This window comes from Solea senegalensis, linkage group LG12 (assembly GCF_019176455.1).
Source record: "Solea senegalensis isolate Sse05_10M linkage group LG12, IFAPA_SoseM_1, whole genome shotgun sequence".
Lineage (NCBI taxonomy): Eukaryota > Metazoa > Chordata > Actinopteri > Pleuronectiformes > Soleidae > Solea > Solea senegalensis.
The window spans coordinates 24,579,443-24,723,621 of NC_058032.1; the positions used below are offsets into that span (position 1 = coordinate 24,579,443).

Sequence of the window (144,179 nt, forward strand, 5' to 3'; positions counted from 1 at the left end):
GATGTGGAAAACTCTCCGTATGTCACTGTACAAAGACATAAATCAGTAACATAACTACGTGGAAACTCTGTGTAAAACTAAATTTGAGTTATTAAATCTGTTTTTTTTTGTTCAAGCTCTGCTACAAAAATTGAAATCTCACTTTTTGCGACTTTTTCTGTAAAGAAGCACTTTGGAATTGTTTTTGAGTAAACGATGTATTTGTGACAAAGGAAACAAAGGAAAAAACCCTGACAAAACAACAACAACGACCGTTCAGACAAAAACGGCAAATAAAAGACAAGTCATTGTTTTAGTTCGGTTTGGCTACGTCAGCTTTGTTTTCATCACTTCACCCTCTCACTCTCATCCATAATCTTTACAATAAGCGGTTTTAGCAGCGGGATGAATGAGTCCGAAAACCACTCACAGATAGGTGGTGCTACAAGGAAGAAAAAACTGCATTAACTGCAGATTCTGATCATTGCATAGAGAAGCCTGCTGCAAAGTAAAACAGACAAAAATCTAAATCATCCTTTTCACGATGGCTACGACAGAACTTTGAATTCCAAATGCATGAGAATTTAGCGTATTTTTTTTTTTTTACAAGTCGGGACGTTTGCAGCTACAGTTGGCGCGAGTGAACGAGATGGAGATTAACACTTAATTAAGGTATAACAGGTGTTTAAATCTGTACAATTTTCTACACGTGTCCTCACGGGATGGTGGGGGAGGGGGCATGGTCATTTTTACTCCGCTCAGGGTCGAGTCGTTCGTCCTTCAGCCGATGGAAAAACAAACAAAAACAGTAAAACCTTAAAGAAAGTGAGTGGAAAACCAGTGCTTCTTCTTCCTCCTGACGGACATTTTGCAGCAACATAATAATTGAATTGGCACACAAATGAAGAAATAAACATGAAATAAATTAACGACATACAGAGGAACGTGTCGAACCACAGACACATGAGAACATTTCGCTTCTTAATATTCAACGCTGCTCGTGCAGCGCATGTATTTTTTTATATTTTTAAGTTTCTATTCCGTTTTTTTTGTTGTCCAGTGTTGTTGTGATTGACAGCGGCAGCAGCAAAACCTCAAGAGAGAAAAAATCGACGAGTGCCGGCAATACACGCTTGAAGCAAATCTAGATATAGATAAGGATGAGGCGTCACCCTCGCATCACTTTAATTCATGGAAGCACCGATCCCTTCTTTTTCCACCGGGGAGGGGGTGAGAAAAATCCCTCGTTTCCAGATGCCCACACGCTTATAGAGTTCATACTTTTATTCCATTTCATGATAGATATATGAGTATATTACACCACCCCATCCTAAATTCACATTTTATATAGAATAATATATCTGTCTTCACACAAAAAAAACCCCTTAAAATCAAACACAAGACCTTTAAATAAGACTCTCCTTTAGTTTGTGTCCATCCGTCCAATCGCCCCAGAGTTTGTCAGGCGCCACCACAAAAGTTCTGTGTTTAAATTTTTTTTTTTCATCTTTTCATTAATATATTGCCACATTCATATATCATGCATTTTACTGCATTGCTATTGCACTGGTCCAGATTATTCAGGAGGTGGGAAAAGGAGAACAGGAAGAAGATCTGGGGCAAGAGAGGAGAACAAAGACGGGGGATGGGAGGGGGAAAAGCAATGAATATCTCAAATCGGGGTAGGGGTCAGGGAGGGTTTGAGGCAGAACCACGAAAAGCATCGTAATCCTCGAGCAAAAGAGGATGAAGGAAGAGGACGAGGAAAGGTGGCGTGGTTTGGTGTGAAGTCATCTCTCTTTATCTCCTTTTTTTGTTTCTTTTCCTTCTCTTTGCACCGTTTTCTCCACCTCCACCTCCACCTCAGCCTCCTCCGCCTCTCGACTACTGCTTGTGGATGTCCTCGCTGCGGATGATCTTGTAAGTGATCCAGTAGAAAATGTTAAAAATGAGGAAGACGAGCGGGAAGGCCACGCGGGACACTGTGTCGATGCGCTTGGCGCGGCCGATGAACAGCTTCTTCATCTCCTCGATGCTCTTCTCGGGCGCGGCCGAGGCCGGCGCGTTGTTGTTGTTGCCCTTGATGGCCATGCCGTCCTTGGCCTGCAGGCAGGCGGGGCCCATGCCATAACCGGGGAAGCTGAAGCGCCCCTCGCCCGTCTCATCCTCCTGCAACACAGGCCAAGACTCAGGCTGTTAGGAACCAGAGAAAGACGTTACTGTTGGAGGTGCGTGTGTGAGCGCATGTTTGAATGAATGAATGACGATGGAAAACAAACGGTGGAGTGAAAAATGGGACAACCAAAAACCTTTAGGGGGGAGTTTGTCTTTAAAAATGATTTTCAAGAAGTTAAATAAGACTAATTTCTGGTAAAATTAAAAAGGAACAACGGTGGATGTTTCCATCGTGGTACAATTCCATTTGGTTCAGTACGGTATGGTTAGGGTTAGGGTTAGCCATTGGTCAGTCTTGAGAACAGTAACTGTACTTGGTAGGCAGGGTGTGATACGTATAGTGTGATGTTATATAGGCTCAACGACAATGGACAACAACGAACGCGATATGACAGACAACAGGGAGAAGCTTGTTTCTTCTGCTAGGTTTTTAGTCCCAACACTAGAACTAGGCAGTCGCTCGTGTCCGAGCAGTAGTTCCATATCAGATCCTTTGGGCCTCAATTGTTTTGTGAGTTGAGGCTCGTTGGTTCTGGCACGAATAGCCTCCGTGTGAGTTTGTTTACGGTAGATTGCAGGTTACGAGCCTGAGACCCACGCATTTTGGGCACCCGCCTTCTCCAGCGGCACCATTGGGAATGGAGACGTGCTGGTTCTGGTTGGGTTGCTTGCAGCAAGCTGGCAGAAGAATTGATTACAGTCAAGGTCCGCCTAAAACCACGCCAGCCTGCCAGGTGTGGCTCTCATCCACCAGTTGCAAGACAACGGCCGTTGGAGACTTGAAGACCCTAGTAACCCAAGGGCCCACTCACTGACCGCGCTCCAGTCACAGAGTGAGTAGTAACGGTCACCTGTTGGGGTGCACTGATACCACGCACAACCTCCCCACTCTGCCTGGTTGCAGTTTAGTGTTTTATCCAGGACACAACAAGACGTCAAGCTTTGCATGTCTAGCTCCACCCGTACCGTACCATTACTCTGGTACCTTAAGGGAGGGTTACTGAAAAATGTTAATATTTTGGTACTATTCCTACGTAACTATGGGTAAAAACCGACCAGGTACATTTTTAAAACACGCGCCCCCTAGTGGTCGTATAAATAACAGCAATGTGGTACCTCAGGATTGATGCAATCAAGCTAGTAAAGCATTGAACTTTGGTGTGATCGACACAGGTTTGACTCTTATATTAGACTTTGTCACTGTCTGTAACTCACTGGCTTTTTTTTTTTTTTAGCTCTAACGCTAACCTTACTAACACTTGTGCCTAGTTGAGTTGTAATATTCTGCTAAAATGGGTCGTATTCAGGGTTTTGACCAAAAATGTATACCCACAGTGACAATTCAACACTCCACTATGATGTTAAGCTAAAGTTAAGGACAGTAGTTGCATTTTAGACAGCCAAAGTTGTTGGCTAAGGACAAGACAGAAGAAAGGATATATGGACTATCCACCAGGGGGCGACTCTGCCATTTGCAAAAATAACTTTTCTTCAATGGAACGTGATGTCAATGGTAAATTATGTTCACATTTAGAGGAAAATAGACGATAAAATACGATCTCTTCCAATAGGAGACTGGTGCTACGTGGTCTCAAAGTGGACTTTCCCGTAGACGTCCTGCTCTTTTCAAAGTGTCCTGAATGTCCTCTTTAAAAAATACGTTTTTTATTAAAAGTAGAAGAGATAAAAGAATGTGATTTATCAAGATCACGTCCCCAAAAAGAGCTGAAGACCAAAACACTGAGTGTGTTTATGTGACCTGTCGAGGAGACTGAAGGTGTTTGAATGGAGAGGATTGATTGATGTGTGTGTGTGTGTGTCTCAAGGTTATTGTGTTTGTGTGTGTGTAGTGTTTTCACCAGAACACGTTGAGATTATTAAAAACCTTGTCTCCACCGTCACCCTCCCATTTCATTACAGGAGACACAATGACTTCCTTATCTGGTTCATGGACTGTGTGTGTGTGTGTGTGTGTGTGTGCGTGTGTGTGCGTGTGTATCGTGTCCCTTCAAAAAGGTAAAACAACAACCATGAAATTAAAACTCAGGAGACAAAACGTCCTCCGATGACGACGACAAGCGTCCACGTTTGTTCTTGTGAAAATGCGTTTCCTGTGAGAGGAAGCGGGGCAGAACTATCAGCTAGACATCTCTCCTCCAGTGCATTGTGGGTAATAAAAACAGGGGGATTTTGTGATTCAGGGAAAGCAGCAGCAGCAGCAGGAGGACGAGGATGTTAACGACTGATGCTAAAAGCTCTGCGGCAAACACAAATCAAGCAGCCAATAAAAGAAGGCGCCTCAGCTCAGTACAGCTCAGTCCAGCATCTGTTCCCAACAGCAGATACACAATCAAGAGCCAATAATCACTAATACTGATGCACAAAATGACATAAAAATAGAAGAAACGCCCTTTAAAATAAAGAAATGTTACAGTTTATGTCTTTAAATGCTGTGTGTGTCCTCAGATACTGTGGGTGTCCATGTTTGTCCTCAGGTACTGTGTGTGTGTGTGTGTGTGTGTCCATGTGCGTCCTCAGATACTGTGTGTGTGTGAGACCACCAGGTAACAATCCATTTTTGGCGCCCGTGTCCCCGTTCTGTCCTTTCATCCACACCAACCCATTCATTACTGTTGATACACGTGTGTATGTACACGTGCACATGCATGCACACGCACACGCACACACACACGCACACACACACACACACAGATTGTGTGTCCACACACATTAGCCGCGATGCTAAGCGTCGACCTCTGTCCGTCCTTCAGTGAAGCTGCTAAACTGTTACAGATGCTCTGTTTTATTCTCTCTGTCATGTGATTAATGTGGAGGGAGGACGGACGTGAGGGGGAGGAGCAATAAGGAGGAGGAGGAGGAGGAGTGAAGAAGAGGAGGAGGAGGTGGTGGAGGAGAACACTTGGACATTTGTCGCGTTCATGTCTAATTAGAAATGTCCTCCATTATCACTGTGAGTGTCTGATATGAACATAAGAGACATGTCAGTGTCCTTTAAAGAGATGGTTCAGTTTATATGAGTCTTAATACCATGTCACCCCTCCCACTTAGCCCGACCCCTCTGTTTTGCATAATATTGACATGTGGGCGGGGCATGTCCTATTTCTCGTTGAGGTCGAGGTGAAGAGTGAAGTGTAAGATTTGAGATTAATGAGATTTTTGCCCACAAATCAAATCTGGAGACTAAGAGACTAATGTTCTTGCCACAAAGCGAACACTCAGGAACTGTGATGAAGAACTGTGAACCGTAGAGGGCAGCGTTACACGTCTCAGTGTACTGGTTAGCATGTGGTGTGGCTATGCTAACCACAACAAAGCATGTTTGCAGTCTCCATAAACTGGTCCACTAGTATTCAGGTGGTGAAGACATTTTGGGACGTGTCCACTGTCGTGTGTTGCAGAGAAGTTAAGATACAAAAAAAGCTAGCTGTAGCTAACATTAGCATGTTTTCTTGTTTGTTTTGTTGGAGCACTGCGTGTTAAACTGCCCCATTGAAGGACTGCCCCATTTCATGGACGTAGATTTGAACCAATTACACCATGTCTCTCAATTCCAAAGGGCAAAAGGAAAGGGTAAATATGAGAATTGGGACTGGACCCTGCTCTCTCCTCAATATCACTGACTTCAAGGTTCTTTCAAACATGTCATTTTCGCACGTGATCTGTGGAAAATGTCCAGAAAATTGTCATGAACGCAACAAAAGACAAAAGTTCACAGGAGAATGTCCACAACATTCAATTGAGAAACAAGATTTATACAAAAATTCAACTAGAAAACTGAAAGCAGAACTTCCTGAGAACGTCATGTGATAATGTACAACCCCTCCTGACAATTGCAATTGAAAATATCCAAACTCCAGAGCAGGATTTTAAGTTTAACTAGAGTGTAACCCTTTGCCTGATTTTGAAAAATGCCATAAAAGTGGGTTGAGAGCTGAGTTAGAGAGAGCGGGGGTGTGGTCTGGTAGTGAAATCTGACACTGACAAAGGCACTGATTGGACACATTAGAGTGGAGCAGCGACAAAAGAGCCAATGCAGTAGCTGGTGTTTGACCAGAGAGGGCGGTAGATACACCAATTTGAATATTCATCACCTCACTTTTCCTGTCAAAGTGTTGTTGAACCTACGTTGGCGTCAAAACTCAAAAGATGTTCAGTTTGCACTGCAAGAATTAGCCAATTATTCTTAAATTGCTTCAAAATAATCTCCAAATTTTGCTTGGGTAGAAAACTAGCGTGTATATCTGCAGCCACTAAGGACTGTAATGTTCCTTAAAATGAGGGAAAAATGATCAAAACCTTGACAAAATGTGATTCAATTGTACATGTTTGTAACAGCAAAAAGATTCTGTCATGTAAGAAATGTTGTTACTGGTAATTAAAGCTTCGATTCAGCTGAAATATCTTATTAAGACAAAGTTTAGATTTTTTTTTCTTAAAACGTAATTATTTTTCTAGTGAAAAGCCACTAATAAATAAAGATTTATTAGATTATTTTTATTTACCTTCAGCTAAAAAAAGGAAAAAAAGAATAACAAAAAAGGTACATTAGTGAGAAAGGATGATAAAAAGGCCAAGATATTAAAGAAAAATCTGAAACTGGACCGATAGAAGGAGGAAAAAGAGGAAAAGGTCCACTCATCCATCACACTTCCCTCCATCAGTTGAACCATTTCTATCTCGTTGATGAGATTAATCGAGCAGATTATCAGGACGCAGGGAGCAAACAGCGTGAGCTGCGCGATCGTCCGCCGCCGTCTCATCTGCAAATATTACCTTTGGATGGTTGTTTTTGGAAGAGCCACATTTACATAAAACGCCGCTCGCTAAACTGTCAACCCCAACTAATGCCGGCATCCGTCTCCTCCCTGAAACAGGCCGCCGGAGGAATTCCTTGCCCCGCGTTCCGCCTCGTGATTTCCCTCCAGAAGCAATTCCAGCACCAAGAAGGAAATATATTATACATTTGCCTTTGCTGATTCATTTTCTCCACCCTCCCTCCTCCTTCTCGTCTCTGCTTCTTGCTTCCATTCAGGTCATTTGAGGCTTTTTAGGACGTTTCAGTATCAATATGTCAGCGCTGAGTGGATTCTGTGGAGCTGAGGGGGAAAAAAACTGAGCTGTTTAAAGAAAAACGTCTAAACTTTCCGTCATAGCGATTCAAAGACGGACTAAATGACATAAATGTGTGGTGACATAAAATGTATGATTTAAAGCTGGGGTAGGCGGATTTCCAGTGAGGCGGTTGATACAAAAATGGACGTCATGATTCACTGAAGATCTACAAAAGATAAATTGTTGTTTTATGTTATAAATCAAGCAAAAAGTAGACACATTTTCTCTTAAATTTGCTTAAAAAATGAGTGGGATCGCCCCCTGATGGACAGTTCAAGAGAAAGTTTCAGACTTGGCTTCTCTTTCCAGAACGTTGGAGTATGTTAAGTATGTTTTTCAAATGTAAATTTTCCTACACCAAAAATTACAAGGTGGAGCCACAATTCTGAGGTATCAATCGATCAATCAATCAGTCAATCAATCTCAACCACTTTATAAACCCCTTGTAAATATTCTTGTAAAATATAACATACAGTATATCTTGCACTAAGCAAAGATAGATAAATCCAGTATGACCTATAGTACTTGCATTTTATATTATGATATTGTATATATAAAGTATTAGAAGGTGTAAAATGAGTCACTCCATTTTGCACAAATCTGCTCGTCAATTTTTGTGAACTGGCAATTTTGTACATGTCATATTCGATCTCTTCCTCCTACAAAATTAATGCCATCAACTTCAAATTCGGCCACATCACTCTGGACAAGACTGGGATTAAAAGTTACCAAAAGTGTCACATAGCATCACACGGTGTATGCGCTAGGGGCTGTGAAGGGGCCGTGTATATTTATGTCATAATAATGATAAATTATTGTGTAAAATGTATGCATAGTGTTTTACTTATTTTGGTATTTTACATGGAAATTTGTATGAGGATAAACTTTTGCTTATGTCTCATTACATGAGGTATTATCAATGAAATCTCCAGTGTCACATGTCAAACAGCGAGTGTGGTCCGAGCGTCGGCGTCGAGCTGTCAGTCTCAGAGGTCAGAGTTCGTCCAGCATTAAATCACAGATCTGTCTCCCACTGCTTCCTCAATCCTCCTGATCCCTGTGCTCTCTTATCTGCCTTTGTCCTTAAAGCTGCTCAACAGCCTGTGAGATCAAAGTACTTAGAGGTCGACGGCGTGTAGAGCCTCTCACCCTCTCCTCACCCTCTCATCACCCCCTCACCCGCTGCAAAACACCTAATCATGGCTAACAAGAAGATTATAGCTGATCAATCACAAAGCTGCTTTCTCTGGTAATGCTGGCGTTAAGTAGAAGTGCAGTGGCTGCAGAAATACTTCTCTTAGTGTACGATTCTTTTTCAGCCTGTGGACAAAACTGGGTCCACATCTGCGATAAATCACCAGCACGTTGAATCAGTAGGATCAACAACAATTGTTCAACCAAAAAAGACCCATATGGCAGTTTTGCCATCACAAATGTTTCATAGACAAAATAAAATATAAGGAAATTCTTAAATTTAGCTTAGCCGACTAAAGACTAAAGTTTCTTAAATTTTGGCCAGTTTTTCCTCATTTTAAGTCACTAAATTTACAAGCTAGAGTTAAGAATTCTAAACAAGCAAAATTTGCTTAATCCACAAGTCAAATCAATTTGAGAATATGTGATTTATTTCTAGTAGGGCTGTTTAATTGGAGTGTGTGAAAATATAAGATATTCTAAGGTATACATTTCAGCTTTTTTTCTCTTAAAAGAAGATAATTTGAATCACTTTTTTTTGCAGTGTATCACTTTGTGTGTGTGAAAATATAAGAAATTCTAAAGTATAAAGTCTTTAAGTTAACTTAAGAAGACAGAATTTCTTACAACCTTACATAATATATAACATATAATATATATCCTTAACCTACAAAGCAACATTACAGTGGCTGTAGATTTTTATTATAGTAACACATTTTCTAGTCAAGCAACATTTACTTTTACACTATTGGCAGATTATTTTCAACAAGAACATTTATATAAATTGAATAATATTTGACTTATTTCTAGTATAGGGCTGATTTACAGTGAGAGACAGTTCTTTACTCTTATACTTGAAACATGACGATCCTGGATTCTATCCGGCGTCTCTAATGTAGAACAGTTATTTTTCCTCGCGTCTCCGTCGGCACTGATTCTGACTCATTTGAATTCTTCTCATGCTAATCTTGAGACGACGACGACGGCGCTGCTGCTGCTGCTGCTGCTGCTGCTGCTGCTGCTTATTAAAGCAGACTGAAGGTTCGACTTCCCTTTGATTCCTAAAATGCTTCTCAGGTGGGCCGATCCTTCAAGGATGAACAACACTGCTGATCTGAGACGGCTGCAGTTGCCACGGCTGCCCAGCAGGAGGAGGTGTCACTCTGGACTCACAGAGGGTTCTCCCTCCCTCTCCCTCTCTCTCTCTGTGCTGCAGTATCTGTTTGACGCTCTCTCACTCTGTCTTTCTAATTAGACAGACTTGTGAGGCAGGTACAGCCTCAGTCTCATCTCTCTCTCTTTGTCTTCTTCTTCTTCTTCTTCTTCAGACTATCAGTGTCACTGAAGAATCAATAAAGCATCAGGGAAGAAACCACAGAAATCAGCACAACTGGGACTGAAGCCTCTGCTGCTGCTGCTGCTGCTGCTGCAGAGAGGACGACGTCCTCCCGTCCAACACTGATGAGAGACGAGCCGAAGCGGAGGCTGCGATGTAAAGCACCAGCACAGCCTGATTGATTAACACTCTACGACTGTGCTGACATTTCCCAGAAACGCTCGACTACAGTTTCCAGAAATCACAGAAGCACTTGGCCGTCGCTCGGCTTTAGCCTCCGCCCTCGATCAAACAAACAAACAAACAACAACAACGAATGCTGCTGCTTTGTTTATCAGAGCCATAAAGTTGTTATATTAGGATAATAAAGTGTTATAATCATAATATTACAAGAAATAAGCTGTAATACTAGGAGACTAAAATTGTAAAAATATAAAAAATAAAGTTGTAATGTTTTTTTAAGAGAAAAAGTCCTAATATTGCAAGAAAATAGTCATAATATTAGGCGACTAAAGTTGTAAAACTATAAATATGAAGTTGTAGTATTACAAGAATGAAGTTGTACTACGAGGAGAATAAAGCCATCATTTTTCATGAGTTAAAGTCGTAATATTGCAAGAAAAAGGTGTAATTTGAGGAGAATACAGTTGTAACATTACAAGAAACAGTTAGAATATCACACAAATGTAATCCTAACACTGCAAGAATAAAGTTGAAAATTATGAGACTAAATTTATAACATTAGGAGAATGACTTAACAATATTTGTTGTAAAATTATAACATATATAAGTCCTATTACTATTTTCTTTCACTGTTTTAGTGGCGTACGCCTCCATTCACATGACGTGATGATTAAATGAATCTATGCAGCCATTCACTGTGATGTCATACAGCTTCAGTTTATCAAAAATAATCATTATTATGTCATAAAGTGTTCTGTTGTTGAGCTGATTTTTCACTATGACGTCTGCAGACATGTAAACAATGCACATAGTTTTTAATTCATAAACATGAGCTGACACGTGTTTCTCTGGGTTGTAAATTCATCTTAAAATCACAGAAAAAACCTGCAGGACATTCAGCAGATTCTCCCTCTGTTTACTCACATGCAGCTCATTCATCACCGTAAACACGCAGCCGTAATCACAGGGAATAAAATCCCTGCAGGGGAATATTATTCTAATCCAATACACGCTAACACAGTTACATGTGCTAACCGTGCTAACTGTGCTGCCTCAGCCCCATAAAACACAACAGCAGCCTGTTTGTTCTGTCCTGTTGTTGAGGGAAACTCAAAATAAAAGCCTTATCTTTAAACTTAACCTCATCACAATTTAGTCCTTAACTTAACCACTTCCTTTTGCCTCATTAGGTCCTGCATTATATATGTAAATGTTTGTCCACCACAACAACTGCACATATATTTTACAACAATACCATTTACGAACTGTAGGGGGAAGCAGAGAGCAAATCCTACATTGTGTTACTTTAACTATACCCAGTTAATGACTTACCCTCACCTTATCCTTACCCACAACTCAAATCTTAGTCCCAAACTATTGGTTTTGTTCTCCATGAGGACGAGTGGTCCTGACAAGATCAGTGGTTATGCGCGGTCCTCAAGAGGCAACAAATACAAGAACACTCACACAAACACACGGATCTGTAATGGCTCCATGAAAAGACCGAATCTAATCTGCCTGAAGTACGTCAGTGTTTGTGTTCGCTGAGCAGAAACCCGGGCTCTTATTTTGTCATCAGACACAATCCTGACATGATTTTTCCTCAAAGTAACAAAGTAACAAAGCAGCAGAGTCTGCTTTTAACGCAGATCTTTTCTTCTCACAGTCTGGACCAACGTTTGAATTCTGACTGAATGAGAAAATCAATTTAGACCAAATCATTGTGAGCGTGGCTGAATGTGCTCTATTATGAGAACACACACTGAGAGTCAACTGTGTTTGGATTTTTCTCTCTGAACCAAACGACTCAAGGCTGAGAGAATTTGGACCGAACCTGAGCCGAGACAGACAAATATCTGGTACTTTCTCTGTTCATAGTTCCTCCTCAACGTGGGCGGAGTCATCACAGCATGGCAACACACAAACTTGAGACTTGTAAAGCAGTCGTTTTGGGTGTAACTGAATCATTAGAGTCAACAGAATGGCTCAGTACATCCTGCATGGTTGGAGCAACAGTCACTGAACGGAAATACCACTGAACGTGGTCGTGATCGGGCTCGCGATCGCTGGCTTTCAGCAGTGCTGTCTCTAAATGCACCAGACTCCTCTGTTAAATGTTGACATTTTAGACATTTCCTTTGCTAAATGTTGGAGATTAACATTTAATGTTTTCAGGATTTTTAAGTCTGTTTAACTTTGATCTACAGTTGGACGTTGTTGGCTTTGATTCTTGTGTCGGACGTCACGCTCATGACTCATCAGTGACGACAATCTCTGCCCAATCAGCGATTTGGAATTAGAAGTAGAATTTGGAATTATACATAGAATTTTGAATTAGAAGTAGAATTTGGAATTATAAGTAGAAATTGGAACGATAAGTAGATTTTGGAAATATTAGTAGAATTTGGAATTTGGAACTATAAGTATATTTTGGAATTATAATTATACTTTGGAACTATAAGTAGAATTTGGAATTATAAGTAGATTCTTTAACTATAAGTAGAATTTGGAATTATAAGTGTATTTATAATTCTTCTCGTAATATTACTAGGATTTTTCTAATATTAGGACTTAATTCTAGAAAGATCATTTTTTTCTCTCTTCAGTTTGTCCCTAATACTCTGTCGTAGTATTACTGATGAAAAAGCAAAAGAAACGAGCCGAGCTAGAAGTGTTTAATGGAAAAACACAATAAGGGTAAGTTGAAGCGACGCTAGCTTTTATTTGTGGTCACGACAGACAATAACAGTTATCGTTACATCCCGATAATATCGAGTTCTTAGTGACTGTTGATGCTGTGAAGCTGGAGGCGGTGAGGGCTGAACCTGACGGATGTTTCCTCACTAATGGACGACCGTGGATCACATTAGACCCACATTAGAGCGACTGTCCACTGAGGTTAATTAAGAAGGTGTGACGCCCGGGGGATCAGGGTGACTTCACACTTCACTGCTGGATTTATCTCACGGCTGCAGAGCAGCAGGGATTCGCGTCCACCATCTCAGGGATGACGCTCGTATATTTTATTCTTTCTTTTCCAGGCTTTGTTTTTGTTTTTGGTTGCTTTGCATAAATCCTGAGGAGCTAAATTTCAAAGTGAAGTGTTTCTACACTTTGAGGGATTCCTTCATTTGGCCCACATTATACTTAAGGCAGCCTCTCGGCAGAAAATCCTACTTCAAATGCAAATACCTCAAACTCCACTCTGTGTTTTCCCCCTCGTGATTCTGAGCAGTTTTAGCCGCAGGTTTGGACGTGGAAACTGAAAAGCTCCTTAAATATGCAGCTGTCAAACTGCCTGTAGTTAAGGTAAGGTCGGTTAAGGGACTGTCTGCATCATATGTGGAAAAATAAAGTACAAACGTGTACTTGACAACATCAAGCTACTTAAATCCTCTAATCCATTCACAAGTGTGTCATTCATTCAGTCATTTATTTGATTTTCAAATAAAAACATGTAATACGATAATAAATATTATAAAATATAGATAATTGTATTATAAAATAGATTAAATGACCCCCGTTGTTGTGGGACTAATAAAGTATTATCTTAATCTTAATTTCCTTACCTTACATTATTTTACCTTACCTTATTTCCTTACCTTATCTAACCTTTTCTTACCTTACCTTATCTAACCTTTTCTTACCTTACCTTATCTATCATTATCTTCACTTACCTTATATTGTTTTACCTTACCTTTAGTTCCTCCCTTTGTCTTACTTCACCTTGACTTGACTTGTTCTTATGCCTTCTCTCATTTAATTTTATCTTTCCTTATCTTAACTTTATTCCCTTACCGTCACTATCATTATCTCACCCTATCGCATCAGACCTTATTTTACATTACCTGATCTGTCTTTATCTTCACTTGCCTTAATTCTGTTATCTTATATTAATACAGGTAACAAACGACTATGAGAGGAACATACGACAATTGTACATACAGTAGTTTGTCTAAATTCGGAGTTATTGAACATTCTATAATTTATTATTGACCAATAATTCAACACAAATCAACTCTCAGTTTAATGTAAATTTACTCAAATACAACTAAACTTGTGTTTCTCCTCCAGACAGGAAGTTAGCCAAAAGACAACGTTGTTCTAATGCATTTTTCTTGTTTGTTTTGTGATAAACTGCAAAATAAAATCAAACCAAAGTGTGAAAACAACGTCAACAACTTTGTCTCAGAGCGTTTAAATCGATAGCTGGTGTTTATGCCGAGTCATGAATGTGTCAAAACTCTTTCTCTCGCCGCCTTTTCTACAAAACACAATAAAATAGTATTTGACACGGACAAAAAAACAACACTATTTTACAGTTTTGTTTGAAGTGAGGTGAAGAAAAGTTTACAGGAATAATCAGTGAGTGGAATAACAGTGTTTTCTCTTTGATTGCCCTCACAACACTCACCTACACCACTCTTCATCTGTTTTCATTAAATATTCATCCACACTGAGGTGATGTTTCCACTTTCACTCGTTTCACTGATGAGAAAATGCATTTTTTATGTCCTGGGTGTGAAAATGCAGAACTAACAGGTGAAGCGTCTTCTTTCCATAACATGTAAAAAACATCTCCAGAGTTACCTGAATTCACCTCAAACCGTGAAATGAACACAGGATGAGACACAGTGAACTAAAACACGGTCAAACACGGTTGTCCTACATTCACGCTGAGGAACTCACAGCCAAAAACTAATTATATTACGTAAGAGCCTGATTTTTCCACCTTCTTTTTTGTGAATGAGCAAAGATTTAAAGTGACAGTTCAGGAAAAAACGATTCTATCCTTGAAAAAACCTCTTAAGTCAATCACAGTATATTTAATATATATATATATATATATATATATATTCATATAATCACAACTTTATCTAACTGTTTTATCTAAGTTTCTGCACCACCCACACCAAGCCCCATAGACAAAATCAATGATTTAAGCCGTCTGAGACACAGGAGCTGCTGGTCTACTGCTGCCTCGTGTGGTCACTTTGTGTCACTGAGGTAAAGCTGAGCAAAGGATTTCAAACTGAATTCACAAAATAACACATTTCAGCTTACTGATGGAGGCAGCAGTGGATCAACAAGTCCTGTGTGTTGTGATGTTAAATTATTGTGGTCTAAAAAAGGGGAAAAATTGCCACTATAGATTCACAGCCAATACTACTACGGCACGATATACTAAGAAATATAAACGTAAATTAAAAAGATTATGTACCACTGTATCAAATAGACATTAACTGAATAAATAAGGATATACAGAAGATACTTAAGTAAAGTGTGTAGAACCTAATGTATACATACAAGTGTTGAAATGCAAATCCTTAGACCACCACACTGCAAAAAACCTTAACTATCCCTTTAACAATACTCTCAAATTACACAACATGACGACCTGAGTTCACCTACAGTGTTTGTGTAACGAGGAGAAATAAAGAACAAAAATATGCAAAAAGGTTCAGTGTGGCAGATGTGGGTCACAGTGCAGCCTCAAGCTCTCTCTCTCTCTCTCTTTCTCGTCTCTTCCACTTTTGGCTGAGCGAGCGAGGGTTTGTGTCTGATTCACCTGAAAGCAGCCGCAGCAGCAGCAGCAGGTGGGCCGTTAATCTACCGCTTCACCGACCATCACGACTCTGGGATTGGGGATTACCGCGATTGGATTTAGGGTTTAACGTTCATTCTTGTTTTTATTTGTATTTTTGTATCTATTTTACCTCAGAATTCTCCTTTAGCTCCTCACCCCTCGTCTACAGGTTTTCTACCACTAACATTGTGTGTAAGAGACCCACACTGAGTCCTGGTCCTGGTGGACCCTCTAGTCCTGCATGTTTTAGATGTTTCCCCTGAATTAAATCATTGATGCTGGATGACAGGCTGACCATTTGGATCAGCTGGAGCAGGAAAAACATCTCATACATGTTCATTTAGAGTAGTTTCCCTTTCCTTTAATTCAGATTTATCCATGAGAGACTTCTTGAATTTGAAGTTGAATTAAACGTTATAAAATATTAAACGCCCATGTCTCATTTGTGCTAAATAAAACATGGCTCGCTGCAGAACAGGAGGTCAAGACGATTTATTTTAGATTTTTTTTTTTTAGTTTAGTAGCTGCTCTGGGGCTTTTTGATCGTGATCCTCATTGAAAAATTCTAGGTCATGGGAGAATAACTTTCTCCTGTGGTGATATACAACTAACATCCTTGAAACTTCACTTTAGAATGTTACAGAATCCATACTTTGAAATCCACTTGCTCAATAATCCTACGTTATCATTGAGAAAGCAACAAATAATTGGGAAATATTGGCCAAATAATCACCTCTAATAACAATATTACTACTACTAATGAATGAATACATGTATTTTCATTTAGACAAATAAAAAAGCATTACTTTAGTTTACTTTGAGTTTTAATGACTAGTAACAGGCTAAAAACAGTGCTGTGTTAAATACAAAAATATATAAAATTCACTAAAGTCAGTAGTTTTCCTTGTTTTCCTTGTTTTAAGGCACATTATAGCCTGACAGTGGCTCAATTTACAAGGCATTTTTAATTTCATTTCATTTCATTCTACCCAAGCAAACTTTGCCTTGCAATATTCTTTTTCAACAAGAAAATTTGAATTAATTAAAACAAATATTTGGCTTATTTCTAGTAGGGCTTACAAATGTAGTAATGAATAGAGAGTACGATCTAATGGTCGAGGAGATGAGTTTTGTTAAAAATACAATCAGTTTTGACAGCGATATGATTGTTTTGCCCATTCATCAGTGAGCAGATTGTTACCTTCATTTATTGGCACATACTTGGGTGATCTACGGTGGCCCTGAAGTGCAACTCACCAACACAAATAGGAAAACCCAACAACATTTACTAAAACACAACATTAACTAAAACAAACTAGTAAATGATGTTGTGTACTAGTTAACGTTGTTGTGGTAATGTTGTGTTTTCTTATTTTTGTTGATGATTTACAGAGATAGAAGTGTAGACAGGAAATTGGTAACAGATCGTCCACACAAAGTAATTTGTCCACTTTCAGCTACTCGGTCCTCACTTTTGCTGCGTCCTTGACTTTTCACCTGCTTAGTGGGGACACGGGGGCCTCACAGGGACGCTAACGTGGAGGTGGGGGAGGGGTGTTGTGCTCACACACGCGCTACAACATGTCGAAGTCAGTCAAGCAGCTGTGGTCATGATAGACACGAACAACATGCCCTACAACACCAGGACAGCACTCATGGACGCAGCCATGCATGAACATGACACACACACACACACACACACACACAGAGAGAGAGAGGGAGAATTTACTGCAGGCTAATTTCTTGCGGGTGTTTGCATTTTCCCTTTTTTTGTCCTTCACACACATGAACACAAACCAGCAGTTTAACAGTGAACCAGTAGTGACAGCTTCACTCCTCGTTCAGTCACCGCAGCCCCGAGAGCTGATGAATCGAGTCGGACACGTAGAAGTGATTGATTAAATGCTTCAAAGGCAAAAAAAAATCATCTTAAGGAAAAATAAAGGAGAGAGAAATAAAACTGAACTGACTTTGACAGTTTTTTAAAATATAAAAATGTCCACGGCGGCGACATGTAAGTCAGGTTTCTACTTTATCTTCATTTAATCCAAAGTGTTCCAACAGTTAATAAAAGAAAGAATATAATTATACTCTGCAGATGTTTGTTTTTGACTTCACAGCAACGTCAGGACTAAGACAGATGACAGACTGCTGCTGTGTTTTCCATCAAAATAGAAAGATAAACCAATGGATTGACTAAAATTGCCATATACAGTTATTCAAAGCCACTTATGATCAATTCAAAATGACTTGATTGAACTGTTAAGTCCATGTGGCATCTTATCTGAAGCTTTTATCATGTTTTGAAGTGAAGATGTTGCATATTTGTCATTTAAATGCTACTTTTCATTTGTTAGGACTTTTAAGGAGTTTAAGGTTCAAACTTCATTTTTTCATCAAACAGGTTTTTTTCTATTGACTGATTTGTTTGTTAGGTGTTTAGATGTTGCTTTGATAGTGTCTGTCATTAATTAAATTGATAGTTTTGTTTTGGTAGTTTTGTTATTTAAAACCCTTGGTAAATTCTCCTTATAAACTCCTTATATGGACATCCTGGGGTGTGTGTTGATAGTATTTTTTTTTTAAAAAAAGGGAGTAGCGTTTATTAGCCTTTACTGTGCAGAGGTTGCAAAATAGACAGTTTTTATTTCATTTTTGTTCAAACCCAACAAACTAAACTGTGACATATTCCCAAATATTCCCAATTTCATCACATTGCCTATAGAGTTGTGCTGAAAAAATGGATATAAAAACAATTTGTTTTATTTTTTGGTATTTCTTTTTTTTTGGACAATAAAAACCACACAAACATGACAACAACCTACGTTGGACATTATGTTTTTGTCAAGACTGACCTAAGATAAGATAAATAATGTGTCTAGACACCACAGCCGCATTTTAAGTGTTTACAGACAATGTGTAGGTTAACCACACCACAGCCTGACATATAGTATGAACGTTATCTATAATAATAAACTACACCACAATCGTTCCCTCATCACAGCCACAACAAATCCCCGTGTTACTGCTCTAAACAAAACCACAGACAGTCGTAAAGAAAACCAACATCCTCCCCGGACGCTGCAGCCCGTTCCGCCGCCTCATTCAAAAGTAAAAAAAAGCAGGATTCAGTCAGGACATTAAAAAATCCCCAAAGACTGTGTTTGCCCTTGTTTCTTTTAAATGATGCATTTTCCAAACACAACTGTCCCTACAGGAGGAGAACTTCTCTGTCTTTATGTGTTGTTGTTCCTTCTTCTCTGCTCGTCCGCGTCGTGAATCAGTGATGAGTTGGGTTTGTGTTTGTTCTGCGGCGCAGTCTTTAATCAACCTCCGCATCAATCATTGATGCCCGAGTGACAAGAGACTCGCAAAGCTGCGATCAAACAAGCTCCAGGTCAGAGAAGAGCAGGGATTGGTGTGATTTTACTTTACTTTATTTTTAACAGAATATAGTACAAACCACAGAACAACCGGAGGACCTGAGATGTTTTATTCTGCACAGAAACAGGAGGGTTCACTCTGTGTGAGAAGAACTAAACTACGAAAAAAACAACACATTTGTGTTTTTAACCGCTTTGTTTTTGTTCCATTTTAGAGAAAAAGACTATGAGTTTTTGAGGATCTGAGGGATCCACAGCCAAACCTGATACTACTACTACTGCCACTGCTGCTACTGCTACCACCACTAATACTACTACTACCACTACTAATACTACCACTATTACTACTGCTACTACCAGTGCCACTATTACCACCACTACTGCTTCAACTACTGCTACTACCAGTACCACCACAACTACTACTACTAGTATTACTGCTACTACCAGTAGAATTAGAATTAGAATTAGAACCATTACCACCACAACTACTACTGCCACTACTATTACCAGTACCACCACTACTACGACTACTACCACCACTAATACTACTGCCTGTACAGATACAGTTGCAGGCTATTATTGTTATTATTATTATTTGTACATTATGTTAAAAAACTTTTTAATTTTTACAATTTCAGCTACTGCTCGTATAAGTTATACACTACTATACTATAAAATATTACGAGTGTACTTTGAATTATTCTGACAGAACTTTATACACCTAATATATTTGTTCTCTCTCTTCTGTCCTCTCTTTTTTGTCCCCTGTCTCTCCTCTGCTGTCCCACATTTTTCTCCCTTTCACCGCAACCTACTGAGGCAGATTCTGCTCACTGTGCGAACTGTTAGGTTTCTCTTCTCTGTGATGATTTGTGCGTTTTGTTTTTCAGATTTCTGTTTTACACGGACAATCAATGAACTCTTCGGTTGATCTTTCTGTCACAAAGAAAGGGTTGGAGGTGACGTGACGACGAACAAACAGAATGAAAATGAAGGTAAAAATGTCGTGACGGCGTCTCACAGACGCGTCCTCACCTTCATGTGTCGTCGCCTCCGTCTGCTGAAGCGCAGCAGCTCCTTGTGTTGGCGAGCGATGAAGTTGACGGCGGCGTACTCCAGCAGAGCCGAGAAGACGAACAGCAGACACACGGCCATCCAGATGTCGATGGCTTTGACGTAGGACACCTGTGGACAAGGACAGAGGACAAGGACGCATCAGATTATTGTTGACCTTTGTAGCTCAATAAAGGAACGAGGAAGATAGTGTGTATGCAAGATATATTCATCATATTTGTGTCTTTAAAGTCTGAAAATCATTGGAAATACACATTTTATTTCACAATAATTTTTTTCCCCTTAAATTGAAACATTTAAGAAATAATTTGGTTTAAAATTAAATGCACACAGTACATGACAGATGTAATATTTGAGAGAAATTAAAAAAAATACATTATAACCCTGTCATTAATAGATGCATATTATCTGATTCACGATGTCCTAGATTAAACATAATCTACAGTTTAAAATAGTTTTATTGCCTTTATTTTAAGTTTGATGTCCTGTGTACCTAATAAACTGGCCAGTGAAATGCAGTCACAAATGACACAACTGTCTTTTAATATGCACGTCACAGTTTAACATAAACATCCTTCTTTCCTTCTTTCCTTCCTTCCTTCCTTCCTTCCCCTCAGCTGTGATCACTGCTGTGCACAGGAATCACGGTTCACCTGTTTAATATCTGGAGCGTAAGACTTGGTTTGTGTGTTTGTTGCCTTTTTAGGACCTTTTTTCTGTTCTTGTCAGGGCCAGTCCTCACAGAGACCAAAACCTGGTCCTAATGAAGCAGAACATCATTTAAGGGGAATTATAGTGAAGTTAAGGTTAAAGATAAGGTTATTTTTGTCCAAATGAATGGAAGTCAGTGCAGTGTGTATGTGTGTGTGTGTGTGGGATTACAGCTTCCCTGCACTTAATTACACAATCCTTCCACCTCACGCAAACTCACACACCATGTTGTTTTCCCCCTCCTTTAATCTGAAAATCTCTTGTGTCACCACTAACTCCTCCCCCTGCACTCTCCGCCCATGTCTCCGCCCTTGTCTGGCGTGACGCTCACCTTGGGCAGCGAGGCCCTGGAGCCGGAGCTCTGCGTGGTCATGGTCAGCACGGTGGTGATGCCCAGACCCACTCGAGCCGGCGCGGCGTCCATGTTGATCCAGAAGGAGACCCAGGACAGGATGACGATGAGCAGCGACGGGATGTACATCTGGATCAGGTAGTAACCCATCTGACGCTCCAGGTGGAAACGAGCCTCGATGCACGTGAATTTACCTGAAGAAAAGAAGAAATGTACAAAGGAAACGACGGATTATGGAGGAAACACATTATCCTTTGTCCATAACAGTCACACTAATCTCTGTTAGGTAAATAATCTGATAAACATATACACAGTATATACATATAGTATGGATATATATACTGTATATAAACTGCATTTCACATGAAAACACAAGAAAATAAAGAGTATAGCGCAAATTATTTACAAAACGAGAAATATGAGTATTAATATAACACTATGTGTGTCATTGCATAAAAATGAAAAAAACAACAACAATTGTACGGTGCAGCAAGAACAAATACGGTAAAAACCCTCCTGCTTCCTTAATATCCCACAGCCAGGGGGAGCAGTGTCATTCTGAAGCCAGCGGGTCAATCTGACCCACATAAGGTAGCAGGAGGGTTAAAAAGAAAAGATAGAAAAATAAACAATAACTTAAAATTAAAAAGTGGAATCCCTCGATACATATTCTGCAATGTTTTGTTTTATGAGTATATTGTTTTAGTAAAATCCTTGGAATATAATATTTTTTGGGGTATTTTAAATTTTTTAATTTTAAAGTGCAAATTATTTACAAAGAGAGAAATATGAATATTGTATATATGTAAACACACAATATGTGTTACAGTTTCCTGTTATAATATGATAATGTTGTTTGTCATAATAACAATATTTTGCTTTTATTTTATGGTTGTTCTGTGACAGAGCACAACACACACACACAAATGTGATTTTTAGGCTGCACTCTACCTACACATAAGATTATAAAGCTTTTCATTTATTTATAAAATGATATCGTATGTGAGTTTAGATTATAACAAAGACGATCAATGGAAAACAAGGACAGGAGAGATTCATGTGTGTGTGTGTTAATTAAAGGTTACACCAACATCTCAGGATTCATCCACACTTCACTGCAAATGAGCTGAAAATGAGGTGAAAATGAGGCGAATATGAAAGAGAAGGAGGAGGAGTCACGACCATGATTTGTAGCAGAAATGTGAAAGAAACACATTATTGTTCATTAATTGTTGTTTTTTAATTTTTATAAAACCATGGAAAGAATTAAATGATGTTATTATGACGTATTTGTGTAAATAAAGCTGCAGATGATCTCTTTATTCTGTGTGAATACTGTGTGTGTGTGTGTGTGCGTGTGCGTGTTGATTAGTTCAGACTCAGAGTCATCACTCACACAGAGGTCGACGGCTGCTGTCGACACTGAGGAGATGAACGATCCACCTCCAGACGACGCACACACACACTGACCGGCGCCCATTTTTGTGGGTTTTTGTCGGGGGAAACTTTCGTCTAAAGTTTGTTTTGTGTCTGTTTCTAAGCATCGATGTGAAAAATAATCCAGTTCTGCACATAATCTGAAATTATGAACCACATACTAACTCACAGTTTACTCTGAGTGCTGACTCTGAGTCCTGACAGTGACTCTGAGACTCTGAGTCCTGACTCTGAGACTCTGAGACTCTGAGACTCACCTGTGTTGTAGTGCTTGGTGCAGTAGCGCAGGTCCTTCTCCTCTTTGAGTATAAACTGAGGTAACGTCAGACCGTCGGCCACCTGCACCGGTCCTTTCTCATCCCACTCGAATATGAGGTCGTTCATGGTGTAGCCGACTGGAGGAGACAGAGACAGAGACAGAGGACGACAGGACAGTGAGACACAGGACAGCTTTGTTAACTACACTAAACTAAACTGAAATAAACCTCTTTCACACCGAAATCCATCGAGAACTTTGAACTTAGTGATGGAGGCAGCAGTGGATCAACAACTCCTGTGTGCTGTGATGTTAAAATTGCACATTTTCTCTATGGACTTTGTTGTGGGAGGAGAAAAACATTTACAAACTTGATTTCCGAAGAAAAGTCTATTTGACAGTGAGATGAAGACGTGAACATATGTTTAAGATGTTGTTATTGGTGCCGATTTTATCAGGTGAGTCTTTTGTTGAGTGAAGAATCATTAAATCTTCACTCATATGTGACACTGGTGTTTTAACGGTTTCCAGTGTCTGTTTATTTCCCTGTGAAGCTTTAAATTCAAAAGCAGCAGCAGCAGCAGCAGCATTAGTGTGTGTTTGTTCTGACGTCACTGCCGTTCACTGACGTCATTGTGTTCTGCAGAAGATCTGAGATCTTTGAATTTCAGCTTCATCGATTCAGCTCACGTTTGAGCCGAGAATGGAAAGAAAAGGAAGAAAAGGACACGAGAAGAAAATCTATATCATAACTGTGAAGCTGTCAACTGCTCACTCATTCATTCACACATAGTCTGTGTGTGTGTGTGTGTGTTTATGTTCTTGTATTTGTGTCCTCTTTAGGACCGCACATAAACACTGACTTATCAGGACCACTAGTCCTCATGGAGACCAAAACCTTTAAATAGTTATGGTTATGGTTAGTGACAACACTTTGGAAGTCAATGTTATGTCCTACGAGGAACCTATAAACCACATGTGTCAAACTCGAGGCCCGGGGGCTACATCTAGCCCGCCTTACAATTATATTCGACCCAACATGTTTTGTCTTTCCTGCTCCTCCGTTGACACACTTTTAATTCATAACACACATAAAGTTAACTCACCTGTATAAGATACAAACAAATTAAATGTGTCCTTTCAAAACACAGAGCCGTAACCAGAGGGGGGGTATAAGGGGGCTCAACCCTTCATCTTTTAGCTGTATAAGTCTAGTAAAAAATGACTGATTACAGCTAATTATTGGCTAAGATACACATGATTACTGTTCTACTGAGGGACAGCAGAGGAAATCAGGTAAGAAATTACTATACTGTATACATAACATTTACCGCTTGTCTACATTTATCTCCAACTGATGTGTATATGACTTTGAAACAGTCTTCTGAAGTTATTCCATGTGTACTTTTATGAAGAAAGCATCCTCTAAATTACTTCCTTTATTTAATCTACAAGCTTGGCTTATTCTGAATGTTATATTATTTATATTATTATTATATTATTCTACCTTGTCTGTGTGTCCTTTAATTTCAGCCTCTTTCTGGAATAGATTTTGACCCTGAATAAACCACAGGACGCAAGGACATTCTGGGAATATGGGGACATTTTTTGGCTGGTCTTTACAACTTGAACGGGCCTTTTAGATTAGATAAGATTAGATTAGATTGGATAAAATTAGATTAGATAAAATTAGAGTCGGGTTCAGACAACTACTATAATAGGATATACATTTTTAAAAAACATACAAATGCAAAATAGAGAACACAGTAGAAATACTATATACAATGTTTATAAAAATATCAACAATACAACAATTGATACTACAACTGTAGTATTGTATAATACTAGCATCAATACTACAATAATACTGCAACTGTAGTATTGTAGTATCAACATTACTACAAAGTTATTTTTTCTTGTTAACATATTATACAGTTTAGCCTTAGTCGAAGAAGTAAACAAATCAGGAGAAACTTATATACTAGAATTATGTTTCTATTCAAATTAAAGGTTAGGTTTAAGCAATTATATGCATATTTTATGTATGTATATATATATATGTAGTTACTCACAACTCTCCAGCTGCATGATGCACGTTTGGACATCCATAGGGAAGTTCTTCAGATCCATGGGACAGGCCAAGACCAGTGTTATTCTGCAAATACACAAACACAGAGCATCACTTTGATGAGGAGGATTATCCAGACTCCAGTTAGCAGCAGCAGCAGCAGAAGAGTGAGTCCTGACACTGACACAACCCCGACAGACCAGGACGTGTTTAAAATTGATTTTAAAATTTAATAAACACATGTTCTCTGTTTTTGGTGTTATAAAAAAAAAAAAGAAAATCGATTTGTCCACCTCTGCTCTCCAAACTGACTCATGAAAAGTCAAACACGCAGAGTTCTATATCCAACCTGGGAAAAGTATCAAAAAAAAAACATGGAAAAAGATTCAGAATCAATGTTTAGTTTTACAAAGACAGACTTAACATTTAAAAGTTACACTAAACACCTTTAGGACAAAATTGGAATGACTGAAACAAATCAACAGATTAAAATAAATTAGTCTGTGAGCAGGAAAAATCAATTCTGCATTTCTGTTTTTCTGTTTGATGACGCTATGAATTTAACCCTGTTCAATGAGTGAGTGCTTCTGCTCCTTTTTTCCCCAAGATAATTTTCACTTTCCATATCTGGCAGTTATTTAACCATTTAGGGATTATGGTACTGAGAAGCTGATGTCACACGGTAAATATGGGCACAAAACTGTATTTCTCTGCTTTCCGGTTTCCATCCCTTTAACACTTTTTGAATTTTCTAGATATCACAAACAGATAATAAAAACCTCTACATATTTACCGCAAACAAAAATAGCATCGTAATGTGTTTATGGGTAAAAACTGTGTATGACTGATTTACTGTGAAACAAATACTTCACAAGTACTTTTTACTTGTGATCCTAACTCTGGAAATCCGAGTTCCCACTACAACTGTTACGCCCCTAAGAGAAGTTCCTAATGGTATATAAGGTCACTCCAAGTTGGAAATTCCGAGTTCCGACTACAAATAGAATGCACCACAACCTCTAAGATAAGTTCCTAACACACAGTACGTGAGGTTGCTCCGAGTTGGAAATTCCGAGTTCCCACTACAAGTGGAATGCACCACAACTTCTCATAGATGTTCCTAACACGTGGTACATAATTATTTCATGTGTTCATTTTGACAGGACTAACTATACCAAAAGTTTATTGTGGAAATTTTTGATCAATAACAACAATTAAAAAATGTTGCCTACCCCAGCTTTAAAGATGATTCTCAGATAGTTCCAGCAGGAACATTTGTCACCACAAATGGACCAAACACTTTATCATAAAAATGTTAATTTAATTAAATTACATGACTTAATAAAGTACTGCAGACACACTGTAACACACACACACGTACCTCATGTACCAGATAAAGTCTGCTGCGTCTGCACATCGCTACATTTCTCTGACAGAATGCTGAATATGTTTAACACACACACACACACACACACACACACGGAGAGAGTCATCTGTGCAGATGTCCCACTTTCTCATGTGTGGACTTTCTGCTGCTTCCTGACACCTAAACGCCACATGCTGACTCAGTCAGTGTCTTCCTTCTTTTTATTCCCTCGCCGCGTCACCATGAGTTCAACCTCCGAGTGGTTTCATTAAAAATCCCATGTTACTGTTGCAGGAGAACACTTGATCACGACATGGAACTTCTCTGATGTGAGTTTGGGCTCAAACTAAAGAAGAAAAGTCTCAATCTGTGGTTGAATTTCATTATTTTCAGCCTGTGGTTGAGCAGAGTTTTGAAAACTCATCATATCAAAACTGTGATGAATTAGCCCATTAGTAGTTTCTGTACGCAGTGAACTGAAAACAACTATAACTGGATTATTTATAAACTAAAGGAAACTACAACGTGATCATTCTTAACTGAGTTCTGGACGTATTTTCTGTTTTAGGCCACGTAGAAAACTAAAATTAAAGAATTCAGAATTCTAATAAAATCTTGAATTTATATTTTTTCTCAGAATTCTGAAATTGAACTCTGAACTTGAAATAAAGTTAAGAATTCTGGGATTAAAGTCAGAATTATATTCAGGAGTCAGAATTAATTCAATCAGAACTAATCAGAACTTTTTCGTGGAATTGTGAGATTTAGAAATATGAGATTAAAATCTATTTGTTTTTATATTAACAATATGCTATCATGAAAATATTCAAATGTAAACCCAATCCTAATCTTCTATATTGGAGATGATTATTGCCTCAGAAAGTGAAGTTAAAAAATATTTTATTTTATTTTGCATCTTCATGCACTTGAATGTTTATGAGATTATTTTAATGTATAGAGCTAGGGGTCGGTCCAAAATATTCTATTTCTTCTAATGTAAAATATTCAATATCATTTAAAAATGTCAAATTTAAGAGATGTGTTGGTTTAAAAAAGTAACTTGAATTTGCCACTGATTTTCTTTTTTTTTTTTTCAGAATAAAGGCTCATAATGCTTCATTACTGTCACTTATGTGAAGAAATATCAACAATTAACGTTGTTTTACTTCATCTCCCGGGCCAGGTATTTTTGCTGACGGGCCAGTTTTGGCCCACGAGCCGCAGGTTGCTGACCACTGTGCTACTGCAGGTAGTGGCGTCTTTATTTACATTATCATAGAAAAATAAAAGATTCTGTTGAGCCTCGTATTCAATCATCCAGAAATAAGACATCAGGAAAAATTACTTCTATTTTCTACACGAGACCACGAGTCACTTCAAGAGCAGCGGCTCGTCCGATCTCAGAGACGATACTTTGTCATCCAGTCATGAATTCTCCTCACGCTGCTGCTGCTGCTCCAGCGACGGAGCGATAAACATCCCATAATAAAAAAAGAAAAAAAAGAGTAAACAGCATTTACAAGATCCATTTTCTCGCTCGTCCCTCGAGATGCTTTGATATCCCGAGCCGCTTCGAGATCGAGATCGAGCGAAGCCTCGTTCTGATGTTGTCAAGTTAAAAAATGAAAAGCCGTGTATCGTTCTGATGATATTTATAAAAGGCCACTCTCTTTCTACGGCTGCTGCTGCTGCTGCTGGACATGAAGGTGAAAACTCAGGTTGATAACGGATCAGAGTCGCCTCGGGAATACTAAGAGGCTGAGTAGATTACCAACACCACCAGCACCACTGCTGCTGCTGCCTCCTCACTTTTTATTACCTCTGCTCAGGGTAAATCAGCAGCAGCAGCAGCAGCAGCAACAGCAGCAACAACAGCAGCAGCAGAGGCAGGATGAAAAGATTTGTCAGCTGAAGGCAACCCATAACTCTGAGAGCCTTGAGAAAGACGACTTACAGATACGGAGCGGAAAAAAGAGCCAACAAGGAAATAAAAACCTCCAGCTCTGGATGGATGAAGGTCTCTAGAACGTTGTCAACAGGAAGTCCTCCATCATCGTTTCTGCTTTAGTTTGCTGGCACTTGAAACATCCTCCCTCATCTGATGCAACAAATGGACACTTTTCCTGTTTAAAATGAATTAACTAAACAAACTTAACTTATCAAATTAAGCTACCTTTTTTCAACCATGTAAAACTAATAAATTCAAAATATTTGCACTGCCCACACACATTTATGTAACAACACAAATGAATTAATCTACATTAGCAAATTCAATCAACCACATAAACTAATAATAATTTATCTTTAATTTGTTCATTAAAATAGATTTTTTCAACCCCGTACAGCTTATTATTTCAACCACTTAAAAATAATTAAACTACTAATTTATTCAACTACTTATCAGATTAATCTAAATAAACAAATTAAACAACATAAACTAATGTATTCAATGTTATTTCATAAATTCAACCATATTATTTCACCTGAAACAACTCATCAGTGTCTCGTTTTGAAATTAGAGAAAAATCTGGCGTTTCTGAGGTTTTTGGCAGCGTTGAACTCGTGACCCGGAGCCTCGTTAAGAACTTTCCAAACATTCTCACGGGGCCCGACTCGGCTCAGGGGCCCCAGACAATTACCTGCTCTACCTGCCCAGTTACTACAGCCGCGCTTGCCGAGCAGATAATGGAAGAGTTTTTAAATCAATTTTCCTCAAATTTCTCTCATCTTGACTCTTGTTTGTGAGAGATTAATGATTTTCTGTAGCTTTTGTGGATCCTCGTTTTTCACCTTCAATCATTGAGCTGTTGTTTTTATTAACTGCAGTTTTTTTTTCTTTATTGTTGAGATTTGACAGAATTTTTACGTTTATTTAAAAAATAATAAAATAAAAAAAATAATGTGATGTTGAGTTTGATGCCAAAACGTGACTGGAATAAATATCACATAAGGTGAATAAACCTGAGGTGAAAAGTAAAGAATTACATTTATTCGCGTTACTGCAGTCTTTTTTGTGTACTTTACTTTTTAAAGTAAGTTTGTAAAATTTGTAATTTTACTTTTCCTTTTTTTTGGGAGTTACTGTTTAATCACATCTGTTATGAATGATGAGGACAGACAGGTGAATGATGAGGACAGGTGAACGGTGAGGACAAGTGAACGATGAGGACAAGTGAACGATGAGGAAAAGTGAATGATGAGGACAGGTGAATTGACGTTACTTAAGTTTACATATTTTATTTTGTCAGCACTTAAATTTGTTAAGTTTTGCCTTAAATTGATAACAATGCATGTGAGATTTGTGTTCCCTTGTTCTTTTTGCACGACACAAGAACTTAACTTGAGTACATAGGCCAGTACTTAAATTGTACTTAAGTAAAATGTTATCAAAATAGTGGAACTTTTATTAAATGTCCCTGGAGCTCACACTCACCGTATGCTGTAGAGCACGTTGCCGTTCTTGGAGATGCGCAGCAGCTTGTTGTCGGTGGTGACCTCGTGGAAGTTGGCCCCCTTCTCGTTGGCGAAGAACAAGTCGGGTTTCCAGATGGAGTCCAACATAGACGGGTCGAGGTCCAGCGAGTCGTCGGGATACTCGCTGTACGCCAGCCGGGGGTCGTTCCACTGCTGCCGCAAGAAGATGTTCACTCTGTAGTCCTGAGAGGAGATGGAGACAGAGACGGTGGACCATCAGAGGACAACAACGAGAGACAACAAGAGACGTTTAAGGTGTTTTTTTAACACACATGAATACAATTCAAACACAATAAACCACACAAAACAACAATGAAATTGTACACGCTGCAAAAACTAATTTACAAGAAACCCAGAGTTCAGAATTCCAAGATGACAAGAACACTGCTAGTTTCACTATTATTAGCACTTTTGGATTGTCTTTGTTTCCCAGTAAATCAGTCGTATACATGGCACTGTTTCATTTTTAAGTGTAGACATGTTCCTGTGCTGTTTGTGTGAGAAAATACCACATAGAGCGTGGTTATCGACTGGGATTGCTAACAATAGCTGAAGTGGTCGGCACAAGAGGTGAAAAAGGATTGATCCTAACACTATGTGCATCATTTATATTTGGGGAAATCTATTTTTTCTGTCTCTTGGAGACAGTTTTCCTCTTGCCAGGAAAAGCTGAAGTCAGGACTAAGTGGTGCTTCTCTCTTTGCCTTTAAAAGCTTTCCTTTGTTTTTGACATGAAAAATGTATCAGAATGCAGATCCTTTGCAACTAAACCCCCCCTCAAAGAATCATTCATTTAACATCTCTTTCTCCTCAGTTTTTTGAAATCTAAACATTGAGCCCAGAGGATTTGTCTTTGAGGAGAAAACCCTCTGTCTTCTCTTCATCTCTCCGTCTATCTGTCCGCCTGCCGTATCTCTCCATCTCCTCATGTTTGACTAAAGAGCGAGCAGCAGCTCAGTGACCTTCAGCTTTGTGCCGCGACAAATCTCCGAACATCAATCTGCTCGTCTCTGCTTCGTAAAGAACAGAAAAACTATCATATCACAACTGAAGGGTTATATATTCTACATTATTTTAATATCCACATTTACATAACTTATCTTATATTTTATTTATATTGTTATCTTTTTTAGTATTTTTGTGTCCATTTCCATTTATACTATACTTTACACTAGAATCGTACAGACCACTTTGCTGCTGAAACAAGTGATTTCCCTGGTGGGACATCAATAAAGTCTAATCTAATCTAATCCACAACCCAGAGGTACTTTGTTATTTGACATTGAAAAATATGTGTGTATTTTTTTTTACTTGAATTAAGTTGTAGTTTGAGACTAAGAAGAAAAATTCAGGTTACCAATTAAATGCTAGCAATCTTTTTTTTTTAATGGCAAACTCGCTACAGCTACACAATCTATGTAATTGTGTGGAACTGAGGAACACTCGTTGTTATTAATTCAGGGAACTTCTGTCGTTCTGTCTTTAAACATATAAATGGTCAATGGTCTGTGTTTATAAAGCACTTTACACTACACAGCTGCCAGGAGCAAGGCAGGGTTAACACACATTGGAGCCGAGAATCAAACCCACAACCTTCCACAGGATAGTATTAAATTCTAGCTGTAGGTTTAATGTTAGCTGTAGGTTTTTCATGGCAAACTCTCCAGCTGCACGATATAAATAATGGTGTCATCATCGTAACAATTGACTTTGCAACCACTTAAAGATGAGAATATGTCATTAGTAATGGTGGTGAAAAGGAGTGGAACCAAACCTGACCCCTGAGGAACACCCTTTGTTATTGGTAAACAAATTTTGCTTGTATATATACACGTGTATATACTGTGTATAACTCTGTCATCTGAGGAGAATCTGAGGTGGAAGATTCGAGAAAAAGATCTCAGATGTTGCTCGAGGCCACAGCTCGTCACGATCGGTGAAATCTCTCATATTCACATGAAGCAGAAAACGACATATGGATGAAGGCCCATAACCAGCTGCTCAGCCGACCGCAAAATCCTGCCCGTCATCCATCTCTTCATCTGTCCATCCCTCGCTTCATGTGGAGTTACGGCGTCGCGAGTCAACGGCGCAATGACCCTTAACAAGTCTGTTTTTCTTATTCTTTCCCTCCTCACTTTCCTCTACATCTTTGTGTCCCACATCATCCTCATGTCACTGAGGAAAAACCTCTCACATAAGATTTATTCTTTATTTATTCCATCTATTCTTTATTAAGTTTCTCTGTTGGACAGATGTGATCCTGCCTCAGAGAAACTCTGGCTCTTCAGAAAGCAGTTTTGGGCGTTGAAAAACCTGAAAGCTGCAGATTTTTATCATATCGTAAAAATTGAAAAGTCATTTTCTTAATGACACACATTTTATTGTATTTTTAAATCACTTTTTTATTTGGTTTTATCCTGATTTTATGTTAAGTGTTGTTATAGTTTTAGTACCATAAACCTGGGTTTTAAATAATCCTACATATTGTACCCATTTTTGTAAAAGCTTTCATATCAATTTTAAACTTTTATTTTCTACTTTTACTGATTGATTGATTTGTTCAAAACATGTATTTTCAAATTTCAAATGTCAAGTTTCATGTAAAAATAACTGTTTAAATTTTATCAGTGATTATGAATTTATTAACATTGATCTAATATCAGGTTATTTTCATTTTGTTATTTTTATTCAGCAAAATGGGTGACAGACCTTTGTGATTTAATTCTGTATTCCGCTTTACACTGTTTATTTATTCCGTATGGCTAATTTAACACTTATTCTAATACAACACAAAGCAAACATTTTGTTATTTTACATAGATTGTACCCTTGATACTTACACCTATATTCGTATATTCACGTTCTGCCAATAAAGCTGCTAAATGTTGCACACTGCACCTTTAACATGTTTCATCCAGTCTCAGTTGGAGGTTAAATCCAGACTCTGAGATCTTCAGCCTTCACTGTTTATCAGATCAATATGTTTGTGTGAGTGCGTGTGTTTATTCCTGAGTTATATCCTTCTTACTATGCCAAATCTATCCGGTATACATGGGATTTTGAAACATATTCTTTCTGATGTTATTTTGTTGGTACACGCTGGTTAACAACATGCAGTCAGTAGTAAAGGAAGAAAACACCGTGGAAAGCAAAGATAACTTTGAGAGGAAACGTGTTTTTACATCGTTCATTCCGGTTTGTCTTTCAAACTCAGTGACAAATGAAGAATTTAAATTGCTGCATAAACAGCTTGTGTTAAAAATGTGTCTGACTCAGCGTCTAGACAGACAAAAATTAAGTAGAAGAAGAAGAAATGAGCCTGTTCACTGAGGTGTGACGTTTCCATCACTGCTGTTCTGACGTGAATTTTCAGGTTGCGTTAGTTGAGTGAATTTGGCCGACGGTAAATTTGTGTGAGCTCATGTGAATAATTGTGCTTGAGTGTATACATTTCAGTATAAGTGACGCTAATGAAGGGAATGTTGCATCTTTAAATGTTAAGCGTAGCCGCAGGCAGGAAGTGGATGTGAGTCTCACATCGATGTGGTATCATTTCATTTCACAGGGTCGTGAAGGCGGCACGAAAAATAAAGCTGCTGCTGCTGCTGCTTCAGGAAAACAGGAAATCAACAGGTTCTTAAAAATGGACTCATTTAACAAATAACGAATCAGGTTAAAAAGAACTCAACCCTTTAACACCGAGTGTATTGCAGACGACGCGTTTGCATTAGCATAATTACGCAACGGTTTGTGCTGTTGGAAAAATTCTAGCGGTTTCTGAAAGCTGAGAAGCTGCACGTCAAAGTCAACGTGTGATTATTATGGTAATTTCACTCCCACTGTCGCAGGAAGCTGGCGAATCAGCATCTTTGTCACCAGAGATAGAGTTGGAAAAACCTAACTTTAGCCAAAAGCTACCGTTTTTGAAAACCGTGAACATGTTTCAATCATATTTTTTTGCTAACTTACAGCTATCATTATGCTAACTTAGAGCTACCTTTTTAAAAAAACTTTTAGCCAACTTTTAATCATCTTAAGGCTAAATTTCTGTCTTTTTTTTGGCTAACTTCCAGCTATCATCTGACTAGCTTTTAGCTAACGTATTTTTGAAAATATTTAGCTAACGCTTCATCACATTTAGGCTAACCTTACTGTACCTTACCATTGATCATTGATTGGCTATATTCTAGCTAACTTCTAGCTCATTTTGGCTAACCTTTAGCTAACTTGAAGCTAAAAGTGGTATAGGTTTGGAAAACAACAACTGGGTTAAGTCAAACTCTGCTGTGTCTCTGTAATAGTGTTATATTTACAGTAACATAATAACCTGATTTTCTCTTTGGCTCCTGACGGACACAGTAATGAGTCCTGAGTGATTCACTCAGTAAGTACAGCAGAATTAGTCTCCAATAATTACTCTCTCAACTGGAGTTAAGGTTTGTGTGAGGTTACAGAGATCAACAGGGGAACAAACATTTAAAAATGAATCTGTGTGGTGAATATAAAACACCTACTACAGTAAAGGGGTAGTTCAGTTTTTCATAAGAGGAGCTGTATGATGTACTGACTGAGTGCCAAGAACCACTGTAAGAGAGTAAAAAAAAAAAGATTTGAATCCCATCTCATAAAATTTACACCAGCTCAAGTCAAGACAATATATTAATAATAGTGTTCCTGTTTTTTCCTCACTGCTAGACAGATTTTCTAAAAGGGAACTGAAGTTTATAAACCTCTCACTCCCCCACACAAAATTCCACAGAGAAAATCAGTGATTATAGCAGGAGCTGCTGTCTCGTATGGCAAAGGATATGAAACACCCAAGTCTAAAATATAAGACATTTGAAGTTACTGATGGTGGCAGTAGTGGGTCAACAACTCCTGTGTGCTGTGATGTAAAAACGCTGACTTCGGTGTTGGAGAGTGAGCGATTTACAAAATGACAGAAACGTCATTTCCTGTTGGAAAAATCAGGGGCCGTCCACACGGAAATGTGTTTAGGTGAATATGCTTACTTTATTTTGTCGGAGAGGTGTTCCGTCCACATGGAAACTGCGTTTTAGGGGACCTGAACCGGCCTCACGCTCCTGTGCAGACAGCAAATACGCTACTTCGTCCTAGCCCGACCTCCCTAACCTTTAACCCCACATGATGGGACGTAACAACAACATTTATTTATGAATAACACTTAATCATATTTAGGCTAACCTTTAGCTGACTTTAGATCATCTTCAGGCTAATGTTTAGCTATCTTTTTTTGAAAACATTTAGCCAACTTTTTATCATCTTCAGGCTAACTGTTCTTCGTCTCCATTTTTGATACAGCGCCACTTACAGGCCTGGCGTATGTATTAAAGTGTTTTGAGTCGTTTCAGGAAATATCTCCGTCCACACCGACGCCCCTGAATCGATGCTGACTTCACGGGGAACTTTTTAAAATGACAAAGTGGCATCTGTGTGGCCGTGGCCTCAGTGTAACCGTGAGATAAAGCAGCAAGATTATGTTGCAGACTTTGCAGCTGATATAGATTTTATCAGGTCTTTTGTTTCATGGCTAAAATCAGTTTTTCCTTGTGTCCCCACAGCGGCCATAGAACCACACATGAAAGCAGAACAATCTTTCTCTCGCACACACACACTCAGAGCTCCATACTTGCTCTGTATATGCAGTTCAATCAATCCTGACTGAATAAATCAGCTGCACAGATGCAGCGTGGTTTGGCATTTAGCTCGGCCCTCCATCCCCCTAATTGTCAATTATTCTCAGAATATGGAGCTGGGCCACTTCACGCGAGGCTGGAACCGTCATTAGGTTTAACTCGCGGGAGGGAGGCGGGGCCACGCCGACGGGTGGCATTCACACTCTCAGAGCGGCACACGTGCGAAATACCGTCAGGCGACGGCGGCGGCGATCGGTCTCAGCTGGAGCCGTTCGCCGTTTATCACGGTTTATTAGACGGAATATTTCACGTGAAACAAACGAGCCTGACCTTTCATGAGCGAGCCGCTTTTTTTCTCCTGCTGCCGGAGAATATGATAAACAACCTGAGATGATGAGGAGAGTGTGTGTCGACGGAGAGAAGGGAGGAGGCGTCAGGATCATCAGTCAGTGCAGTCTGGCACCGCGAAAAGTCAGGGAGACGTGATTTACAGCGGAGATAATCGCGCGTTCACAAACACGAGCACGGAGCACTTTTTACACGAGACGTACACTGAATTTAAACTGCGGAAATCCGAAGTGGAACTCAGATGTTTGGGAATTTGGCAAAACACAGAGACAAATTCTTGTTATTTTTCAAACTCACTGACATTTCTGAAGCTTAGTGAGAAACAAAATAGATAAATAAATACTGAATCTTCAAATTTGATTTCAATTATGTCTAAGATTTCAGGGGATTTTCTGAACATGGGATTTTTGTCATAAACACTGACCTTGTCAGGACCAGTAGTCCTCATGGAGACCAAAACCTGGTCCTAATGAAGCAGAACCTAATTTCTGAAGAACAGGTTAAGTTTAGGACTAAGATTTAAATGTTGTTAGGTTTAGGTTCGGGTTAACTGGTTATGGTTAATGTTTGGGATACAGCTTTGGTTGAGAAGAATAGCTGCACAAATCTGTGTGTGTGTGTGTGTGGAGAAACAGAAATAAAGTCATGTACCGCCGGGACTTGAACAAGCACTGCGCCATTCTACCAGCTCCATCTATCACTGAGCTCCTGCCCCAACAGCAGCAGCGTCAGTGTGTGTGTGTGTGTGTATGGAGAATGGAGAGATTCTCTCTAGTCCAGGTCCAGAACAGAATCTTCACAGCATCACTGGATCAAAGAACTCACCTCTGCAACTGTAAAAACAAGCCTTCTATCACTAACCTTAACCAGTTACTGACTAACTCTAACTACAAGCCAAATATTTCCTGTTCTGATTCTTAAAGAATTCTTAAAAGAACTGAAACCAGTTCTTTTAAGAAATGATATTTTGCCTTATTAGGACCAGGTTTTGGTCTCCATGAGGACTACTGGTCCTGACAAGGTTGAGTGTTTACGACAGAAAAAAGGTCCTACGGTAACAAATACAAAGTTCCTCAGAAATGATGCTGCGTTCCATTTACATCAGAACTCGGAACTGGGAGCGACGTTACCCGTGAGTCGCAACCATAAAACCTGCTTAGCTATTGTTAGCATTACAATATATAACAACAATGTAAACTACAGCGTAGCAACACATTACTATGTGTACGACTGATTTACTGTGAAATAAATAAAACAACTCGGTGACATCCGACTACAACTGGACTGTACGATGAGGTTCTGCCTTACTGGGACCAGGTTTTGGTCTCCATGAGGACTAATGGGCCTGACAAGGTCAGTGTTTATGACAAATCATGTCCTAAAGAGGTAAAAGATACAAGAAGACACACACGGTTTTTCAGAAGTGATGCAGAGTTCCATTTACATCGGAAAAGCAGAAGTCAGAATTGCAGAAGACCTTCGTTCCAGTTGGAAAAATCATCCTCCTGGTTAGCTTTTGTTAGCAATATCATATATAACAACAATCTACATGGACATTTGCTCACACCAACAGCGTAGCAACATTCCCACGACTAACAACTCATTTCCTGGAATCCCAGGTTGGGGTTGGTGAGGTTTCTCCAACTTTCCGAGTTAGAAGACCAATTTCCTGTTGAAGAAACTCAGAAATTCCAACTTCTGGAGCGTACCATGAGGTTCTGCCTCTTTAGGACCAGGTTTCTCTACTATTGATCCTCACAAGGCCAGAAAAGTTGACACTGTGTGACCTCAGTGACCTCTGCTGTCACACGCCCTGTGGCTCAGTGTGTCTGCTCGCGATGCCGTTTGAAAAAGGTTGATGGGTCAGTTTTATGGACACATTAATGGGTTTTCTGTGTAATGAATGAGCATGAATTTGCCGCTGATGAACTGGTGATGCCGCCTCTTTTCAAACGAAGCGCTGGAAATGAGAGGGAGGCTCAATGAGGCGCACGAAACCTCGCAACGCTCGGCGGAGCACACGCCTCTTAATCTCTGAGAGGGAAATAAAAATGAAATTTCGGGGGAAGTGGCGAATATCAGCGGCGCCGTCGTTTCAATTAATTGTGTTTTTCAAGGGTGGGGGTGGGGGGGAGAGAGGAGAAAATGTCTGAAATGAAGCTGCGGTGAAATGTGACAGCTGCGATCATCCACGTCGACAACACACGGACAAAATGACGCGTGAAAAACAGCGAGAAGCGCTTCTAAAACAAAGTCACGGTGAGAAAACGTGATCTTACCATCGTTGTCTCTGCGATGGACCCAAAACTGTTGATAAAAATGTTGCAGGTGACGTTCACAGGCGGACCTGCAGGTGGAGACAAAACGAGATGAAGAAGAAACGATGAATACATTTTTATACACATTTATATCCTTCTTCAGCGGATAGCGCGCGTCCTTTGGTGGTGCCAACTGTGCTGTGAGCGCCCCCCTGTGTTAGGAGCTATGTAGACACTTGCCTCCAGAAAGCTACGATATTTGTGCTGCTTTATCTCACTATTGGAAAACATTTTATGACAAAAAAGTTTGTGTCACTTTGAAAACACTTAACTCTGCCACACCAAACTCCATTGAGTGAGATAAAGACGTGAACATGTTATTAAGACGTCGTATATTATATAGTCTATGAAGTAAGTGGCAGCCACGTTTTCAGTGAGAGCGAAACGACAAACAAACAAATAAACTAAGCGTTTCACAAATATGTGGTAAAACATTCACGTGTCTTTAGCCTCGAGGTTCCTTAAAACAACATAATATATTGTTTTTCTTCCACTGTTGCAGTGAAATACATATATATTGTGATGTGTACTATTACAGGATTGTCAGTAAACCCATACTTACCTCCAATTTTTAAAAACAACCGTTAAAGTTGTTTCTTATTGATAATTTGCTGTCTTTTGCATTTTCTATTTCATATAACTCTGTTTTTACGTGAAAGTAAATAAAGTTTGATAAAACCCACTCTTGATTCATCTATGTGGGAGAAGAGTTCACAGATCGCAGTCAAACGCTCTTTTATACAAACTGAATGTGCTTGATCTTTGACGTTGACACAGTGAAATGTTGAACAAAATCACTGTGAAAGCTAACGTCGCATCCACAGAGACGCCAGAGCCTCTGCTGTCTGTCAGTGTGTCCGTCCTCCAAACCCCTCGCTCCGCCGTGAACCCACTTCTGCTGCCAAAGTAATCGCATTTGTGTTTGTACGACCTGGTAATAGAGCAAATCAATGGAGCAGCTGCACACACACACACACACAGGCCTGAACTCTATTTACTTTCACCTTGAGTCGCAGCGAGAAGACAAGAGGCAAAGTGAGGAGTTTCTGTGAAACGACTCTTTAACGTTCACAGAGTCTGAGTGACAGACGGCGAGGACGTGGAATTGATTTTTGTTTGCACTTTTTCTAAAGTTGTAAGAAGACGTTGAAACGATTTTTTTCCTCCTGAAACAAACTTCACTGTCGGGATTTTCAGCCGCTGTTGTTACTGTTATCATTATTATTATTATCATTACAACAATATCATGACATAAGACAAGAAATGGACTTTGGATTTTGATATCGTAATATCAAGATACAGAGGGTTCCCACACATCAAATTTGCCACCAAATTCAATGACTTTCCAGGACTAATTCCCTCAAATTCAAGGACCAGAATGTGCTGACACAGCTTAAAGAGGACAACTTGATGGCGTCCACTTTTGTCTGGACAAGTGATTGTCCTTTGGGATCTTGGTCAAAGTCAGTCTTTACCTGTGAGATCTTGGAATTTTCATTTCCCAGACATCACGTGGTCATTGTTCTTTGAGAAAGGCAATTAAAGAAAACTACAGTTTAGTTTGTTTGTTCCCAAAGCCTGGGTCGGGGCGCACAGATGAGTCGTGGGCGATTTTTTTGGGTCCCCAAAAATGTCTTAAATTTCCCCAAACTTTCAGTTAAGATTTATATGTCCATGTTTTAATACAAAATAAGTTGTAATTAAATTATTGGACATCTCTAAATTAGTAAATCAGTCACTGCATGATTTATATTTTCATCCACTGGATCCAGAATAACTCTCTGGATCTTTGTAGAACTTACTACCCACTAATAGCTATCACCATTTCACATAAACATAACAAAATTCATCCTGATCTGTGAAGATATCGCAGAGATAAACGCTGGTGATCTGGTTCAATGGAACGTTTAAATCCGTAATCTACAGTTTTGCCCATTGTGATGTGGATGATGTGGATTCTTACCAACATTGCATGAGAACGTACTTGTGTGGTCACGTATCCATCACAGAAAATTCACATTGATTTCGTCAAAAACTGTAGACAGGAACGACTCCTTCTGGGTAAAAAAAATGAACATAATCCTGATCCCACACTATTACTAAAATGATGTTTATTCATTTTACTAATGCTTCACAGAAAAGCTCCTTGACAACGAGACAAACACAGAGAAAGTGTAAAAAATCTGAAGACAAGGCTTCATTATGAGGCTTTTGTCTGTGAAACAATTAAGACACAAAACTTCATCTAAATTCCTTTAATCCCATTAGTTTTAATCCTCATCAGTCGCCTTGTGTGCAGCACAGATGCTTTATTATAATACTTGGCTACAGATTATGTCGCTTTTGCAATAAATCAGGAGGTCGGATCATGAACATGAACACACACAGACACACACTCTGGAACGCACAATCACAGAGTTTGTGTTCAGTGTTTGCGGCTAAACTGGATGTAATTCTATTCGCTGGAGGCAAACTGGGAATGAGGGATTATTTTGATGGCCAATTACTCTCGCTGTCACTGTGTGAGGACGGCTGCAGGCCACAGGGGACGGATATCATCGCACACACTCACACAGACACACACACAAACTGTGGCTTAATCCATAGAGAAGAATCATTGGGTTGAAGTTCCTCCAGGAAAGACAGAGGAAGAAGAAGAAAAACAAAAATCATTAAATTCCGTGTGACTTCAACATTCGGCCCCTAATTAGACCAAACGATTGATTAATGATTGATTTACGCACATCGCGTTGTGATAAAAGCCAGACAAAGTAGTAAAGATGTTCACTCATTAGCTGCAGATGAAATTAAACTGCAAACTGTGGCCTGTCAATTTTAAAAAGAGTGAGAATTTCTGAGTTCAAATATTTTAGACAGAGGAGAAAAGAAAATTCACTTTGGATAAAAACACAATGAAAATGAATAAAAAAAAATGTATCTGTTGATTTAATGTGTAAAACAAAAAATAAGTTGATTTAAGCAAAAATAGTTAGCTAACGTTAATTTAAATTAAAGTTTGCTAAATAAAAAGTTAGCAAATTTAAGTTTAGCTGAACAGCTAGCCGAACTAAAAAAGTTATCTTATTTTATGATAACTAAATAGTTAGTTACTTTAATATTATGTTAGCTACATAAAATGTCAACTCTACTACTACTCTTCTAGCTAAATATCTGAAATAAAGTTAGTTACTTTAAACTTATGTTAGCTGAATACAATTTTAGATAACTGTAGTTTAGCTGCATATTTAGCTAAACTAAAGTTAGCAAAAATAAATAAATATATCAATAAATAAACATTAGATCAATAGAAAAAGTTAGCCAAGTCTAGTTTAGGTGTTGTTGGCTTAACCTACATTAGATCATTTAAACTGAAGTTAGCTAAACACAATCTAAAAGTAAGCTAATTTTAGTTTAGCTAAATTTTCAACAAAATAAATAGGTATCTAAACTAAGGTTAGCTCAATAAAATTTTAGCTAACCCTAGTTTAGCGGAATAGTTGTTAGCTAAACTTACGTTAGATGATTTAGTGAGCTAAAGTTAAACTCATTTAACTTGTTAAGTTTATTTATCGTGAACTGAAGTAGTTTGTCGTCACTTTCCATAAATGCAAACCTGGTGAAACAGAGACGTTTGAACTACTTTTTCACAACATCAGCAACGTTTCTGTTCTGTTTCTGAGTAAACTAGTGGAAAAGAACCAAGTTCAAAGTATTGATTCTTGAACAACAGCCAAACGTCTTTGAGGGACAACAGTAATGATCCTGCTGCACTTCTCTCTTCAGACTTCCAAAGCTTCACAAACATAATTTATCTCCTCCACCAATTAACAATTTGTCAGTCTTTGTCTCCATTTCCCCCCCTATTTTTTCTCCAGCTGCACATTCTTTTAAAAGACGCAGCTAAAACAGTTCCTTCACTCACAAAGGGAAAAACTGGTAAAAGAAACGGAGGGGAAATTATGCAGGAACACAAATAAGACGATTATTCTCCAGAGGGACTTCCATAAAACAGTTCTGGTTTAACTGGTTCAATATTGAAGCAGAATCATTTAAAATGACCAGTGAGGCGTTCTTTTTTTTTTGTCAATATATATATCCCGCGTGGCTGGACCGATAATAGATACTGATATTTTTGTGTTTACTTGTGTTCATTATTTAGTGTCTTCTGTCGTGACATTAACATAATATTGTTCAAACTCATGACACAGCAGATGTATATGTACATAAATAAATAAACATTAAAAATGAGAGTTGGAGAGGGCGCTAGAGTAGAAGTCAAGGAGGTAGCAGCTTATTCAGGCTACTGTTTTAGTTGTAAGTCGTATCAAGTTGAAATAAAACTGCTTTTGAACAGTTTCCACATGTGAGAACATTATAATCTTCCTGACGGTAGGATTTTTAGTTTTATCCAAGTGTACCTAATAAACCGGTGTTTAGGTGTATCGCACAGTCGCAGATACACACCTCCTCTTGTTGCCGTGGAAGAACTGTAACAACATCACGAAAATAAACTGAATTTATTTGCTCTTTCTTTTTTTAATCCCAACAAACACTCGCTCTCACTGAGAAGCTTTCTGGTCTAACGTCTCCACAGACGCAGAGAGAAGAGGCTTTTAAACGTCTCGTCGTCTGCTCCGGAGTCTTTATCAACAAACCAGCGGGATCTTACATTATCACACTGTTTTCACGCTGAGTGGCTCTTTCAGGTTTAACTCTGACACGCTTCCTCCACGCCGCGCTTTCCTACGAAATCCCCCGCTTCAAAGTGTTCGTGCTGCTCGGCGGGAGAGGCGCGAGCGAGAGGATGTCATCATTTGTCTTTTTTTTTTATGACGTCCCTCCTATGGTTTGACGGAAGAAGAAAAAAAAAGCTGACGAGGAGAAGCTAATTCCCTAAAACCTGTCTTCTTCTTTTTATTCTTCTTCTCTGCTTCTTTCCTGCTGCTGCCGCTGTTCACTCAATAAAGACAGTTTACTTTACAACTTTCCAATAATTGACAGAAGACAGGAAGAAGAGGAGGAAGACAGGTGAATGTAGAAACAGCTCATTAACTGTCTTGGTGGACACACGCTCAAATATGTCCTTTTCCCTGCACCTGTGAGGTCCTTGTCTCTTGAATTAAATGAATTATTTTCATAATCAAAACGTCCAAAATACGTGTCGTCGTGAGCTGTCGCAGGTTTATATGTGAAGTAATTATATTTCTGGCTTGGCAGCACGGTGGTGAAGCGGTTCGTGCTGGGACACACATGGTGGAGGTGTCGACACAAACACTTCCAACCATTCCAAACCATTCCATTTAAATGGGCGAAAAGTTCAACTTTCCGAGCGTCAGTCAATCAAATCACTATTTAGCTCAAACAGAGACATCGGACAAGGTTGTTCCTCCCCGTTAATGATGTTTTTTCCTCGGTCCAACAATGGCGGACATCACATCACCATCCCTTTAGCAAAATTAGCACATCTAGGTATGTAGTTAGCCTTGACAAACACGGCTCTGCTAATCTACTATAGCCACCAAATGTTATGTTGCGCACACTTGTGGACGTGGAAAGTGTAATTCCTGACGAAGGCTCTCCATTTTTTCAGTTTTCTGTATTTAACGAAGGTTCTGCCCATTGATTGATTGATTAACTGATGCACAAATTCGATTTTTTAGCATTGCACATTTTCTACCACTAAATTGATTGAGTAAATAACTGTTCGTTGCAGTCCAAACACATCATGAAACTGCACTGAATTGCAACTGCTCAGTTGAAGTGAATGGGAAAAGTTAATTCCAGGGAATAAAATGAACACACACACACACACACACACACACACAGTCCCCGTTCCTCTGCTGAATTCCACTTTCATTAAAAACAAGTGACAACAGCAATAAAGCAGGAAGAAACAAACAAAGTGGGCTCGGCCTCTCAGCATTTTCTGCTCACTGTACAAACCTGAGCTTCACAAAACCTCTGTGTACCACACACACACACACACACACGTACTAGTCTGATCTGGATAAATATGTCCTTGATAATCATCTCTGGATACAATACAAAAAAAACGGGAGTCACGTTCAGCATGTGGATGAAGCCAACCGTTTCTACTGTAGGGAACCATATATTTGGCGATGTGAAACGCCACCACATCGGTGATGTGTTTCCGCTTTGTCCCTTTCGTTTCATACGGGGTATTGTGTGCAAATCAAGCGCCTAACGTTACCTGCCTCTGTTTTGTTTGGGGGCTATCGTTATCCTTCTTAGCAGATTGCAGGGCAACACACCGCTCCCACTCGGCTGTGTGCTTATTTTTAAGATGAACATTGACTGATCTGCTAAAAACTTGAACTTTTTACTCTTCTTACTCATGTTCAAGTGCTTCGGACTAAAATGTACTAAGTCTTGCTGTATTTTAATGACACACTGACATTAATAAAACCTTTATTCTACTTGACAGAATTAGGGGTGCGATTGTTGTAAGATTCCCCTTAACTGCTGACCAGGAAGCTGTGAATCAGGATGCTAACTTGAGTGTCGTTACAGACTCCACCGCTAATTAACTTATATTTGACATGGTTTTATTGCGATGTGTGAGCGTTCCCTTGAGTACAATGAGGGAAATTTTATGAGAAATTTGAAAGATGTTAGAATACTGTAGGTCATGCTCAGTAGTTAGCTTTAGTTGCCTACAGCTAACTACTGAATATGACTGTGACCTTGACGACAGAGAACTTTCACAGATAAAACTGCAGGTCTGGATTTAAAGTTCAAAAGCTGCCAACATGGTGGCGTAAACAACCTAAATCAGGTGAAGTCACCATGATAGGTTTTTAAAATGTCCTATTAGAGCCAGTAAATCTGCTAAAACAAGGGATTAGTCGACCTCTTCTACCTTCACTTAGACTCTAAATCTTCTTCTACACATATTTTATCTATAATGTCACTCGCAGTAACAGTAACAATGAAACTTTCTGTTTGGTTATGAGTAGAGTTCGAGCAGATTCAAAGAGAGAAGACGCTGTTCTGCAAACATGTCACAGATATGTCATCTCACTTCCCTTCTGATGGTGGTTTGATCCCCATCTGTCCACATCCATTCACACAAACAATGGTCCTCGCACACAACGGCAGCGGCTCATGGGACACGTGCGCCGCGGCGTCGGAAGCTTTCACCGTTCACCTCCTGCTCGGGATGACAGGAAGCTGAGCCGGCGGTGCGTGTCTGAGGAGCAGATTTATGTTCCCACGAGCTCAGGAAGTCAAAGTGCCAGATGTTGTTGTTGGCGGGTGGGAACGCTAAAATCCAGCCGCGGTTCATTCATAAAGAATCAACAGTGCTGAGCTGCATTTAAGTGCATTTAAAAAAGGATAAAGGTCTTTGATTTATCTGATAATGTTTATCAGTTTGTATGACAGTGGCCAGTAAGTGCAAAACAATATAACCAAAGGATTAAATACTTTTACAAAGCTTGACACAAATTTACCTTAAGGACATTAAGATTACATTTTAGACAACAAATGTACACGTTTGTTTTCTAAAATGTAATTTTTTCTCAACTTTTGTAAAAAATTTGAACAATTTGTAGATAAATTACGTAGCTTTGTATTCTAAAATTAAAATTTTGTCTAAGCTTTTGTAAATTTGTCTCAACTTCAGTGAATTTGTTTGTAGGATTTGCTAATGTGTTTCATATTTTGTAAATTTGTTTTCTAAAATGTAATTTTTATGTCATTGAGTTAAATTTGTCTCATCGTTTGTAAATATGCTTCACACTTTGTTAAAATGTAGAATTACATTGACTTCATCAGATTTGTTTTTAGGATTTGTAAAAGTGATTAAAATTTTGTAAAAATTTAAATTTTCTAAAATTAAAATGTTGGAAAATTTGTTTCAGGATTTGTAAAAGTGTTTAACATTTTATAAGTTGGTTTCAACTTCAACTTCAACTTCAGGTTTCATGATTTGGAATTGTGTTGTGCAAATTTTGTTTTCTAATACGTACATTTGTCTCAATTTTTGTAAATTTGCTTCACACTTTGTGAAAATTACAATTTTACATAACTTTAGCAGATTTGTTTTCTGGATTTGTGAAAGTGGGTCAAATTTTATAAATTTGTTTTCTTAAGTAACAATTTTGTCTCAACAATTGAAAAAGTGTTTCACATCACACAATTTGTATAAAGCTTTGCAAAAGTGTCTTTTTTAACACTTTTCAATATTGTTTTGCACTTGCTTACTGTGTTTAAGTCAGTAAGTAAACTTACACATTCACTGAAACTCCACAAAATAAACATATCTCTTGAATTTCTTATCCAAACACCACTAAAGTCGGCACTGCACACGCGGGTACTCTTCGTAAGTCACCTGCCAAGTTTGAAGCCTGTCACGTGAACCGTTGGACAGTTATACGATGAAAGACAGACGTTCCTTAACTTATCTCTCACTTTACTTACTTTACTTCTTCCCTTGTTTAGAGTCAATACTGATGTTGTGCTCTTTGCTAATGGTGCTACACAGACGAACGTCTCCTGCTCTAATTATGTGAAAACGAGGCTCGACCGTCCCTCGGACAACACTAAGATGTATTTATCCGACGATTGTAGCCGACAGATCGGCCTGCGGGGACTCGTCTTAACCCACGCGGCCACCGCGGCATTAACAGGCACCAATTAACCGCTCAGGCCATCAGCCTTTCCCCGCTGACGTCCTCATTACTAGCATCACCCCACTGCGGCGTACCAGCACGACCAAGTGGAACTAATGGTTCAGCATAAATCAAGCGCACCTTGTGGTTTACCGAGACGGAAAACAGTATAGTGGTAAAGACGGCGGGGAACGTACCATTATCGGGCCTTAGGGGGGTTGTAAAGCACTCGTATATGTAACTCTCTCTTCTCCCGATGTCCAATTTGCTCCACGCTTCACATCAAGGAAACCAAAGTTATTCACGGCGACAAACGGCATGGAGACGAGGACGAGTCACAGGCTACAAATTAGATGAGGAACGCTCTGAATTACGCAGAATCGCCTGTTTTTCATTGAGCTGCCGTCAGCGGAAAAAGTACGACAATGGCTGTGAGACATTAAATATTTATAGGGCGGCGTCTGTAGGGTATGTGGGCGAGGGGGAGCCGCTCTACTCTTTTATTGAACTAATATATTTTCCTCACACACACATGCTCACGGACATCGAGGAGCCCCTGAATCATTTCAGGGGCAGGAATCTGGTGGAAAAGAAAGTTTAAAAGAAAGACAGAGAGTTTTTCCTTCGTCTCCTTTTTTACCCATTATGTCACGATGCGACAGCTGAGGAGGTGATGATTTTCTTTTTTTTGGTTCTTACTCTTCATGAATAAACATCAGCAGTGAGAGTAATGCTGGCGCGAGGTGAACACATTAGGGTGTCGTAAATCTCTTCCCGACTCAAATGGTGAAACTGTGAAATTAATGAACATTTTTATCAAACGCCGGGAGCTTCAGACTCGGGAGGAACTCGGGAACTTTTGCTAAAAGTCGTAAAAGAGACTCTGGACCTCAACGTCTTTGGGGACAAAGAGTTTGAAAGATGAGCAGGGGAGGCGCTAAGGAAGAGGGACGAGTAGAGGATCTAGAGGTTTTTCCCCAGGTCCACCTGAATCCTTGGACCCAACCCAGGACTTACACTGGTTTGGATCCACTTTTTATACAGTAAATCAGGTCAACGTTGGGTCCAGTACTGCTGTAAGGCATGGATAGTCATTAGATGATAAAAAGCTCAAAATCACTGGATTGGATATTGGTTAAATCTAATATGATCCAAAATCCCAAAACATGGTGTGTTAACAGCTTAGTAGCTCAAAACCAAATAGGTAAAACTACTATATTAAGCCAATAAAGGTATCAGTAGTTACTCAAGACTGCAAGCTCAGCTGTTTCATCTCCATAATGGAACAATTATATTATTACGAGTACTATTAATTGCAAAGCAGAATACAATCTTTTCATCTTACTTTATGACGTATTTACCACTTTATCTCACTGTTAAATAGACTTTTATGACCGGAAAATGTACCATTGTACCATTTAGTGAACCCAGTCACTCTCCTGCACCAAATCCCATAGAATAAAACAGTGATTTCAAGACCTCAGTTGTTGATCCACCGCTGCCTCCGTCATGAACTCACATGTGTTATTTTGTGACGTAGGTGTTTGAAACCCTTCGTTCACATTAACCTCAGTGACACAGCAGAAGACCAGCAGCTCCTGTTTCACCAATCACCAATTTTCTCTATGGGGTTTAATGTGGGCGAGTACACAGTACACGGTATTAGTCAGAAAAGTCCTTTTCAACACCAAGACCAAGCATCTAACTTATTCCTTAGATATATTAGACTTAATCTGACGTGGATTTTAGTAAGTGGCTAAAATCTGGCTCTTTTATTCAGTCCTTCTCCTCCGTTACATCCAGACAAGACAACAGAGGAGAAGACAAACATGCTGGGAGGCAGCGAGACATTAGAGCAGTGTCCATCTCCTGACAACACTGAAACACGGCGTGGGTTTTTTCCCTCCTCGTCTCTTTTTCGATCGCCGGCTTCCTCCACAGCGACCACAGAAAACCTGCCTGCGTCGTCGTCTCGTTCATTCCCATGCAGATGCCACAGCTCTCCATCCCTCTTCATTTCCAGCGACAGCTCTCATTACTCTCCCACGTGTAAGAGAGTCCACCCGGCCTCTCCCTCCACAGAACAGAGAAGCCTCTCCGCTTTAAACCAGGGGAGTAAACAGTGTGGTTGATCAGCAGCGGAGGGAGGGGGGAAAAAAAAAGGAAAACACTTCCTGTCACATTTTAATTGGAGTGGTGCGATGAGGGATGGTGGTTTCTCCTGCCGACACATTCAGCCATCCATCATCGCCTCTTCCATGGAAGTGAACTTTAGGGAAAAAACTTAATTTTCCTCCCGAGCGAAGGAGGAGAAATGCCATTATGACATGTTTCACTCCTCTTCCGTAACACACACACACACACTCTCTCTTTTTTCCATGAATCCTTTTCTTCTTCTCTTATAGAGTTTTTTTCCCCTCCTTATTCTCTTTCCTCGTCTCATTTGTATTCTGTCTTTCTGCCACAGGGAGTTTGAGTTTCATTATTTGAAACATTCAAAGTGGAAGAATAAGAAGAGGCGGAGGAGGAGATGGAGAGATGGATGGATGGATGGATGCAGGCAGCCTGGTCAGGAAATCACCTGAGGCATGTGTGTGTGTGTGTGTGTGTGTGTGTTTATTTGTCTGTGCATATTTACTCAAAATTGACATTTGTGCCCGGGAGCATGTTCAGTTTCTCCATATGACAATAGATCTATCTATCTATCTATCTATCTATCTATCTATCTATCTATCTATCTATCTATCTATCCATCTTATCTTATATTATCTTGCTAGCTATGTACATTTCAGGCTAATAATCTAACTATACATCCATCATGTCTTCATTTAACCCATCTCTCTATCCATCTGACTTTCTGTCCATCCATCCATATACATATGTAAACACATGTAGTTCTAATGTTTTATAAATAATGAATATTTATATAAATGCAGATGAGAAATTAATAATTTAATTAAAACCTGCCCTAAAGAAACAAATGAAGGTCACACAGCAGTGACCTTTCACCCCTGCACATACACTCTGAAATATTAAAGGACAATGCTACTACAACACACAAATCTTCAGGTTTTGCGCTGTGTTTTCTTCTTTAAGTAAATGACGTTTCTCTCTAATTAAGAGCACACGCTGACCTGGAGTCAGTGGGGAACTGTAAATCAGCGTCTCAGGGCCTTCCAGGTTTTTCCAGGCCGGGGTTTTGAATGACGGGTGGACATGACAGTCTGACAGCCGCTGACTTTAGAGGAGCACAAATCAATAGAAGGTCCGCGGCGGTGACACAGACGAGGGGACGGGAGCTTTAGTCCACTGGATTACTGAGAGGTGGCCATGTGTGTGTGTGTGTGTGTGTGTGACATGTAAGAATTAAATACAGGAGTATTTGTGTGTTTTTATGCATGCAACCATTAATGTATGTGTGTACTTTCTGCTGGTTATTAGCATTGTGTGTGTGTGTGCGTGTGTGTGTGAGAGAGAGATAAGTCATCTACACAATAAATCAGTGTGTGATTTAAGGTTGTGTCGTGATGATGCTCCGCTGTTAGCTCCGATGCTTTTAATCATCTTGAGAGGAAGGTAGATATGAGATTAGTGGATGAATGCACACACACACACACACACACCACCCCCTCAACTTATCCTTCAAACACAGCAGGGATAATATAAACTGTACGTTCCCTCCTACAAGTGAACAGATAAAGCGGTTAATTCATTTTCAAAAAACTTTCTTCTTTCTGTCCCCAGACGTGAATTGAAAAAGGATTCGTAAAAAAATATAAAAACTATAAAAAGCATCTATAAATCGTCCAAATTTACCTTTACATTCATTTACATTTATTTTATTTATTTACAAACCAAAGACACATCCAACCGTGCCAGCTCCACGTAGCTTCCCAACCCAAAATCGAGCTGATGACGCGGATCGCAGATCACAGAATACGTCACGTACGGGGGACCATTACAACAAAATCTTTCTACTAATGTGTACAGGGTGATGGTCTTTCAACTTGAAGGTTATGTCTTCAACTCCTACTTATCTACATGCCGATGTGTCCGTGAGGAAGACACTTAACCCCCATGTTTCCCCTGAACGGGTACGACAGATGAGTCAGTCCAAAAAGATTCCTACTTTCATACTCTTCTCTGTAATATCACTGACAGAAAAATAAGGTTTTTTGGATTACCTTGACATGTTTTGACCACCAGGGGGCGTAGTCATCCCCTGCTGTAAGACCAGTCACGAGTCGAAAAGACGAAAACAAACAAAACTAAAAATATTTTCCAAAACCTAAAATCTGACTGACACACAGAGGGAGGAGACATCACCCCCAAAACTGGAAAATGTTCACAACACATTTCCTGGAATGCAATAAATGGTCCTGATGAAAATGATAGGAAACACTGGGAAGCACCAAGGAACCAACAGTTCTCAGTGGAACCAGTTCAAGAACCAAGAACTAGTACAAGTCCAGAGTTCCCCCAAGAATCAAGAACTGGAACCACAGCTAATCTGTTTGGAAAGACGTGGAACTGTGTGATTACAAGGACTTTTCTGACCTTCTGCTACTTTTTCCTCCTACAATTGACAATTATTCTCCCCCCTCTCTTGAAATAACCAATATTTTATGATACATCAGGACTTTCGGTTTGTGAGACGTTAGAGGTGCTCTGACAGACTCTGTGTCAAACTGCTCTTTAAAACTAAAACGAGAACCTTGATCGTGATGAACGGCCAGAGAGCAGAAATGATGGTGTGACTTTGCCAAATTCAGAAATGCTAACTTTGTGCTTCTCCCTTTGTTTTTGATTTCAGCGCAGTCTCGAGGTTCCTAATTAAGTAGGGTTTTTTTTTTGTATTGTTTTAGTTAATAAAAACTGGCATGAAAAAACAAATTAATGAGGACTAAGGATAAACAATACTTCAATTCTGAGAGGCTGGAGCTTAAAGACCTTTTTTCCCCCAAATGAATATAAAAATGTAGTCGTAAATGATATCCAGGGTGTAACTATGGAGGCGTTTGGTAGGAAATCAATCAGAATGGTGTTGTTGTTGTTATGCGACTCTGAGGATTTTCTGGAATAAAGGGGAAGAACCCTGCGAGTGTTTCCTCTCCGAAGCACCGCGCAGCCACATTATACCATTTAAAATAGGCCACTTGGATGAGAATTAATCTACGCGGGGAGGAGGATATTGAGCTTTACATTCACTAAAAAAAACACACCGTGTGCTCCGGCCTGCAGTAATCATTCTGCAGCGTTAGCTTTCTGCAGCACAGTGCAATCACATTATAAAGGTGTTCTCCACCAGACAGGCCACTTGGATAAGCATAAATCTACATAGCGGCAATTTCTTCCCCCCCCCTTGCTCTCAATAAAAAAAGTAACATAACCGCAATATGCTCCAACCTGCAGTCGTCACATTAAAGTGTCACCTCTCTAAAGCACTGAGCAATCATATTACAAAGCCGCCCTCCATGAAACCAGGCACCTGGATAAGCGTAAATCTACAGAGACAGATTGAATCCTCAGGCGTCCCGCGCCACGCCGTAGGGCGGGGGAAAAGGAGAAGGCGAGCCCTCCCGAGAGTCTGTTAGCAGACAAATATCCCTCGGCCTTACATTAATCTGCATAAAGCGCCGGTGGCGAGGAGGTGACTTACGCGCCAAACGCTCGACAAGAGGGGGAGGAGCGGATTTTAAGCCGCTAATCGGGGAAGAGCGGCTGAGGCTGAGGCTTCAGGATGCTGACCTGCTGACGGGAGGAGAAATCTCCTCTCTCATACTTCCTTCTTCATATCCGTGCGTCCTTGTTCCCTTCTTTATCTCCTCTCTCTACGCACTTTGCTCCAGGCCTCCTGCTCTTGTGGTTTCCTCGCTCCCTTTCCTTTCCCTTTTTAATTCCGTCTTTCCTCATCCTGGCTTTGATGTCCTGTCATCCACCTTCTTTTCCAACCTTAAATTGAGTTTGTTTTCTTTCGATCCCCGCACACGGAATTGAATTTTCTTGTTCCTTAATTTTCTTTGGTAGAATTTACCGTCCCTTTCGTCATCCCCCGCTCTTGCCTGTGACATATCCGTCCTCTCCTCCATTCATATTAACCCAATCTTTCTTTTTCCCTCATGTCTCCTCCACTATGCTGTGCTCTCTTTTCTCGTCAAAATTCCATCAAACTAAGTTGTCATAAAGCCAGTTAGCTCTGCGCGCTACTGTCGTAAACTGTCTTAATGAACGTAAGAATTATAATTTGAGGTTTAAGACGAAGAAAGAAATGGAAAGACAATGGAGGATTCATGTGAAATCATGAAACCATGAAAGTCTGCAGTGTTATTTATTGCAGCGCTATGTTGTCATTTGCGGGTATCTTTCCTGTCTGTTGCTCCCATTAGCATATCCCCCTCTCCCCTCCCTATTTGTAGTCAGAACTTAGAATTCCATTCAGCAATGACTTTCACCACTAAACGGCTGCTTTTACTATTAATTTTCGTTATTAGCAACTGATATTGCTAACAGCGGCTAATCCCTGATATGTTTTCAGCCATTGTTTTTTTCCAAACTACTCAACTGGAACATTTTTACAGTTTTACGTTACAATACAATAAAAATTGAGCTAAATTAGCTAAATTAGACATAGTAGATGAAATATTACTACAAGTGGGAAACACACTGGAAAGTTGTTGGCTAATTTGGGATGTCGCGACAATTACTGAATTGTAAAATTGCCAAGAAAAGTCAAATACACAGTCTCTGTTATTATTCCAGAACTACAGTTTCCAGCAGCCACTGTTTCAGCAGACTGTTTCACTGTAAGATGAAGTAGCTAGCCATATATTTGGTGTTACGATCACGAGTTATGTTTATATTGGTGCTGTCGAGGATGCAGCCCATGATATTAACTTCATATGTTACAATTTTTGTCCTAAGAAAAGTTTCCCAACTTCCCCTAACTGCTGTTACCTAGCAACAGTGTTCTTGTGACATTTTTTTTAAGCCTAATATGAACTAAACGGATGTGTTTTGCATGAGGTTGATATAGTCTAAAGCACTAGCTGTTGCTAATTAGCCTTTTAGTTAGCACAAGCAAAAGTAGCAGCTTTTTCTCGTTGGCACTAATTATGTGAAATAAATATACTTTAATATAAAAAAAAATCCTTGACTGTTTTTGTGTAGCAGTGTGTAGTTTCTCACAAGTTAATCACGTGAATCAGTTTAAAAAATCTGAACATACTTTTAATTAAAACCAGCAAACCAAAGCAAATCACTATGAAAATGGAGTCGCAGTAATTGCACACATTTGTATTCCTGTCTCTTTTCCTGATAATGCCTCAAGTCATTACTGCAAATATTATATTATGAGCTTAAGTTTGACATTAGCATCCTTTTTAACATCTCCCAACCTCCACGACTGTAGTTCTCTGCTCTCTATTTGAACATTAAAATGGGAAATTATATTTTTTTATTAGCTTTTTAATTCTTTTCTTTCCCCTCCGTCTCCTGGGCTAAGTTATGCGTCGCAGCTGCCTGAAGGCAGACGAGCTGCCGCCTCGCTAATATGAGACGCCGTCTCCTGTGAAGCTGACAATAAGCGCTCTGGAGGTAATTGGGGTCTTTAGTTTGTCGCTCTCTCAATGGCAGAAGTCAGCCGGAGTAATCAGACACAAAAGGATCATCCTCTGCACGACGCTCTACTTCATTTTTGTCTGACTCGTGTTAAGACACCATGACGACCCGAGTCAACGGCCCAATCCCATTACTTATTTCTACCCCTTAGCTTTCCCCCGAGTTTAAAGGGATAGTGGTTAAAATTTTGCCCCCTATGAATTGGGACAGCCCCTCAAAATGTTCTGTGATTCAAGCTAAACCTGTCAAAAAGTACATACACATACGTACATACACATTTTGACGTTGTTAGCAATGTTAATAACCGCTGTTAGCTTGACGACAGTGACATTAGTTTGTTTGGATTCAATTAATTTGGGAAAAATCTCGTAACTACCTCTCTGTTTGATGTCTATCCCTAAAAGTTATTGGTTTAAAAGGGAAAAGGTTAGCCTAAAGCTGCCCCAATTTACCCACAATTCACAGTTGGGCAGAGTCTACATCGTCAGCACATTGTCGGTATGGCTAGTTGACTCAGTGGCAGTTGATCAAACACTTGAGTTTGAGTTTTTTGAGTCGACTCTAGATGCAATCGGGTAGCGTTTACTGATAACTGACTGAACTGCAAACAGCCAATGAAAAGGAGCAGATGGAACACGGGAAATAGCGTCAGAAGACGAAGACGTCAGAAGTAGCGGCAATATGAAAACAACGATGGTGACGTTTGTTTACCCTTAAAAATGTTGCTCTCGTTACCATTTAGGCTCTCATGACAGTTTAAATGCTTTCAGTTGGCTTCAGTTGATTTGACAAATCATGTCGTCTGCGATCCCTTATCAAAAAATAAACTTTTCTGTCTTTTCAAAATCGGCTACGACTGTGAAAGTTGTGTAGTGTGTCCACAGCTTAACTTAGCCCTTATAGCCGCGTGTCAGCAGACGTCCACTAGCGTCTGCATAGCGTAAATGTCGTTAACCCAACGTGGACGTACGTGGGCACACACAGTTTGAGTTTGTTTTAGTAAAAAACAAAGTAGAAGACAGTAACCGTTGACATTTTCTTTAGCTTATAAAGGGAAGTTTTTGGCGCTCATAAATGGGGGATTTCCTGGTGAGAAATCACTGCTATCTGAAATGGAACGTGACTTTGTGTTGACGTGTGGAACACTAGACTGACGAGGAACCTCAACAGAACTGAAAATATTTAAAGTTTGACCCAGTCCTTACTCTCAAACCTGGTCTCGGCAGAAGGTGTTAAGGTTTGAGTTAGCGTTTACGGAGCTGGCGTCTCCTCAATGATTTGTACGAAGTCTTTAAATAAGATTACCTGACCTGCGTTATCGTCTCCGTCTGTCAGTGTCTCCTGAAAACGATTCGACCGGTGCATCATCGTCCCTCACTGTAATTATCAGGAAAACTATATGTGTGTGTGTTTGTGTAGGTTGTATGTGTGTGTGTTTCCGCCTTGGTCTCCACTCTGTGCATGCAAATTAGGGCCACGCACACATTAGTCACGAGTGACAGGAGCCACTGTGTAAAGGGCCTGCTGTGCTACGAGCGTTAGCATGTTAGGCTAACGAGCCAAATGGGCTGAGAGAGATTCTTTGACACGGATCAGCGGAGAACAAACCGAGACGAGTGTTTACCAACGTATTTTGTCACCGACTGTGCTCTACTGTACTCACTGTAGACTGTAATATACTGTAATATTGCTTTTTTACATTTAATTTCACAAAAACCTAACTTAATTTAATTTTCACTGCTCTATAATGTATTATGTGATACTCTACTGCTACATTACATCATATTCTGACCTATACTTGTAATATATTATATGTAATATGAAAAACAACACCATATCGTCACATTTCTGCTGACCTACATGTATGTTTGTACATTTCCTGCACAGCAAATCTGAATTTTTGTGCATAACTCAAAGCTGCTCTTTTCATACTGTAGCCAAACCAACGATACGATACAATAAAAAAGCACTTAAACTGATAAACTAATTACTATTAAACTATTACTGAACCTCTATTTGGCATCAAATGCAGGTTTTGTAACTTAACAATGAAGAATTCTGCCTTCTGTTGCCACTATTCTCTCTGTACAGCAGTTATTCGCTGAATTTTACAGCATAAATGCATATTTGTGTGACCAGCGAGTAATTTAGAGATGATTTAAGCTTCTACACAAGCCAACATTTGACAAAACATCATTATTTCCTGCGGGTAAAGACCTTATTTAACAGTTTTACAGTAAAACACAGGTTAATAATGTATTAACGGTAAAATTAACTGTTAACTGTGAAACGTAATTAAAATACTACAGGAACACATCATCATCATCATCACCATCATCATCATCTCTTATATTTGCACAAAATGAGCATTTCCCGGAATGTTCCTACCAACCATTGGAAAATGCCTCATCATTGCATGAGTTAAACAGAAAAAACCATGGTCAGGGAAGAGAAGAATAGAAGGAACAAGAGGAAGAAAAACAAAAGAAACAGAAGTTCAGGAGAGTACCTTTCTTGTGAGTAGCTTCATTTTTGGAGCCTTTGGGGTCTAATAAAACAAAAGATCAGAATTAAACACAGCAATACTCTAACAACACGTTCATGACCAACTCTACGTTGTTTGTCCTCGTTAAGGAAAACAACCGCTTTTGTCTTAATCAAGGAGAGCGGAGCAAGACAGCAAGGCTCGGTTGTCTAAGGTGTCGCACTGCTGCCAACGCTCAGCGGGGGGGAGAGTGTGTGGCAGTGGGGTCGACTGAGGGAGGAGGAGGAGGAAGAGGAGGAGGAAGAGGGAGGGCAACATACTTTAAAAAGGCAATAGCAAGGAAGGAGGGATGCATGAGTCTGTGGAGGAACAATCTACTGCCATACTGCAGCGGGCGGGAGAGGAGAGGCGATGCACTATAAGATGGAAGAGGGTTGCAATGCAGTTCTGTCAAGAGGAGCTGAAGTACGACTAGCACAATGCACTACAGGAGATGCAAGAGAGCCAGAAAGAGACAGGAGTGTAGAGAGAGAGAGAGACAAGGGCAGGGACGATGCAAAGACTACATGTCAAACTGGCTTCCTTTACATTTCAGCCTCATTCGGCCTTCGAAAAATTACACATTTTACTCATTTTTTTTGTGTGTGGGGGCAACAGGTTGATGGTGAGTTTACTCGACTGATTCCCCAAAATGAAACAAACCACCACACTAATGAAGTCCATCGTAAAAACAATGCTTCGTCCCACGACGCCGTCACCCTGAAATGAACCCCCTCCCCCAGTTTCCTCAAAATGGCCACCATTAATTTGAAGTCGTTTGGCTGAAATGGATCCCGTCACTTTGACAAAGGGTTCTATACTTCCATCCCCACCGAGAATGTAAATCGTCCAACTTCCCCTTAATGGGCCACATAATTCCAGCCGCACCAATTAAACTTTAAGCTCGCAGAGGGAGTTATTTATGACAAGAAAATGCCCGACTCTCCCGCTCACTGTTCACCCAAGAAAAGTTACCATCTGTTCTACAAAGTTCTGTTTCTGAAAATTACAATTGGAGCTTTTCCATTACACAAGACTCAACTCGACCCGTTTTATTTTGTTTTTCCATCAGTGACAGAATCTGGTACCTGGTGCTTTTTTCTGAGTATCAGCTTCATGAGACGTCAACAGACTGCCGGCCACTGATTGTCATCACTGGAAGAGTCATGAGCGCGACGTCCGACACAAGAATCTAAGCGAGCAATGCCAAACTGTAGATCAGTTATAAAGACTTAAAAATCCTGAAAATATGCGTCTAAAATCTATGTCTGGTGTACTTAGCGACACCACTGCTGAAAAATATCGGCCACCTCTAACCTCCACCTCACGTAAACATGTTAGTCCGACTGATATAGTACGAAATTGAATTTCAATTCGGAATAAGGTAACGTGATTTGGACTTGAGCTCCGAGTAGGACCAGAGCTGGACTCAAGCTGGTCTGGACTCTCCGCACATACAGTTGAGGCCAAAATTATTAGCCCCCCAGGAATTATGGAACATTTTCCTAAAATTCTTCCCAATGTTTGCAGTGTTGATAAAACTTGATATAATCAAACATTCACCAGTGCCATTTGGTAGCTTTTGGTACATTTTGGATATAAAATACATCTTTTGGCTTGCTTTATATCAAATATAGTGAAAAATGGGGTGGTCAAAAATATTAGCCCCGTATGAATTTTTATTTTCCAAACAAACCTAATTAACCAATCAGTTTTCAAACCACACCTGTGCAGTCAATTGGCTTTCTGACAACACCTGAGCATTAAATCAGCATAAAAGGAATCCAAGGAACAGGGCACATGTGCACATTGAGAGGGATTACTTTTACTCATCATGCCAAAGACAAAGGAAATCAGTTTTGATTTCAGAAAGAAGATAGTGGAGGCTCAGGAGAAGGGGGAAGGTTTTACTGCCATTTCCAAGCGTTTCATAGTGTCTAGAACCGCTGTACGTTGCATCATTGCCAAGTACAAGGAGACAAATTCAGTAAGAAACAAACCTAGGCGTGGTCGTAAGCGCAATATTTCAAGAACTCTGGAGAGAAAAACTCTGGAAAATCATCAGAGATGTCAGCAAGAACCCCGGGACATCTGCCAAGATGATTGTTGCTGACCTGGCCTCTTCTGGAGTTGATGTTTCAAGGAACACAGTTGTGAGGGCTCTTCATCGTGATGGGCTTCACGGCCATCATCCGAGAAGAACCCCTTTACTCAAAGAGCGGCACATCACAGCAAGACTGAAGTTTGCCCGTGAACATTTGAAAGGTAAAGATGAGTTTTGGAAGTCTGTGCTTTGGTCTGATGAGACTAAACTGGAACTTTTGGGCACATGGATGTGGTGTAAGTTTGGCGAAGAAAGGGAGAGACCTTCAACCCAAAGAACACAGTTCCCATGGTGGTGGGAGCATCATGCTGTGGGGCTGTTTTGCAGCCTTGGGCACAGGGAGCCTTGTTCGGGGGCATGGCATCATGAAAAAAGAAAAGGATGTTGAAGTTTTGAGGAATAATATGCAGAAATCTGCTCGTAGTCTATCCATAGGTCGTCAATGGGTCTTCCAACAAGACAATGCCCCAAAGCACACATCAAAATATGTTCGACAGTTCATGAAGGATACCAAAACCAAGGTCCTGGAGTGGCCTGCACAGAGCCCAGACCTCAATCCTATTGAGAATATGTGGCGGGTGCTCAAGGTGAATGTCCATGCTCGGAAACCACGCAATTTGGACCAGCTGGAACAATTTGCAATGGAAGAATGGGCCAAAATCCCTCAGAGGACCTGTGCCAACCTAGTGAAGAACTACTTTAAGAGGTTGTTGTCAGTTGTGGCTCAGAAAGGGTACACTATTGACTATTAATGGCCAGGGGGCTAATAATTTTGGACGTCTAATTTTTCCCTTTCTTATTTCAATTCAGTGTATCGATAAAATATTCTCATCAAACTTGATGGACATTGTGTCTTTGCTATTTTGGAAACAAATGCAATACAAACAGTTGTTGTTAATGGTCATTTCCAGAGAGAAATAAAGAGTTTTGTCTAATTTCACAAGGGGGGCTAATAATTTTGGCCTCAACTGTATGTCACAGTTCCCGCCCTCAAACAATAGAGCTCTGGTGGCTGACAATACGCAACTAAGCGCCATTTTGGCAGGAAACGACGCTGTTTACATCCATAGACATATATATATAACCAGACAATATGTCAGGCAACTCGTTTCTGCAGCAGCTGTTTTCAGCCTCACCGCAAGAAGCTTTGCATCATAAAATGTGACATCCCGATTTGTTCGCGATTCTGTGAACAAATCTTTTTAATCCACTGATCCTAATGATTCAATGATTCAGTTACACCCAAAACAAACTGCTTTACAAGTCACTAGCTTGCGTGTTTGTTTCACGTAGAAAACCAAGGCACGGCAGTTTCACGCAGCCGTGCTACGATGACTTGAGGAGGAACTATGAAATCATGGAAAACAACGCGACTGACACTAAACCGAGAAGAGTCGAGCAGAGCTAGAACTGTATAATGGAAAAACAATAACAGGCTACACTTAAGCTTCTTCTCCACTACTATACCAAAAACAACTTTGGACCCAGGTGAGACTTCATAATACTATTTTGCATCCACACTAAATCTAATATGAAAACATAACCATTTAGTTTCACTGGGCAGGTCAACGTGTGCCAGTGTAAACAGGAAGCAGATTTTCTCAGCTAAAGTTCTTAGCTTAGGCTTTAAAAGTCTCTGTCCATCCAGTCAATCAAGTTTTCTATGGAACTTTCAACGTAACTACACTGTCTTATATAACAAAAAATGACCTTTGACAAAATACAACAAACACATCCCACACCTTCCGTCAATCAGAGCTCCGCCCACAACACAGGAATTTGCTGTTTGACGTAGAACTATACTAATATTCTTGGACGCTTTTGCAGATGTTGACTTTAGAACATCTCGGCTTACCAGAAAGAGTGCAACTGCTTTATTGGAAACCAAGAAGAGACCATGTTTGTAGACAATTGTTGGAATCACATGACCACACACACAAGCGTCCGATAACCTTTGAATGAAACCCTCACGTAAACGGTCAAACACTGTGCGGCTCATTCTGAGACACCTGATGTCTGTGTTGATAACAATCACAGCTGAGCCATTTGGCTGCACGAGTGCAATTCTGATCGAGTCGAGAAATGTCACTAAGCACGGCCGTTGATTTCCATCAAATTCAACACGACTTCATTCTCCTCATACGGGAGTTTCCCTTCCGCCGCTCAAACTTGTTGATTGATGTCCTATTCTTTGCTTCCGAAACGGCACTGAACTGAGTAAACCGGACCCGGCCTGCTTTGCTGTACTTGACAACTGCCACTGTGAGGGATGGCGACTGCGCTGAGCACAAGTCTGGGAGCGATATTGTAATCTGTCATTGTCAGCAAGAGTGAGGGGGGGACGGGGCGAACCATGCTTCTGAGATAGATGGAAAGTATTCGTCGCGACCATGAACTGTTGTCGACAGGTGACTTTAACTCCATAATCTGCCTGAATCCATGAAAGGCATTTTTTTTTCCTGCCTCCTCTGCGCTCTGCAATCTCTCCGTGTCAGTGCTAAGCCTGGGTTTAGCCCCCGCGGCCAGGCAGCCTGTCGACATCCCAGCCCCTGATCCTGGCATTAAAACCGCAGTAGCTTTTGTTTTTGGGCTTCTCTTCGCTCTTTTCTCTTTTTTTTTGGCAGCAGGGATCTCATAATGCCAGTTAATTACTCGCACTGAGCAGAATCAATTCTCCTGGATTTGTGAGCGGAGGTGTAAAAAAACAACACGAGATCAAAATATCCAGACGTTGTGATGGAAAACAAGTGGGTTTTTTTTGATGAGTACCGGGGTTTTCCGCTCTCTGCCGTACTCCCATGGCTGCGTGCATCAGCTGCCGCAATTCCAGAAAGTTCCACAGCAGCAAACACTTTAGCGGCAACCCACTCCATCAGGTCGCTTACGCCAACACGTCGGGCTTTAACCGTTTTTCCCTCTCTCAAGCTGGTAATTAGAGGTGTGATGGGTTTCTAGGGGGAAGACTGAATGGCCTTTTATAAAGCCGTAATCCCTTCCTTATAAACTTATTAGCCACGGACCGGTGGACTGCAGAGGCAGGAAGACGGAGTAATGAAGCCGTCGACTGTTTTTTACACATTAACCTTGCATCGCCTCGAGCTGCAGGGGATCCCGTGTTTCTGCAATCTTGAGATTGAGAAGAAACTATCGTAATGATGCAAGATATTAATCGTAAACTGTGGTGGGACTTTGTTAATTTTCACAGCAATTAGCAGATGTGGTGATTTCTGGTGCAGCTCTCGATGAAACAAGAGATTTTCAATCTCCTCTACTCCTCCAGCCCGAGCCCCGCTCTGAGCCCGGCTCGATTGCTCTCATACAACTGGCTGCCTTTCGCCATTATCCCGTTCAATATTCCTCTCTCCGCTGCCCTTGCTGTTCCGCCTCCTCTCGCTAGACGTGGAAGCGTGATCAATATTTCTGTCATAACTCCCGGGAGAGAGTCACCTCTGAGACGACATTAAAATTCCCCGCTCCCTAGCAATACATTCCTCCATCCAAATTCCCTGGCTTGTAAAAGATGGGGCCATTAACCTGAATACTAAAAGAGCCAGAGGACCTTCCCTCAGTGGCGAGGATGCCCACTCTCCCTCTGCTGGTTTTTCTGTGTTTGCATCATTGTAGGAAGCAGTCGAGGGAGGAGGACAGTGCGGGGGTTACTGTTTACGACTCTTAGCTGCTTCTATGTGTCTGCTTTGATGGATTCATCCTCAAGAACAAGGCACAAGGATGCAGAAGTTAACAAAAATCCAACCAAATTAGCAAGAACACGAGGTGATCTTGCTACCAACTCAACCCTAGAAGCATTTATCCTGTTAAACGTCTGAACATTTAGGGTATTTAAAGCAGCAGAAGTCACTTCTGGAACTTTCCGTTGGGGCCTCTTGACATTTTCTGTCAAACTCAAATTGTCTTGCTTCACTTTTCGTTGTGTAGCTGTGGCTTCCACGAGTCCTAAACATAAAACAATCACTTCCCATGTGCAGCAAAGGGATGTTGCCTGGTGACACAAGGGGAAAACTCCTCTGCTACACAGAGAATTGATGCTTGAACAACGTCACGTATACTCCTCTATCCAAATCCCCTGGCTTGTAAAAGATAGGGCCATTACCCAGAATACTAAAAGAGCCAGAGGACCTTCCCTCGGGGCGAGGATGCCCACCCTCCCTCTGCTGGTTTTCTGTGTTTGCATCCTTGTAGGAAGTAGTCTATGTGTCTGCTTTGATATATTCATCCTTAAGAACAAGGCACAAGGATGCAGATGTTAACAAAAATCCAACCTCGCCCTCCCTGTGGAATTCTGAGTTAGCAAGAACACTAGGTGATCTTGCATCAACCCTAATCCTAGAAGCATTTACCCTGTTAAACGTCTGAACATTCAGGTTTTTTACAGCAGCAGAACTCAGTTCTGGAACTTTTTGTTGGGGCCTCTTGACAATTGCTGTCAAAATGGAATTGACAGGGATGTTGCCAGGTGACACAAGGGGAAGAATTCTCTGCTATACAGTGAATTGATGCTTGAAAGCATCAGGTATATACTCATCCATTCAAATCCCACAGCTTTTAAAAGATAGGGCTGTTACCGAGAATACTAAAAGAGCCAGAGGACCTTCCCTCGGGGCAAGGATGCCCACCCTCCCTCTGCTGGTTTTTCTGTGTTTGCATCCTTGTAGGACGTAGTCGAGGGAGGAGGACGGTGTGGGTGTTACAGTTTACGCCTCTTAGCGGCTTCTTGGTGTCTGCTGCAAAATGTAAAAAATAAAAATAGCAGCGCTCAGTCCCAGTGGGAACTGTGTTAGCATCAGAATGCCGGCACTAAGCTAGTGGAAAACATCCTGTGCAGTGTGAAATCCTGGATTGCACTTTTTCCCATCTGCAGTTTCTCTAAAACCTCCTGGTGTAAGCAAATCCCTGCAACTTGTTTAGCCGTTTTGCAAGGCAACCTTCCCCCACCCATTCATTTTTTCTCCACCCTGCAGCCATCCCTCCATCCCACACTCATTACCTTATGCCCATTAATCCCATTAAGTAGCCATTAGACAAGTGCTGATAACAACAAATGAACGTCAAGCCCCGACAGCTAATAACTACAGTCCCACCTCGACACATTCAACCTCTGCAAGGAGAAAGGAGGTGCAGAGAAGCCGCGGAAGGTATAGAACAGTGTCGTATAGAACTGTGACGCATTCTGGTGTAAGTAATAGACTGTGGAGGGAGAGAAAGAGGAGAGAGTGGAGGAAAAGGAGACAACTAAACATGAAAATGTGCCGCTGCAACATATGTCACACATTTAGGAGAGGCAAAGTGACGCAGTTATGGATTCTCAAAGGGTTTTTTTCTATTTTTGTTTTTCCACTGATCATCACAGGGATTTGAGAGCAGAGAGAAGGACGGGAGCTCTGCCAAAGCTCGACCGCGGGAGCAGCGTGAAATAAAAGGATTGCCTCTGATCCGAGGCAACGACTGTGGATGTTCAAGAGAGCTGAAAATGAAACGCTGCTGACACGGACACGCACACCACCCCCAATGTACGCCGAGTCTGGGGTCCCTGATTCATTCAAGGTCCTTTCACTGATTCCAGAAGAATGTTACAGATGACCCCGAAAAACAATAATCAATAGTATTGGAAAAAGCAAAATCCGATACGATCCGTTAACCCTGAATATCAGTGCTTCAAAAGCACAAACAACTTGTTTTAGAGAGAGATGTCCTCCACCACAAACCGAGAACGACATTCATTCATTCATCATCTACTGCTTTATCCTCCACATGAAGGTCACAGGGACCACTGGAGCCAATCCCAGCTGACACAGAGCAAAAGACGGGGGTTGCACCCTGGACGAGTCACCATTTACCCTCACATTCACCCTAACAATCAGTAAAGAGGATTGGGGATTGCACACCGTACACTGTATATGGAAAAAAATCCAGTTTCCTTGCTTCAATCAACCCAAAAGGAGGAATATATTGAATAGCCACAAGGGGGCAACTTTGAATATTCTCTATAGGAAAACGTCCATACTTCTCACTTTATAATCTCGTTTCTCTGATCAGTTCATCAAAGTTTGTCTTCAAAATTCATCTTTTCTCTTTGGCTGTCGTCTTGTGCCGTGTATGATTTTATGTTTTTTTCAAATGTTAGCCATCTTACTGTACGGCACTTTGGTTAAATATGTTGTTTTAAAGGTGCTTTACATTGGATTTACATTACATTACATAATTACATTGGATTGAAGTGAAAATACATAAAGTACTACACGTGTAAATGGTCCATGTCCAATAAGACCCTGCAATATCGGAGTTCAGATTCTGCTTCCAACTTTTTGCCACTCACACGCGACCTGATTGCTTCCTGTACTCTGGTTTTCATGAGTCATTAAAGTGTAACTTAAACCCCTTAAAGCACATTTTTCATGTGTAAAGCAGTGTATATGTGTTTCTTGTTAATGCTATTTGTTGATTGAGGTGCAAATCTTTACAGTTCAGTGTAAAAGTATTGAAATTGTAAATAAAGAATAAATAGATAAAAATCTACTGCCCTCTCTGGTCAAACACCAGCTACTGCGTACAAATTTTGCCATTGGCTTTCTTACCTCCTCTCTATGAACCAGACTCCTCCCCCCCTTTATAAAGATTCTTTTTCTTACAATGACATCATTTATTTTATGAGGTTTTGACATAATTAACCTTATATGTGAAGTCCATCGCCACGTTCTTACTCTTTTAATATATATATATATATATATATATATATATATATGTATATATATAATTGTCTTTGCTCCTGTGCCTCATCTTATCATCTTGTCATTAATTAATCTGACTGCGCTTCAGTGTTGCCTTTTTCATTCCAATCCATCATATTTTTATTGTTGTTATTATTATTATTATTATTATCATTATTATTATTATTATTGCTGTTCTGTGCTTTTTCTGTGAATAAAATGTTGGTTTTTTATATATATAAAAAAAGGGGAAGCAATCGATAGCCTGGCTCATATTAGCTTGAGCATAAAAGCAGAAGCTGAACTCACAGCCATCGGCCTCGCTGCCTCTCAGCCTGAGTGATGAGGAAGGACAAGGTTATGGCGGAGAGGGAGAGGGGAGTCACAGCTGTAGTCTGTGCCATTCATCAAGTGTGCACACACACTAACACACACACGAAACACCTTCCCCTCAGTGATTCTCTCACTCTGAGCCTCCCTGTCTCATTTTTTTCATCTGTACACGACCATGTGACCGGTCATTACCAGAGCTGGAAAGACCCACTGTCCACTCCTCTCCTCTCCTCGACTCGATACTGTATTGGATCTGCTCGGTGAGCTTCACCGCCGCCTGCACACCTGGTCATCCAGGTCAAAGGAGTCTAATTTGTTTCACGAATCAGTGGAATCAGGAGAAACAAGCCTCAAATACAGACGAGGCCTTGGAGGTGGGGGAGGAATGAGGGGAGGAGGGAGGTCAGTGGAGAGGGGGAGGATGGATGGATGGTGCGATCGCTGTACTAATGACCTTGTCTTTCAGCAGTGAAAATGGATATTTAAGGGGATGCAGGAGGTAGATGGCCGAGTAAAAACACCAATGATGGTAAAGTGGACGGGATTAAAAAACTAGAAAAGATGAATGGTCAATAAAAGAAAAGATTCAAGGAGAGGCAGAAATGATTATAGAAAGGAATGTCGTGGATTATAAATGGTTTGTCCTAAATGTGTCACAGTGTTTGCTCTGCTCTGCCTCCGATGGAAGAACCTGCTAAATCAATTGGAAGATTTTTTGTGGACCCCCAGTCATGATCAGTGTAATTTCCTTTCATGCCAGCACATTCGTAGCTTCGGGCTAATCTCACTCATCTTCCTCTCTCTGTGTGTCTTTTTTCCACCTCTGCCCTCCATCCATCCATCCACGGCTGCTGCCGCGTAGCCACATTAGCAGGACAGAGGCGAATTTGATTTGATTTGAGTGCGTGTGCAGGTTGTCGAGGTGGAATAACAATAATGAGAAAAAGTAAAAATCCCATAAAAAACACACACATCCCCACATTCTGACAGGTTTTCCTTTAATTTCTACAGGTCCAAACATTCCACAGGCAGCTCTGGAATTCAGTCTCCATGTTCTACAACATGGCCATGACACTGAACTTTTTATATTTTACTTAAAATTGTTCATAATCCCATATTTAGTTATTGTAAATTCGGAAATAATGGCGCTTGACAAGAAGCTAGCTATCAAGTGACGATAGCAGCTTTTTCTACAACAAAATAAAAGCACAGAACATTGATCTAGTTTAATCTAATTTGTCCAGAATCAGTTTTTAAGCTCTTATCAAACTTAGAAAGAATAGCAGTGCTTGCATAATGTCTCCTAGCAATGTAACAAACTTGTCAAAAAGCTACCAAGCTAATTAGCTAGTTGGTGAGGTTAGCAGCTTTTAGTTTTAATGTCAGACTTTAGCAGGAAAAGAAACGTCATGAATTTCCTCTGTGTAGTTCATTTAAAAACTAAATAGAAGCACTAGCTATGTTCACTAAAGGAACAATGATGTTTAAATGTGAGCAGAATAATTTCAGTGCTATTTAAATATAAGGTCTACTCAGTTAATAACAAGCTAACACTCTTGTCAGGTAGCTAACTAGCTAGCGAGTGTTTCCCTCTGTTTATGTTAGCATGTGTTGACATTTAAAGGCAGCATTTGACAAACTAGCTAGCAACACTATTTTGCTGATGCTAGAATGTTAGAAACTTTGAATCATGGGAGAAAACTGTACATTTGTATTATTTGTTCTTTAGTAGTTTGGTAGTAGTAGTTGTACTTTAGTAATTTATTTCACTCACTGACTAGGCTAGTACATCAATAAAGAGGCTTGCTCAAATTGCAAAAAACAATCAATCACAAATCAATTTAAAATTATGGTTAAAAAGGTTATGGTTTGTTTTGTCCGATCTATTTTCACTTGTTCATTCACCCATCATGTGTATCGTCCTTAATAATGATGAAAAACAATCTATTCTCAATGGTTGTACCGACCTGGTTTATAAACTACACGAGAGTTCCAGAACACAACAGATTCACAAGGGTCCAACAATAATGTGGATTATTTTTTAATGACCGTCCTTTACAAAACCACATTAAATGATACCAAAAAACATGGTACATTCTTGCATCTAGCCACTACTACTTTACTGTTATTAATACAGCTGTGTTTTATGTTACTATGTTACATTTTTGGATCTTGATCACATTTTCTGAGGACACTCCCGAGCACTTTATTACTCTATTATTATGATTCTTATTATTATAATAATAACTGCTACCATAGCAATCCTTCATTCTGGCGCTGCACTAGCGACTGCTCATGCTGTGCAAGTCGGCTTCACTGTTCTGTGCCTTTTATTAAGAGGCAGAGCTGTCAAGCTGTTTATTTCAAGGGTGTGATTAATGCAGCGATGTCATTAGCTGGTAGGCACACACACACACACACACACACACACAGAATAAGGCAAAAAACTGCATGAATGAGCAACTTGGAGAACTAACGCAATAGCACTCTGTCGACCTGACAGTCTGCAAATTCACATCATCCCTGTCTGCTAACAATGACACCATTAGCTGAGCTTGTTACATAAGAGATGTCCTCGTCCTCCTCAACACGGATCTTCATCACAAATTCACTCTTTCAAACAAAGACATTAAAGTCAAATTCCCCCGTGTTCAGAGAAAAAATGACGGCGTCAGAACATCATACGGACGATTCCCATTATCCTCTGCCCGTCTAATAAACTACCAGAGAGAACTTTCATCTGCAGTCAACTTTTTTTATTACATCACCATTAGAGGAATGGAAGAAAACATAAAAGCCATAAAGTCAAATAACTGTCCCGTCAGCCTGTTTAAATCCTGATTTGTAAAGGTCAGTGCAGCGCTCGACTCATTTAATCACACCGGTTGCCAACCAGAACTGAGACGAGATCAATTTTTCAAAAAGTAAAATTGGAAATGTTCTCCAAAAAAAAAAAATGGAAACAAACAAACTCCTGGCATTTCAGGAAGGACGAGCAGTAGCTGCTGCTGTTTTTTTTTGCAGCCACAGCAGGTTTAATAATAAACCCAGTCACGGTAAAACCCCCTTCAGTCCCTCCCAGTCCAGTCTACCATGAGTTGAGATCCCCGCCCCGTTTAATGCATCTTTCCACCGTGGCCTCAAAAGAAGAGGAAACAACATTGACAAACACGAGCTGACGAGCTGTCTACTTTGTTGACCTGTGTGTTTGGTGTACAAAATATTACCACGCCTTTTAAAGACGAAGGGCAGATGCAAACCAGTTTCGACCCCCAGGTCCCACGGTTATTAAAGTGCAGGCAGCAGTTGATGCCAATCAGTAACAAGATTAAAATACACCATCCCTCCAGGTTTCATCAGTCCCAATGGTGGAGGTTCACAGTTTTGTACGACCACTGTGACTTCTGACGCTCATTGATGCCAAAATCAGACCAGCAGTGAATCAAAAGCACGGAAAAAAAGTGCAACAAATTTAGCCAATTATAAGATTTGGTACGTTTCTAATTTGTAATTACACCTAAAGATCTCCATTTTTGAACTCAAATATTCTCTCACTGCTCTGACTTTGATAAAACGTAGAGGGAATTTACGTGTACCTCTTACTACTGATTGCAAAAAGAAACATTCATTTCCAAAGCCACAGGAATCTAAAAACTAAACAGTGTATTTAGCAGGAAATGCAGTTCTATGTACTGCAGTAGCTACTAAAAAATAAATCTATCATTATATTACAAGGGTACCAATATTTTGTACACTCAGAAAACACAAATGACCTAAATTATGTGGCAGTTAATTAAAAACTTAGTAGTATTTAAATATATAGTTCAGGACTTTGAAGTGTGGTCACATGAGGTCAGTGCTGACATAAACACCACCAGTGCACTGTTGAACCAGAGATTTGGAAGCTCATTCTTACTAAAGAAGCATCGCGGCAAAAGGAGACACCATGAAAAACCGATAATAGCCACTGAGCAAAAGGCCGCCTGATTATGTCTGCACTGTCTTACGAATGTGTTTGGCGCTTTATTTTGCCATTTGATGGCGTTTTCTGGCAGGAAACTCAAGTTCCGTAAACCTTTTGTACACCGCGTGGTCCTCCACACACCAAACCCCATAGAGAAAATCAGTAATTCTACCACCACAGCACGCAGGAGTGGTCGATCCACTGCTGCCTCCCTCAGTAAGTTCAAATGTGTTATTTTGAGAATTCTGTGTTTGAAATCCTTTGATCGGATTCACCTCAGTGACAAAAACTTATCAAAGAAGGCAGCAGTAGACCAGCGTCTCCTGTGTCCCAGTGAGCTAAAAATGACTGTTGTCTCTATGGGCTTTGGTGCAGGAGAGTGATCGGTTTACAAACTTTAGCTTCTGGTTGGAAAGGAGTTCTCTAACAGCAAAATAAAGCTGACGCAGGTTTTATTCAGTGAGGTTTTTTGTTAAGTGGCTAAAATTAGTTTTCCCTTTGTGTCCCCCCTCCCCCGCTGACTATGACTCAGCATGTCATGCAACGACACGTCAAAAAAAACAGAACTATCTCTTTAACATGCAAGTAGACATTTCATTTAGCAGTCACGTTGAGAAACAACGTGGATTCCAGTCGTGTTTCCGTGACTGTTGGTTTTTGCTCTTTACTGAAAAGGGAGGGAGGGGTTGCCCCCAGGTCTTAAATGTCCAAAACTGTTTGATGCAGGAACCTATGACATGTGTCTTTATGCGGGCTTCCATTCAGGGAAAGGTCACTAAATGTTAAATTATCATCATCATCATCATCATCATCACTGTGAAGCCATATTTAGCAGCACGCTCGTGGGAGAGAGGCACATTACCTTGACCACCAAAACAAGCATTCAGGTTACTGCGTGGATACCAAGGAATGTAGCCAACTAGCACCATGACAGCTAAAATATTCTCTTATTTACATTCTGATTGGGGAGCTAAAAGTGCAGGCATAGGGTTATGTAAATTAAAATGGGGAGTCTTGGAGGGATCGAACACCTGAAATAGCCTTATTCTAATTCTTTAGCATTGGCAGAATTACCTTTGTTGAACACTGCAAAGGACAAATGAAAGAGATTGACAGATTGAGAACAACCAAGAATCATTGTTGAGGTTAAATACACAGTTATCTCACTTTAAAAATGTGCTTTTTCTTCGTTTTCGCTGAGCGAAACGAATGAATACAAACCTCTCACCATTGGAAATCTCGGCTAAACGCTTCAAACAGGCATTTAGTGAAGGTAATGAAAATGCAGAACTTGACACGTTACCAGGTGGGATTTCATTTGGCTACATTCCCGTCTGATCCGACTGAGTCTCGGTGGCGACGCCTACCTTTGAAATTCGGTCGGATCCTGGCGTCGTAACCCGACACTTTGCCCATAAGTTTGTCCAGGAACTCGGAGGGCGGCATCGGCGTCGTGGCTTTCCTCGCCGCAGCTTCTTTCGACGCCGCCAAGCTGCGGGGGAAAAAAGAGAGAAAAGTGCGCTCGGTCAGAGTAAAGTACAAAGACGGCGGTGATGTATGAACGGCTGCAGTCGGACTGTAATGAGGAAGAAAAATTTTGACAGGCAGAAAGATGGATGTGAGATTAGACTCTAGTCATAATATATCACTTTTCTTTTGTACGAGTTGTTGAGTTTCACATCAGAGGCAATTCATCATTCTGCAACAGAAGCCTGGCACTGGGAGAAACACCAGAGAGTAAATGGAAGAACGGGTCAAAGATCACAGTTGCCTGGTGATAGACTTATCGTTTATAGCGGAAGTACAAAGTACTGATGGGAAAAGTGAGACACCTGAAAACAACAGCACCAAAACCCTTTAAATGTACATTAACATTGCTATGAAATCTGAACCGGAGACGCTGAAAGTCACAAAACCACTGAAACAACAAAGTCCAACCAGCAAAGTCACGGAACTTTAAAACTCATTCACCCTTGTGTCACACTTCACACCGATGAAACTCTACAGTCCAATTCAATCAGGCCTTTACCGCAAAGTCCCTTACTGGATTCACCACCTCAACCGGATCTGCACCAAAATTTATCTGGCTCTTTCCAGACCTAGAGACTTTATTTTGAGCAGGAACGAGCAAGTCCATGTCCGCCATAATTTGTGAGCGAGACTTCTGGTTTGGTGTTACCTTTACTTGGGCAGCCCATAGACTAGCGGAAAGGGAACCTGTCTTGTGACCGGTCCCTGCCAGGTCAAGAGCTGGGGTAACCCTGAGAAAGGTGCCCAATCACCATTGCTTAAAGTTATATTTTTATTAATCGCCTTAGGGAAAGTATTCCTCTGCATTTGACCCATCCTAGAATTAGGAGCAGTGGGCTGCCACACTGAGTAGCGCCCGGGGAGCATTGGGGGTTGGGTACCTTGCTCAAGGGTACCCCAGCCCTTTTTGGCCAGGTGGGGATTTGAACCTGCGACCCTTTGGTCAAGAGGATACTTTAATTAACCCCAGCCACAGCCCTTCCAAGTGCTGGTCCCATCCATACACTTCCCTTTCTCTGGCCACATCATTCAGCTCTGACTGGGGGATCCCTAGTCCAGTGAGGCGTTATCTCTCTACCTAGTCCTTGGTCTGCCCCTAGGTCTGCTCCCAGTTGGAGGCGCCCTGGTGGTATCCTGACCAGGTGCCCGAACCACCTTAACTGGATCCTCCTCAGCCTTCCTGGGAGCAGCGGCTGTACTCCCGGATGCCTGCGCTTCTCAACCCATCTCTAAGGGAGACCCCAGCCACACTGCTGAGAATACCCATTCCGACTGCTCTCCCGGTGACTTTGTTCTTTCGGTCTTAGTCCCGGTGTAACAGACCAGATAATCCTCAGTCCAAAATAAACCCGCGTATAGTGGAGTCTTTTATTTTTACTGATTGTGGCTTTCATAGTTGAAGTAATAAAAGTCTATGTGTTCTGTTACACCGGTACCAAGATAAAATGGGAGAGTTGGGTCAGGAAGGGCTTCTGTTGTAAAAATTGAACAATTAACTACTGTAAACTGTTCTAGCAGTTAAACCATCGTATTCTGCACGATGCAATAGTTTATTGTTCTCACAATGTAATGTATTGTTTTGATAAAAAAAACACATCTCCTTATAATTATATATTACATATTAAGTATATAATTATATGTTAAAATAATACTCAAAAATTCTCAATCCTTTATTTCACATTATTCTTGGAGGTTATCCCAGCATGCACTTGGCAGGAGACAGGCCCCGCCCCCACACTGAGGCTTCAAGTGAGATTAATTTATCCTCATTTACTGGTAATTCCATTAACTTTTTTTTTCTTTCTTTAATCTAATTAGATTAAAAACTGAATAATTAAAAGTGAACTTTTACAGTCTGTGCTGACTGGAGTTTAATGCATTAGTGGTTATTACATACACACACACACACACACACGTCTGGTCTTGAGGTGGTCGTTCAGTGCAATGCTCTAATTCACTTAAGCGTTGCCGTGTCGTGCCGAGTGCAACATTGATTTTACAATACAGCCGTGGTATTTGCACTGTTGACTTCTTTACCTTTATTAAGCCCATCATGCTCATTACATCCTCTCTGCATAATGTCAGGATCCCCACGGCGACCTTTAGTCCACACACACACGGTGGGAGTCAATAACACACACACACACACACACACACACTGAAGGGAAAACAAATAAAATACATAAATAAGAAGGAAAAATAATTGACACATGTCAATGTCTGCTCGATGCGCGACCGGACTCATTTGACTTCTGTTGTTTGTTAAATTGGAGACAAAGGTGCAGAGAAATGAATAAATGGCCGTGTTTAGGTTTTTTTTTTCAAGGCAATCGCTTAATCAGTTAATTAATTAATCTTTATTTATATGACGTCATTAAGGAAAATAACAAAAACCATCTCAACTAACAAATAATATATATAAAATAATATGTGTATATTTATATATATATATATATATATATATATATATATATATATATATATATATATATATATATTTATAGACCTCTTATAATTAAATGATTAATTGAATTAAGATTACATTTTCCACTTTATCTTGTCGAAATTAATAAAACGCTCCAGCAACAAACTCCAGAGAGAAAATCAGAGATTTCAGCTGACAGAGACACAGGAGACAAAGTCTTCACAAAGGACTTTCCATAGTTTTTAAGTTTCCTCAACCTGACAACTTTACTTCTACATGTTAATAAATCACACGTGTCTCTTTTTTTAGTCTTGCCCTTGAAACGTTGAAGATTGTCCTTGACTTACAAGAAGGACGTCACATGAAAACGTGTCCAAAAATATTCACGACCTTCCAAACGTCTCCTTTGAAACCAGCGATGACTTCCCAAACAAAGTCTCATGTCTTATCTTCCAAAAACATTGTCTCCTTGTAAAAACACTGGGGCTTAAATCTTATAATTTCATCCATTTTACAGATCAATCATTTATTCAGAAGAAATACCTGTAATAATATAGTCATAATAATAAATACCCTTTTGCTGGGTGACCCAGATCAGAAAGAGGAGTTACAGCGAGGACTGAGCTGACCCGTGGTCTCACAGTCGTCCCGCATCAGCAGCCACTTTGACTGCCCTTTGTAGTTGATTACATCATTTCCTGCTTCGCCTGGAGGAAGAACATGGACAGTCGAGTGATCCGGGCTATAAATGAACTGCTGGACTGAACCGTTTCATCTGACTCCAGCTTTACAATCATGTTTGTACCAAAACAAAACATAGGGGAAACCTCAAAAGCACTTAAAGGCGTTTTTTCTATGACCAATGCAGATATTTTTGGGAAACTGAGGGAGCTGATGGTTGATAATTAGGTCAAGTCAACAAACCAGGGTTTGACCAAAATACTAGCAATACTATAAAACTATAAAATAGTAAAATTCTAAAATGGTAAAAATCTAGTTAGATGAAGACGAAAGAGAAGAAGTACGTCTTTAAAAGTGATTTCAAATGTTCAATAGTTGGGACAGATTTTATTTCAGTGGATAAATCATTCGAGGAGCTACAGAAAAGACTCGATCACCACATGTTTTAAGTCAAGTTTTAGGCTACATCTTAAAAGCCACCAGTTATCTGACCTCAGAAGTCCAGATGGCATAAGGAGAAGAAGGAGCTCAGCGATGTAAGATGGTGCCAGTGCATTAAGAGCCTAAGACAAATGGTTTGTCTTTTAAAAGCAAAATTTTACTTTTTTCATTCAGCTTTTCCTTCTTTAAGTGTCACCACAGCAGCAGATGATCCACATATTTGATTTGTGGTCCATTTAGAGTGTCAACTGACAATGAGCAATGAGGATTTGGGTACCTTGCTCAGGGATTCCCCAACCCTTGAACTGGTGGAGATTTGAACCGGCAATCCTCCAGTTACATGGCTAATTTTCATTATCCTTGGCCATGGGCTGCCCAATTTGTAATAATTGGCTGATTAATAAATAAAAATTGGCCAATGCTGATGATTAAAAAATGGAAAATATCTGTCCAATTAATTGGTCGACCCCTAAATGAAACACTGCACTCGTATCTTTCAGAAGTTGAACCTCAGCCAATCACATCACATTTGTACATTTAAGCTAAAGTTCTTGGACAACAAAACGGCAGCCACTACTGTCACGTTTTCACCCATGAGGGGGCGTGGTCAATCTGGCATATGCTAGCTCTTATCAAACTTATCAATTTCTTTGCCCTGAGGCCAGTTGTTACCGAGGTGGAAATGGCACAATTTGCACTGAAGGGTTGACTGAAGCAGCTTCGAAGAGCAGCCAGCAGGAGGCGCTCTTTTTCTGAACTGTCCTGTGATTGGTCATCTGAAGTGTAGTTGCGCCTTTAAACGTGTTCCAAACACAAGTATAAGAACAACACACACAGTTGTAAAAACAACGATGAGCAGCGATGGAGGGGAGCGACGCCCCCTCCATCGCTGCTGCCGCCCCCTCCATCGCTGCTGCCGCTGCCACAAGAATCTCTCATGAAGTCAAATGACAGATGACACAGTCAGTTTCACTTCAGTTGTCAGCCTCCGAATTAAAAAAAAAAAAAAAAGCATCCACTGTGACTTTCAAACGGGGCAAAATTTGACGCCCGGCGTGATAAATGGCGTCATTAGCGATTCATAAACACGTAAGCGCACCAGAACTCAGTCCGCGAGGGGAGAAGCCACAGATCTTTTTGTTGGTTTTCGCCTCAGGTTGTTTTCATGTACACAAACAAACAAACAAACACGAGGCTGAGGTAAACAAACACGACAGGGAAGCAGGTACACACACACACACACACACTCACTCCACGTTTTCATCCGACTCTAATCAGAGAAAACCATGGGCAAACAAATCATGCAGGAACCAAACAGAGAGTGTGAGGAGGTGATGATGCGTGTGTTTATGTGTCTACATGTCTTTAGTCGGTTGTGGGGACAATTTTGTTGAAGAAACACCTGTTTTATGAGGACATGTCCATGTTGTGGGGACATTTTAGTAAATCCTCACTACGTTCAAGGACTTTTTTCGAACTCTTTTTAATTTGACTATTTTGAGTACCAGCACTTTTATTTGCGTACCTGTTCAGGTTTTCTGTCCAATTCATTATTATTGTCACTTCTCTCTACCTGACATTCACGACATTCACCCTCTCTCACGAGAGTCTAGTGCTTGTTTGTTTTTTCCTGGAGTTTGTATCTAATATTGTTAAACAACAACAACATCTATCAGGCTGATGATCCGCTGTGGCGCCCCCTAAAGGGAAAGAAGAATTAGAACAATATCTAGTAGGTGTTTTTTTCACATTTGTGTCCTGGAGGAGCAGCTTACTGTGTGTGAAGTTTAAATGTAAAATATACAAGTTGTCAAAATGTGAAACATAAGTCAACTTTTTATTTTAATATAGACTGAATATTTAAATAAATAGATGTTGCGATGTATCTTTTATTTACTGAATATTTTCATAATTTAAAGTTTAGTGCAGACACATATGGATTCATGCTCTGGGTGAGGAGCTGAGGAATGATTTATGTCCACGAGTGTCCTCACAAGTGTAGAGAGACAAGTGTGTGTGTGTGTGAAGAGGAAGAGGAGGTTAGGAAGGACGAGTGAGTGACTGTGGAGGTGAGATAAAGCAGATCCGAAAATGAAGTTTCCCGTCGTCTCCGTCCAAACGGTGAACATCTGCTCGGGTCAGAGTCACACACACACACACGCACACACACACATCTGTCTGTCTGTATTAAACGGTATCGAGGGGCAGAGCTGCTGATGTAAACCACCATAAATCATCGCCCTGACAACGGCGACATTATAATATTCATAGCTCAGGACGTTGATGATGAAGTTAACACTTGATGAATAACGTGGTTTAATGTCTCATGACTGATAATGACGATGTTTAAGGGTAAAAAAATAAACAAATAATAACGCCATGAAAACATCATCACCTCCACTGATGCAGCACATTTTCATTAAAGTTTCACTTCTCAATTAGCTTTTTTATCTACACCACTTCTTTTATTTATACTGTATTGCTATGATTGTATGTTTGTGCCCCATGGGCATAAATAAAGTTGTATTGTTTTATGATATTGTGTTATATCAAGTGATGCAGCACAACACAATTACAGTTGTACTAATCAATACTTTACTGTTTATTGTTTTCGCAGTGGAATAGTCGACTCAGTGCTTTAGAATGTACATAAATAATGGCTGTAATCTCTCTGGGTTGGGAAAGTAAAGCCAGGTTTCTCAGTTTTCTCTCTCACCCTCTTGCGCCGCAAACGCAAACATATCGTGTCGCACAATGCGACAGTTTTTGTCCGCCTTTACGCAGACGATTCAACTGATTATATCGACAACTTTCACTCATCATCAAAACAGAGTCGAACAGATACGACAACAATTTAACAAACTGACAGAAGTCCCAGGATTGCTTTTCAGTCCTAAATATCAAACATGTTTAATATTTACGATTTAATAATCGAGAAGATTCACAATGAATGTTAATCCCTCACACTGCAAGATAAATTGGCCAGATAATCTGTTCAAAGTATGTGTGGGGGTGAAGCTTTATAAGACCTTTAGAAAAGATTTACTTGTTGATTGACTGTTTTCAACAGTTTTCAACACTTTAATTACATGGTCCTGACACAAGTTTCTCAAATAATAATCTGGTATAGTTGATTATCAATACATATACAGAGCTTAACAAATGTATTAGACCACCACCCTAAAGCCACAGCTGGCCTAAATTAACAGCATTAGTAATTATCAATATGATATATCTATATTTCTTCAATGGTTAATACACTAGTATGTAGAAGCTCTTTAACGGAAATTATATTTTTAATAATAAACTAAACTAAAGCTAAACTATGGTTATTATTGTATATTGTATATATAACAGTAAAGAACATTGTTATTTCTTGATTAAGATGTCAAATGAGCATTATTTACTTGCATTCTTGAACAGAGCATAGGTTTTAATGCTTGAATGTTATGTTTGATTAATTTTATGGCTCAAATTTAGGTATAAAAAGGTGACTTCAGTAAAGTCATTTTGTTATTTGCCAATAAAAAGCAATAACTTGTTTGGTTTTAAACGCATTGTTGAAATATTTATTTGACAGGTGGTCTAATAAATGTGTTACACACCGTATATCCATATCAGAGAACTAGTTAAATGATGGTTAACAACACTGCAAAAATACATTTTTTTTAGTCAACAGGCACTGAACAACTTTGTTAATTGTGCAGATGAGTACGTTTTAACCGATTATCTGCTGAAGTGACTGTCGAAATAAAGTGGTATCCCCAAAAAAGTAACTATGAAAAGTACTAAGAGTTCAAATACTCGACTAAAGGGGGTCAAACATTTAAGTTGAAATGACTGATGATGTTGTTTTGTAAAAGCCGGACAAGAAACAGAGACTGAAAGTTTCACCACATTCACTTAAAAAAAACAACCTAATTTAAATCTGATTAGATTTTTTTTCCTCTTTGCTTTAATTCTCCATTAAAGGCTGCAATGGATTTTAATAACCACATAAAAATGATTCAGTGTCATTGAAAGATTAATGACCACAGAAAAACAGCAACATTTTCCTCATAACAATGTATCTGACTTTGTCTATATAAATATATATATATATGTATATATATATACATATATATATAGGTATATATTATGAGGGACTGTGCTCTCTGCTGTTAAATGATGACATGTTACGCTGATGATGGTGCGATGATCATCAATCACCTCATGGATGATTGAATTGCAGCCGTCATGACGGATGATGCTGATAATCAGACTGAAAAGTTGAAGTGAACATCACATTAGAATCGTTCACGTGGCATCTGATTAATCGCACTGTGTTAGCCTGTTAGCTTCTGTTTATTCACCCTATTCGCTCTGAATGTAAGTGAATGAAGTTTTTAATTTTCTGACTCGTCAAACTAACTTTGAAAAAAGTTTTCGTTCTCTTTTTGCAGTTGTTTTCTTTCATTTCTTATACAAATATTGTCAAAGAACTTTTGGACATATAGCACATTGCATCAATTACAATTTACAGATTTAAAACAGAAAGACAAAGAAAAAAAAGTTGTAAACCTCGGTCAGATGCCACAATTAAGACAAGTCAGATTTGGGGGATTTAAAATATAACAGGTCTGCCTATTAGTGACCTGGTTTCAACATGATTTAATCTAGTTCATACAGCTGTTTTGTTGTGATAAATGTAAGTTTTGCAGTTGTTCTGTAATGTTTTTTTCTTTATTTTCAACAATGAACTTCCTGTTTAGCCCCCTCATGTATGAGTGCCCAATCTCGATTCATTGTACATTAAAAAAGGTAGAAAAAAACAAATGTTTTATCAATTTATTAATTCATACAAACTCCAATGACGGCCTAATTTGTGGTGCAGCATAAAGTGCAAGCATTTAGTTAGTGGACTTTAAGTGTGTTTGCAGAACGGGTTACATTCACGATGTTTCTTGAATGCACCTCGTAAGCTTACGTCGTCTGTCTATCAGTATTACTCCACCAAAAAACTCAGTGAATTAAAGATACCAGAACATTTAAGCGATTTTTACAACATCTATTTATTTTAAATACTGTATTTAAGTCCACATGAAAAAAGTAAAAACTTATGTCTTATGTTACACATTTTACCAACTTCTATATGAGATTATTCTCAACATTTTCAACAATTACTTAAACTTCAAGCACACAGTGCTTTTTATTTGGTGCATGGGTCATCATAATGACTTGAGCAGATAACGAAAACAGAGAACCGGCATCTCGTGAGAAATGCCGCTACACAAAATACTGGACAATCTCTTGAGTTGACATAAATTACCGGGTTCTTTGAATGCATCTCTTGAGCTCTACACGCTGTGAACCCTATTCAGAATATTTGACAAATAAAACCATTGAATATTTGAAAAGCATTAATGCTAAAAAAAGCTCATCCCTATAGTCAAAATCCACAGCTGTAATCTGAAGGATTATCACCTCCATCTACAGGTATCTAACCTCTTCATAGACATTTGTGTCCAATAAATAAATCCTTGAATTCTTGTGTCACTGCAGAGACGGAGCAGATGGTTTGAGGGAATAAATGACAAATCGTCTGGTAGAGTTTTTCTCCGTCTGCTGCTTCATGACTCACTTCACTCAAATATGTTTCTTTTTTTTCCTTGTAAATTCAGACCAAATGATCATGTTGTTGTCGTCAGAGGCTCTTGCTTTAGGCCAATCAGAATATTTAAGTTCTGTAACATTCGTGGCCTTTTCAACGTTTGCAAAGTTTGACCTTTATTCTCTCCGGAACCTCCAATTTGGCGAGTCCTGTAATTTCTGTAAATGCCAGCGCACAGAGACGATACGTGTCAAAGTCAAATCAAGATCAAGCCAGAGGTGTGAGAGAGCCAGAGAGAGACGGAGAGAGAGAGACCGAGACGCCACATCTGAATGTTAACCCTAGATGACAGAGGACACTGTAAATCCAGATTTTTATCTTTTTAAATAAATAAAATCTATATATTCTTAAATCATGACTGGAAACTGTCCACCACACTCACTCTCCCACACCAAACCTCATAGAGAAAATCAGCGTTTTTAACTCACGGGGACACAGGAGCTGCTGGTCTACTGCTGCCTCGTGTGGTCACTTTGTGCCAATGCCGTAAATCAGAAGGACGGTTTTCAAAAGCCTAATTCAGTAAAATAAGACATTTGAACTTCGTGATGGAGGCAGCAGTGGATCAACAACTCCTGTGTGCTGTGATGTAAAATCACTGATTTTCTCTATGGGGTTTGGTGTGGAGGTTGTAAGATTTACTTTTAACTCCATGTTCTTGTTGAAAAAAGTTCAAAGTTGATGATTTTTCACAACTTGATACCTGATTAAGGAAAAGTACTTTGTTTTGATTGAGTACTGACAATTGCAGTGATGATTATTATTATCATAAGTTTCCTTTAAATACAGTTCATTAAATGTTACATTTTGAAAACTTTGTAAATTAAAAACACAACTAAAGTCATTTCGTGTTGGACTGCTGCGAGCACACACACAGCACAGCTGTGTTTGTTCCCTCGTCACATGAAGCATTAATAAATATCCCTTTAAACTAAATTACAGTTATCAAACAAATCATCGTGATGTGAAAATTGGGATCCCGTCGCTCAGCGTGACGCCCTGTAGCGATGACAGAGTGATTGAACACAACAACATCACATCATGACTGAGTGAAAATCTGCTGAGGTCACAAACTGCGCTGATAATCATCTTCATCTCTGTAACCTAGAGATTATAACCTCAGGTTTGGACGAGTCAAAACATCGATGATCAGATAATTGGCGTCTCTGAAAACTGCAGAGCTCACACTTTCACGGCCACGATCAATAAAAAGACATCAGATTTTTTTCTCTCACACTTTGTCTAAATCTTCTCTCTGCGATGGCAAATTAGGTGGATCAGAGATTATTATGTTGGCGGCGATAATCCCCACCAGGACGTGACGAATCCCGGCTAAATCCTCTTTAATAACCGCGACTGCTCAGAGTGCGATAGGATCAAGCTGTCGCAGAAACAGAAAACACAGTCTCTCACAGAAAAGACGATACAATGAAGTGTTTAAAAACCCAAATTAGTATCATCACACAAACACACTTCTGAGCTGATGAAGGTCCAATCGGATTAAGCACAGATTGGGATTACACCAGTGTGTCCCCAGCAGAAACATAATTTCCCCACGGACGTGTAGCTCATAAAGACAGAAGTCTATTAGCTCTACTCTGTGTTTCTCAGTAGAAGTTTGTATCGCTTAAAGACTTTCTCACTCTCCCACACCAAACCCCATAGAGAAAATCATCAATTTTACATCCCAGCTCACAGGAGTTGTTGATCCACTGCTGCCCCCATCTCTAAGTTCAAATGTCTCATTTTTTTTCATTTCCTGATTTACATCAGTGACACAAAGTTCACACATGAGGCTGATTTTCTCTATGGGGTTTGGTGTGGGAGAGTGACTAGTTTACAAACTTAACTTTCCTGTTTGAAAACTCTGTTTAACATTGAGATAAAGACATGAACATGTTATTAGTGATCCGCTGGATCCAGAAGACTTGTTGGATCAGTATAATATAAAACAAAACCTTAGAGTTAAACCCACGCAGATGAAAACATAACCTCTTTGGTGGAGGTAACAAATATAGTAAATGTTTTACTGGCTGCAGTTGCTGTTTCTGCTGGAAGCTGCATGAGCCAACAAAACCTGACACGTTTTTAAAGAGCAAACACAAAAGATGCTTCTCAGTTCGCTGTTCACGAGGTCACACAGCTGAACGTCTGCCAGGTGTCTGGGACATTTGCATAAATGCTTGGATCATAGATCAGAACTCTTCAAAAAATCCCACCTGCTTTCATCATATCACTGCAAGAGCTTTCTGTGCATAAAACTGAATATAAACAGCCAATAAATATGAACCAAATATTCTCAATTTGGGTAAAATGTTCCTGTTTTCAGAAAGGATTCATGCTAATTTTGGTTGGCTACAATTACTGAAACTAGCCTGTAAACTTAGCCACTTTAAAACTGTAATGTTCCTTAAAATGAGGGAAAGCAGACCATAAACTACAAAAAATGGCAACATTTAAAAAAGTTATTAGCACAGGAAAAGGTTTATTTAAAATGAGTCATTCTTTTCTTGATCAAGCTGAATTTATACCTTCGACTTTCTTATATCTGCACAGACAACAACCTGTGATAGTTAATTTTCTCTGTATTAGATACTTCAAAAACAGCCCGACTCGAAATAAGCCACATATTTGGTTACCAATTGGGGTAAACCCAAGTTATTCTCGACTGTAATGTTCCGTAAATTGAGGAAAAACAGACCAAAAACTTGAAATTACTACTACTAACTCGAAATTCTGTCTCGTAAGAAATGTTTACTTAAAATGAGTCTTCATTTTTTTCTGACTAAGCTGAATTTAAGAATTTACACCACACATACCAATCTGTGCAACATTTCTGATATTTGCACACATACCAATTAGTGACAGTGATTTTCTAGCCCTGCAACAAATAAGCAAAGTTTTTTAAAAATTGGTTTAAATTTTCTGCTGATAGCAAAAACTAGACATAAAATTGTACCTTAAGAAATAATGTCTTGTTAGAAATGTTTACTTAAAATGAGTTTTCCCTCAATTGATGAAGCTGAATTTAAGAATATTTACCTTGAATTTCTTAGATTTTAACACACACACCAATCTGTGATACACTGTAAAAACAGTCCTACTAGCAACAATTCAAGTAAACTTAAATTCAATTTTCTCTCTCACACTTTAAGAGTGTAATGTCCCTTAAATTAAGGGAAAAATAAGACAAAATTTATGAAAGTTGAACTTGTAATCAGCAAAGAAATTCTGTCCTGTAAGAAATGTTTACTTGAAATTAAATTTTACTTTAGGGTTAATTTCTTATTTTTGCACATAATTGGTGTGTGTGAATTTTGACACACACACACAAATTTGGCTCATTTTACCACAAGCAGACATCGGTTCAGATGGGATTAAATCCAGCCCAGTGTGGATTAAAGTGTTTTTCACGATCAGCCTGTGTAACTGTGTCCTCTGATAAACCTGCATGTCTGTGTTTCCATGATCAAAGTTTGGATTTGCTTTCATTATCCTACATCGATGCTGGCTGGAGACCTGTAACCAACGCTGATGCAGCAAAGAACAAGAAGGCAAAAAGAAAAACAGCTGAGTCATCCTGAGCCGGTGTCTAATATGCAGCCAGGGAGAGAGAGAGGTGTGGGCCGAATCAAGGCTACGATCATTAGCCCTAAGTGTTCCTCATTATGTCTCCTAAAGCCTCTGAAGACCTGAATCCCTAATGGCTCTCATCCTGGCATTTAGTCAGAGACGCAGGAACAAGCAAAGGGCCGCTCGCTGCCGTGGCAACTGCCGATCAGCCGCCTCACTCGCCCGGCAAAAAAACACTCGCCACAAAACCCAAGGAGTTGATTCTCGCACGGCTGAGCTGCGTCACACACTCCACTGCGCCGGAAAAACACTGCAAATTCACTCACAGGGCACAAAGTCAAACTCCCTCATCTCTGTCCGCTCAGGAAAGAGTTCAGTGAACTCTCCCGTGGTGCAGATCATCAGCTAAAACCTTATTTTCCGCTCCTGTTGACTCTGTGTTGCCAACATTTCTAACAAAAACTCAGTGGTTTAAAAGCTGCTTCCTCACTTGGAAAAAAACCTGAATCACCTCCAATATCCTGCGGGCATGTGTTCACAGTTCCTCAGAGTCAACGCTTTCCTTAAATTCATCAGGACAAAAAAAATGATGATTAAAGGAAATAAGAAGTGAGTGAGTTTACGCTAAAGACTGTGGTTTGCTGACTGCGTGCAAAACAGATTAAAGCTGGGGTAGGAAACATACGGGCGGTGTGACTGATCAATAATACAATAATCACTTTTATCACCGCAGCAACTTCTGTTAGTAAAAGAAAAAAGACAACAACCTTGAAGTTTGTAAAGGGTTCTCTCTCCCAAACTGAATCCCATAGAGAAAACTATTTAATAATTCATTATAATAATTTATATTACATTATTAATTTTAGCTCTTGGGGACACAAGAGCTGCTGGTCTGCTGCTGCCTCAAGTGGTCAGTTTGTTTGATTAAAGGTAATCATAATAGAATTCATAAAAGAATTTAGAACACAGAAATGATAAAATAAGACATTTGAACTTACTGATGGAGGCAGCAGTGGATCAACAACTCCTGTGTGCTGTGACATAAAATCATTCATTTTCTGTATGGGCTTTGGTTTGGAGGAGTGAGTGATTTACAAACTTCAGTATTTTATCTGAAAGGTCTGTCAAACATACATTATCTTAGATATTAACAGTTAAAATTAATTTTGCTAAAACAAACGTCAAATTCTATTGTCGAGTTACGTTCGTTTTTTTTTTGACGACAAACATTTGCTGCAAATTTGCCGCCCCCACACTGTGTGACATTAAGTGAAGGTTTGAGTAACTTTTAATCCACATCTTGTCCAGAGTGACCTGGCAAACATTTTAAGTTGTTTACATAAAGCTAAGTTGAAGTAAAGCTCTGGGAAGAGTTCGCTCAAATACAAATAAGTGCCAGTTCGCCCAAACATGGGAGTTTGATCCAAAATGGCTGCCTTCCTGTTGGGTTTGGGTTATGGGTGCAGTTGACTTTTTTGTCCATCCTGACCTGATGCACACGTGTACCAATTTTCATCTCAAACCCTAAAAAGTAATTTTTAAAATGCTACAATTATTTGAAGCTCATCGACAAAAACTCAAAATCCTTTAGTATTTGTTTGTTTCTGTAATCTCTTGCCGTCTACCTGGAGATTTTGGGAAAATCACTGCTATGTTGGGTGAGTGGTTCATCCTGAGTTGCTGTTTCCACGGCAACAAACAGGACAGAATTGATATCGTACATTTGTCTTGTATCTACGCGGTGGCGAGCGTCTCTTACCGAGTTCCAGCTACGCCCAGAGGAGGCTGATGTCACACTCTAATATTTACGATGCAAATCCGTCTCCGTCTCTGTCTGCTGATCAATAATGTATTATCATACATCAAGTTTTGGAAAATGAACCTGCCCAGAAGTTAATTAGTAAAAGGTGACGGCAGCGAAACTCCAGCCGAGCCGTCGCTCGTTTTTTTTCCACGACAAGACTCGAGAAATTGATCACAGTGAGGAAAAGAAAAAAGTACAACGTTATGATTTGTTATGATGTGAGATGTGAGTGATAAATACAGAAGCAGCAGAACAAATGAAAGTGCCTGAGGGCGGCTTCATAAATAACACGCGCTCGCTTTAATTTGGCTGAAGCAGGAGAGTATGTTCAGCGACAGACCATGATTTCTGAGAGCTCGGCTCGCCGCCTTCCCGTAGTGTCCTTGAGCAAGGCAATAAATCCCGGTGAGTCCTGCTCTGTGATCACTGAACTGTCACCTGTGACTTCTGTGATCGCGGGAAAACACAGACTCCACCCTCAGGAATTAAAGAGGATTATTGAAGGTGGAATTGGAGCCGATAATAAAATGCAATTATCGGATTATTGGACCCAACTGGCAACTTTGCTGATGTGTAGTTTGTCACATTAGCAAAATAAATCTTAAACTTTACATTACATTAGTTGGAAAATGGTATAATATAAAATAATGTGAAGCAAATCAAAACATTTTTACTGTTTCCTGTCAGAGGAGATTAAAAAATCATATTCACATTTAAGAATCTAAAATCACAACAATTGTTTGTAACGAAACAAAAAGAATCATTTACTTTTGTGCTGTGTTTTTATAACATTTACGTGTTAGAAAATGGTGTAAAAAAATTGCTGTCAGATTGGCAAACCATTTTAATCATGCTTAAGTGTTTTTCTTTAATAATTAAAATTAAGTTTTTAGATTTTTTTCCACACGAATCAATGAAAATGAATTACTTTTACTTTTGTGGACAAAAACAAAGACACTTGAGATCATAATGTTTTACATTTTTCTACATTTTCTGACATTTTATAGGCTAAACAACTTAACCATTAATTATTCATGTAAGTAGACGTTAGTTGCAGCTCTATCTGTTAATCTGTTTGATGATTTCACTCAGGATATTGTTAAATTGACTTAATTTTGTGAAGCTTCATGAAGTTTTGAAAATATAGTTAGCAGTGGTATTGTAGTATCGTAGTGTCGTATTAGTTAGTTACAGTCCTACAATGAAAACCAATTTTAGCATTTGCAATTTGCGAATAGCTCTTGTCTCAAATTGCCAGAGTAGTTTTCAATATTGAATAATAATAAAAAAATAATAAAAATATAAATAATTCTGTCTGTTTGCACTATTTTATATCAAACTCATGTTCAGAAGCTTGTACTTCGTTCGGCTGCCTGAAGGTTTTATTTTATTTACAATTGTATTATCCTATTTTATGCATTTATTAGTTTTGCACTGTATTTGTCTTATATTTTCTGATTCTATTTTGTACATACACACATTTATTCCGTATAGTTTATTTACTACATTTGCACCTCGTACTACTTGTAAAAGCCGAGGAAGTAAAATATGTCAAATACAAACTCAGTTCTTCCAGGTTTTTTTGTCCCAGGTGAAGAGCTTCTGTATTTACTCACTTCAACAAGAAAAAAAATATATACACAAGACAGATTTTATTTTATTTTTCCCACTTCAGGTTTGACCTTCACACAAACAAACAGACTATTTTCTCTTCAGCGTTTTAGGTTCAACAGATTGTAGGAAAAACATGAGAGTAAAAAAAGACGTGAAGTCACAGAAGGAGTCGAGCTAATGAATGTCACACGAGAGAAAGCGAGAGAGAGAGAAAGGTTAGACGGCGTGAAATATCACTCACGGTGAAAGTGACATTCTGTCACAACACTTCATCTCACTAACCTTTGCTTTAATGAACAAACCACCTTCAACAACTTTTATTTAACACCTACTTTATTTCCTTCACTAAGGAGCTCAGTTTGTCCTCCTGTCGGCAACTTCCTGTCAGCAACTTCCTGTCTGCAGCTTGTGACGGATCAGTCTGAATTTAGAGTATTTTAAGTAGAATTTAAGTAGATGATCACCCAAGTATGTTCCCATACGAACATACATACATTTTAAAATAAGAATCTATGCACTGATGACGTCACAATGAGCAAAACTGTACTTACTTATTAAATGTTACATGATTCAGTCCCATTGAATAAGTCTGGATGTGTTTATCTCTGCGGCATCTTAACAGATCAGAATGAATGTTGTTATGTTTATGTAAAATGGTGATAACCATAAGAAGGTAAAGTGCTATACAGAGCCAGAAAGTTTTTCTCGATCAAGTGAATGAAAATGAATCATTTCACGTGAAATCTGACTTGTATTGCCAACAAAGGCTAACCCAACATGTGTGTTCCCGTGTTTTTTTTCCCAGTTTCTCAAGTAACACAGTCAACTCAGAGATGATGTCACTTAGATTGATAGATGGATGAGTTGGTGATCGCCTGAACTCATTGGATTTAAATGAAATTTGGTATTTGTACACAGGATTCTCTTTACCTCTTTACCATCAGACTAAATTTCATCTGGATGAGGTTACGGATTACGGATTTAGCAGCAATAGATCAGAATGAATTTCATCACGTTTATTTAGGATGATAATAGCTATAAGTAGGTAAAGTTCAATACAGATCCAGAAAGTTCTTCTGGATCCAGTGGATGAAAATGTAAACATTTCAGGTGCCGGTTTGTAAAATTGCTCGTTTTTACTCGATTTGCCTCTGAATATACCTGGCGTGATCATTTAAAGTCAGGGTAGGCAACATTCATCCATTAGCTACACCTTTAACCTCCACATGAGAATCACAGGAAGAGTTAGAATCAATCCCAGCTGACAGAACGATGAAAGGCGGAGTCACACTCTGGACAGGTTGTCTGTCCATCACAGGGCAGGCAAACACACAGAGATGTGCAACCTTTCACTCTCAAGTTGTGTTCACACCAAACGCAAAGTTTCATCATCATCAGCAGCAGCAGCCTGTCGGCCCAAACTCCAGGTATCATCAACTTCTTCACTGACCGGTTTCCATATGTTGCTACTTGTGTCATAGACCTTCAGGTGCCCACATTCAGAAATGATCATTTTCTAATTTTCTCAAAGCTGATCGGTCTCTGCGTCATCATTTCAACGCAAATTCTTTGCCAAAATTTGACCATTTTCAACTCAACATGATTCTTCATCTGTGTGTTGACTCTGTATGTACAGTAAACTCGTACATCAACAATTAACCTCTGTGTTATTTAAGACTGAGGGAGGAGGCTGGAGAAAACACACAGGGAGAGATCATTCAAACTCCAGGATCCGAACCTGGGATCTTTATGCTGCCACTGCAACATCTGGTTGGGCAACTTCTTTCAGGTCTATGTTTAGTACAAAACAGGAGAGCTTTCTCATCATTATCAACAATCTCAGCTGCTGCTTATATAATATAATATAATATAATATATAATATAATATAATATAATATAATATATATTCTATAAACACATCATCACTGATTCAGAACTGTCTTTGTCTAAACTAATACGGTAACATCACACACCTGTTACATTTCTACCTCACCTCCATCTTGTCCTTTCTGTCCCCAAATTTTCCTTTCACCACAACCTGTCTTGGCAGATGCTCTGAGTCTGGTTCTGTCTGAGATTTCTTCCTATTCAATCTAATCTTTTGTAAAGGTGTTTGCATAACTATGTACAGACATAATTGAGATTATGTATGTTGCGATGAGATTTGAAAACTGTTGTCACAAAGAGTAACGAGTTATTTCCCAGAAAAACTGAATTTCATGGTAAGTATTTTTAAGTTTTAAAATCTTTGGTCCACGCTTTTGTCTGTCCTCATCTGGTGGGAGGAGCTTATGGCAGAAAACCTTCATCCCGTAATTTTAGTATTCCAGCAGCTAAAGACAAGACTCAAAAAAATAAACTGTGTTTCTGTTGATTCTGACGACTGAAGCTTTTATAAAAAGACGTCTTATTTTGAAAAGGTGGAGTCACATGACAATCACCCTGTCATGTGATGGACATGTGTGTGTTCCAAGGTCACCTCAAGGTCACCTGCTATGAAAACACAGGTAAAAAAACAACAAACACCTCAGGCACAGACTCATCGTCATGGTGATATAAATTATGGATCACGTTGTCTCTATAGATTCTGCATTAATATTTTTTTATTTATTTTTTCTCGCTCGACACTGCAGTTCACACAGATCCATACGTCAGGTCACATGACCGTTGTCTGCGTTTCCGCTCCACAGATTTCAGAGCGTTTATTGAATCTTTGGATGAAAAAGGTCACAGTGTTTTCCTCCGGGATGAAGATGAAGATGAAGCTGAATCGTTTGCATACGGTGGTGCGTGTGTGTGTGCGTCTGATAACGACGCGTGCAAGCGTCCGGAAACACGAGAGGTGATTAATCTGTGTTATCACCACGGCGAGGCGGAGGTGAAATGAGCGACTGATCAACGAGACGTGTGTGTGCTCGTGTTGCTGTTGCACTGCGGCAAAGAAAAAGCCGTAAAAACTCACATACACACATGCGCGCACACACATACACACACACACACCATCACCTCCAGCACCTGAGTCGATTCTCCTCACACTCCCCAACAAACACTGACGCAGATTCTGCTCCTAATTGATTCCAAATCAGTACACGATCAATTTCCCCGTAGAACATTTTGTTTGGAGTAAACTGTTTCTTCACCTCAGATTAACTAGGAAACCTTGTTTCATGTGCGCTAATTTAAGAAATTCTTAGGTATTTACACTTAAATTTGTCGTAATCAAGTAAAGGAAGATTACATTTAAGGAAACACGACAGAATTCCTTTGCTTTGTTTCAAGTTTCTTTAAATCGTGGTCATTTTTTTCCTCATTTCACAGAAGACTGAAGTCTGAAAGTTTCTACACTGCAAAAACAGCCCTGCTGGAAACCGATTAATCTTCTTAAATTGATATGTTTAAGAGAAACAATCTGACAATGGTGTCAGTCTATATATCTACAGTGAGTTAGATTGTAAAGTTCCTTAAAATGAGGAAAAACAGGAACAAAAAAATAGACAAAACTGCCAAGATTTAATACAATTGAATTTGTAACAAGCAAAATTATGTCATGTAAGAAATGTTATTTAAATTGAGTCTTTAGTTAATGATTACACTACAGTATATATACTCAGTATTTCCTGAGTAATTTTTGCTTGGCTACAATTCTTCAAAGTAGCTTGTGAATGCAGTAACTTTTAAAACAGTCATGTTCCTTAAAAATCATGAAATACAGGCCAAAAGATTTAAGAAAGTTAAAGTTACCTCAAGCACAGGAATTCTGTCATTTAAGAAATTCACTAGTCTTTATATTTGCACACCCACCAATCTGTCTTGGTGTTTCTCTTCATTATTTAACACACACTTCAGAAACAGTTTGACTAAATATTCCTAACTTCTCTTCATTTAAGTAAAAATAAATTGCTAATGGGGTAAACCAAATTTGCTCGACTAGAAGTATTCTAACTAGCTTCCAAATTTAGCCACTTTCAGAATCTTATGTTCCTCAAAATGAGGAAAAACTGAACAAAATTGGCCAAAATTGAATATGTACATTTGTTATAACAAAGAAATTCTGTCCTGTAAAAAATGTTTACTTAAAATATGTTTTCCTTTTCCTGATCATGCCAAATTTAAGTTTTTATAATTTCTATATAAAATTCACTTAAAATGAGTCTTAACTTGATTAAGGCACAATGTAAGAATATTTGGTTTATTTCTACAGAATTGTTTTTGCAGTGCAACTGAAACAAACACATGTACCACAGAAGAGAATCTTCCTCCTGCAACGTCAATGAATTCTGATCCAACAACAACAACAACGTCGACGGCCTGTCAATCATTGACTGATAGATGATTTTTCACAGTTTTTGACTCTGAATGTTTTGATCAATTGTTTCTGTCGCAGCTAAATAATCAATAAAAAGGGACATCATGTTCTTCTGGACTCTGCTCTCATGATCATCATCATCATCATCCTCACCATCAATCATCCCACTGATCTGCTGTGTCTGTAATCGGCTCGTTAGCCTGTTAGCTGCAGTCGCTGCTGCCTGGATAAATAATTAGCGAGGAAACGCTGACTCAGCGATTTCCTCTTTTGTTTTCTTTTCCTTTTTTATCTTCTTCCATGGTTTATTTTTTATGATCATTATGTCCCACATTTTTCTGCTGATTCTAACTTTTCCTTCATGCTTTCATCAAACATTTTCTTGCTATTTTTACTTTTGACAAAATAAAACTTTCTCCACTGGGAACAAACAGAACCCTTGTCTGTCTTTGACGTGAACAGCGGGGGCAGAGGTCAAACGTCATAAAACTAAACACCTGAAGCACTTTTTACAGGTGAAAAACGGACTGTAAACGTCATTTCTGACAAAGTAAAATAAGCCTCATGTGTGGGAAATTGTTCTGATTAAAAGGAAAACTAATCTTGGCAAGAAAGTTTGACACGAGTAGAAATTTTAAGCTTCAACAAGTTAAAACAGTGCAAATATAAAAATTACTAAAAATTCTTAAAGTTAAGTTAAAGAAGACTCATATTAAGTAAATATTACAAATGACATAATTTCTTGTTTTAGGTCAACTTTCTTAAATTTTGTCTATTTTTTTTTTCATTCTACTCTGAAAGTGACTAAATGTACAAATTCACTTTGTAAATTTAGTAAAATTTTACCCCAGTACAAATTGGAGTGTCTAAAATATAAGAAAGACTCATTTTACATCAATATTTCTGACATGACGGAATTTCTTATAACTTTATTATATTTTGACCAGTTTTGTCTAGTTTTTCCTAATATTATGGATCATTAAAATCTCAAAGTGGCTAAATTCACAAAATAATTGACATGATTTTTTGTTCTGAAATCAAAAAAATTCAAACTGATTGAAGAATATATTGGAGCATATATTACAAATAGGGCTGTTCTTTAAAATCCATTTAAGAATGTTTGACTTGTTTGTGGTGGGGCTTTTTTTTACAGTGTAACTCCAGTATAAAAACCTAAATTCTCTCTCCTGTCTTTTTACTGTTAATCAGAGTGTGGACACACACACACACACAGTGAACAGACATTAAATGTGTATTCATCAGGTTTGGCCCCGGCCAATGACAGAATAATCAATGTTTAGTAATAAGGCAGAATGTGGAATGAGGTGCGTGTGTGTGTGTGTGTGTGTGGGGTCGAGACAGAAGGGAGAGGGAGAGAGAGAGAGAGAGAGAGAGAGAGAGAGAGAGAGAGAGAGAGAGATATCAATTAGTGCAGGAAGTGCAGAGTCCAGGCTGGAGGAGCTGAGGCGGCAGTTTTCCCCTGACTCTCCTTCATTAACTAAACACTGTGTCCTGAATACACAAGAAATCATAAACAAATAAAAAATAAGAAATCATCTGCACTGTAAACGCTCGTTCAGACGCTGCAGAGAAATAAAAAAAAAAAATGGAACCCCGCACGTAATAAAGCAACGGAGTAATGAAGCAAAAACAACGCCTGCAGGTAGAAAATGTGACGACGTCTGAAAATGAATTCTAAAGAGTTGTTTACAATACACATGGAGTTTAAATGAAGGAAAAACAATGGCTGGTGTTTGAAGATGGTCGTTTGTTCTTAAGCAAAGAAATAAATCTGAGGTTTGTTTGTTTGTTTGTTTTTCTGCAGAATTATAGAAAAAAAGGTTGCAGCAAACTTGGTGAAAAACCTCAGGAGGAATCTGTTAAACTTTATTTATTTCTCCTTTTTTAATCTATTTTGTAAGTTAACTGTTGTTTTCTTTTGTGCTCTGTTTAAAATCTACACGAGTCAGAATTTTTGCTCTCATGATTTATCTCCTGTTGCTGTGTTCATTAATGATGGAGCTAATGCGTGAGTCGGCAGATTTCTACATTACAAGATTGAGCTCTTGTTGCTCTGTTCATCTGGTGAAGCTAACAGCTATGCTGATAGGTGAATCAACAGACTTCTTCTTTACTTCTAAGGTAAAGAACCAAAAAAGTTTCCACGTGTTGTTCGCTCTCGAGAAAGTTTTAGCTTTTTAGCTAACAACAAAACAGATGGTCTGATGCTCTTCTAGACTGAAGTTTATCATGAACTTGTTTCAGGGTTTTTAAGGTTTGAGTTTGAATTTAACTCCTGAGTTTAGACAGAAACCCAAAGTTTGGATAAAAAGTGGCAGTCCTGTAGAGTCTGTAATACTTTGTCTTTTTTAGGATTAGGATGTTTCCCAGTTATGCTGTGACTTTTTGTTACCAGAGATTGTGGATGTAAATTAGCATTCTTGCTATAATTTGGAATGTTTACATCTTGCATTTTTGACAAATATTTGTAAACATCCAAAACAAACGTTTGGTTATTTTGGGTCAAACTTTGAGCAAAAAATAAAGTTACATTTTAATCTGTAGACTGCCATAATTTTCAAAAACTAGATCCCATAATGGAACTTGACTGCATGTCTCACTTCCTGTCCTGAAAAATGGATTTAACCAAGCAAAATGTTGTTTTAAATGCCATAACAATGAGCAGAAACCTGTGCTGCTTCACTACAAAGTAAAACAAATCAATATTTTCGAAAATAAATCAACTTTAATGCTTGAGAAGATGTTTCAGATTTTCACTAATTTCACTCACTTTCCTTATTTCACAGTTTTTACGCAGTTTTTTTTTATTGATTTTGTGGATTTTTTCCTCTCAAACTAGTTTGTTATAAAAGCGTCTGACTTCACGGTGACACTGAGTATATCACAGAGTATATCACAGTCAACACGTCTGATATTTATTATATTCTGACGTGGACTTAACATTTTTTTTACTGCGGCGCGTTCCACAAAAATGTCTCCATCCACCACAACTTCAAGGTTTGTCAAACATTAAAGGGCCACTGTGCAATTTTCTTTGTGCCTGTTTCAATGACAATGAAATAAACAAACAAACACATCCAGAAATTTGCAGGAATTTGCAAAAAATCTGTCTCTTTTTCATCATTTCGGATTTTAAGAAAACAAAGACGATGCAAAAATCATCCGATTTTTTTAAACCACATGTATGCAGCTCTGTACCTATGAGGTCGTTGAACTACGGTGGCCTTCACGTGTCAAATGAAAAAGCCTGTTGTTTACAAAGTAAAACACCAAACACACTCTGCGTCTGTGCTGTGGAAACATGGCGGCACAAGATGGCCGCCTCTGTAGAGCAAGACCCTCGTCGATGAGAAACTCAGAGCAACAGCATCACGGTTATCACGAGATATTTTTACATCCCAAAAATGGTACACACTAAACCTTTAACGTGTATTTTGTTTTACTATTATTACAGAAATATTTAGTTCTGGATAATCGTGACAGGAAATGTTCATGTCGTCACATGATGGCGGTAAAAAAACATGAATATTGTTAAAGCTGCAGCAGCAACAACAACAACATCAGCTCATCGTCTAATTGAGTTATTGTCCTCACACAGGACAGAAAAACTATTATTTTGGACAAAAAATAAAAGATTTACAATATAGAAGTAAATATCAAATTATTATTAAGATAATAATATTGATCATATTCCCTCACATTCTACATTTGTCTTTATTATGTATTGATTGATTTTTATTATATTATTAGTCTTTCCCTTCTTTTTATCACAATTTCTATTCTGTATTTTCACATAATTACTTTTGCAGTGACTGTACAAGTGAACGTCCCTGACGTTGGAGCAATAAAGTTAAATCTAAGCTCAGAAAACAAAAATTAAATCAATGAAATTGCACAATAAGCTCGTCAACACACACACACACACACACACAGAGCCTGTTGACAGTCTGCAGACTCACGCCATGAACGCAGCTCTGTCACCGCTAGTGGTCGCTGTTTAGTCTTCATTCATTCATGTCCAATCAGAGCAGCAGCATCACTCACTCACTCACTCAACTTTGACAGGACGTGTCCACTCCACAATGCACGCGCCAACAACACATAACGTGAAAGAAGTGACATTATTAAAATATTCATGTTCTTACCTGATAAACAAAACTGTTTCCCACAAATAGATCCCCAGCGCGTTTAGTCGGCACATTTTTGCCAGTCTCATGTTTGTGTTCACGAGGAGGAGGAGGAGGGAGGTGTGGGTGAGTGTGGATGGGAGGGAAGAGGGAGGGGGGGTCACACTCTCCACAAAAAAATAAAAAAAGACAAAAGGAGAGGGGAAGAGGAGGAGGAGGAGGAGGAAGGGGGTTTGATGCTTAGGAGCTCCAAGGTGATCCCGCAAATGTCCCGCTTCGTATCAACGTGTGTGTGTGTGAATATCTCTGTGCGCGTGTCAGATCCAGAGGTGGCCGGGGCTGAGCCGTGACCTCATCACCGGCCGTGGAATCATGGTCAAAAAAAAAAAAAAAGGGAAGAAGAAAAAGAAGAAGGAAAAAAGAGAAGAAGAAGAAGAAAATCCACCAGAATCCCAAAAAAATGTGTTTCAGGACCACGGACAGCGGCACCGACAGGGACGGAGCTGGAGGTGAGGAGGATGGAGGGGGTGAGGGGGGTGAGGAGGGAGGGAAGGGGGTTCACAGAGGAGGAGGACGAGGAGGAGGATGGAGGAAGAGGAGGAATAAGAGGAGCCGCTCACGGGCTACAACAAATACACCTGAGGTCCAGTGTGCGCGAGCCACAGCGCGAGAAATCACACATAATCCAGTTTTTGCTGCGTCTCACTGTGTGTGTGTGTGTGTTATAATCCGATTAAAAGAGATAGAAGAAGGGGAAAAAAGAAGATCTCCCAGATTTTCACAGCGTCTCTCTCACATGAATCCCACAGTCCCGGTTCTAGCTCTGGATGTGGATCCGTGCGTATCAGCTGGCGCGTGTCTCCCACTCTCCTCCGTCTTCTTCTCGCGCTCCTTCCTCTTCTTCTTCACCTCCTCGCGCGTGTCTCTCGCGGCAGAGCTGCAGCTGTGACAGTGGTCGTAGTAAACAGAAGAAGAAGAAGAGTAGTAGTAGTTGCACTTGGCGCTGCAGCAGCTCGGCTCAGCTGCTCCCATTGTCTGGTGCCGCTCAAGTTGGAGTCGCACCGGCGGCCGCTGCCGCTCCTGCCGCTTCCGCCGCCCCTGTCGCTCTTACCGCTGCTCCTGCTGCTCCTGGCGCGCTCCGTATCCGCCGTGCAGAAACGTTTAACCACGCGGAGGTGAACGGATGAGAGTCAGGACGCTGCACACAGCAGCTGTGTGTGCCACAGATGTGGACCGTCTTCCATGGCGCGCGCGCACACACTCTCTCTCTCCCTCTGTCTCTCTAACACAGTGTGTGTGTGTGTGTGTGTGTTTTCTTGCTGCAGTCATTTAGCAAACTCCAAAAAACGCACCTCTCAGCGGAGGGACACGCCCACATGGCGCTGCTATTGGTCGACGCGGACCCGGAGGAGGCATCTGATTGGACAGCAGAGGTGTCACTGCAGCTATGAGGCCACGCCCCCTGCATTCCTGAAGGGAAACGATGACTGGGATGTGAAGTTATGTTGAGTTTGGAAGTGTTGGCTTTTTACCATAAAAACACAAAGTTTGACATATTTTTATACGATTTTCTCCAATTTCACCCACATTCATTTTAAATATCACAATTAAAAGCTGGAAATAAAAAAAAATCCTCTTAAAGTGATAGTTCATGTTTTTTTGAAGTGTGGTCAAATGAATATGTTTTACACATCTGAAAAAAAACTTTTTATACCAAGAAACACCTGAGAAAATATTGATGTCTCTCAGTAAAAATCAAAGACAGAAATCTAAATAAAATTTATACAATTTAACACTAGACAAGCTTATACATTTTGGAAGTGAAAGGCCACAGGACATTAACTGGGGGCCACATGCGGCCCAGTGGCCCCCCTGATCTAGAGGAAGGTGACGTCATCAAGAAAGCAGTGAAACGAAATATAATATATTTTAAAGACCTTTGTGAAAAACAGCATGGGGTGGGGAGTAGAGGGCCTAAAATGGAGCCTTGTGGGACTCCACAGCTTAGAGGGACTGTTGCTGACGCGCACTGGTAAAGATGGACAGAATCTCTAATTGGTAGGTTTGAGTCAACAAAACAAAGTAAAACTTTGTACAAGAATAGACTGTGGACCTCTGAAGAAACACCGGTCAGTAAGGGAGTGAGGCTATCAGCTGACTGTCGTTGGTCTAAATCCACCCATACAGTACCATTACTCAGGTAACCCAAGTGAAGGGGACTGGGACATTGAATGGTCAGGGCCAGTTAGTTTGGAACTATTCCTAATGGAAACGCAAACAAATGCGTAGCGTACCTCACAAAACCACTCGGTGGAAACAAGCCATTTGCCTGCCAACATGGCGGGTCATAGAAACCGCGTCACATGACGCTAGGAACTCTACAGTTACAGTTCAAAGTAGCAGAAAAAAAGACAACAAGTGAAACCATTTCAAAACACTGCCTTTCAAGCCCAACACTAGGCTACATATATCATAAATATGTTATTTTATAGCATTTATTTATAAGCAAGAATCTGGAAACTCCTGCAAGCAAATGCTGAAAAGATTTTTAGTTTAATGACAACAAATGCTAAATGTTTACAGGAAATGATGCAATAATCTGCTTCAATACTATGGATTAAGTGCAAAATTAAACAAAAAGTAACTGTTTATTATTTTTCTAATGTCCACATTTGTACTTAACTTGCTTATGAGCAGTTTTCAGCCATTTGGTGAGAAACCAAATTTGGAAGTCACCAAATAAAATAAGACTTGCACTCATTACAAACATGAATAAAAAGAGTAAATAATAATAATATTGGAAATTTTCAAATTTCCTGTATTTTATTATAATATTGGCAGAATATAATTGAAATTCTAGAATATTGTAATTGAACAGGTAATTAAAATTAAATATTCTACATCTGAAAACCAGTAGATTTGCTGTATATGATGATGTGAGTTTGTCGGACCATCGTAAGCATCAGTTTCAACGAACCAAAGGTCTGCGTTAAATATTTTATTTCATTATTCTCTGAAGATTCATCTCCGTCGTTTTTTTGTCATTGTTTCGGTCCTTGTGACACGAGCCACAGAGCCTCGGCTTCTCTGCAAGACAGTTTTCTCTTCATAATTCAGAGGAGAGTGTGGAGTGAAGAGTGGAGCGACGACGAAGAGTATGATGAATATTTCAGACCATCACACGGCCGTTATACGACGACTCTTTATGTAAATGCGGAGGAAAAAAGTGCTGCTGTGTTTATTTATAGTCACCGCGGGCTGTAATTGGCTTGTTGTTTGGAGAGGGGTCGACCCGCTCAGCTGACCCGGGCACCGCAGCACCACAGCAGTACACGTGGAGGAAGAAGAGGACAATGATGATGATGTGACACAGTCTGGTGTCACTGAAAAGCCTTTGTGTGAAAATTACATTTGCATGTCAGTGTTTCTAAAGTGACGCAGCTTTTAAGTATTTAAGTCGCAATTCTCATCGTGACGTGGTTTCACATCACGTTTGTTAGTGAACTGGAATATCACGCGTGACAATGACCTGTGATTTCCTGTCTGGGGCTAACGCTAATGCTAACCAATAACCAACAACAGCACCACTACCAGAGGTTTGCACATGAGAGTTAGTGAAATTCATGCAGGGTGTTAACGGGATGTGTTCAAGAAACCAAGTAAAATTTCCTGACTTCTGCAAACACACACAATGTCCACTAACAAAATACTAAATGCTGCCACCTTGTGGTAATATGTATATGCAACGCAATTAAGGTATTGATTGCAGTAGAAAAATTTGTTTTTCAAAATTAAATAACAAAGCTCCGTTAGCTGACGCAACACAACCCCAGGTAACCGCCCCCTCTGTAGCAGCAAACAATGCTGTTCACCTCTATAGACGTATATACTAGAGTGCACCAACAGTGGTACGCAAGCTTCCTCTGGTGCTAAAATTAATTACTACTTTTCTACAGTATATAAATCAGACAATATGTCAGACAAGTCATGTCTTCTCATAAAAGTGAAGGTTGTGGATAGATGTTGTGCCGAAAGAGCCAGAGACAGGCTAACAGGCTAACTGGAGAACATTTTTACTGGATCCCTTACAGATCCAGAGAGATGATGGACGTGACTCAGACTGAAACAGCAGCAGAAGAAGATTTTGTGGTAAACTTTTGGTAAATCATGGACTCAGACTAGATTTTCCAAAAGTTAGTCTGCACAGCAACATTAACACAGCAATTAGTTACCCTGCTCTTTTCCAATGTTACAGTTATGCTTTCTTTAGCAGGTACACTCCAGGGTTGAATGTTTGTTACAAAGCCAGATTGTGTCCATTTGTTTCCCTCCAGGTTTGTAAACTTTCAGTGACTCTCTGGAGAAAAATTGAAGGGAAGATAATCAGGAAGTAGAAGATGTCAGGGCACTGCAGGTCTGGAATAATGCCCTCTACACCCGTTAACAAATGCGTAAAATGCACTAGATATATTTAGTCCATATAATTTTGCAATATAGCAGTTGATCTCCATGGATTTAAAGTGACAGTCAACTCTGACAGGTTGAATCCAGCATTGGTCCCGTCCATTTTTGGTTCATCTTTAGCAACTGAAACACTTGGTGGAAATAAGCCAAGCAACCACCAACCAACCACCAACCAATCTCCAACCAACCACCAACTAGCTGCCAAGCAACCACCAACCAACCACCAACTAACTTCCAACCAACCAGCAAAAAAACACCACAGCTGAGTCACCAAGCATTGGTTGAGAGACATGACTTGAATCTGAGTTTTGTGCAAAAATCATGGTAACGGTGAGTTTGAGAGAATCATAACCATGTCATGCCTGAGCCTCAGGCTTCATGAGTCCTCCCTAATCAAATTTAAATTGACACATTTAAAAGAAAAAACAAAAAACCCAAAACACCTCTGACAATAAAAGTCTGATAAATTCACTGTGAGCCGAACACAACAATCCAATAAAGCGATAAAGAAAAAAAATAGAACCTTTATTACTTCTGAGGTTTGCGGTCGTCGCATCAAACTTCTCGTTCAATAATCATCTCTCCGTCTTTTTAATAAAAGTTGAACGTAATCAGATTGACTGAGTAACTTTTTATCAACTTTTCGGTCGGTCTTTAAACTGATTTCATTGATTCGTTGATCGTGTGAACAAAACGTCTGCTCGTCATTGTTTTCCTTTTCTTTTTTTATGTGAATCTTAATTGATTTTGACTCCCTGGAACATGTATAATTAATATTTTATACAGTCAGGAAATTAAAAACAGGAAGAAGGGGTTGTTTGTTTGCTCATTGCTGTGACACAACAAACAATAAGTGTCGAAACTACTTGGTTCATGTATGATGAAAAATTATGGAAAATGTTCGTCAACGACGTTGCTGTTTCCACCAACAAAGAAAGAGACGCTAAAGGTCGTAGATCCTGGACAAACTGTTGCAGCAGGCTACATTTGGAATTCAAAAGTCCACGCCTCCTTTCATCAGACTTCCCTCCAAAGCCACGCCTCCACCGCACGGGAACGTGCCATGCTTGTTCACGGGGAACGCTGGCCTCACACGGATTTACGAGCACCGGGCAGCATCGGTAACCTTCGGTACCTTTTTGGTAACGCTAAAGGTTTTGGATACTACGAAAAACAACCAATACTTAATTTTTTCGGACCGATTGGATGGTGATTTTTACAGGACTGTCCGTTCCACAGGTGATGGACAATCTACATTAATTAACAATCGGAAATACAGTAAATCCCCAATGTTTTCCTTTCACCACAACCTGTCTTGGCAGATGGCCGCACAGCTTTTGAGCTATCTCAAAACCTCTAGTGTTTTCTCATTGTGTGAACTGTTCTGCGCTCCATGATTTTGTCGATGTACAGAGACCTGAGATAATGTATGTTGTGATTCGTCGCTATACAAATGAAATTGAATTGAATTGCACTGTCAATAAAAGTAATCTGTTATTGCATTACCTATGAGTAAAAGAAACTCATTAGATTGCCCGTGCGTTACCAAAAATGAAACGTCGTGCTGCAGCTTATCTGACCACAGGACACGAGAAGTCCCAACACTGTATGACATCGTTCTACAAACCATAAGTTGTAATTCAGGAGGCTAAAAATAACAGGAATGGTGGACAGCAACATTACACTTATGGGCACTTTATTAACATTTTGTTTAATGACAGAACCTACGACCAAGTGTGTGTATACGGGAGCGTCAAACAAGGTTATGACACGTGAACGACCATCAGCAGCTGGCTGTGTACTGTCTGACAAAAAGCATTTTCTTTTCCTTATACAGAGAAATATTGACAGTAATGGAATATTTAATTTTAATTTAATTTAACTACATAACGTGTTACATTACTCGTATGATAAAGTAATCTGAGTACCCTAACGCACTAATCTGTTGCGCATTAATACCCACAACGCTGGATATTGTTGTGAGATTTCTGTTATTTTTTGTGTAATTAATGTTTATCGTAACGCATCGCATTTAAATAAGAATTTCATTGTATTCTGTAGTTTCTGCACATGACAGTAAAACCTGAATAAAACCTGAATCGTTTTGAATCTTTGAACGATGTATGGTGTTAATGGAGAGGAAAACATGCGAAAAAAGGATGTTTTTCCGTGTTTTTCTCGCACTAACTGGCAGCTTTTATGCTTCAGTTTCACCACATTCACTGTAATTTTCCTCAAAAGCACCAGGGGGTGTAAACCACTGTCGTGTTGACGTGTAATTACTGTAAATATCACACTTTTCTTGCTTCTGAAACATGAGCTCATACAGATCCGTGGTTAAATCCTGAAGACTGGACTCATATTTACACATTTATATCCTATGTGTGTGTGTGAGCGCCGTCTGCTCAGATGCATCATTTAACATTTACTAATGAACTGCGAGGTTTTCTGCAGGGAGACGAGCAGAGGCTGCCGGTGTGGACGATGTCCAGCAGCAGCTCTGCAGGACAGATCGATGGCTCTGATGTCCTCGGGAAGACATCGTCTCTGTAACATTCATCTGCTGCTGAAAGGTCATCGTGTCCACTCTGATGGTCTTCAGAGAGGGAGAGACACTCAAGGAAAGACCTGAACCTGAGCATTTTAAAGAATTTAACCAGCACGAGGGGAAACTCCCCAGTCTTCTGTCAATGTTTAATAATGCTCAAGACTGTTTATTAAAAATATAGAGCCATTTTTAATTGAAAGGAGAATTTGTACAGACGTCAAGAAAAAGCTATTGTGTTCAAGTCTTGCCAGAAAGAAGCTAATCAGATTATGGTATAAACCAAAATATAGATGATCTTGGAGCCAAGAGCAGATTATTCCAGATACTAATGAAATATGTACCAAGGTTTACGTTACACGGACCGAGCTGATACTAAAATGTCAACAGACTGCCTGCCACTGATTGGTCAGAGAGTGTGGTTGCTGAAGAGTCCTGAGTGCGACGTCCGACACAAGAGACAAAGCCACCAATGTCCAACTGTAGATCAGTTAAAAAGACTTAGAAATCCCTAAAAACATGTGTGGAAATGTCTAAAATGTCAAAATTTAACTGAGGAGTCTGGTGTCTCAGCTTCCACCAGCAGAAAATACTAAAAGATGTTCTATTTTTTTTTCCCCAAATGACGGAACACTACGTGTCACTTCAGCAGAATTCAAACACAGATACAACATTAAGCATCAGAATAAAAGCCGCCGTGTTGGCACGAGTGGAATTTCCGAGACGTAACGATGGACACAGTTGAAGACAAATGTTTACAAATCAGAAGAAAGTTTGCGCTGCAAAAACATTTAGGACAAATCTCTGTCTTTATTCTGTTTAGACTTCTTGGTTTTCCGGGGGCGTGGCCAGTAACTTTAGTAATCCATGTGGAAGACGAGACTAGACAATGTCAATATGGACACACGGAGATCAGATCTGATCCCATATAATGTGAACAGTTGGTCAGAAAGATCAGATTCTGTCGTAAAACAAAACTTCCTTTAACTACTTGCTTATTAGAATAGTTGCCAATGACTTAACGCAGAGAGAAACACACAGTGTCTCTCTCTCTCTCACACACACAGGACGAATAAAAATGATCCAGCGCTGTGTGTTCTCCACAGACGGCAGATTTCAAGACACATGACAGAAAGAATTGCTTGTGAACCTCAGCCGTTTTCCTCTCCTGCTGCTCACTGAGTCTGTTCTGGCTGTGAAGGCGCCGTACATCACTTCTGAAAGTTTAAAAAAATGAAATAGAGACGGACAGACGGGAAGGCTGACAGGCAGCAACATCCCTTCACTGGAGGAGAGCAGCACTTCTGCTCTTGTTTCAGAGCAAATGGAGCAAATAAAAGTGTAGAAATCCGCTGAGCTGCAGCTCGCCGTCTTCTTGGCAGACGCCTCTTTTTGTCTTGTTGGACTGAACATCAGTGCTTTACTGCTCTGCTGCGGCGGTGAGACGCTGTTAATTAGCGACGAGCAGCACCTGAGAGCGGCTGCTACACATCACCTCTGCCCCTCGTCTCTCTGTACGCTGATGACGCCGCCGTGTTTGCTTTCATCTCTACGATTCTACACGTTTCTTCAGCTGAATTTAAACCAACTAACGCAGGCCTTTTCAGCACAGAAACAAAACTTTATCTTCACAATGTCTTTCCCTTTCTGTTTCCCATGAAGAAATGTCTTCCTAGACACACAACCACCTGTATGTGGCACTGTAACGCTGCTGCAAATTACCTGTGCCCCTCCGTCTCTCTGTACGCTGATGACACTGCTGTGTTTGCTTTTATCTCTGCGATTCTTTATGTTTCTTCAGGCCTTTTCAACACAGCAACAGAACTTTATGTATAAGATCTCTTTCTTTGTCGCTATATAAAATGTTTTCCATAAAGAAATGTCTTCATACACACAAAACAAATCTAAACCAGGCCTGTATGTGGTGCTGTAACACTGGTACAAATCACCTCTGCCCGCCGTCTCTCTATATACGCTGATGACGCCGCCCTGTTCGGAACTAATTCAATATTCCAGAATATATTTGATCCCAATCAGAATATATGTTAAATTGAAATCTCACTTTAACACTTAGACTGTTATTATTCTATTATTACATTTTTTCTAATCTTTGTCAGTTCATAAACAAATTTAATAAAAATAAGAATGAATATCAAACTAAACTTAGAAATAATTTGTTTTTCAAAACCGCTGTGTCGCCTGACTCATGTTTTCATGTAGAAGCTAACAATCAGTGCACATAAAGAGAGAGACAATGTGTTTGTTTTCATTGTAGTTCCTGCTCATGCATGAGCGACTGCATCTGTCCTTAATTCAGACACTTAATGGGATTATTTTGAAGCTTTTCGTGACACGGGAGACATGAGTGACGTGATAAAGGCACAAACACGGGGGGAGGATAAGAAACAGAGAAACTAGAGCTATAGACAATAAATCATGCGGTAAAGTGTCTATCTCAGGTCTTAAATTTGTATGTATTGAACGTGGATGGAGCATCTCTTGACGTAGCATTCTTCATTATCCCGCTGTGATCTCACTCTTCTTCAGCCAGCTCACTTCCACCCCCAAGTTTTCCACTCATTCATTTGAGCAGCGCCACCGTGAGGAGACATGAAGTAATGAAACTGGCAAAGACTATTTACTTTAGAGCGTCTCCCGTATCGATTATCGCATTGCTTGGGGAAGGACAACGATATGTCACTGTTGCTGCGCCTCTTCCTCTTCCTCTTCCTCCCCGAGTGTCGACGGAGTAGCCAGTGTGTGTGTGAAGTGCGATGTCAGGGCCTCCCGCTGCTCGTTGATCATGATTTTCCCGGCTCCGGCTCTCAATACCTCAGCAGGCCCTCGTGCACCATGAGCGCGCAATTAGGTCGACTGACAAGTGCATTTTTCTCCTCTGGAATAAAGTGGCCCGACCCGTTGGTATTAATCTCACTGGAGATTTTGACTGATGTCATGAACGGATGGTTTCCCGCCGAGCTCGTCTGCCTTTAACCCAGCGAGAGGACGAAGATCTGAGGGGATGTTTCTTCTTCTTTTTTTTATTAGGGATGAAACATTTTGAAAGTGGGTCACCGGAGCTTAAAGGTCACGCTGTCTGTTTTTTAAATGTCCAGCTCTTCAACACGGCAGGTGCAAAGTGACACGATGGCTCGGGTTTGATATTTATCACATGGATTTGACTTAACTCACTGAGTTGCAAGGTATTTATGTCTTAAAGGGATATTTCAGGGATTTTGGTAACTGAAAATATGGCTCCCAAAGTGACACGAGCAAAAACTTTTTTTTGCATCACTTTGTAACGCGCTGCCCTTTCTGCACCAAACTCCATAGAGAAAATCAGTGATTTTACATCACAGCACACAGGAGTTGTTGATCCACTGCTGCCTGCGTCAGTGAGTTCAAATGTCTTATTTTGTCACTTCAGTGTTTGAAATGTTTTGTTCAGATTTACCTCAGTGACACAAACTGACCACACGGGGCAGCAGTAGACCAGCAGCTCCTGTGTCTCTGCGAGCTAAAATCACTGGTTTTCTCTATGGGGTTTGGTGTGGGAGAGTTTACAATTCACGAACTTCAGTTTTTAGCCAAAAATAAAAAAAATTAATAGTGAGATAAAACTGTGAACATACTTGCAATATATCATAGACTTATAAACAGCTGTGGATTCAAAGCTTTAAAGGTCCAGTTTGTAAGAATTAGTGACATCTAATGGTGAGAATGCAGATTATCCACTCATTTCCTGTTTTTTCTAAATGGGTCAAGGAACTAACAAATACAAAACTCCAAGACAACGGTCAGTTTGTCGTAGAAATATGGCAGCCTCTGTTGTGTCTAGCACATATAACAATCTAACTCTGTGGCTTCAGAAACCAAATTATTTTATTTTAAAGTGATTCTGGCGCCGCCGCTGTCCATGTTACGCTGTAGATACACTCTAAAATAAAATATCTACCGTTTATGATACAGTGAAATACAGTCAGCTTTCATGTCTCTAAATACCTGGTTCATTTTTTTTGCCGTTTTATTGTTAAATGAAGGGTATTTATGGAAAATGGACTATAAATGTGGTCAAATTCTGCTATAACACAAATGATTTGTCCTAAAATGAAAGGAATAAGCATAATTTTGTTGATCGCGTGTCTTTTTTAATCAATATATGTGAAACAAATGTATTCAATATAATTAATATGATTATTATCAATGCAACAGCCTTGAAAAGACATCACATATACTTTATTACGATGATATACAAAAGTCTAGTACAATATTCAATTTATGGCAATAAAACCCTCCTAAATGTTACAAATGGTGTATTTTTGGTTTGTATTCAGAGCTGATGTTTAATATTTATGAAATTCCGGGGGATTATGTTTGACCCGGCTGAACAGATTAGCACAACACCCGACCTGACGACTCAGTAACAGACGTCAGGTCACGGAAGCATCTGCTCGCAGGTGAAAATATCACCTGCGCTTTATACACACACACACACACACAGAGAAACACACAGCCTTATGAAAACAGCACAGCATGTATACATACACACACACACACACACTCATACAGTATACATTTTGTACACAAACACTCACACGCATCTCGTGGAGCAGGTAAATTCCCCCGGTGTCCTGAGCCACAACAACACGATGACCTCTAATTTAAAAATTCAACGCGCCGCGTTAGGCGGCATGAATGATGCATGAGGCCGCGCCGCTTGTATTATTGCCTGGAGGAGGATGCAATTACATTTCCCTCAGGTGCTCAAGTGCTGCAGAGTAAAGGAGAAGGAACAGGGGGAGTAAGTTTAAAAAAAGAAAGAAAAGAAGAAGAAGAAGCTGGGATTATGTAGTGGAAGTTCGGAGGCCGACGGGGGACAGATGTGGACGCGGTGGTTGTGTAATTGTGAGGCTGTTTTCTGGCTCGCATGGTCTGCAGGGTGAGGTTACTGCACGACTTGATAAGGAGTTAATTAAAAAAGATTGGAGGGTTGTTGTTTTTTTATGGAGACCTTGAGACGACGTGGTAATAATGTTTTTTGTAGCTTTGCAAAAAAATGTAATCTGATTTTAAATAGTTTGGGCTTTAAATGAACCGTTTACTTTCAAGGGGTTTCATTTGTTTTTTTTTTCGTTACCAACACCGAGGAAGTGGATCAGTCCAGGTCTGTCCGTCAAGAAACAGATTTCAAAAATGCAGTTGTTGGTTTAAAAAGTGCAGAGCTATTTTGACCCTCAGCTCTTCTGGGACAGGTTCAATTTCTCAAAGTCAGAAAGAACCAAACATGGAGAAACAGCGTCCATGTGTCTATGCTCCACACATTGCAAAAAAAAAAACTTTATTTCACCATTTGACAGCTTTTTCTGGCTGGAAACTGAGTTTTTTAAAGCTTTGTAAACCACACTCTCCCACACCAAACCCCATAGAGAAAATCAACAGTTTTACACCACAGCACACAGTGAGTCGTTGATCCTCTGCTGCCATCCATCCATCAGTCAGTGCACAGTTGTTATTTTGTGACGTCGGTTTTTTGAAATTCTCTGAAATCACTGATTTTCTCTATGGGATTTGGTGTGGGAGAGTGACAAGACTACAAATGTCTTGTCTATCAAGATTATGTGGCAAACATAATCTTAAAATATTGTAAACTGCAACCTGAGATACTAATATTTCCAGTTTAAGCATTTTTTTTCCCTCATTTCTTTATTTTGTGGTAATTTATGTCCATAAATCTTTGCACTTTACACCAATAATGACACAAACAGGAGTCATGGTGTTTCTGACGAGCACAAACACGGATAATAACAACAATATTATTATTACGATCAAGTGTTAATAAAAGTCATGAGGCGAGACGTGACATGAAAGTCAGCCTCAGGAGCACGATTTTAATCTGAGGGGTGGAAAACAACGACAAATGACAGAACACAATGTTAAGTGAACTTTGACCTTGTCAGAGTGGAGAATGACTGCTCCGAGCGCACACACACACACACACGGGGACTTCCTGCCTCAGGGTTTCATGCAAACCTGCCAGTGATTGCAAACATGAAACACGGGGTCAAAGTAACGACATGAAAATGTTCATCAAACAGCAGCTACAGTACGTTCTGAGTCACATGACAGAAAAACAACATCCTGCTGCTGCTGTGTTTGAGTTCTTTTCCGCAGCTGAGATGTTGATGAAAAGTGACACACGAGAGAGAAACAAACAAACAAACAAGCGTGATGACTTTAACGTCCTCTGTGATATATTTTGTCCTCGTCCACTTGTCTGTGTCTTACCGTGGGGACGGACAGACGGACGTGTTTTCTTCAAATAGCCTCGTCCAAAATAGCACAGTGAGGAGTTACGTCACACACTGTGGACGCTGAGACACAGTCTGCTGCTGCTCTAGCTTCACACAGCTCAGACACAAGATACAAGCTGAGCTAATGTTAATGCTACCTAACGAGATCTGTATACATCACGTTCTGTGATGTGGATCTGATCAACTTAGGCTAAGAGGTCAAGTATGATGAACAACGCCGACACCTACTGAATCACAGGCTACGATGCAAGTCATCATCTACTGTCAAAGTTAGCAACATCATTAGCTACACCATCAGCTGCTATCCAAGTTAGCAACATTGTCAGCTGCTGTCCAAGTTAGTAACATCATCAGCAACAACCATTAGCTGCTATCCAAGTTAGCAACATCATCAGCTGCTATTCAGTTTAGCAACATCATTAGGTACACCATCAGTTGCTATCCAAGTTAGAAACATCATTAGCTACATCATCAGCTACACCATCAGCTACAAACCAAGTTAGCAACATCATCAGTTGTGATTCAAGTTAGCAACATCATTAGCTACACCATCAGCTGCTATCCAATTTAGCAACATCATTAGCTACACCATCAGTTGCTATCCAGGTTAGAAACATCATTAGCTACACCACCAGCTGCTATCCAAGTTAGAAACATCATTAGCTACACCACCAGCTGCTATCCGTTAGCAACATCATCAGCTGCTATCCTAGTTAGCAACATGATCAGCTGCTATCCAATTTAGCAACATCAGTAGCTACACCATCAGCTGCTATAGCAACATTATAAGCTACACAATCAGCTCCTATCCAATTTAGCAACATCATTAGCTACACCATCAGCTTCTATCCAAGTTAGCAACATCATAAGCTACACTATCAGCTCCTATCCAATTTAGCAACGTCATTAGCTACACCATCAGCTGCTATCCAAGTTAGCAAAATCATAAGCTACACCATCAGCTGTTACAGTTAGTCAGTTAGTTCCAGTAACAGTTAATAACAGTAGGTTTTCAGAGACGTTCTTCTAAATCTGCTGATGATGATGCGTCATCGCCGAGCTCAGCAGAGAACATGAGACTCCAGGACAGTGTGGGTATTTTTTATTCTAGTTTTCCAGTGGTGAAATAAGGAACGAGCCGGACAGGATTGTTTTGTAAGTAGACGTCAATCAAGCAGACGAGTGGAGGTCCATATGTCAGCCGCTGCAGATACCTGACATTTGCATGAAACCGACTTTTCCTCACAATAACTTCTACACTTATTTTCACTTTGTGCGAGTGAATTATTGGTGAAGTTGGAAAAGTTTGGACACAGACTGTTCAGGCCTGTAAATCATTACTGCGATACATTACCAACGTTTGTGTAAGAGTGAGTGACATCTAATGGTGAGACTGCAGAATGCAACAAATGGAAAACTGCTACGAAACTACGGTGGCTTTCACATATCAGAAATAATAATAATTCCTCCTTTTTAGTCATTGAGTTATGAATCAGGATTTGCATGAAATGCTTCCACCTGGAAATAACAAAACACATTTCTGCTGTAGAAACATCGCATTGTGCAGATTTGTGTCATTTGAATTGTGAATGTATCACGTTTATGTAAATGCCGGGTTTGTGCAAATGTCGCATTTGTGTAAATTGCAGGTTTGTGTAAATGACGCGTTTGTATCGTGTCTGTCACTGAGTTGTGTCGTCACATGTCAGGTTTGTGGGGGCGTGGCTTTAATTGGAGAACCAAAGGGAGGAGTTCTGAATTCTGAATTAATGGAGCGACATCTTTTACGTAATTTAAGTAAATATAAAACACGATGAAAACCAAACAGAGCTTTTCTGTTTTTTTCCTCGTGTTCCTGCCGACAGCCACGTTCTCTGACTGAGTCACTGTATTTTGCCATTTCAGACGATTTCAGATGCCGTACTGCGTCGGGGCTCCACTCGGCAGCAGACGACACAGATGGACATTTGTAATTCTTGCTTTGCAGGAATCTAATTGTCCAATTACTTCTGGTTTTCTGGTTCAGACCTTGTTTTTTCTTCCCTCTCTCTCTCTCTCTCATCATCGCAAACATCTGCACGGCACAATTTGTGGTGTATTCAGCTAAAGAGCTAAACATTAGGCCACTGACGTCTGGGACTGTGTGTGTTTTTGTAAGACATTAGGGGTTTATAAAAGCAGAAATCCCTGCTTCTCTCTCACAGCTGTATTTCCCTGCGGCAGAGCGAACAGATGTATTTGGCGTCGCAGGAAGAGAAAGTGGAAAAAAAACAAAAAGAAAACGGATGCAACAAAAACAACTCCTCTGTGAACATGTGATGCGTCATCAGGACTCTGACTCCACTCCCCTCCTCCTCTTCCTCACATGTAGATTTTCAATTTCCGTTCATAAATAAATATTTGGGAGTCATTTCCCCCGCTCTGAGAGATGAAACGTGTTCTAAGTGTTTTCTGTTCAAGTTAATATTAATATATTTCACCTCAGGCTGATTTTTTAAAAAGCAGCAGCTTTTACTTTGTAGGAAACTGTTAAATAATGTACATATATACCGTATTTACATTATCACACTCTCTGTGTGCGTATAATGTTAATAAACCTGCGGCAACAGTATTTAAATGTGTGTGTGGTTCTTGTATTTGTCGCCTCTCCAGGACCTTTGCTTTCAACCAACCTTGGCAGGACCAGTATAGTCCTCACAAGGACCAAATCTGGGCAAGTGTAGGACCAAAATTCAAATTATGGTTAAGGTTAAGATTACGGTTAGACGTTCCCCTCCTCCTCTTCCTCACATGTAGATTTTCAATTTCCGTTCATAAATAAATATTTGGGAGTCATTTCCCCCGCTCTGAGAGATGAAACGTGTTCTAAGTGTTTTCGGTTCAAGTTAATATTAATATATTTCACCTCAGGCTGATTTTTTAAAAAAGCAGCAGCTTTTACTTTGTAGGAAACTGTTAAATAATGTACATATATACCGTATTTACATTATCACACTCTCTGTGTGCGTATAATGTTAATAAACCTGCGGCAACAGTATTTAAATGTGTGTGTGGTGCTTGTATTTGTCGCCTCTCCAGGACCTTTGCTTTCAACCAACCTTGGCAGGACCAGTATAGTCCTCACAAGGACCAAATCTGGGCAAGTGTAGGACCAAAATTCAAATTATGGTTAAGGTTAAGATTACGGTTAGACGTTCCCCTCCTCCTCTTCCTCACATGTAGATTTTCAATTTCCGTTCATAAATAAATATTTGGGAGTCATTTCCCCCGCTCTGAGAGATGAAACGTGTTCTAAGTGTTTTCGGTTCAAGTTAATATTAATATATTTCACCTCAGGCTGATTTTTTAAAAAAGCAGCAGCTTTTACTTTGTAGGAAACTGTTAAATAATGTACATATATACCGTATTTACATTATCACACTCTCTGTGTGCGTATAATGTTAATAAACCTGCGGCAACAGTATTTAAATGTGTGTGTGGTTCTTGTATTTGTCGCCTCTCCAGGACCTTTGCTTTCAACCAACCTTGGCAGGACCAGTATAGTCCTCACAAGGACCAAATCTGGGCAAGTGTAGGACCAAAATTCAAATTATGGTTAAGGTTAAGATTACGGTTAGACGTTAACTGGTTATAAATGAAGTAACAAAATGTAGGATTTGCTCTCTGCTTCCCCCTACAGTTGCCAAACGGTATTGTTGTAAAATATGTGTTTAGGTAACGTATGCATTTGTTAATAAGAAAAATGATACTCGTGAACTCTGAAATAAATGTACCAACAACTATACGTGAGACTGTTTACTATTGTGATACAATTTGGTTCTGATTCCTTGGGTCACAATTTGATAAAATTTGATTTATTCATTGATTGATTTGGAAAAGTTAACGTATGAAGCAAATCCAGGTATTTGTTTAACATTTATTTAAGCTAAACTTGTAGGATCCTGGGTACAATCTTAAAAAGTGATGTGAGGGTATGACAGAGGATATTTAGTGTATTATATTTATTTTACATATCCTAAGACCAGGTACAGGAGCTTAGGTTATAGTATTTTATACAAACATGATTATGTTGTCTTATTTCTCACAGTGTCGTAAAGTAGAATTTTATGGTTAGGCATTAACTATTTTTTCCCAATCCTGTTCCTCTGGGGATCCCTGCCCTGCCATGTTTTCGTTGTTTCCCTGCTCCAACACACCTGATTCCAATGGTTAGCTCGTCATCAAGCTCTGAGAAAACATCATTTATTTGAATCAGGTGTGTTGGAGCAGGGTTGAAGTGGACTCTTGCTCAGCTCAAGTGACTGATCGACGTTGTGATATAAGAACATTTTTGCCTCAGAAAAAAAAGGTTACCTCAAAATGTCACATTTTAAGTCTGATATGGTGGTGATCTGTGGAGCGCTTTAGAAGGTTAATGCAAATACACAGCAACTATTTTAGTTTTTACCCCTTCACATTAATAGCATTTAACACAGCTTCACTTGTATTATGAAATTTTCACTTACTGGAATGTAAATCTAAATATGTTGGATATTAAATGGGTTTTCATGATTACTATTTTCCTCTAAAATCTTTTATTTGTGGTCATTTACTTCATTCATGTCAGTGTGACCCTCTGGTTTATTCTGTCCAAATGAATGGAAGTCAAGTGTGTGTGTTGTTGTGTTGTTGTTGTGTGAGACTGACCCGCTTTGCTGTGACCATTCAAGAGTCACGCGTCGTCCTCTGTGCAGCAACAGCACTGAATTATAATTAAGGTGGTTTGTGTGTGTGTGTGTGTGTGTCGCAGCGGAGGGAGAATCCATCATCGTCAACCTCCTATTGATGCGAATGTCAGACTCAGTGAGGACCCGTCACGAGACGCACCAAAAAACACTCACTGTAATTAGACACACACACACACACACAGTGACATCATTCACATCACAGTGACTCACTTCATCATTTTAACCAAAATAAACCAACAGTTGAATCCAGGGACACTTGCTGTTTTCTGCCTAACGCAGTCAAAGAAAAACCTTAGACGGGAATCTTTAGGTTCCTCAAGATCGCGATTCTAAAGCGATTATATACAGTAACTGCATCTTAATGCATTTATTTTTTTAAACAGTGTATTTAAACATCCACCATTAAATACTCAACTGTATTTCCTTTCATTGATATCTATCAAATCTAAATGGAACAACATTTCAATGGAAACCAAGGAAATAAACAACAATTTTAATCTGTTGCAAAGAAAATAGCAACAGAGTTTGTGATGAGCTTCATGTTTTTCTCATTTTTGTGGAATATTCATCATCACTTGCAAAATTTTTGGCTTGTTGTCCGTTTATCATCCACCTCCGGGGGACGCTAATGTGACATGTTGTTGCTCATGTGTTCCTTTTAATCCAGATTATGCTGGTCAGATTTTACACTTTAACAATACCTTTCGCTCGCTCAGTCATCTGTACTAAAGCTCACAAGGTGATGATGAAATTTACGTCATGTGACTTTTAACCAGTTTATTGCTTCAGGCGTATCATCTCTACTTTTTTGCAAATGACATGCTCCTCTTAGCGTCATCAAACTCCGACCTTCAGCTCTTGCTGGAGAGGTTCACAGCCGAGTGTGAAGCAGTTGGGATGAAGATCAGCATCTCTGAGGCCGTGGCTCTCAGTGAGAAAACGGTGGATTTGCCAACTCCGAGTCTCAACCCGTATGTTGTGGAGAAAAGGGAGCTAAGCCAGAAGGCAAAGTTCTCAATTCACAAGCTTTGGGTAATGACCTAAAGATCTACATCGCAAATACAAAATGAGATTCCTCTGCACGTGAGGAGCTTAGACATCTGTGAGGGAGTAGAAACACCTCCTCCAAGAATGTTGAGAGGAGCCAGCTGAGTTGGTCCGGGCATCTGGTGAGGATTCCTCCTGGACGCCTCCCTTGGGAGGTCTTTTGGGTATGTCCTTCTGAGCGGAGGCCTTTGGGCCAACCCAGGATACACTGGAGGGATTGGGATCCTCCCGGAGGAGCTGAGAAAAGTGGCTCGGACCATCTTGGAAACCTCCTGGTGTAGCTGGCAGAAGTGGCTGGAGAGAGGGCGGTCTGGGCTTCCTTGCTAAAGCTGCCGTCCCCAGGACCGGGACCCGGATAAGCGGAAGACAACAGAACGGAACAACAAAGTCTATGTTTGACTGAACGTTAGTTACACACAATTTCGCACAAGTGAGGACCTTCATAGACCTAATGCATTCTCTAGCCCCTTACCAGAACTAAACTAAACCCTCAGCCTAATCCTGAACTAAACCCAATGCTAACACGAATGTCAAAACCAAGTCTTAACCCTCGAAAAGTCCTTTAAAGACCAGCGGAAATGTTTTCACAAAGATAGTTCTTATACAGAATTTGTCCTCATAATCTACTAAACACACACACACACACGGTGTGTCCAGTCCAGTCAGACGAGTGTCCACCGTGTCGAGCAGCTGTTATCAAACTCTGAGCTGACAACGCCTGGGCTCGTTTGTTAGCACAAAATATTAAATCCAGTCAGCTCAGTAAATACAGCTGTCAGGAGCACGAGTTCAGACACATCACAGCTTTCCAACATCTTACATCTACTTTTTTTTTTTTTTAAACATGAACACGGTCCCCCCTGAGTGTGTATGTGTGTAGCTTTTTGGATGTAAAATTAAATAAAAACACACACTCTGAGTCAGCCTGTTATATAACCCTGCCTGTCGCCTCAGCTCAGGCAGAGGAAGCTTCAGACTAACAGCCGTATGTTGTTCCCTCAGAGAGAGTCGAGGTGAAACACACACAGAAACTCACTCGTGGGAAAGAAATGGAAAAGAAAAACACTTTTTATATATTATTCAATCTAAAAGTAAAGACACGTGAGTGATTTCACATGTCATGACGCTGATGACAGATGATGTGGACGCTCATTAAATGTTAGCGCTGATGTGCCCTTCAGCAACGTGACGAGTCTCACAGTACGTAGAGTATGAACAGTTTCCTGTTTTTAGTTATTTACATCACAGAACTGTCAGTCACAACTCATCAGCTGTAGAAACAAGAGAAAATACCCAAAAAGGGTAGGGAGAGGGAAAATACAGATTTGTTATATTTGTAGTCCAGAGATCTCAAATATGCAGCCCACCACTTAATATCAAGTTATAATGAAGTATTTTTGGATGTTTTTTTTTATTTTACAGATTCATTTTGCATACTTTTCTATTGAGAACTATTTATAGTTCTATTTCAAAATAACACTTGTTTTTAATTCTGTGAAATACTGTCTATTGTAATCTCAGAGGTTTTGGGTTTGCTTCCTGGCTCCACTGATCTACTACTTAACACCACGTTGGTCCTCGCAGCTTTTCAGCACCTTTAGGCCGCGTTTACACGAGGACGCCTGTGGGTAAAAACGACAAAATATTTTATCGGAAGTGCCTTTCGTTTAGGTGACGGCGTTTTTGGGGCTTAAAAACGCAAAAGTCCAGACCCTCCAGAGTGGAAAACTTGAATACGCTCTGCCGTAATGTCGCCGTCGACACTGCCAAGATGTAAAACTTATAGATCTGCAATTACCTCTCTCAAATTTTGAATGCACCAATTCATTGGAGGCGAGCCACACGGCTTTGGACGAGACCTGGGACATGTTGTCGATGGTGAGCTAACTTCGTGGAAGGAGTAGCTGATGAAAATGCGATCGACCCAATCGAATTCCACACACTTTTGTGTCACCGTATGCACGCAGATTTCCTCCTGAAAACGCTCTTCTAAAGGCGGAATAAAAAGTGAAGACGCGATGCCACTTTTGCGTCTTCTGTTCAGACAGTCATCATGTAAACGTAGCCTTATTAATGACATATTCTCATCTTTAAATGGATGCAAAGTCAATTGTTACGTTTATGACACCATAATATATATTGTGCAGCTGAAGGTAGTATTTAATACTATCCTGTGTCTTTCAGTTGTGGGTTTGATTCTCTTCTCAGCCAGTCTACATGCCGATGAGTCCTTTGGCAAGACACTCACCCCCACGTTGCTCCTGACAGCTGTGATGGCAGCAGGTGAATGGGTGAATGGCAAAACTGTAGTGTAAAGCAGCTTTGAGTGGTCATCAAGACTAGAAAGGATATTATGATATTGTAAGATCTCCTGTTCTTAGCCTGTTCTTTTTCTGTCATTTGTTATGTACATTTATTTGTGCTGTAGCACCAACCTGACATGCATTAAAATTTATTATTTTTCTGTAACAGATTCTTCAGCTGGGAGATGAACACCAACATTTTTTTGCTTTGTATTTTGTTGAAAGAGGATGCCTCCTGTTGGCGGCCTACTAAGTTATCTTTTGTGAAATCCAAGCCTGCCAGCATTTTCTTCTTACATAATCTGACCCATTTTTTGACCCCTGAATTCTAGTCTGTTGATTCTGGGTTGCATGATTGGGTTGATCCTCTGGCATTCTGACTTTTGACTATGTTTGTTTGACTGACTAAGTGAACTAAACGCTCCTTCAAACTGTAATTTGTCTCTAGGTTGCAAAAGCTACTTCAGCATTAGTAACAACTGCCTACATGACAAAGAAACCTAGAAAAAAGGATAAAGGCCCTAAATAAGAGTCGGTTTAAGGTTAGTCTTATCTACAGGTAGTTCCTTCCAGTTGATAATGGAGTCTGTCTAGTAATAAATGACATATAACCTGAAGCAATCTTTGCATCTCTGAAAGGCTCCACCCATATTAGTATTAATTGTCTGATTCACTTTATGTGTCAGGTTTCTTTGCAGAGTATGCAGTTGTTGCCACTGCTGGAAAAGCAACATTCACCTCCTCCTTAAGTCTAGTTCTTTCTCAGATCAGCACTCAATTTACATTATGATGAAAGGTTTTTTTATGTATTTAGATCAAAACCACAAAAAATATGTTGCAAACCCCAGCTTTAATAACCACAACCGTCCCACAGTGCAGTTCAAAGCTGCGTCGATGTCAAAATAGAGGGCCGCTAGCGTCGCAGCAGTTCCACCAGTCTGCTCTTCTGATCTTTGAGTCTCTAGAAGTATTCTTAAACTGAGCTGTCACATCGTTTAGGGTTGTTATCTGGAATGTGCCTCCTCATTTGTTTCCTCGACAGCGAGCAAAGACAGAACGAAGCTGCCAAACGAGGACACGTCCCAGAAAATCTGTGACATCTGCTGCGTTGTAAAAACGCTGTCATTCCCGCCTTTTTACGATGCCACATTTGCCTTTTTTTGGAGAACATAACAGCGAGGAACGGGAAAAAAAAGGGCTGACGACGTCAAGGGGAGGAAAGTGGAGGCCGGAGAACTGATAGCACAGAGGGTCGGCATCTGGGGAAAATACCTCACAATTGCAGGGACACAAACATCCCATCATCACCCCCTCTCTGCTGAGAGCCACGCCGATGCAATTTTGTGCACAGCATTTTTATTTTTGCCCCCTGTTCTGCCTCCATCTGACACAGCCAGCAACAGTCGTAACCACGGTAACATTCTCCCCTCTTTGTCCTGTATCACCTCTTAAAAGGGAATTAATTCTACGTAAAATACGTAGAACTGCGTCCATTAGTGTTTACAATGATGCATTTGTTTATTTACATACACAAAAATAACTGTCCCACCATCTGTTTTATTAATTTGAGTTTGTTAGCAACAGTCGGAGATTGAAAGTGAGAAAGCAGAGCATTTTTACGCGAGAGAAAGCAACAAGGCTTTAAAAACAGTCTATACAATATAAATAATTATATACACTGTGTTGTAATGTAACACAGTACAAATGCTTTGTTACAGTACTTGAACCTTTAAGGTACTCAAAGGTACTTTGCAACTTTTACTTTCACTCCACTACATTTCCTCTATCTGTGTTTGCTATTCATTACAAGTGAATAAAATCAGAAGAAGAGTTAGTAATTATGTAGTAGTTGTAATTAAGTGAAGCTATTTGATACTTAAGTATAGTAAATGTGATATACTTTAAGACTTTTACTTAAGTAATATTATAAAAAAGTGACATCAACTTCTACCAAAGTAATTTTTTGGTAAGATACCTTTTTTTTAGTTTTACACAAGTATCCCTTTAAAGTTCTTTATACAATCATGTATGTTCGATAGCCACCAACAACGTGTCTGAAAGGAAAAGATTAAATGTGATTGCTTACCTTTCCTGAAGAAATCGAGAGCAGATTAGGGCAAAGTTCCGGTCCACAATCCAAAAGATTTAATCCAATGGGCAGAAAAGTTGTCCAAATCGAGCAAACGGATCAGTCAAAGACAAACAATCAAGAAGCAAACGCGAGGAAAAAAACCCGACCAATCCACACAAGAAAGTAAAGACATGTGGTGAATCCTGGAGGGTTTATATACAAACAGGTTGGCTTGGTGAAAACAGCAGGGGCAAGAAGTGGGTGTGGTCAGGTAAATGGTGGGAAAACTTAACAAAATCCAGGAACAAGAAGTTACAGAGGTTTTCAACCAAAATAAAACACATTCAGGCGACTAATCTCCACTGCAGATCCATGTTTTTCTTCTGTTCTGGTTCAAATGTTTTTGAGAGGGTTACTGAGGCTTTTAAAGACTGGTAAAGATCATATCAAAACACAACAATCGATATGCAACTTTGGTAAATAATACAATTCAATCCAAACTTTCTTATACCGTCCAATATTATTCAAAGTTTTTTCTCCTTTCTTGTTCACGGAATCAGAAAACAGTGGGATTGGTTCATCCCTTCAAAAGCTACATAGAAACACACAAAGAAGAAGAAAAAAAAATTACAAACTAACTATGAAAATAAAAAAGAAATCCCTGCTTGATTTGTGAATTAAATTGTAAAAAGTGGAATTTGCCGAGTAAACATTTTGAGGCTTAAACACTTATTGATTTCTTTAATCACTTTAAATGGAATTTGGTGCATCAGCTGCAGCTCATTAGCATTTTCTCCTCATTATTCTTTTTCCACTTCAGCAGCGACTCTGAAACACAATATTTACAGTGTTCTGAGTGCAATAGGTTTATAACATACAGTATATAAAATAGTCACAGTAAAATCTTTCTATATGTAAGTATAGAGTGTTTTTTATATGTATTATTTTATGTTTTATACATTTGCCCGATAGTATAATGTAACTGTATACTGTGGGTTTTTATCTCATATGTACATATACAGTATTTAATACATGGAATTTATTATGTGTACAGCGAGAAAATTATATTTGTGGTTGTTGAGTGAAAAAGTGGTTAAAATGTTGCAGAAAAACACTTTGAAAATCTTAATTAAGTAATTTTTAAAGTATGTTTATGTTTTTCAATGTTTTTTCAATCACTTTCTTTCCAATTTTCTTTTTCTTCTTCTTGAATTTCTTTTTGCTGATCTATTATACAATTTTTTTTATGTGATTCACGCATTATTTCGCTCCAAGTCTTCCGGTCTTTTGTCTTCTCGGGCTTCAGATTCAGTGACTTCAGTAACTTGTTTCTTCTTCCTTTCCAACTTTATCTTGTTGGCGAAATGTTCCTTTTTTAATATATTGACTAAAATATGGGGACTTTAAACTAAGACCCATGAGAAATGAGAAACACGTTGCATGAATCACATCATTACACAAGCCGGTTGTCGCCAGCGAATTGACTGTGAACACACATGAGCGCCAGGTCGTGGTGTGGAGAGCCTGCAGCCGTGTGGAGACAGAAACATGACACAGTTAAACAGACGCAGTCATTTCTAATAAACCTGACGAGGACTTGTTTATCTGCTCTGACGCTATCGAGTTCATTTAGAGAGAACAACAAAAAGTGACACATTCTGCCACGAGCGATAGCACCACCAGCTCTAAACTAGTTAGCTATTATAACTACCGTTATGTGACTTAATTAATATTATATCACATTACTTGAGATGGCTGCTTAGAGACATCACTTATATAGTAGCATTTCTATATATATATATATATATATAGATATACATATACTTGTATATTTAAGTTGAAATACATGAGTACAAATCTACCAAAATGTTTTTTAAAGCATTTATTTTATCTGTAATTCTGAGGTAAACCAATATTCAACCTGACAAATCAATAACCTGTACCTGCTATTGTACCATTCCTATGGGTACACGTAAGCATATATTTTTTTCAATATCAATTTTCACAATTATTATTTTTTATTTACTTATTTAGTTGCTATTAATCTCACCCTTTTTTAATATTTGATTTAGTATAAAGTATGTTATTTAATGTAATAGTTCTATTAGTTTTAAAGTTGACCATTTCTATTATTTCTATTTTATTATTGCTTTTTATGTGAGCAATATTATTATTGATGTCAGTTAAACTCTCTCTCTATATATATATATATATATACATATATGTATGTACATATATATACATATATACATATAGTATATGGAATAATAATAGTAATAATATAATTGCACTTTGGATTGCTATCATGTTTTATTGTTTATAGATCAAGCATCTATCGCATCTGCAATTGTGTTCTTTTTTGGTTTATCATTTCTCTCTGATGCTTTATTTATAAATATGCAAGTAAACCAATAACCAGTCAGCCGTGTTCAGGCCTTGCAGGCCTCATACTGTTAAATAAAATGTATGTTTTTGTGCGAAAACCAGCTACAGATTTATGTTCCATTGTGTCCCGGCACAACTTTTATATGACACCAAACAAGATAACAACACCGAAGCTTTGAAATTTAAAACTTTTACTGCGTTTCCGCCGCTTCCTGTTTTAATTATTACACGGTTAACGAGAGAATCTATGAAGAATAACGGGCTCATCACTGCATCTCTTTTTTTTTTCCACCGGCGCAGTTAATGAACTAAGTGTCTCTAATATTTTACACGGCTGTACATCATCTTTAGCATCGCAGTATTTCATATTAAGCCTCTCGTACGTTATACTGGTGCAGATTTATTTACCCGGGATCGTTAACTGACGGCAGCTTCTTACCTGGATTCACCTCAATACTGTTTCTCACATTAAATACTTTATTATTCCATATGCAGTATATATATATATATATATATATATATATATATATATATATATATATATATATATATATATGAAGGTCCTGCACACACATTATGTACAGTGTAGAGAAAGATGCTGTAGAGACATAAGAAAGGAAGAAAATGTGGTGTCAGCAAAACTGTAAAGGACTCTCAAGAGAGTGTGTGTGTGTGAGGATCTTGGCTGCTGGAGTGTGTGTGTGTAAAGTCTAGTATGTGATTGGACGCCTAAGAGTGTTAATGTAACCTTGTGCGTGGTGATAGTTTGCTGATTATTTGGCTGGAGGTTGAAGGCGAGACTCGGCGTGGTGCAGGCGCCGCACTGCTCCAGCCCTGCAGGGGGACGCGGAGCGGCGTATTAAGATGGCGCTTTTGGCTGCCGACCAACTCCAAACACACACACACACAGAGGTTTGTGCAGCTCTCAGGACTCTGCATTGACTTCCATTTATTTGGACAGACTAAGTAAAGCCTTATCACTAACCTTAACCATAACCAGGTAATGACTAACCCTAACCTTAACTATCACCACAATTCAAATCTTACACTTAACCAGTTTCGAAACAGAAATGAGGTTCTGCCTCAACAGAACCAGGTTTTAAACTGGTCCTGACAAGGTCAGTGTTTATGTGCGGTCCTAACGAGGTGACACATACAAAAACACACACACACTCTCTCAAACGCCCAGAAAAGCACCACAGGCGGCTCTTAATCATATTATCCCTGCGAATGTGGCGAGCAGCGTGACGTCTTTAATACACTTCAGCGAGGTGTGTCGGAATCAAATACTCACACACACGTTCTTGCACAGCACTCGTATTGAGGACACTCATAGACAAATGCATTCCCTAGACCACGGGTGTCCAAGGAGGGACATATTTGATAATGTGAAGATTCCAGGGGCCCATTGGTCCCTTCAGACCTTATTTTTTAACCCTAAAAGTTACAAACAAATACAGCGTTTTATAACTATTTTATTTTCATTGCCACAGTTATCATTTTGAAATGGCAATGCAACCAAATCTAAGCCACGCAGGAGGTAACAAATACATTTCAGAGAGTAGAGGAGCCGCTACAAGGTGCATTCAATAAACTACACTAGACACTTGTTGTTGCTGCTGCAACAATGTGTTGCTATAAGTGCAATCATTGATAAACTATTAGTTTTGGATTGTTTTAATATATCACAGTAACTGATTGTCTTTTTAAATTGACAACTCATGACCACAACAATATCCAAATATTTGTTAAATATTGCTGCAATCCATTTGTAATGGGAACACGGAAAATTGGTGGAACCTCACGTACACTGAGTTAGGATTCCAAGATGGTTGCCATCATACAAATACTGACACTTTTACCATAAATATTATTTGTTTTTGTTTCACATTAAATCACTCGTACACTTAATGATTTTTAACCATAACCATGTAGAGCGTTGTTATTTACTGGTATTGCTAACATCGGCTAGCCAGAGATTTGTTTGCGGCCAAGGATGACTTCTGAGTTATGAGAGATATAAATGCAACATATATTATACATTTTCCAGTCAATCTTCATCGACAAACACGGCGCTTTGATTGAACAACTCAACAATAAATTGACGACCGCAGCATTTGTAAGAGAAATATAAAAACGTCTTTCATCAGGACTTTTCCACCGAATCAACAGATATTAAATTACACACACATACATGTATAAATATAAAAATATGCAGCTGTTACACAGTGTTTTAAGGGGAAATACGCCTGTGGGCAGGAAGCTCACACCGGGAAACGACAGCAGCAGGAATTCGATCATCACTTCACAGAGAAAACTCAATAGTCAATTCAGCAGCTCGCTCTATTCCCCAGTCTCTGCCATCCACACTGTGAAATCAATATGTAATTTATCTGCGATAAAGCTGAGTGTTGCCTTCAGCTGGTTAGTGTATGTCCCGGTGTGTGTTTTCCTATCTGCCACAGGAGAACACACACACACACACACACAGACACAGTGTGTAATCTGGTTAGCTGTGTTGTAATCCTGGTCAGTGGGATGTGATGTCCACATCCACAGAAAAGACACTTGAACTGATGTCAGACTCACTGAAAGACTTTGTTTTGTTGTAAATTGCAACCACTTACATTTAACTCTCTGGAAACTGAAATTCCAATCATAGCTTTTCAGGTTTGTCGTTAATTAATTTAAATTCATCTATGTCCCTGAGAAGTTTCCAAAAAAATACTGATTCAATCATTAACATTTGTCTTACATCTTTCTTTGCTGATATTCTATAATTATTACCTCCGTCAACAAGGTTCTGTTTTCATGAACGTGTGTTTATCTGTAAGAATCGACTCACTGATGACGTCTCAAAATGTTTTCACCAAAATCTAAAAGAAAATAAACATGTTGTCAGTGAATAAATGTGTTTATAAGCATTTATCATATTATTACATTAGCAATAAGCTCAAAGTACAATAGTAATGTTGCAAGTGTGTTAGCATGCTGAAATAAGCATTTAGCTGGTGTCATATTAAAAAGCACAGTATTGGGATCAGCTTTCATTTAATAATGATAATTTTAAGCATTAGCAATTAGCTCAACACTGAAATTTAACAATGGTGTGAGAATGTTAGAATTCTGAAACTTGTGATTATCTCAAAGTTGTGACAATGTTAGCGTGCTGTCGCTCACAAATAGCTCAAAGCTAAAAATGTAATATGTGAATGTAATTAGCATGCTGACATTAGCACAACATTCGATGCTGACATTAGCAATTAAAGAATACAAACCTCACATAAAAAGCTGGTAAATTCTCCTCTTCTTAAAATCAACTTTAATCAGATTAATTTCATGACCATACGATATCACATTTTTTCAATCATTTCTTTATCTGACATCTGTTTTCATGTGATTTTGTTTTTTATTGGAGCAGATTTCCCACATTGACACACATTCTTTTTACGAGAATCAAGGTATACAACTTTATTATTTCATATTTTAACTTTTGAAACTTACTTTTCTACTAAAAAAACCTGAAGACTAAAAGTGATTTTTCTCCGTCAGTGTTTGTCGTCGCCCCCTTTCTTCCAGACCCTGTCACACTGTTTGTTGTGACTGTATTATGGTACAAACCTCAGTATTGGGCCCTGTCCGTGTGGTGCGATGCCATGGCGACCCGCCGGGCGCCGTGTGATTGATCGCGCCGTGGCGAGGAAGATTACTATGCCACGACGCAGAGGCAAATTAATCATTGTGACACGGCGGCTGACATGTAATTTCTCCCGCTTGCACGTTACCGGGTGAAACCTTCAGCAGGTGAGAGAGTGAGAGCGATGTTGAGTGCTCAGGCTGGAAACATTAACATTTAAATTAACCTATAATTAACAAAACGCTGCAGAGTTGTGCACCTCTGACACTTTACAACAAAGGTACATTCATTAATGCACTTATAAGCATTTACTAACACTTAATTCATGTTTTAATTAACCTCTCTTTGTTAATTAAGTTATTAATTCATATATTAAACAAGGTTCTTGTTGCCAAATCTGAATATATATTTTTTTAAAAGCAGATTAAAAGAACTCTCACATGCTTATGATTTAGTTATTTTCAAGCATATTTTCATAATTTTAAAATAAATTATTGTTTTTGTGCCGCACAACATTAGATTTTATGCTACTTTGTAGCTTTCTTTTTTCTGCACAAACTTTTGTTATTTTGTTTTTATTTAACGCACATAAACTTTACAAACAGTTAAAAATGAGCTTTCAAATAACTGTAAATATCGTTCTTTACCTCACATTCATTCATTAATTTCTGTTGAAGAGACTTAAAAATAATTAACTATAATTAAGCATATGTTACCTCTATTAATAACACTTATTGTAAAGTATAAAACATGCATTCCTTAACTATGACTTCATAAATGTATGGGTGTACAGAATAAGAATTACTAAATTATAGTTAAATAATGTGCATTCTGTACTCCCAAAAATAGTTAACAGTTAACTGATATTACCAGCTTTTAAACCATTGAATAATTAATGAATTTACACCTCCATTAATTAATTGTTTAGATAAAACCTTATTCAACAGTTTACTAACTGTTAAATAATGTAAATTATTGCTATATGAACTTATATTTCAATTTGATTTTAAACAAAGTGTCGCAAATCAAGTGCAGTACAGACTAATATCTAATTTCTACTTTTTTCAACATGATTATCGTTAAAATTACTGATAAAAACAGCATCAGTGTTTCTGTGATTTTGTTCAGTGCTTCATCTCCACTTTAATGATGACGCCAGTTCTGGTTCTTCAGACCAAAGTCTTTGGAAGAACCAGCGCCACCTTCAGTCCTTGTCCACTGTCTGTCCTTTTGTCAAAATGTCCTTTGCATTCACCGCCCTGTCACTGAGTTACTGATACAGACAAACAAAGCCAAAGGCCAAGTTCAGATCAGTCACATCCTGTTTTGCTTCTTCTCCGTTGAAATGGAGACTCCTTGTGCTGGTTTGGTTTTTCTTTGTATTGGAAAAAAAACAAAAAAACACTGAGGTCAGATTTGTTTCCTGAAGCTTTTGTCAACACTAGTTGAACACAGGAAGAGTTTATCGAGAGAGACAATGGAAGCCGAACAAGAAGAAGATGGTAAGAGAAAAAATGGTAAAAGACACAAAGACGTGATGTTTCTCAGCGGATTTTCATGACCCAAGGGATTTTTTAGGACACAGTGGACTCTTCTCATGTCTTCCTTCAGGGGTTGCCACAACAGATCATCTGCTTCCATCATGTCCTCTCCCTGTGTCCACCAACAGTCCTCATGTCCCCCGTGTCCTCCTTCACAACATGCAAAGGCATGAATAAATAAATACAAATCTCTGACATATCGGTTTACGGGGCCATGGTAACATGGCAGTGGGTCGTGATCAGAGGCCGACGAGGTCGTGTCAAGTCAGCCAATCGAGCAGCAAAGACCAATCGAGCGGAGACACTCATCAAAGGCCATTCGAGAAAAACAACCAGCCAATGAGCCGATAACCTTCCGCCAAACTGCTGAATCTGCACCAAACCTGTTCAGCCTGCCATTTAGCGCACACGCACATGATCGCCCAATCAATACATTCACCAATACGCTTGCCAATCAAGGAGCCATCCTAACGAATCAGCCAGTCTGAATGGTGTAGCCTGAAGAACCCTTTTCCTTGTTGTGGATTCACTATGAAGTTTCTGCACCAAACTCCATAGAGAAAATCTGCCTTTTTTACCTTGCTGGAACCCAGGGGCTCCTGGTCCACTGCTGCCCCGTGTGGTGAGTTTATGTCACTTTAGTGAATCAGAGCAAATAATTCTGAACTCCAAAGAGAACACAAAAGAACACATTTCAACTTCTTAAAGAAGGCAGCAGATGATCAATATCTTCCTGTGTGCTGGGATTTAAAATTGCCCATTTTCTCTATGGAATTTGGTATGTGAGAGTGAAAGCAACAAAAACTTTCAGTTTCCTGTTTGTGAAGTCTGAAAAATACATTCATAAGATATTCTACACGTAAGCGAGTAGATTCTTTTTTTAATTGGTGAGTTTTACTGGCAGCCATACTACGTGCACTACGTGTCTGTGGCAGCAGTCATGGCACATTCAGCTCTAACTACGCGTCAGTGCCTCATACGACCACACTTTTAAAAAAGTCACTTTAATAGTTTCACTGAAATGCTATAATTAATTTTCGCTCGTCCGTCTGTAACAGCAACACCTCCTATAAAATGTGTCTCGCACTGCCTCCAACGAGACAGGGACACTGATATAAATTCACCAGTCAAGGCTACTGGTTGGATTTTTATAGTCCCCCAATGTGTCAAAATAGACAGTATATCAACCTGTAGTGGAGGGGGGAGGGGGGGAAAACATGTTTGTGAGAGCCAAAAAAATAAAGGAACTGTTGAAAGATAAAGGAAAATGAAAAAAGGACGGAGCAGTAAAGAAAAGGAAAGAGGGAGTGATGGTGAGAGGATGGTGATAGAGTGAGGGTGACAAACAGCAGAGTAAATGGAGAGAGAGATTTGGCATCCAAAATCACATTCAGGCGTCCAACTCTTTCACTTTTATGTCCTCACACACAGAAACACTGACAGATGCACACACTGCTGCCCAAACACTATATAGAGATTTACGGCGGCACGCTCATGCCCGGGTGTTTTTTTTTTGTATATTTGTATAAATAAGCATTTGAGCTTATCCATCGTTAGAAACGAGCATCCGCGCTCTGAAATGGTGGAGTTTAGAGTAAATAGCCAATTTGGTCTAACTTCTATAAGCAAATGAACTGGTAATGCAGAAATAGATTGACGAAAAAAAATATCATTTACAGATGGGATGGACAAACAATGGTACCAACGCAATTAATAGCTGTCATTTCCACCACAGAAACCAGAGTCGAGATAAATCCTTTTCCTTTGGGACTCATCTTGGAGTATAGTGCTCCACAGGGGAATCAGAACTATTGTGGTGAGGCTTGCAGATCTGAACGTGCTTGACTGATCGAGTACCTGGTTGATATCTGCTATAGCTTGTAAAACCAATATTTTCGTAGTGTTTGGCTTTGCTTCTTCTAGTGCTTGTCTCTTTTCAAATCAACGGACAGGCGAGTTCATTGCGTCTCAGTAGAGAAGTTGGGAACACAACCATACCTCAGACAAGCCATTATTAGCAATTATTACCAGTCGATAACAGTGTTTATCATGGTATAAATATAAGGTCAGGGGGAAGAGGGACGAGGTCAGACTGCAAATGGAACAGAGTATGAATCCCTTACATACTTCCTGTTCTTGTAGAGTTACTTAATTAACTGCATCATCTTCATAGTTTAGACTTCTGCCTCCAAACTACTGCTCGGTGGTCTGGAATGGAACAGCATGTTGGAGCTTTCACTTGTTCATACTGAATCTGATGGTCTCTGTCAGTGCAATGCTTTTCAGGTCAAATTGAAGGGAGCAAAGTCGGAGGCTACAGGAGCTGTTCCTTTTGAATGATAACATCAAATTACCTTTGAACAGCTGGACATCCTAAATCTATAGTCCATAGACCATGATGGAAACGTAGGAATGTGCCAATGTTAAGGAAACAAAAGTTGCAAATGAGAAACACTGAGAATTGGGTCTTATTGAGGTAAAGTAGCTTGTTCTGATAGAAGGACTTGATCTTCTGCCATTGTTTGGTTATTTTTTGGATGTCTGGCTAATTAACGTATGATGTATTCTGGCAGCAGCTAGCACTTTTCAGGCTGGGTTCAAGGAACTGTATCGAGGAACTTTGAACTGCATTGAAGGACAACTTTGATTCAGGGAGAAGAAGAAGAAGAAGACGACTTTTCAGGCTGACTTTAGCTCCTTCCCATTGAAAGTAGTTGACAACACTGATTTTGCGTCCTCACAGAGAATTGCCCTCTATGACTAAAGTTAAACTCATGTCTCCTCGTGTCTTTGCACTTGACAAATCCCTGTCCTTTTCCATGTGACTGCACCGTTAGTCGCTCAGCGACTTCTCACCGTGTTGAGAAACCATCAGATCCCACGTAGAGAAAAAGAAAAAGACCATCAGTTCTACACAGATTGGACGTTTATTTTCTCATTTGATTCTTTAATTCACATCATTTATTTCTTTTTAACTCTCACTAACAGGAGATTTTTCTGCAACACAAACAACTCAAACATCACTCTGTTTCTTTCTCTCCGTGTGATGCAGCGTTCCTGAGAGAGAGGGAGCGAGAGGCAGCAAAGCCCCCAAAGTAATTTATGGATGTATATAGTCCTTCCTGCTTTCGCCGAACACATATTTCCATCAGAAACAGACCAATCTATTAGCATATTGTTACAGTCTTTCCTACACTTTTCTTTGCATCCAATCTTTCTTTGGCTGCCTGGACAGTAGCTGAATTATAAATGAGTGCACACACACATATATTCACACAGCCCTGGACACACACACGTATGGAAATACATATTCATGTGCAAAGAAGATACGTACATGCATGCAGGGTTCATTCAGTCACTAATATCCATGCAAACACCCATCAATATGTAATTAAAGCTTCAGGAGGTTGTGAGCAATAATTGAATTGAGCCTGTGCCTCAGCTCCTCGGTCTATTTACAAATGTGAAGCCTCATAAAAATGGATGGATGAACATCACAAAAAGGTTGAGCATCACAAACAGTCGGCTGCTCGCTCTCAATCAGATTAGTGAGTAAAATCCAATCTTCATTTTTCAAAAGGTCTTTTGTCCCTGAAATGTCTCCGGGTCATAGATTCTGTCATCGTTGCCAGGTTTGATGAACAATCAGAGGGTGCGGTGGATGGTCTGAATGACAAACGCCTGTGTGTGTGTGTGTGTGTGTGTGTGTGTGTGTGTGTGTGGTTCTGAACACTGCTTGTCTCCCTGAAAGTTGATTGGTTTGTTGTCTCTTTGCTCAGAATGTAACCATCTGTGAGTTGTTAAGATTTTCACAGATTTGTACTTTAGATTTGGCTGCTTAGTTCATTTTCTTTGTTTGTTTGTTTGTTCAGGTGCTTTGTTGGTTGACTTGATGGCTGTTTGGATAGTTTGTTACTTGTCTCGTTGGTTGGTTGGTTGGTTAGCTGGTTGGTTGGTTTGTTTTTAGGCTGGTTATTTGGTTGGTTTATTGTTAGTTGTTGGTTTGGTTGATTTGTTATTTGGTTGGATAGTTGGTTGGGGGATTGTTAGTTGGTTGGTTGTTGACTTGGCAGTTGTTGGTTTGGTTGGTTTGTTAGTTGTCTAGTTGGTTGGTTATTTGGTTGGTTGATTGTTAGTTGGTTAGTTTGTTGTTTGGTTGGTTGGTTGGTTGGTTGACTTGGCGGCTGTTGTTTGGTTGGTTTGTTAGTTGTCTAGTTGGTGGTTGATTGGTTGCTTTGTTTGTTCGGTTGGTTGGTTGGGTGCTGGTTGGCTGGCTGTATTGTTGGTCTGTGATGTGTGTAACGATGGTCAAACATTATTTACTGACTTTTTATTTTATAATATTAAAGCCACGTGGGGCTTAGATTTAATTTATTTTGGTTGCGTTTTCTTGAAAAGTATTGTTTTATCTCCGCAGTTAGATTAGTGCGGCAGCTGGAACTCATCACACTTTGCTAAATTCCTAGAAAAATAAATGACAAAAATGTTAAGTACTCTTACTTACTGACTAATATAATATCTAATTGATATGCCAGACTGGTAAATGTCTGAGTTTTTCACTTTAACCTTGAACGCGGCATCTTTTCTTCCATCCTGTGATCAGTGCATCCCTGAGTTTATCCTTCAAACATTACAACCACTCTGCTGTCGCTGACTTAAAATACTCTGGCATCAAACGCTGGCGTTTTACATCTACATCTTTAACCCTCAGAGTTAGAAACGTCATATCTGAGCTCGACCTCCAGTTTTAAATCTTTATTTAGATCGTTGACACTGAGACGTCTCATCCCGAGAGGTTTCATTAAATGGTGAAGACAGACCTGAGTTTCAGCTCCTGCATTGCAAACATCACGAGGCCCAGCTCAAAGAAAATGTAAGAAATTAAACATTAGTTTCTTGGATGACCTCCAGTTTGTCCTGAGGATCATCCAAATTTATTTAACTTTTAACGTTGAGAGTTTAAGTGTAATGTTTTGGTTCTAGAACAAAGACAAACATTGATATAATAAAGAACCTTGGTGCTGGTTTGTGAAACACAGGTAACAAAGTGTTAAACTGCTGGTGAAAGTCTGTGCTCCTGTTTTATTTTGGTAGTCTGTTTTCATTCAGCCACATCCTGTCAAGTTTCCCGCTCCTGTGATTGCTTTTCCCGCCCTAATTACTTGCACCTGTGTCTCATTGTCTCTTCCCTTCTATAAATGTAGGTGTTCTGTGGAGAGTCAGTGTGAGTGTTCCAGGAAATTCCTTGTGTTTTTGAGTGTGTTTTCTTGTCTTTGCCTGTTTTTGACCTGGGAATTCAATGAATCCCTTTGCCTGACTTGATCTTGATCAAACCAGTGTTGAATTTTAAGTTGTTGAACTTTTCAATTCTGTTTAGAAAGTCATTCTTTCTGAGTGTCTGTGATTCACAAAATGGTTTTATCATATTTCAACAGAATATTTAAATATATATATACAAACAAACGCAACAACATAAAAAACAGAGTTCAACAAACATTTCAAATCATAAAGGCTCATCAACAATGAAAAACAAAGACAGTGTTTTATCTTTTTATCCACATGGGACCAATGTTTTCAGAGCCCTGATTTGCTATGTTTCTCTAAACTTAACCTTTAACCGAGCTTTTAATGCACGCGCCCTGTTGCTTTTTCTGTCTTTGGTGTGTTTCTGTGGCAGAGTTGCAGTGCCACATAAAGGCCTGGCATATGTATTGCAGCATTTAGAGTATTTTTGGGGGGTTTAGTGTGGATGAAGACATTTAGCCTTGTTACCGGATAAAGAACATGACATAGAGTAATCCGGCCAGTATTATTGATAGATATTTCTCAGAAACTTCAGAATAAAAGTTTCTCTGTTGGTATGGTTGCTATGTGGATATAGTTCACAATAAAAATGTATTCATGATACTAAATTACTCAAAAAAACCTTACACAAATAACTCTTTTACAACTTCATATTAAGTGGCGGGCCACGTGAAATTAATTGGAGGGCCACATGTGGCCCGTGGACCGCAGGTTTGAGACCCCTGATATAGAGAATGTTCTGTTTCAGTGTAAGCGCCGCCTTGTGAACATTCGTGGTCAGTGTGACAGAGTGAGTGTATATTTATATATGGGTCACGTCCTGAAGGACACACACACACACACAGACTTGTTTTAATATTTTAATGAGGACACATCATAGACTTAATGCTGTCCTCAGTCCCTTACCTTAACCTGTACCCAATTCTAACCCTAACCCTTAAACCCAGGCTTAACCCTGGAAAAGGCCTTTAAAGACAGGAGGTAAAAAGATAGCGGGACATGCGTCTGCTTAGAGAACTGCCAGTAGGAGGCGCCCTCTTTCTCTCTCTTTCATTCTCTCTGAAGTACTGTTGACATTTAAATCATGATTAAATGCTCTTATGCATCAAAACGGCAGCTTTTATTTTGAAAATGCATTACATTCAGTCCAGTCATCCTTCACTTCCTCTCTGTCTCCACCTCTGTTTTCATCTCTCTCTCTCTTTTTCCTCTTTAACATCATTTCCATCTTCTTATCTTTTGTAATTCCCTCATTTTTCCCTCTGGTGTCATTCCATTTATTTCCCAGTGTCCCCAGTTGTCCTCAATCGTTTCTCTTCTTCTTCATCCCCCCCTCCCTCCTGCTCTTTATCTCATTTCCTCTCAATAACGCTCCCATTTATTTCTCCTTTATTCTCCAGGTTTTTTTTTCTCTTGACCTTCTTCTCTTCCCTCGCTCTGTATTTTCCTCCCGTCTTTCTTTCCCCCAGTTGACATCTCCTTGTTCTCTCTCTCTCCCTCCCATTTTCCCTCTCTTTTTATCCTCAATGACAGACCATCTGGCCTCAGCGAGGCATCTTTAATGGCTTCATCACGGGCTGCAGGATGCTGCTGAAATGGAGAGCAGGGATTGGCTGAAACGCCTGGGCCACCGCCCCCCTCCACCCCCTCATAACAGCCCCCGTTACAAATGTGTGCAGTAAAGAGACGACAGCAGAGTCAGAGTCAGTGCAGATGTTTGGTCTCACAGATACCAGTTTATCGGTTCTTGTAGGAATAACCAACGTTTTTAATTGGACGACCGTAAACAAGCAGAATGAAGTGAGTTCACCTCCGCTCCTCTAGGGGGCAAAAATGCCCCCTCAGCTTATTAGTGCCAGTAGCAGAGTCTGGTTTGGCTTGTGGCTAGTTGTTATTTTTATAATTTTTAGGCTGACAGAATAGTCAGGATCAATAAATCATCTTCTTGTTCGTTAAAAAATCTTCCAGTCTTATTCTTTGTTGAGCCGGCTTCTTCTTCTATTATTATTCACGGTATTCGGCTGTGTTACATTTATATCGGAACTCGGACCTCGTAACTGAGAGTGGAGTTTACTCCAGTTGAGAAGCTGGAAAAACACATGGACCCAAATATTTCTCAATAACAACTCTCTACATCAAACGTGCAGCCCACCATTTAATATCAACTGAAAATGTTTCCATTATCAATATCTTTTTTTTTTATCTTGAATTGTATTTATTGTTCCATATCAAAACAAACACTTTTATTGTGAAATTCTAAGAAATAATTCATAAAATATGGTGGGGATTCTCCGAGTTTCCAAGTTGGAAAATTCCAAGTTCTGACTACAAAAGGAACGCACCATTACCCGGAGGAGGGAACTTTGGTGCATGTGTAAACCAAACACTCCAGATTTGGTCCGACTGAACGTTAACTAGCAGTAGGAGCTCCACTACTGATCGAATGAGAGATATGAGCATTATTTTCTATAAATGAATTAAAAGTTTACACGCAACATATTTCCGATTTTCTTCTGAAAGAAAATTATTTCTTGCAGAATTCATGAAGATTATGGAAAAAGTACTCACCCCTGTGTCCGTCCTCTTTAACTTTCATTTAACAAATTCTTCTTTGAGTCATTACCCAGCTTCTAATCAAGTTTTAAGAAAAAAAGGAGAATAAGTTCAGTATTTTTGTGCAATTTTGCAAAAAAAATAGAGGCGTACAATAAAGTGCACTGTAAAAAACGTCCTCTGTAAAGGCACAGTAAATGTAAATGTATCAATGTTTATTAACAAAGTTTATATTGCAGCTAAAAATCCCTCACCTTACACTTTGTGGTGTAGGTGAAAAGTGTTTTGTTGAACCTTTGTGACCTTTAGTTATTATCAAACTTCAAAACATGTTAAGTTTGTCCATTGTGAGCTACCACAATTGCCTCTGTATCTGCTGCCTTTATAGTGCTGACCCTCCTGATATCATTCTGGAGTAATGAAAAACTAGTGATAGTATAATTATTTTATCTTCAATTTCTGCCAAAATAAAAACTATTTCAACCTGAATTTTTACCCACTAGACCTTTAATGGAGGTATGCACAAAAATACACTTTTCAAGAAGATACAATAATAAGCCTAATTTCTGTGAAATGTTGGCAAGCGAGTTTTGCAGTCGTGTCTTAAAGAGATATTACATTTAAAAACTAAAACAATGTAAATAATAAAAAATGTGGTTGTATAAATTTGACAAGTGACCTTTAATTAAGTACCAACCACTTTTTTTGGACTGTTTAGTCTGAAATTGGCTAAATTTACAAACTTGTTCTTAAACAATTCTAATCAAGCCAAAGGTCAGTTTCATTTAAACCAGTTTAAGAATATTTTGACTTCCTTTCCTTTCTCGCAGGTTTTCCTGTTTTTACAGTGCAGACTCAGTGAAAATGATTCCACATTATTTCTGTTTAAAATATGCTGCTTATGTCTTCATGTAGAGTGTGTGATTGTCTCCCTGTCACAGATGGCGCTCTTCCTGCTGTTAGCCAACATTTCTCTGCAGGTGCACGACACTTTACTCACATATGTTATTAGCTACCTGTGGTTTTTTACCATCAACACGTTATTTTTTCTTTCTGCATCTAGAATGAATGAACTGAACTGAAAGTGACCTTGTGTGTGTGTGTGTGTGTGTAATGATGAAGGGCAGGACGAGGAAGATAACCACGCTTCTAATTAAGGACAATGTCCCTCTGGAGACGAGCAGTGATATCTCACACATGTACTGATATTAACAAGGTCTCCTGCAGGCAGAAAGAAAATCTCCTTGAAAAGTGAAATTAGAAAAATGGAGAGAAAAAAACACTTCATGTTAATTAATGGTTTTTGCAGGATGACGAATACTAATTAAATATTGTGGAACGACTAAAAAAGTGATTATAATAAACCTGAATAAAGTGTTTGACTTAAAGGACGAGTGTGTAAGAACAGAACTACAGTGGCCTTCACAGACCAAAAGAAGTCATTTGCTTAATGAGCTTCCATTTCAAAACACAATAAACAGACTCTGGCTGTTTTGTCCATTCAAGGCTCCTGTAGAAGTGTGACAGTTACAACATGGCTGCCTCTGTAAAGTTCTTATAAAAGTTGTATTCTAATTCCATGAAATACAAAATGATCTGGTAATGGTGGGACAATTTGAGACCAGCGCCACCTACTGACCAAGATCGAGGATAGAGATTGTTTTAAAATGTTTTAAATGGTGGACAAAATATCTATGGAAGCGTTCTGCATTCATTTGAGGAATGAAAAAAAAATATTAATGAATTAATGAGATCATTTTTACGTAAATGCTTTTATTCCTGCTCTGATTTTCTCATTTGATTAAAAAAATGGTTCTGTTTTTCTGTATTTGTAAGATTGCATTTTGGACTTTAAGTTTTTCTGCAGTATTTTTCTAAATTTGTAAGAACATTTTTCTGTATTGTTTCTATGTTGGCTTGTTTTTCTGAATTTGTGGGACAATTTTTTTCTATTGTTTGGCTTTTTTTTCTATTTTTTGGTTTTTGAATATGTAAGACAATTTCTCCTGATTTTTTTCTACTCTGACTAAGTTGAATTTTTTTTAGATAATCCCCCCCCCCAAAAAAAATAATCTGACACTTAGAAACCTTCTTTTTCCTTCTTCAGAGCTTTGGGTTAGAGACATTGGCAGATCTTTTAAATAACATTGATGGTTTTCTTCTGTCAAGACTGGCTCATATGACTTGACAAAAACAACAGCTACAAGAGAGATGCCGGCAATTTAACATTTATTTATAATCAACATAACAATCTAAACCAACATAACCTATATCTGTAATCAGGTGAATCAAGTGTAAATGCAAGTGTATGGATGTGTGTGAGTGTTGGATGTGAAACTAAGAACAAAACTATGTGAGCTGCAGGACGCCAGGCTGGAAATGATGAGAGAGAGCACGGCTGGACTGTTGGGCTTTAAAGGCACAGCCCCGCCTCCGTAGTAACTGCACACACCTGTGATGCATAGGCTTGATTGCCTGCCTGATTGCCTGTGTGAAACAAAGAGAAAGGGAGAGAGACACACCTACACAACCCCGCCCACTCGGGGTCGTCACACTTCATAATTTGCACTTTGCAGTCGTTTCACATTGAAACAGCAATGTTTCGCTAAGATCAGTTTAATAAAAACCGTTTGTGTCTTCATGTCTTCATAGATCATGATGCATTTGAAATGATATCATAAATCCAGAAACCAGAGCTGAAGGCAACAAACCTCCGTACTTACCCACGCTTGCAATAAATAATTACCTGATTTCCTGTTACACACAGTTTAGTCGTGACTGCTGCTCATATTTTGTTGCTGGATATTTTCCCTGTGGGTTTTTTAGTGAAACTGCTCATCGCGTCAGCGGGAACATTTTTAGAGCAGGATTAAGTGAGTGACTCAGCTTCAGTGCGTCATTAAAAACCTTCCACAGTTACTGACACGTTCATGTGTTCATCTGATTTTCTGAGTTATTACTTGCTGTTGTTTGTCTCCTCTCGCTCCGATGTTTCCTCGAATCATCTCTTTTCTCATTTTCATGATTTGTTTTCACTTCACCTCCCGTCTCCTCTCTTGTCTTCTCGTCTCTTTCTCTGGAGACACTTTTTTTCAGTGAAACAAGTATGAACTTGTTGCTACGATACAGCAAACTTCTTTATTTTTTTATTATACACAAATATTGAAATGTTATTTGAACACAACCTGAGTTTTTCTTGAACTCAGATAAGGAAACCAGAGGAACGATAGTCGCAGGGAGAGACAGCGGGAATTTTAATGAGGGGAAACTAAAGCTCAAGTCTGCAACTTTAGTTTATGTTGAAATCTTGTGTGTGTTAAAAAAAACATCGCAATAAAAGAAGTTCAACGACAAAAAAATTTATTAGTATTCATTTGATTTTTCATTTAATTAATCTTATCAAGCACTTTTAACTTTCATACGCACTTGATTTATCTAAAGTCTGCTGCTTAGCCCTCAGCAATGTTTTGTTATCTCTGTGACGTATTCTCATGTATTTATTTTATTTTTGGTAATGGATGAACCCCACTGAAACGACCACTTCCAAACAACTATGTCGACATGGCAATGCAGTATTGAATCTTGAATCTTAAATAACACAACAGATCAGAATATTTAAAATACTGAAAACAACAGCAGCCTTTTTAAGTTTTAAGAAGCTTGAAAATGATTTTTCTAAACTAAAAACTCCTGAAAATCCCAGGTAATGTTTCTGCTAATAAATACGAGCTTGTCATTAATCTAATAAAATATATTCTAAAAGTCACAGTTAACCAGTGTGTTAATATAGTTTTAGCCATTTATTCTCTATGGCGGTCATTTTTGACTGACACGTAACATGTGTCCACAGGGGGAGCCAAATCCCCGTTTTCCGTCATCAGAGGTCATTGACTTACATTATTTTCCTGGAGACTCATTTTAACTTTAAACTCATCCTAACCATAAAACATGTATTCACTTTGACATGGAATCATTTACATTACGGGTACATTATGATTTTTGTCCCCATAAAGACGACGGGTCCCCGTAAAGTGAGTGTGAAAACAAATTTAGGTCCGGTACACTTTATGTAAACTCTCTGTTAGATCTTGCTCTATGTCTCTCTCTGTGTCTATCAGTGGTACTGCAGCCTCTCAGCAGGATTCTTCTCCTCTTTCATTTCTTCCTCTCTACTTAATTCCCTTTAAATATGGTTTTCTGTGTGTTTTTAGACACATTTTCAGGACAAAGACAGATACTCACCAGTGAATGGACTGTGATATCAGGATTTTCCATCATGATGTCACAATAATACATTTTGTGACAATATTTCACAGAATTTCAAAATAAAAGTGTTAATTTTGAGACATAGTTCACAAAAAACTATTATTTATGATGAAAAATGAATCTGTAAATAACAAAACATACAGATATACTTCAGGAGAACTTGATATTGACTCCACAGTTATTTTATTACTTTTTTTCCACATGTTTGGAAACTTTTCTCTAACATATATTAAAAGTGAAGAGTATAAACTTTAAATTTGATATAATGTGTAGATGTAATATAGAAGTTTGGGTTCGCCAGCGACAGAACTGCACTGTTCTCCACTGTCTTTGTCTTTTACTCTTTATTTTTCTTTCTGTTGTTTCTACAAAAACGTTTTGTGAAAGAGAAGAGAAGAAAGAAACTGGGGCAGAGAAAGAACGAAAGAAATAAAGAAAGATAGAGAGAGAAGTGATAAATCACCCTCCACCCTGTGAGTTTGGGGGTTTTTGTTGTTGCTCTCCTCCGTCCGTGATGAATCGCCGTCCTCAGAGAGAAGAGCGGATAAAAACTGGAAAATGAAAGTAATAAAATAAAACAATGAAACAGAAGAAGCAAACAGGAGGCCGTTTTCAGCTGCTTTCCTTCTTCATCCCGGAGAAGAAGAGAAGATGATGATAAACACAGAGGGATGAAGGGATGAAGAGAGAGAGAGAGTTCTCTGTTCTTCCTGTGACTTTATGAGGCGTGAAGAAGAAGAAGAAGAAGCGGAGGATGTTGCTGCAGTCGTTCATCACACACATTCAAGGATCTTCCTTGCACTCGTCACTCTTTTCTCTTCATTCTTCTTTGTTGAGGCGACTAAATTCATCCGTCTGCCGCTGCAGTTCTTTGTTCGTCTACTAATGTCTGAGCTTTAGTTTGGCTTTTGTTAGATCTGAAGTTCCTCATCATTTACTCTATGTTGTGTGTATGTTTGTTTTTTAAAGACTTTATTCGGTCTCATCTTCTTATCTTATCTTACCTTTTATCTCATGTCTCATGTCATTCTATCTTGTGTTTTATTTTATCTTTTATTCTGTCTCTCTGTATCTTGTCTTGTTTTATATTTTCTTAAATTATCATGTCTCATATTATCCTGTCTCATCTCATATTATCTTATGTTTTATCTTGTCTTATATTACCTTGTCTGGTTTTATTTTATCTTAAGTTATCATATCTCATCTTATAACTGAACCAATCTACCAATGTCATGAAAAAGGTTGCCACAACTGACTTTGTAAACTACAGTTTTTCACTTAAGAAATTAAACAATTTGACAAAAATGTCACGTCATTTTTTTAATATAATAATGTTTTTGTCCAAATATGACATTTCCAGAGTTAGGACCGTAGTTGTTTCAGCGTTCCACTGTTTTCTTCCATTCTGCGACTTCTTTCCCGAGGAAATAAGGTTGAGAGGATCCTCGTGAGGCTCAACAGCCTCTTCTCAAATGGAAATCTTTGCCATTTAACAGTTCTAAAGCCTCTGAAGCCGCGACAGGACGCGGTGCGGTGATGTGATCGGATCGACGGCAGCCTGCGGGGTTTCCACACAAATCAAAATGGATGTTAAGCACTGTCGCTGATGGAGTCTTGAAGTTTGGACTCGTGGGTTCTGTCCTCAGTGATCAGATAACAGGCGCGCAGGACGGACTTTACTGTCAACAGTTACACATATCTGCAGTCACAGCTGCTACAACAAGGTTTTATAATAGTTTCCTCATGGTTTGTAGATGTAGTTTCACCAAATGCAAATGCTAACGTGGTTGACAACGGAACGACAACAAAAATACGTTATTTTTTTTGACCACTAAAATCTGCATCGGTTTATCTCTACAAAATCTTAAGAACGTGTTCACTGCTTTATCTCTGGACTATGACTGGAAAAATGAAGTTTGTGTCACTTTGTAAACCGCTCACTCTCCCACACCAAAGTCCACAGAGAAAACCAGTGATTTCACATCACAGCACACAGACGTTGTTGATCCACTGCCGCCTTCATCATTGAAATCTTTTATTTGGGTTTGTTTAGGCGCAGTAGACCAGCAGCTCCTGTGGCCCCTGTGAGCTAAAATCAAGAATTTTCTTTATGGGGTTTGGTTCAATAAAGATAGCGGTTTACACAGTGACAACAATTAAGCAGAACATGCAATTTACTGTCAGTTTTTTTTTTTTTTCTGAAGGTCGCAGGGAAAGTAAAATGTTGTTTACCGGCGTTGCATCTTTTTTTATTTTAATTCAGGAATCTGGAGAACAGCCGCCACCGCCGCCACTACCGCCGGGCTCAGGTGAACACTCGCCACAAGGGAAATAAGACTCGTCTAAATCACGGACAAAAAGAGGGATGACAGGGAGAGAGGCAGAGAGAATGAGGGATGAGAGAGGAGCAGGAGATAAAGAAGACGGAGAGAAACCAAAGTAAAAGAGATTAAAAACAAGATAGAGCAATGCTCGGGAGGGAAAGGGGTGTCACAGTACCCACACAGAGACGAGCAGCAAAACAGGTGAAAAAAGAGGAGAATATAAAACAGGGGATAAGATGGAAATGTGCAGCGACACAAAGATCCGGAAAATAAACCCAGAAAGGTCAAGGCAGATGAAGTAAATCAGCAGAAGAGCGGAGAGAATAAATAAGGAGAGAATAAAGAAACAGAATAAAAGTGAGTAGAAAGAGATAAAGTGAGATTTCTGAAGAAATTTGAAATCGAGCGGAGAAAAAGTGAGAGAAATAGAGGAACGGCGGATGCTGATTAAAGCGACGAGAAGAGTAATGACTCTGATGGAGGAAACAAGAGAAGGGCGACAGAAATAAAGACGTATCAATCAAAAAGAAATAGAGAAAGAGGAACACGGAATAAGATCATTTACGACGAAATCTGCAGCGGAGAAAAATGAATGTCACAGAAAAACCTTTCCAAACATTATATTTGTTCATTTTGTACAGAAATAAAGCGTTTGAATGTGTAAGTTTTGACCAATAGTTTCCTACGTGTCATATGTATTTAAGGGCAAACTTTAATGCCGGGGATGATGGCGGTGGTTTGTAGTGCACAAGACAGAAGACTTACGTTAGAAAGCAAACGTATGATAAAGCAAACGTACAGTACATGAGAAAGCAGACGTACATACGTAAGAAAACACATGTACGCAAGAAAGTGGACATATGCGAGAAAGAAGACGTACACGGGAAAATAGACGTACGTGAGAAAGTACATGTACTTGAGAAAGTAGACGTACGTGAGAAAGTAGACGTACGTGAGAAAGTAGAAAGACGGGAAAATAGACGTACGTGAGAAAGTATGAGAAGTACGTACGTGAAAGACAGTACGTACGTGAGAAAGTAGACGTATGCAAGAAAGAAGACATGCATGAAAAAATAGACATACGTGAGAAAGTAGACATATGCGAGAAAGTAGATATACAAGGGAAAATTGACGTACACAAGAAAATTGACGTACACAAGAAAGTAATCATACGTAAGAGAGTAGACGTACGTGAGAAAGTAGACGTACGCTTTACATTTACATATTGTATTTCCTCCTGGATAAGGAAATAAGAATATATAGAATAGCCCGCAGGGGCCGACTCCACTGGTCTGTGGCATAATGAGCTTCTTCTTACTTCAATAAACATTTCCCTGAAGAATGAACGTTTACAATCACTAGATTCAGCTCTTCTTTAACAGAACATGGAGTCATTTTTAGTAAATTCTGTTCACATTTAGAGAAAAAACATGCGGCGCCTGGTTCCAGGTGACGCCTGTGAACGTCCAGTTGCAAAACCTCAACTTTGATGTCGCTGAAATGAATCTCCAGGGTTCAGAACGTGTTTGCGCAGCTAAAATAAAACAACATTCACTGAAGAGAACACGTGTTTTAGAAGTCAGACTCCATTCTTTCACATGTAGGAGGAGGAACCTGCCTCTGAAAGGGGGGGTGTCTCCTTTGTGGAGGTTGATACCGCGCGTTTTTGCAGTAGCTGCAGAAATCGCGACCTGCGCATCATCTGCATAAGGATTTTTATGTGTCGAGTCACTCAGGTCACTTCCTGCTAATGAAGACCTTTTTACAGCAGAGCAACGGAAAACGTGTCCTTCAGTGTCCTCCAGTGTCCTCTGCAGGAATGTAACCAAACATCTGGCCAGTCCTGCAACTTCTACGTTTCTTTAAGATCCAAGACATGAGCCGTCTGTGGCTGAAAAGATGGGATATGAGTGCGACCAAGGTTCAAGCGTCCTTGTTACTCAGATGTTTCCCAAACACCTCGACTGCCAGAAAAACCTCCTTCTTACTCCTGATCTGCTGCCAGTCCCATCAGACGCCCGTCTGCCCTTCCATGCGACGTCGTCTGCTGCCTCACTTTGCGGCGACGCTGTCGGAAACCCTGTTGCCTGCAGGAGATGATTACGACGCGGATGGAAGTTGGCCCAGGTGTCGTCCCGACTGTGGAGCTCAGACGCTTGATTAACACAGACGCTGTGTGAACATGGAATAAGTCATGTTTCAGAAGATTTAGCTGTTTCACCATCTGCCGATTCTTTCTCCAGATATTTTGCTTCTAATGACAGGAAACTCATGCTGGTTTAATCCCCTGAAACTGAGGATAAATCTAGAGATTATGTCTATTATGATAAAAGACGAGGATTTTAAAACTGGGATTAGGTCAGGACTAAGTCAGGTTCTGGACTAAGTATCGTGTGATTTTAAGTTATGAAAAATGCCAATTAAAATCTAACCACACATTTTCACTGAACATGAGATGAGAAAAAACATTTTGCATTTTGTCCTTTTACTAAAGTAGAGAGCATTATTGTAACTAGAGAACTAAGAGAAATAAGAGAAAAGTATCAGCTTCTGTGTGGTAAATTCGCCCATACGTGTAGTTTGCTAGTGAAACTCT

At 39.4% G+C, this 144,179-nt stretch overlaps 1 protein-coding gene across 5 annotated transcripts; it reads right to left on the bottom strand.

The window, feature by feature from the left end:
- Window positions 1-1,206: 1,206 nt before the first annotated feature.
- On the bottom strand, window positions 1,207-96,242 carry glra1 (glycine receptor, alpha 1). Of its 5 annotated transcripts, none has more exons than XM_044040500.1 (11): window positions 96,124-96,242; window positions 71,301-71,425; window positions 71,008-71,019; window positions 56,793-56,831; window positions 37,995-38,062; window positions 29,668-29,891; window positions 24,873-24,955; window positions 22,802-22,939; window positions 21,087-21,301; window positions 20,006-20,155; window positions 1,207-2,148 (listed from the first exon to the last, which is right to left on the bottom strand). In XM_044040500.1, exons 1-11 carry the CDS (start codon window positions 96,192-96,194, stop codon window positions 1,864-1,866), a joined length of 1,410 nt encoding a protein of 469 aa, XP_043896435.1. In that variant the 5' UTR covers window positions 96,195-96,242; the 3' UTR covers window positions 1,207-1,863. The 5 variants fall into 5 exon arrangements, with proteins under 5 accessions (XP_043896435.1, XP_043896433.1, XP_043896434.1 ...); XM_044040498.1 differs by having other exon boundaries at window positions 1,207-2,172; XM_044040499.1 differs by lacking the exon at window positions 71,008-71,019 and having other exon boundaries at window positions 1,207-2,172.
- Window positions 96,243-144,179: the final 47,937 nt, after the last annotated feature.

What these genes read in the sequence shown, in the direction of transcription:
- glra1 (XM_044040498.1), bottom strand. Translation starts at nt 96,194, where the DNA reads ATGAGACTGGCAAAAATGTGCCGACTAAACGCGCTGGGGATCTATTTG. An exon ending in CCATCGCAGAGACAACGATG is followed by an intron (nt 29,892 to 37,994) that starts GTAAGATCACGT and finishes ATCTCCTCTCAG; the next exon opens with GACTACAGAGTGAACATCTT. An exon ending in CATCATGCAGCTGGAGAGTT is followed by an intron (nt 22,940 to 24,872) that starts GTGAGTAACTAC and finishes TGTCTCCTCCAG; the next exon opens with TCGGCTACACCATGAACGAC.